At 55.1% G+C, this 132,662-nt stretch overlaps 15 protein-coding genes across 27 annotated transcripts in view; 7 read left to right on the top strand and 8 right to left on the bottom strand.

Moving 5' to 3' along the window:
• LOC309400787 (glypican-6-like) overlaps window positions 1–715 on the bottom strand; it is a 9,152-nt gene extending 8,437 nt beyond the window's left edge. Inside the window, exon 1 of the mRNA XM_081969449.1 lies at window positions 376–715. Coding sequence (XP_081825575.1) covers window positions 376–532 — 157 coding nt within the window. The 5' untranslated portion in view covers window positions 533–715. The remainder of the gene's footprint in view (window positions 1–375) is intronic.
• Window positions 716–29,697: 28,982 nt separating this feature from the next.
• Window positions 29,698–33,056, top strand: LOC309400826 (galactose-3-O-sulfotransferase 4-like). 2 transcript variants are annotated; one of them, XM_081969527.1, is made up of 4 exons: window positions 29,698–30,126; window positions 30,868–30,999; window positions 31,323–31,653; window positions 32,187–33,056. In XM_081969527.1, the coding sequence occupies exons 2-4, from the start codon at window positions 30,875–30,877 to the stop codon at window positions 33,036–33,038; spliced, it is 1,308 nt and encodes a 435-aa protein (XP_081825653.1). In that variant the 5' UTR covers window positions 29,698–30,126; window positions 30,868–30,874; the 3' UTR covers window positions 33,039–33,056. The 2 variants fall into 2 exon arrangements, with proteins under 2 accessions (XP_081825653.1, XP_081825652.1); XM_081969526.1 differs by having other exon boundaries at window positions 31,320–31,653.
• Window positions 33,057–37,829: 4,773 nt separating this feature from the next.
• On the top strand, window positions 37,830–44,593 carry LOC309400825 (trafficking protein particle complex subunit 14-like; the record flags this gene model as incomplete). Of its 4 annotated transcripts, none has more annotated exons than XM_081969524.1 (11): window positions 37,832–38,544; window positions 38,623–38,718; window positions 38,814–38,943; window positions 39,043–39,129; window positions 39,222–39,342; window positions 40,154–40,301; window positions 40,412–40,494; window positions 42,698–42,861; window positions 43,083–43,240; window positions 43,418–43,611; window positions 44,362–44,593. In XM_081969524.1, the coding sequence occupies exons 1-11, from the start codon at window positions 38,140–38,142 to the stop codon at window positions 44,591–44,593; spliced, it is 1,818 nt and encodes a 605-aa protein (XP_081825650.1). In that variant the 5' UTR covers window positions 37,832–38,139. The 4 variants fall into 4 exon arrangements, with proteins under 4 accessions (XP_081825648.1, XP_081825650.1, XP_081825649.1 ...); XM_081969525.1 differs by having other exon boundaries at window positions 37,835–38,544; window positions 43,764–44,593; XM_081969522.1 differs by having other exon boundaries at window positions 37,830–38,718.
• LOC309400827 (ragulator complex protein LAMTOR4-like) lies at window positions 44,491–45,805 on the bottom strand. Its single transcript, XM_081969528.1, has 4 exons — window positions 45,697–45,805; window positions 45,532–45,618; window positions 45,340–45,457; window positions 44,491–45,238 (listed from the first exon to the last, which is right to left on the bottom strand). Exons 1-4 carry the CDS (start codon window positions 45,697–45,699, stop codon window positions 45,141–45,143), a joined length of 306 nt encoding a protein of 101 aa, XP_081825654.1. The 5' UTR covers window positions 45,700–45,805; the 3' UTR covers window positions 44,491–45,140.
• Window positions 45,806–46,454: 649 nt separating this feature from the next.
• On the bottom strand, window positions 46,455–48,479 carry LOC309400772 (transmembrane protein 272-like). The gene is made up of 4 exons (XM_081969428.1): window positions 48,227–48,479; window positions 48,092–48,142; window positions 47,120–47,311; window positions 46,455–46,739 (listed from the first exon to the last, which is right to left on the bottom strand). The coding sequence occupies exons 1-4, from the start codon at window positions 48,306–48,308 to the stop codon at window positions 46,516–46,518; spliced, it is 549 nt and encodes a 182-aa protein (XP_081825554.1). The 5' UTR covers window positions 48,309–48,479; the 3' UTR covers window positions 46,455–46,515.
• An 893-nt stretch (window positions 48,480–49,372) lies between these two features.
• LOC309400771 (metallo-beta-lactamase domain-containing protein 1-like) lies at window positions 49,373–53,791 on the bottom strand. Its single transcript, XM_081969427.1, has one exon. The coding sequence runs from the start codon at window positions 53,658–53,660 to the stop codon at window positions 52,893–52,895; it is 768 nt and encodes a 255-aa protein (XP_081825553.1). The 5' UTR covers window positions 53,661–53,791; the 3' UTR covers window positions 49,373–52,892.
• LOC309400770 (transcription initiation factor TFIID subunit 6-like) lies at window positions 53,703–59,273 on the top strand. Its single transcript, XM_081969426.1, has 14 exons — window positions 53,703–53,882; window positions 53,965–54,051; window positions 54,143–54,296; window positions 54,935–54,991; window positions 55,112–55,231; window positions 55,757–55,899; window positions 56,234–56,311; window positions 57,141–57,242; window positions 57,361–57,543; window positions 57,634–57,708; window positions 57,796–57,921; window positions 58,078–58,251; window positions 58,343–58,549; window positions 58,621–59,273. Exons 1-14 carry the CDS (start codon window positions 53,727–53,729, stop codon window positions 58,999–59,001), a joined length of 2,043 nt encoding a protein of 680 aa, XP_081825552.1. The 5' UTR covers window positions 53,703–53,726; the 3' UTR covers window positions 59,002–59,273.
• A 256-nt stretch (window positions 59,274–59,529) lies between these two features.
• Window positions 59,530–62,848, bottom strand: LOC309400748 (uncharacterized protein). Its single transcript, XM_081969385.1, has 2 exons — window positions 60,198–62,848; window positions 59,530–60,036 (listed from the first exon to the last, which is right to left on the bottom strand). The coding sequence occupies exons 1-2, from the start codon at window positions 60,864–60,866 to the stop codon at window positions 59,926–59,928; spliced, it is 780 nt and encodes a 259-aa protein (XP_081825511.1). The 5' UTR covers window positions 60,867–62,848; the 3' UTR covers window positions 59,530–59,925.
• Window positions 62,849–66,302: 3,454 nt separating this feature from the next.
• LOC309400691 (2-acylglycerol O-acyltransferase 2-B-like) lies at window positions 66,303–70,724 on the top strand. Its single transcript, XM_081969305.1, has 6 exons — window positions 66,303–66,456; window positions 66,867–67,045; window positions 68,531–68,735; window positions 68,835–69,009; window positions 69,143–69,342; window positions 70,565–70,724. The coding sequence occupies exons 1-6, from the start codon at window positions 66,363–66,365 to the stop codon at window positions 70,717–70,719; spliced, it is 1,008 nt and encodes a 335-aa protein (XP_081825431.1). The 5' UTR covers window positions 66,303–66,362; the 3' UTR covers window positions 70,720–70,724.
• A 223-nt stretch (window positions 70,725–70,947) lies between these two features.
• Window positions 70,948–77,616, top strand: LOC309400690 (2-acylglycerol O-acyltransferase 3-like; the record flags this gene model as incomplete). Of its 7 annotated transcripts, XM_081969302.1 has the most annotated exons (9): window positions 71,097–71,119; window positions 73,412–73,445; window positions 74,544–74,624; window positions 74,790–74,897; window positions 75,396–75,466; window positions 75,859–76,063; window positions 76,537–76,708; window positions 76,977–77,179; window positions 77,361–77,616. In XM_081969302.1, the coding sequence occupies 7 exons, from the start codon at window positions 74,558–74,560 to the stop codon at window positions 77,513–77,515; spliced, it is 981 nt and encodes a 326-aa protein (XP_081825428.1). In that variant the 3' UTR covers window positions 77,516–77,616. The 7 variants fall into 7 exon arrangements, with proteins under 7 accessions (XP_081825424.1, XP_081825430.1, XP_081825428.1 ...); XM_081969298.1 differs by lacking the exon at window positions 73,412–73,445 and having other exon boundaries at window positions 70,948–71,119; XM_081969301.1 differs by lacking the exon at window positions 71,097–71,119 and having other exon boundaries at window positions 72,262–73,445.
• A 4,688-nt stretch (window positions 77,617–82,304) lies between these two features.
• LOC309400505 (putative N-acetyltransferase 16) lies at window positions 82,305–89,369 on the top strand. The gene is made up of 4 exons (XM_081969038.1): window positions 82,305–82,406; window positions 83,790–83,996; window positions 84,931–85,155; window positions 86,225–89,369. Exons 2-4 carry the CDS (start codon window positions 83,811–83,813, stop codon window positions 86,771–86,773), a joined length of 960 nt encoding a protein of 319 aa, XP_081825164.1. The 5' UTR covers window positions 82,305–82,406; window positions 83,790–83,810; the 3' UTR covers window positions 86,774–89,369.
• An 11,283-nt stretch (window positions 89,370–100,652) lies between these two features.
• Window positions 100,653–106,927, top strand: LOC309400786 (uncharacterized protein). Of its 2 annotated transcripts, none has more exons than XM_081969447.1 (2): window positions 100,653–100,931; window positions 103,443–106,927. In XM_081969447.1, the coding sequence occupies exons 1-2, from the start codon at window positions 100,716–100,718 to the stop codon at window positions 104,973–104,975; spliced, it is 1,749 nt and encodes a 582-aa protein (XP_081825573.1). In that variant the 5' UTR covers window positions 100,653–100,715; the 3' UTR covers window positions 104,976–106,927. The 2 variants fall into 2 exon arrangements, with proteins under 2 accessions (XP_081825573.1, XP_081825574.1); XM_081969448.1 differs by lacking the exon at window positions 100,653–100,931 and adding an exon at window positions 101,412–101,820 and having other exon boundaries at window positions 103,443–106,925.
• A 1,637-nt stretch (window positions 106,928–108,564) lies between these two features.
• On the bottom strand, window positions 108,565–111,645 carry LOC309400345 (AP-1 complex subunit sigma-1A). 2 transcript variants are annotated; one of them, XM_081968776.1, is made up of 5 exons: window positions 111,471–111,645; window positions 110,815–110,993; window positions 109,923–110,031; window positions 109,494–109,631; window positions 108,565–109,093 (listed from the first exon to the last, which is right to left on the bottom strand). In XM_081968776.1, exons 1-5 carry the CDS (start codon window positions 111,567–111,569, stop codon window positions 109,046–109,048), a joined length of 573 nt encoding a protein of 190 aa, XP_081824902.1. In that variant the 5' UTR covers window positions 111,570–111,645; the 3' UTR covers window positions 108,565–109,045. The 2 variants fall into 2 exon arrangements, with proteins under 2 accessions (XP_081824902.1, XP_081824903.1); XM_081968777.1 differs by lacking the exon at window positions 111,471–111,645 and adding an exon at window positions 111,383–111,407.
• Window positions 111,646–111,762: 117 nt separating this feature from the next.
• Window positions 111,763–115,936, bottom strand: LOC309400344 (plasminogen activator inhibitor 1-like). The gene is made up of 9 exons (XM_081968775.1): window positions 115,847–115,936; window positions 115,380–115,645; window positions 114,802–115,035; window positions 114,429–114,623; window positions 114,140–114,338; window positions 113,958–114,058; window positions 113,383–113,469; window positions 113,016–113,099; window positions 111,763–112,240 (listed from the first exon to the last, which is right to left on the bottom strand). Exons 2-9 carry the CDS (start codon window positions 115,642–115,644, stop codon window positions 112,203–112,205), a joined length of 1,203 nt encoding a protein of 400 aa, XP_081824901.1. The 5' UTR covers window position 115,645; window positions 115,847–115,936; the 3' UTR covers window positions 111,763–112,202.
• Window positions 115,937–122,930: 6,994 nt separating this feature from the next.
• LOC309400548 (E3 ubiquitin-protein ligase TRIM56-like) lies at window positions 122,931–128,492 on the bottom strand. The gene is made up of 3 exons (XM_081969119.1): window positions 128,427–128,492; window positions 127,862–128,033; window positions 122,931–127,306 (listed from the first exon to the last, which is right to left on the bottom strand). The coding sequence occupies exon 3, from the start codon at window positions 127,261–127,263 to the stop codon at window positions 125,185–125,187; it is 2,079 nt and encodes a 692-aa protein (XP_081825245.1). The 5' UTR covers window positions 127,264–127,306; window positions 127,862–128,033; window positions 128,427–128,492; the 3' UTR covers window positions 122,931–125,184.
• Window positions 128,493–132,662: the final 4,170 nt, after the last annotated feature.

Genomic DNA, 132,662 nt, shown 5'->3' with positions numbered 1-132,662 from the left:
CAAGGGAAGCGCCTCGCCCTCCCTCAGTCTCCACCCTGGGCAAAAGTTTTCCTCACCAGCCCTTTCCCCTCCTCTTCCCCGGAGCTTTCAGTGGGGGGGAGGATGGGGGGGGGCAAGTGGCCCAAGAGAGGAGAGCGGCGTCCCTCGCAGGACTTTCCTCTCGCCCAGAGCCCGTCCGAGCAGAGCAACGGGAAGGGCGGGGAACGGTCGGCAGGATTCCCCTTCGCCAAAGACCGGCCAACCTGCTGTTCCTGGAGCGGGACAGGCGGAATCTCCCGGCGCTCCAATCACCGTTGCTCGCCCACCCCCCGCCCGCGGGACAGAAAACTTCGGCCGCGGCGCCTTTCGAGCAGCTCTCCGCCCGAGCGCCCTTACCCGAGATGAGGGTGGGCGGGACCGAGGAGAGGGAGAAGCCGCGGCTCGCAAGCGCCTGCTGGGTCTCCGCGCAGCTCCGCGCCCCGCGAGCTTGTCCGGCCGCGGCTGCACAAAGAAGCGCGCTCAGCGCCCAGAGGAGCGGTAGCGGCGACCCCATCCCGCCGAGGGAGAGGCGCAAAGGGAGAGGCAGGAGGAGCCCTTCCTTCACGCCAAGCACCGCTCGCACCGCTCGGCCAGGTCGGTCCGCGAGAAGGACCCAAGGAACGGGCCACTTTCCCCGCGCTGAGCGGAGCGGCTGCCAGACAATAGAAGCCCACTCGCGGGTGAGGCTCGCCGGGCCCTAGTGCCTCCCGCCTGCTCTCCTGGCCGGGCATCGGACAATGGGAGCGGAATGGGGAGTGGCCCCAACGGCCTCTGGGGCTCTGCTCCTGCCCCGCTGCTCGGCTGGCCCCTCCTCCCCGTTGCTCGGCCAGAGGGGCTCTGCAGGACCTGAGCGCAAAGAGGGGCAGGGCGGCTCTTCCCACTAGGCTTGCGATAGATACGCCTTCAGAAGAGATGGGGTGCTGGCTGCCACTTCCCACTTGATTCCCACCAGCCGTTTATCTTCCTCTTAGTTTGAGAAGGCAGCCTTTTTGCCTGACCACTTCTCCCCCCCCCCCTGTGTGTGTGTGTGTGTGTGTGTGTGTGTGTGTCTTCCTCCCTCCCTCCCTCTTGCTACAAATTCTGTGAGTGGCCTAAGCAAGTCTGTTTCTGTATATGCAGAAGAAAGAAAGGAAGGAAGGAAGGAGGGAGGGAGGGAGGGAGGGAGGGAGGGAAGGAAGGAAGGAAGGAAGGAAGAAAGAAAGAAAGAAAGAAGAAAGAAAGAAAGAAAGAAAGAAAGAAAGAAAGAAAGAAAGAAAGAAAGAAAGAAAGAAAGAAAGCACTGAAAAGTATGAAGAGAGAATTAGGGAGAGATACCAGAGTGAGCTTACAAGATTGGAATCTGGGAGAGAGCATTTCTTGGTGAGGCCAAGAGTGTATCATAAAAATGGACATAGACAAGAAAAGGAAAAAAAGTGTAGGGAGTTAGCACCCACCCCTCTCCTAGAAAAATGAAATATCCTAGAAAATATTGAAAGGGCAGAATATTATATTTTCCTGGATGTGAAAAAGGGAGAAACACATTTTAAACACAAAGTAAATTCCTGCAGCTTCCTGCCCATCCCCACTTTGTCAATGGGCCATTATAGTCCACTTTACATAATAAAGAGTTCTCCCCATAAGCTCCAGGGGGAAGGGAATGAAGGCATGATAATATAAGCCCAACTGGCCACATGGCATCTGAACTCAACAAAACCTGGATTCAAAACTCAGCCTAGAGGGTTGCCCTTGCCCGGGCCCATGGGAGTCTGGCAACCAATCAGAATACATTTCTTACACAGGAACAGGAAACAGATAGGTGGGGCTGAACAGATTATAAAAAGCCCTGCAAGCCCTTCTTCAGTTCTCTGCTCTGCTCTTCTCTTCTTCTCCACCAACATTGAAGCATGTGATCACCTTTTCTGCTCAGGACTCATGTGGTCCTGTCCACCATTAAAACCATCTTTCCAAGCAGCCTCCATGTCTCCAGTGTCTTTTTCCCCACTTGGAGCCGAACCCAGAAGGACATTTCTTCCAACAACCCTTTAGAAAAAAACCCAGGGGTCTTCAAACCTGACAGCTTTAAGACTTGGGGACTTCAATTCCCAGAATTCCTCCTCCAGTCATGTTGCAGCGATGTCATCTACATGGATCTGCTCCATCTTTGGTTTCTTCATCGTGGGCAGGGCTGCCGCTGAAGATGCCAAGGAGCCCTCCGCCGCCACCAGAATAACTGCTGCCACCACCTCCTCCTCCTCCTCCTCCAACAGCACCACCACATTTGCTGCCCGGCGCTGCAGCTGAGGTGAAGCTGGCAAAGCTGCTGCTGGCACCCCCGCCCATGGCAGCGGCGCCTCCCCCTCCGCTCAGAGCACCTGAGCTGGGCCTCGCGTTACCCCTGCCCCCTCTTCTTCCGCTGTGCTTTTGAGAAGCCATGAGGCCTTTTTTTCCCCTGCTCCCACCCCCCTCCGTAGCCTTCCTACTGGCTCCTGCAGACTCATGGCTCCTCAAAAGCACAGCGGAGGAGGAGGGGGCAGGGGTGACGCGGGGCTCAGCTCAGGTGCTCCGAGTGGAGGGAGAGGCGCCGCTGCCACGCGCGGGGATGCCGGCTGGAACTTTGGCGGCTTCACCTCAGCCGCAGCGCCAGGCAGCAAATCCGGCAGTGCTGTTAGAGGAGGAGGAGGTGCCAGCAGTTATTCCAGTGGCGGCGGGGGCTTTGGGGCTTCACAGTTACCATCAGTCGCTCTGTGCTCATCAAAACAAGTCCAGGGAGGTCCTTTGCGGGCGGCCAGTTCCAGCCGCCTGCAAAGGACCTCCGCAGCTCCCGGAGCCTGTGGCAATAGAAATCACTGTGCGGCAGTTGAAAACTGCTGCGTGGTGTTTTCTTGCCACGTGCGCAGCCGCGCATCTTAGAGGGAACATTGCATCTGGAAGCATGTGATCACCTTTTTTCCCAGGACCCCAAGCCATGTGGTCCCAACATTAAACCATCTTTCCAAGCAGCCTCCGTGTTTCCAGTGTTTTTTCCCCACTTGGAGCTGAACCCAGAAGGACATTTCTCCCAACAAAAAAAAAGTGAAATGTGCAGGAAGAGAAACTCAAGACCAACATTCACTGTATTAATCTTGCTCAAGAATAAACTGAAAATGGACACGAGAAAAGAGAATGGGGATGCTGCTTGAATCAAGTGAAGTTAACCTTGTTCTAGCACCATAGAAGTGCGTAGACGTACATTCATGAAAGGCTTAAAAAGGGATGTTTGAGGGAATAATGGAATAAAATGGGTAAAGGGAAAATGCATGTAAGAATGATTGCTGCAGGAAGTGAGAAAAGGGGAAAGTAATCTGCATGATGCATTTAGAAAAAGATAGGTGCAAAGGATGCAGTCAGAGCAGGGCATGTGTTAAGGTTTAAAGAGGTAGAGAAAATGCAGAACAATTTTGATGGAAAGTAAAAGTTGTTTTAAAAATGAAAGCCATAATAATTTGAGGGTAAAGTCAAAGTGAAGGTACGTCATTCCCCAATTCAAAAACTACAGGGGCAGCCATTTGCTCATTGTTTCTGGGAAGATGCTTAATAATAAACAAGATGCGAGGGGGGGGGGTTGGGAAATGCAGGTCAGGAGTTTAGGACAGTGACAAAGTTCATTGTACATAGAGAGAGGTATGGTGTATAATAAAGTAAAAAAGGCAGTGGAGAAATTAAAAATGTTTAACTACTGGTTCTGTGGGCGTGACTTGGTGGGCGTGATGTGGCTTAGTGGGCATGGCAGGGGAAGGATACTGCAGAATCTCCATTCCCACCCCACTCTGGAGCCAGCCAGAGGTGGCATTTGCCGGTTCTCTGAACTACTCAAAATTTCCACTATTGAGTTTTCAGAACCTGCTGCATTTCACTCCTGAAAAAAGGCCTGAAATTGTGGAATGATTTTCATGGATGGGGAGTGGAGATTTGATTGCGGAATACCATCAGAGTAGCCCATGATGGAAGTGAAGCCTCTGGGAGAATAACTCTGGAAGGTTTAGCAAACGGTTCTACCTGGAGCAGAGAAAATGTGGATGGCTGCTTAAGGGGCTTATGGACAAAGGTACAAAGAACACTTGGAGTGTTCTTAGAGGTCTGTGCATTGGTTGGGATGCAGAATCACTGAAGGGACCTTGGAGATCATCTAGTCCAACTTCAGCCAATTGCAGGAATCCCTTAGTATAGCATTCTTGGCAGACAGCCATCTCATCTCCACACTATCAGTGAAAAAGACTGCCCCACCTTCTGGGGCTCTTCCTTCCTTCCACTGTTCTATAACTGGAGACAGCCCCATACACCCTTTTGTCATTTAAACCATTCTTTATGCTCCTGGCCAAACCAGGCCTTCTTTTCCAAATGCTCCCCAGCTGACTGCATCATCATGACTGGGTCTGGCACTCAGCCTGACCCCTTAGCTCCAGATGGGCTCTCTGCACTTAGCCCAGCCTCCCTACTTTCCGAGGGCAGGAGCAGCATTGATCTCTCTGGAGCTTCTGCCCCAGGCTCTTCCTCATGATTCCTCAAAGATCCCCCAAGGGATGTTGGGGGCTTAAGCTGAATGTAGATCCTGCAGGGAATGCATTGAAGACCAAGGGAGCTGTGTTTGACAGGAAAAATGGAGAAAATAATGACGTAGTAGATATAAATGGTGTATTAGATATAAAAAGCTAGAGCAAGTCAATGCATTTATGAATTGTTGATAGAATGTTTACTAATGGAGAAATTTTAAGATACAAATGCTGGAGGAACATAACATCAATTGTGAGCAATGAATCCTTGTCCAAATAAGCAAAAATGGCTATAAAGATCATCCTTGCTTACCAATGGTAATTGGGACCAGCAAGCCCACTGCCAAGCCTGGTGCCAGTGCCAGTGTCTGTGGCAGTCGGTTGCCGTCATTAGGTCAATCCTATGCGGTCCCAGATTCCTCCGATTGCCATGTGTGACCTCCTGCCAGCTTCCACGTTGACTTTGGTTGTCTGAAGTGAAGGCTGCAAATGGGGACGGTGTGGCCGTGGGACTCCGTGAATTGGTAATTGCAAGCCGGTTGCCAAGCACCCAAACTGCGACAGCATGACTGTAGGAACCTCAAGGGCTGCGACTACAAGGACTTGTTTTAGGTCTCCCATCATACTTTGATCCCTGAATCAGAGGCTCTTCAGGAAGGGCCACCTGGGTGTAAAAGCTCCTCTGCTCCCTGATGTGAGAGCCGAGCGGAGGCCAGGAGAATGAAGTAATTTTTAAAAAGGTCAATGAATGTGGCACTTGGAAGGCTGAGGGACAATGGTGAAGTTCAAATTTTTTTTACTACCAGTTCTGTGGGTGTGGCTTGGTGGGCGTGGCTTGGTGGGTGTGTCAATGCCTAAGGCGTTTCCATGGCTACTATCAACTTGAGAAGAGGGGGAGAATGCCATGCATACTTTTGGTCAGAGTAAAAGTCTCATATTTCTGTACTGGGACAACCCCTACCATGGGACCTAACCTACCAAGAAGCATTCAAGACACTAAAAGAAATATTTGCAAAGGAGTCAGTGCTGAAGCATCCTGACCCCGAGCAACCTTTCGTGATCCAGGCAGATGCCAGAGATGTGGCAGTGGGAGCAGAGCTACTCCAAAGAAACAACCAAGGAAACTTACAACCCTGCGCCTACACCTCCCGCAAGCTCACAGACACAGAGAGACGATGGGCCGCATGGGAAAAGGAGGCTTTCACCTTGAGATGGGCACTGCTAACCTGGAGACACCTGTGGGAAGGGAGCCAGAAAGCATTCGAAGTCTGGACTGACCACAAAAATCTGGCGGCGCTTAGGACCCCACGGAAATTATCACCCAAACAAGTCCAATGGGCTCAATACTTCAACCATTTTGATTTTGTCTTAAAGCACATTCCAGGCGGGAGGAACTTTTTACCTGATGCCCTCTCCCGCATGCCTCAGTACAAATGTGAACGGGAGCACGTAGTGGACACCATTATTTCCTCTACCCAAACCACTACCCAAGTGACCACCAGACGGCAACGCTGTGACCGGCAAGACCAACTTACAAGCGACCTAACCACAAGGCTCAAAACTGAACTGCTAGCAGACCCTGGTTCCAAAACAACCAACACATCTTGACAAAGAGAGATGACTTTGCATAGAAGGGGACAAAACTCTACGTCCCAGAATCCCTACGTGCCCTAGTTCTCTAGAGAAGTCATGATGCCAAACCAGCAGGCCACTTTGGGTTCCTAAAGATTTTACACTTAGCCCGGAAGCAATTCTGGTGGCCTGGCAGGAAGAAAGATGTAGACAGTTACGTGAAAAGTTGTACCATTTATGCCACAATGAAGAGACAACCAGGAAAAACCCCTGGAGTACTGCAAACAGTAGCAGAACCAACGAGGCCGTGGGAGGAGATCGCAATGGACTTTATAGTAGAGTTGCCAAAAAGTGGGGGAAACACAGTGATTTGGACTGTAATAGACCTGTTCTCCAAACAGGCACACTTCATACCCTGTAGCGGACTATCCTCAGCTCACAAGCTGGCTAAACTGTTCGTGAAGCATATCTACCGACTGCATGGAGTACCTCGAAGAATTATCTCAGACAGAGGGGTCCAGTTCACAGCTAAGTTCTAGAGGGAGTTCCTGCGGTCCATTGGATCATCTCAGGGTCTTAGTTAAGCTTTTCATCCGAGCACCAATGGGACAGCAGAGAGACTGAACACCATGGTAGAGCAGTACCTGAGGTGTTTTGTGAACTATCAGCAGTCCAATTGGGCAGACCTTTTGCTGAGGTCGCGTACAATAATGCTGTTCACAATAGCACAGGACTCACGCCATTCAAAATAGTGAGCGGTATCGACTTCATCCCAATGCCTGAGTATCCAAGGGATCCCCCCCTCCTCAGTCAGCTTGGCTGACTGGATGTCGATGCTGAACGCGACCTGGGAAAATGTCAAAAAGGCACTGGCTAAAGTGGCACAAACCTATAAGAAACAGGCAGACAAACACCGGGCTCCACAACGGCCATTCCAGGTGGGAGAGAAGGTTTACCTCTCCACAAAATATTTGAGATTAAAACTGCCTAGCAAGAAACTGGGGCCAAAGTTTATGGGGACCACTCCCCATAGTAAAGATCATCAACCCAGTCACAGTGCAATTGAAACTGTCTCAATTGTTGGGGAAGATACACCCAGCATTCCATAGCAGCCTCTTAAAACCCGTGATTGGATCCACTCTGAGACCACTACCCCAGAAGACCCTGGGCCCTATGGTCATAGGGGGCCAAACCCATTATGAAGTTCAACATATCCTTGATTCAAGGTGGCACAGGTGACAACTCCAATACTTAATCAAATGGAAGGGCTATCCCTTGTGAGAGGCGTCTTGGGTGTAAAGTAGAAATATCCAGGCTGATCGCCTTATAGCAAAATTCCATGCAGAAAATCCAAGCAAGTCTGGGGGAGGGACACATCCTTAAGTTATACACCTGTACTCAAATTGCTTTGTTTTATACAGGTCGCTTTCAGGAAGTGAGGGGAGCCGGATGTCAACGCCTAAGGCGTTTCCATGACTACTATCAACTTGAGAAGTCAGGGGAATGCCATGCATACTTTTGGCCAGAATAAAAGTCTCATATTTCTGTACTGGGATGTGAATGTGCATGTCCAGAACCCTGCCATAACGTCCTGTTGGAGAATGTGATTGATGACCTCAGCCAGAGGGGAGGGGGCACAGGGGTAAAGGTCAGATGCCATTAAGTGTGATTTAGGTTCAGCTACACAGAAATCCGTGCCAAGATGTTAGTCCTAATAAATGAATGGGGTTTTTTTGAACCTTGTCTCGGGGCTCATAAATTAATTAGGGCAACTCTTGGAAACTTTACAGGGTGTAGCAGGGGAAGGATATTCCAAAATCCCCATTCCTACCCTGCTCTGGGTCCAGCAAGAGGTGGCATTTGCCAGTTCTCCAAACTACTCAAAATTTCCGCTACCGGTTCTCCAGAACCTGTCAGAATCTGCTAGATTTAACCCCTGCTGAGGGGCAAAAGAAAAAAGCAAAGGACTGAGTGGAAAACAGCGGGACAGAGGGGAGGAGGGGGATCAAATGGCAGAAGCAATGGATGGACAGGGAGGAAGTGTGTGCCTGATGGAAGGAAGACTCACGAGGTATAGAGAGTAGAGGGAAGGATATTGCTGTCACTTTTTATCATCCACCATGGAGTGATTGGGATGGATCCTTTCTGGCTGCTGAGGAAACTTTTTCTCTACCCACTTCAGGGTTTCCTGGCTAAAGAAGCCAAGTCAAGGCAACTGTCAGCTCTGGCCAGGATTAGCATCCTCACTGTCTGTCAGGTGAGAGGAGTCAGTGGGCAGAGAAGTGGGCTGCTCCTAGGAGATCTGCCTTTGTTCTGCCTCCAAAGGACAATGCTCGCAGCATCAACCCTCTCCGACCAGCAGGGGGCAGCGCCTGAAGTCTGGATCCTGCCCAGAGGGAGCCCGGAGGGCTTTTTGGGACAGGCAGGAGGAGAGGCCCTGCTGTCTCCCCTGAACAAAGGGAGGGCCATGGAAACCAGATCACCAGGCCTTGCCGTAATTAATACTGCAATTAAAGAGGAAGCAGCAAATCTCTGTTTGGCACAAATCCTTTCTTTCTTTCAACTACAATCTGTCCATTGTATCTTCAAAGTTTCTCCTGCGGGCTCTTTGACACAGGATGCCTGAGTAAAGCAATCTTAATAAGCCTAATTGGGTTATGGGGGTGACGATGGTGGAGAACTCATGGCCACATCATCAGTTGGATACTTGCTTGGGGGGGCATTAGACGGTGGGGAAGGGACCCTCGCTTCAGCCCTCTGGCTGTCTCCTTGGCCCCCCCCCCCTCCCCCAGGCCATCAGCCAAAGAGGCAGAACCGAACTCCTCAGGTTGCAGGCCATGGAAGCGCATTCCAGATCTTGAGACATGCCAGGCAGCCTGCTTTGCGTTCCTGGGGAAGCAGAAGGTGTTTGGGGGCTTTTCTCCAGGCAAATATTATATCTTCAAGAAATGGGAAGTGGCGTTTTAAATTTAACTTTTTGTTCTCTGATTCTGGCTCTCACATATTTTTAAGATGTTATTTGTTCCTTTGCCTCACAGAATTCGGCAGCCACTGAAATATCAAGGTCCGCAGAAGCTGCCGGAAAACCATGGAGACAGACTGGTTTATGCGTCTGGCTGAGCAAATTCTCTGGTTAGCATAAAACCATTGCTAAGAGACTGTAATTTAAAGACTGCTGAGTGTACAAAAAGGAAGCCAAACGGAGTGCACACTTTCAAGCACACAGCAAGGCAGATAATCCATTCCATAATCTGTTTCATCATCTGGTTTTTCTTGGCCTATGTAAAAAGTAAACTCTCACTTTTCTCAGCCCTGAATTGCATTTTGTTGGATAGGACCCAGTGATCAAGTCTGTCAGGATCCTTCTGAAACTTGAAACTATCTTCTAAAGTGTTGGTTATCCATCCTCCCCGCCCGCCACCGCTAGCTTGGTGTGGTCTGAAATTTGATGAGTTCTCCTTCTATCCCCCCATCTAAATCATTTATGAAGATGTGGAAGAGAACTGGGCCCAAGACGGAAACTTGGGGTTCCCTACTGAATGGTCCCCTCCCTGTAGATGTAGTTCCATTGAGGATTATATGTTGAATGCGGTCGACCACTTACGAATCCATGCCTATCTCATATTATTCTATCTTACTGAGAAGCTGTAATCTACTTTGTCAAATGCCTTACTGAAGTCTACTTGGATGAGGCCCGGCTGACATGCAGCTTGCCCATCCCCATCCCCACCCAATTGACAAGAGGCCCCCAGCTAGCAAAGTCTCCAGCCCACAGGAGAGGCATCTTGTCATCTGTGTTCTTCTTCCATAGCCTTCTTTGATTTAAGCTTCTTATATCCACTTTTGACAACCCTGTACCCATACGGGATCGTATTCTGCCCCATACATCCCTACGACCCATCCGCTCGCACAGAGAGGGACTTCTCCAGGTGCCGTCCACCAGACAGTGCTGAGGGGCGGCGCCTAGGAGCAGAGCCTTCTCTGTGGCGGGCCCAGCCCTGTGGAATGACCTCCCTCCGGATATTAGGACCACCACTGACCTCCGCTCCTTCCGTGTAAAGCTCAAGACCCACCTATTCCAAATAGCTGGCCTGGCTCAACCATAACTTCATAACGCTCCTGACGGGTTTTTTAATTCGGTAATTTTATTCAATGGGATTTTAAATTGTGTTTTTTAATTGTTTTCACTCATTAGTCTACCTCCTCCATGCACATGTATATGTCCTTGTTTTATGTATGTATGTTTGTCATTATCTGTATTTTATTTGTTTTGATTGTACGCCGCCCCGAGTCCTTCGGGAGAGGGTTGCGGCTAACAAATAAAATTATTATTATTATTATTATTATTATTATTATTATTATTATTATTATTATTATTATTATTATTATTATTATTATTATTATTATTATTTGGCAGACATGAGTTCCACAAAATGTAACTCTCTTTATTGGGACTGGGGAGCAGAAGCGGGGGTGCTTGCAGCAGAGACAGGTCCCTGGCTCCCTGGCTGGAGAGGGGGTCCCTAGGTGATGAAAAGCTGCTGCGAGGGGAGGAAACCACAGCTCTTGTGCTCTTTGAATAGTTGGTGCAGTACCTGAACGCAGAGGGTGTGGTAGCAGTCATCCCCACTTTGGGTTGGGAGTTATCATATAATAGGTTGTAGTCTACTTCATCAAATGCTTTACTGAAGTCCAATGTACTGTATTTGGTACCCCATCCCCCTGTCTATGGCAAGTCGGAGCTGGTTAGAGAATCTTCACAAGTTGACATTATGTTTGCAAGTTGACAGCATTTCACTGGTCCACTAATTTAGTCACTTTGTCAAAGAATGCAATAATATTTGTTTGGTATGACCTGTTTTTGACAAACCCGTGTTGTCTTATATTAATAGTTTAGCTTGTTTGCACATCCATTCCTTAATTATCTTTTCCAGGCTCTTCTAGGGTATTGATGTCAACCTGATTGATCTGTAGTTTCCTGGAACCATTCCTCCCCCCCCCCTTTTGTTTTGTTATTTTTGACATTTGTTGCTAGCTATAGCTCATTCTGAACCTTAGCTTTCCTGATTTCATCTTTGCAGAGTTGGGCTATATACCACTTTTTATACTTGTCTTTTATACTTGGTCTGTCATTTTATCAGAGAATTCTTTGTGCAGCCATGCTGGTTTCTTCTGAGATCTCTTATTTTACCTTTTCAATAGTATTGTGCTAGACTCGGCTTTTATAATCTATTTTTTTAGAGTTTCCCAAGATTCTTGGGTTATTCATCCCTTTAAGATTTTCATCCATGGAATCTTTTAAAGCACTCTCTGTTGAAATTATCTCTCTTAGTCCAAGACTTTAGTTTGACTTTGTTCTATTGCTTGTACCTGCATTATGTTGAATTCCAATAGCACATGGTCACACCCCCACCCCAAAGTTCCTATAACTTCAACGCCTTCTGCTGTTAGTGAGAATTAAGTCTAGTAGAGCTGAATCTCTAGTTCCCTTCTCTACCTTTGGGAGACAAAGTTGTCTGCCAGGTTCATCAAGTAACTGTTTGATATCCCACTAGATGCAGAGTTTGTCTCCCAGTTGTTGTCAGAGTAATTAAAGTCCCCCATTGCTAGTGTGGTGTGCTTCCTACATACCTTAGTTAACTGATTAGCAAAATGTTCAATTATTTCCTTGTTTGTTTGGGTAGTCTGTAGTGCCCACTTATCACAATGTCATTCTGTTGACATTGCCATTTTATAATTTTGTGACCATAATTTTTGCCATTTCTCTAAATCAATCACATGATCAAAAAATTTTCCTCAAGCAATCATAGAATCTTTAACTTGTTCTAATTTAACCTCTAATAAGTATCCATATAATTTTTAAATCACCTTTTCATCAGTACTTGTCAGAATTTTATCCAGGTCAGTCAACTATATAAATAAAAATGTAATGTTTGTTTGTTCAAAATCTCAAATCTCCAAAAGTTCTTCACTGATTGCTTTGGAATTTTGACACAACGTTGCATTCAAATACACGCATGTTTTTATATATGTATATTATATAGATGTCACACCTGTGACAGGTAAAAACATGCTCTTTTGTAAAAACATGCTTTTTTGAAAACCAGTGCCATCTGCTGGACGTAAAAGCAGCTATACTAAATATGTCACGATTCCATTTCAATGTTTCCAATTGCATTGTTATATTGATTTTTCATACATTTCCATTAATTTTCATTTTTATTTAATTATTTAGTGTGACATTGTGTTGGAATTCAGCTGTGTCATTTACCATGTTTTTCCTTTGTTTTTCAGTTCGTGTTTTTGCTTCTTTAATGTTTTGCTATTTTATATTTTTTTGTTATAATTTTCTTTCTTTTTCAGTGCAATTGTTATGCTTTACTTCATCCAAATAATACCTCGCAGAAAATCAAACTTAGGTTGTCGTACTCGCGGAGCGAAAGCAGTGCGACGAGTAATTGCAAATCAAACTGAGGAAGAACGGGCATCAGTGAACGAGCAAAACAGACAAAGAATGGCTCAAATAGATGCCGAGGAAGCAGCCGAGTGACATGCAGCCAGACTTGAGAATGCACGGTTGCGAGCACGGCCATCATGTTCTGCAGCTTCAGATCTCTTTCATTCTCAACAGAATGAATGCGACAGGCTGAGAGTGGCTGAAAGATGTCAACGAGAAACAGCAGATCAGCTTCAAACATGATTCCTTGCTCAGCAATCACCCGATTACAATCGCCTTGCATTCCGGTACAACCCAGCTGATGATTATAGTTTGAGCGGGCATGTTCTCATTGGCACTATGACTGAAGTGTGTCCTTATTGCAAGGCTCTGAAATTTAATGGAGAAATGAAAGGAATGTGTTGCGCCGCCGGAAAAATTAAACTGCCTCAACTTGGAGAACTGCCAGATCCATTAAAAACTTTGCTTGCTGGATATACCGCTGAATGACCTCAGGACGAATTTCACTGCCTCATAACTTCTGCAATTTAGTGACATCAAAAGAAGAATTGGTGGAAAAAGCATTTCCCCATAATCAAACCAATTATAAGAATCATGATTGGCTGAGTGAACGAGCTATTCTTGTAGCCAAAAACAAAGACGTCTATGAACTTAACAATATTATTCACACTAACATTCAAAGTGAGGCAGTCACATACAAGTCCATCAACACTGTTGTGGAAGCAGATGAAGCGGTTAATTATCCAACAGAATTTTTGAATTCACTCGACCTGCCAGGGATGCCACCGCACGTACTGCAATTGAAAATCAGCATGCCAATTATCATGCTGTGAAATATCAACCAGCCAAAGCTTTGCAACGGCACGCAGCTTGCAGTAAAAAAATTAATGACCAACGGCATAGAAACAACAATCTTGACAGGATCTTTCAAAGGTGAAGATGTCCTCATTCCTCGCATTCCTATGATTCCAACGAAAAATCAGATGCGAAAAATCAGATGCACATTGAACCTGCAGAACATGCAGCCGACCCTGAGTATGATTCAAGAAGTGATGATGAAAACACAGGAGTCAATAATGAAGAACCATGAGGAAATTAAGAATGAGATGGGAGAGGTGAAAGGAGACATTTGTAAATTGGGCAACAGAATAGGAAAGATACAGGAGGCAATATTTATAAATGAACAGAAAATAAAGACAATGGAAGCTAGAATGGAACAAACTGGAAAAAAGTAGAAGTGGAAGAAAAATTGATTGCAGTGAATAAGGACTTGGAGGAGTCAATAATAGATCTGGAAATGGAGAAATCAGTTTTTTGCCTGAGATTCCAAAATATAAGAAAATTTAGGAAGATCTACTAAACCTCATGGTAAAATTGCTCTCTGAGGCATTGCAGTAAATTAAACAGGATGTGCAAAATGACATAGATGAGATATATAGAGTCCACATTAATTATGTGTGCCGACACAAACTGCCAAGGGAAGTTAACGTGAAAGTCTCAAGAAAAATAACCAGGGATGAAGTATATAAGAGGACAAGAGACAAACCGCTGACTTATAAAGGGAAAGAAATATTAACCCTGAAACAGGTACCCAGAAGGATTAGAGAACAAAGGAGTTACCATGTCCTATCCTCGCAATTAGTTAAATATAAGATAATGTTCTGATGTCTTATCCCTAAAGGCATGTTAATCTCATGGCAAGAAAATAAAATCAGAATTGTTACACTGGACAAGGCGCAAGAACTTTATGAACATTACTTAGCTACAGATGAAGAACAGGATAGTAGAGAAGAGATTGAAAGCAAAAGCCAGGAAGAACAACAATTAGAAGTGGTCAGACCCAAACTGTTGGAAGTGTAAAAAAACACCAGGCACTTTCTATCATATGTGGTGGACGTGCAATGAGGCAAAAAAATATTGGAAAATGATTCAATCGTGATTAGAACAAATGGTGGGAGAACAAATTATGTTTAAACCAGGAACTTTTCTCCTAGGCATAATACCGGAGGGGTTTAAGAAAGATACACTTTATCTAATTATACCTATACTAACTGCAGCGCGCATAACCTATGCACAGTATTGGAAAAAAGAAAATACACCATCAGAGCTAGATATAATCAGAAAAGTGTTGGCCTGTGCAGAAGCAGATAGGCTTACTCTTGAACTTAAAAATAAAGGGGAATCAGAATATTTTGAGGTATGGAATAGATTTTATGATTGGTATAAGACAAGACTGGAACAAATGTATATATTGTGATTGGACAGAAGGATAGACAATGTATCAAGTAGTTTAACTATTAATGGTTGAAATTAGCTGTATATAATGTGAATGTATGGTCACTCTGACTCCGTGGTATTGCATTGTTTTTAAATGTAAAAATAATAAAAATATATTTTTTAAAAAAGTGGTCAGACCAAGAAGTAAGAGAACGGATGGAAAGGGAACACCAGGAAAGAGAGGGTGAGAGGACAAGAACGCAAGACCAAGGAGAGGAACGAGAACTACTTATAAATAAATTGGAAGAAGAAATTAAGTTATTATCAATTAATATAAATGGAATGAACTCCCTGGCCAAAAGAAAACAAACATTGTCAAAACTTCAAAAACAGAATATGGATATTACGTGCTTACAAGAGGTCCACATTAAGAAACGACAGGGTGGCATTTTAGAATTTCCAAAAATAGGGAAACTCCATTTGGCTCTGGCGGAAAAAAAGAAGAGTGGTATAGCAGTATATATAAAAGAATGGCTGAAATCTAAACAGATCTATGCAGATGAAGAGGGAATCCAATTGACAGAAATAATAAGTCAAAACTAATGTTACTGGCAGTAATATACACACCAAATGCTAACTAGAAGGAATTTTATCATAAACTATACTGGAAAATAATAGAATCAGGAGAATATTTGCCTAGTAGGAGATTTTAATGCGGTAACAGACACTAAGAAAAATTATATAAGCAGCAAAAAAAAAAAATATTAGACGTAAACAAGATAGTGAGATACAAAGAATTATTGGATGAGCAAGGGAAATTAAAATCTGACCAAGAGTTAAAGAGCCAAGGAATAGAGATAAGCTGGTGGCGATACCTGCAAATTAGGACAAGATACAAAAAAGATTTAGAACAATATGGCAGGAATTAGATAAAATACTACAGGGGACAGGGGGGAAATGATTACCAAAGCATATAATTATTTCTTAAGATTTAAAATAGAGGAAGAAACAGTGAAAGAGATGACAAGTAGGGGTAATTTTGGTTATAATATTGAATTAGAATATTGGGGGAAAATGTGGGAGAAAAATTACAAATTATCAATGTCAGCAGCCTGCAAAGAAAACGTACAAAATGTTTTATCGTTGGCATTAACCCCCAGCAAGACTAGCCAAAATGATGCAGCTATAAACAAGGAACTTTCTTTCATACGTGGTGGACATGCCCCAAAGCCAGGGACTATTGTCTCAAAGTAAAGAAATGGTTAGAAGAAATTACAGGAGAAAAAAATTGAACTGAAACTAGAGGTATTCCTATTGGGCATATTAAGGGGAAATATGTGTAAAAAAATGCAATATATAATATGCATATATTAACCACAGCTACAATCGTTTTTGCTCAAAATTGGAAACAGAACAACACCCCCTCTGATCTAATGATAATAAAAAAGGTAGTAGAGTGTGCAGAGATGGATAGGTTAACCATGGAATTAAAGGATAGAGAAAAATCGGAATATTATAAAATTTGGAATATTTGGTACAATTGGTTGGAAAATAGATGTAAAGATGCAATATAAGGAATATGTAAGATTTATATAAAAAGAAGAGAATACAATATATATTTGTAAATATTGTTATAACTTAAAGGAATATATAATACACAGAAAAGCAATCTATATATTTAGAAACTAGTTATATCGATATGGAAACACTGTAACGAGTGGAATTGCGTGTCTTTTTTTAATGTTGAAATATGTCTAACAAACATTATTTTAAAAAATAAATAAAGAGAAAGAAGAGCAAACTAATGACAACAGGTACATCAACCTGCAGTAGAACCGATTTTGAGGATGTTCAAGTGATAGATAACTCCTGCCAATTTACAACTGATTCTCACCAGGGACCATCTGCTGTCAAGAAATACACCAACAACTAGTGCTGTGTAGAGGAGCAGTGAAGCTCGGGGGGGGGGGAACATTTGGATGTCATGATGTGTATTAAAGATCAGAATCACACAGGCAATTATTTTTCCTGGGACACTCTGTAGAATTGAAAGTTGGACTTGAAGAAGCCAGTTAGAAAAAGGTATTGATGTTTTTCCACTTTGGTGTTGTTGGTGAACACTCTGAAAAATACCATGGATAGCAAAGAAAATAGCCAGGGTCAAAGTATTAATTTTTTCCCTCATGTTATGCAAAGTCCTAGGCCTCCTGAACCTCCAATGCTGGGAAAGGTGGAAGGAAAGAGAAGGGAAAGAACAGGAGCAGGTAAAGGGACTTGATTAAGTTTTGGCTTTTGTCATCTCTTAAAGAATCTGGCCATCTTGTCTTCTGCTGGCCTCTTTCACTGCTCCCTTGGGTTTTTTTCCAAGCACCAACCTCTTTTACACAAAATAGCTAAGCTTCAGCTTCCGTGAGCGCCCTGCTTTTCTTCACCTGCCCTTGAATTATACGGCCTCCTTTCAGGTCAGGATCTTCACCATTATCTGCAGTCCCACCAAAGGCATCGGGGTCTTTTCAACCAACTTTTCTGGTGGCCCAGCTCTTAGAGCCAGGCTCAGCTGGGAAAACAGTGGCTTTCATGATGCAGGTTGTAAGTTTGATGTTTCTGCACATCAATCTTTTGTCCAGATGTGTCTTGATCTTTCTCCCTACTAGCAGGTACTGCTTTGTTTTACAGTGATGGTCACCACCCCGTGAATGTTTCAGCTGAAGAAGATAAAGATTAAATAAAGGAGGTGAGCGGTTTAATAGATAGAATAATAAAATAAAATAAAGTCCATTACTGCTGTAGCTTCTTCTCTGCCTATTTGCAATGTACTGGCTTTGCCTTTTGACATCTCGGTTCATTCCTACTGAGCAGCCCAGACCAGGGTTTGCATTCCCTGCCTCACCCTCTCCTAATCTTCTTCTCCTCTTCCAGCAATCAAGGCAGCTTCTTCACCGCATCTGAGTTAAATTAGCTGGTCCATCCTTTCTCATAATGCGTTTTGCATGTAACTCAAATCAGGGGTGGGTTCCGGCAGTCACTACTGCCAGTTCACTTGAGGATGCGCCCCATGTGCGTGTGCATGCACAGAACAATAAAAGTTGTTCTGCGCATGTGCAGAACTGAAAAACAAGATGGCTGCACCTACGGCGGTGCCCGGAGAACCAGTTCAGGCCTGGATTGCTGCTGGTTCCAGCGACCCAGGCTGCCAAACCATTACTGGTTTGCCCGAACCAGTCCAAACCGGTAGGAACCCACCACTTTCTCAAATAAATACAGATTATGCAGCTTTGATTCACTCCTTTCCCTCTTTTCATTTTTGTTAAGTGTTTTATTTTCCTCTTCTTCTGGTCATCATAATTCAGTGGGCAAATCAGATGGGCTGGAACCCACTTTCTCAAGGTCGCCTTTTGACGACTGATCCTATATGCAACTTGTGTATCTGGCAGTTCCTGTGCCACATATTGTAGAAGTCTGGTTTGCAAGAGTTTGAGCCTTACTTTCCTGGCATGTAAGATAAACATGCAATCATTTGTCCATTTCTCTTCTGAAGAGATCAGTTTTTCTCCAGTGGATTGTCACTATAGCAAAGAACACACTGCCGTGTTTTGGTCTGGATGATTCTGAGATGCTCCAGTCAAGACAAAGCACAAACTGTTTTTTCACAAATGGCATAAACCTCAGCCACTCAATTCCTCTTGGTCCCACAGACTAGAATGACAGGGGGGAAAACACTTGATGTAATTAATTTAATATGGGATATAATTATCATAACACAATTTAATCAATTTGATTTAACAGGTATTCTAATTAAAGTACACCCTGTGTTTTTTAAAAAATAATTTCCTATTCTGACAAATTAAGAATTGCTACTTTGAATCCATTTCTGCATAAGCTTTGAGACCTGAGGTTGTATATTCTTGGCCTTAAGCAGGGTCAGCAGCCGAATGGGGAGGACTTGCAGTTTAATGAAAATTGGGATCAGAATGTACACTTGCAAGGCAGAAAGTCTGCAGAAGAATGTGGGGGGGGGAATAGTTGGAGCAACTGCCCTCTGTGCTCCAGCAGACCACCTTTGGGGAAAGGGTGTTGTTCCTTCCCCAGACACAGCTTCTCTGCTGCATGCCCCTGCGCCCAGGGGGGAGGAGGGGGGCTGCTAGCTTCCCCTTTGCCCAGAATGAAAGGGCCCAGAGGCCTCCTGGGTCTCTTTAGGGGAGACCAAGCGCTAGGAGGTGGCAGCTCTGAAGCCTTCCCCTCTCCAGCTGTTCCAAAGGGCAGAGGCGACTAATCTCCCGACATGCAACCAGCAGAGATCCCAAACCTCAAAACCTGGGGCTGGGATTCAGGCAGACTCACGGCAACGCTTCTCCCCCACCCCCCAGCAGTGGAGATTGACCAGGCCACAAGTGACGAACTGTCCAGACCCTCCTATTTCCCTCCCTGTGTTCTCTTTGCCACCACAGGGGCCTGAAGACCTCAACCCTTTTTGGTGGCGTTGGAAAATTCCTCTCCCTCTGTTTTCTAACCCTCACGCTCTGTCAAATGGGACCAAAATATTGCAAAGGAGAAATGAGCCTGCATGTCACTGAGAGGGTCCGGTTGGGGCAGAGGATCAGCTGCCTCTATTTCCCCATGGGAAAAAAGGATCTGGTCAAAGCTTTGGCAGCTGAGACCAGCCCTGGTTTCCTTCTGTGCCCATGGACAACAGAGATCGCATGCCTGTGTGAGACGTTACACAGGCACCGTCTGTTCATGCCATGCTGGGCAGCACCCTCAGCTTGCCCAAGCCCTGCATCCCCCCGAGCCCTGCCGCCCTTCAAATGAACTGATAGAGGGCTGTGCCACCAGGATGCCACTTCCTGGCAGATGCAGAGCACAGACCCTCCCCTGGGTCTCCCTGCCGGATCCTGGGCCACTGAACTCCATTGGTGCTGCCAGAGAGGAGCAAAGCACAGGAGGGCGCCGCCGTTGGCACAGGGAAGGGGCCAGGCAGGCAGGCTGCAGTACAGAAGCCTCAGCTGGTGACGGGGAGTTTCTCAGTTCTTGCAGAGTTTGGATCAGCCCAGAGAATAGCCATCCCTGCCTGAATCCAAGCAAAGGGGGGGGGGGGCTGGCCTTCTGCAGCAGCAGAGCAAAGCTCCCTCCCCCAGCAGCAGTGGGTTGAAATGCTAGCTCAGACCTCTGTGGCTGCCACAGGCCCTAACTTGCCATACCCCCAGCTCAACTTCAGCATATACGTGTAGGGGAGGCAATAGAGGGGCCATCACCACTGCTTTCATCCGAAACCTAGATTCTCCAAAATGAGTCCTTCTGACGCCATAATCAACAGGCAGGAGCCTCTCGACTCCCTCTTCTGCAACTGGTCTAATACCACTTTAAGAAACCCTTCATTAAAAACAGATTCAGACCAGATGCTTAGTGAGTACATTATCTGGCTTAAAGGGCGTTGAGTCCACACTTTCTTCACAATTTAATCCATCAGAAGCAAGAAGAAATATTGAAAGTGTTAATTAGTGTAACAACTGCACTGATGCCCTGTGATCTACTGAACGAGCGTCCCAGTGTGTTTAATTCAACTTTCTGCTCCTTGTTTCTTTCCATGGACACAGAGGGCGACAATGCAAAGTCCCCTGGATGTTGAAGAACGCAGGAAGGAGCAATGGCTTTTAGGATTTTACAGGTGAAGATGCTCAAGGAGCCAGGCAAGGGTCCATTTTTTCTGAATTTCATGAGCCTCATTCCACAGAGGAAGAAGAGATCTGGACCATTTTCATCCACCTCCCTTTTTTTAAGGAAAATGTGTTGGCAAAACAGTTCACCTGCAGCTCCAGAAGACCTTGGAAGAGGTGGGCTTTCTGGTCCTGTTCTGGGTTTTAGGTTAGGCTATTGTGGCCAGATGTCTCTGATCTCTCTTGCGGATGACCTCTGGCAGGCTTGAGATGGGGGTGACTCATCCATCCTGACCCTCTGATCTCTCAGTGGCCTTCGACCCCATCAGCCGTGGCATCCCTTAGGACCACCTGGGGATGGGAGGAGCTCCATTAGAGAGGGCTTCTCTCCAGCTGCTTTCAATCAGCACTGGTGGGAGAGAATAGCTCCATCAGAAGCCCCCAGCCCCACCCCGGCTTTGCTACAGGGCTCGACTTTCTTGTCCCTCCTGCTAAACAGCTACAAACACGAAGCTGCTTGGTCAGGTCTTCTGTGGGTAGGGGAGGTGGTACCCTCCGTATGCAGATAATAGCTGGTTGTACAGCTCCACCTGGGCAATGCCAAGCAATGCCAGCAAGATCCTTATCCAGAGCCTGGATAACAAGCTTCAGCTCAGCCCTGGCAAGACTCTGCCTTTGAAAGCTCCCTCCCCCACCCCCGCCCCCATTTCTTTTCATTTTCCAAATTAAACTTTGCCTGGAGTGCCACTTCTCCAGTCAGGGATGGAAGGCATTCATAGCGCCTGTTTGAAAGGCTGGGGGTGGAGGGTGGGGGGGGGGGAGGACTTTATGCACCAGTTCTGCTTCTCCCAATGACTCAGGCCTTGGTCCCCTCCCACTTGGATTGCTGTCATGTGCCCCACAGAGCTGCCTTGAGGCACAGTCAGGACGCAGCCACGTGGGCAGTGTTTTTCATTTTGCCCACATTGCACCACTGCCCTGGAAGCGATGCTGCCTCCCAGTAATCCTGGGAGTAAATCAAAGTGCTGGCTCTCCCATGATGAAAGTCTGTGGAGATGCTCAGCCTACAGGCTTTTAGCTACACAATTTGGGATGAAGACCCTTCGAATGGTGTGGAGTAGGAAGGGATTTCCAGAGACAAAAATTGCAGACTACAGGAACCATTTGCCCTACCCAGGTGACCCCAAGGACACAGATACATCGCCAAGTGCTTCAAAGATCCTCAAAAAGGATGCAAAGGACCAGCTATCTGCAAGGAAGATAAATCCTGGGGGAAAGCATGTGGAGCTGCAGACGGGGCTGATGCCTTTAGCCTTTCACCAGGAACTCCCCCCCCCCTCTGGCCAACAATAGAGACCCGACTGAGGTCAGGGCCACTTTTATTGTAGAGTAAAAGTCTTTACTGCAAGTCTGAATTGTCGTCATCCCACCCCCATCTTATCTTCACATGAACTCAGAGAGGGGTCTCGCAAGTTATTTTCTTTGCCCAGACTCAAGCCCTGCTTATCTGGCCATCGACTTGGCAGCAGCTCCTCTCTGCCTCGTTCAAGGCAAAGCCTTCCCTCCGCCGAGTGAGCTCTGGTGTGGTTGACCTTTGGGTTTACTGTTCTAAACATGACCGCCATGGGCTATGTGTTGTCATACGCAGAGTCCCTGTTATGAAACAGGTGGTCAAATAAATCAAATTAATCGCCAAGAAATAAGATCCTCCTCAAATGTTTCCAACTCAAAACTGGCTATGGTTTTGGAGAGCCCCCCGATTCTGGGGATATTCCACCTTTGACCCTGGGTGGATTAACATTTCCCATTCAAGAGTGATGTGGGGTGTGGGAGTCTGCTGGAAGGGCGGGGGGGCCACGCAAAGGTTCCCCTGCCCCACCAATTCCACCTTATCCTTAGATTGGGAGGCCCTCCAGACAGTCCCTCACACTGTGGTCACTTTACAACTCTACTACCATAGCACAGTCTCCATGGGGTGGCCCTTCAGCAGTGTTCAGAAGCATCCAGTGGTCCAGAACACAGTGGCCTGGTATTGAACGGGCATCCATTGGCATGCCCATGTACCACCCATTTCATGAGCTGCATTGATTGCCAATTTGCTTCCAGGTGCAATTCAAGATGCTGTTTATGACCTATAGAACCCTGCGTGGTGTAGTAGGGCTTGGTTACTTGAGGGACTGCCTGTCTCCAGCACGCTTGGCCCATCTGCTTCAACCTAACCGGGTTGGCACACTCCGTTTCCTATTTCTTAGGATCTTGAAGTACACCTTTTGTGTCTCCAATCAGAATAGAGCTGGAAGGGACCATAATAATAATAATAAATAATAAATTTAAATTTATTAGCCGCTCCCTTTCCAGATAGGACTCGGGGCGGCGTAAAATGGAGCATATAAAACATATACAAACACAAAAAACATACATATATACAGAACATACATGCACGGAGGAGGTAACAAATTACATCACATTGGACAATTAAAAGTCACCATTAAAATACCCCAATTGTAAAACACAATTTAAAATTTAAAATTTAAGATTTAAAAGGACTGTCAGGAGGAGTAAGAAAAATTTACGGTTGAGCCAGGCCAGATAATTGAAAGAGGTGGGTCTTCAGCTGTACACGGAAGGAGCGGAGATCGGAAGTAGTCCTGATGTCACGGGGGAGGTCATTCCACAGGGCTGGGCCCATCACAGAGAAGGCTCTGCTCCTGGGTGTCGCCCCCCGACACTGTTTGGCGGACGGCACCCGAAGAAGTCCCTCTCTGTGTGAGCGGATTGGTCATAGGGATGTATGGGGCAGGATGCGATCCTGCATGTAACTAGGCCCTGTGCCATGAAGCGCTTTAAAGATCATAATCAAAACCTTGAAACGCACTCGGTAGACCACAGGAAGCCAGTGCAGCTCGCGCAGGAGAGGTGTTACAGGGGAGTATCTAGTCCTCCCCATAATCACACGCGCGGCCGCGTTCTGGACCAACTGTAGTCTCCGAGTGCATCTCAAGGGAAGCCCCATGTAGAGAGCATTGCAGTAGTCCAGGCGAGACGTCACTAGCGCATGGGTGACTGTGCGTAGGGCATCCCGGTCCAATAAGGGGCGCAATTGGCGCATCAGGCGAACCTGATGGAACGCCCCCCTTGCCACGGCTGTTACATGGTCATCGATGGACAGCCGGGCATCTAGGAGGACGCCCAAATTGCGCACCTGTTCCATGGGGGCCAGTTGCACGCCCCCAATGGCCAGAGATAGAAGCCACTGGTTGAACCGGGAGGCCGGAAGCCACAGCCACTCCGTCTTGGAAGGGTTGAGTTTTAGTCGGTTGTCATCCATCCAGACCCGTACGGCCTCCAAACACCGGGACATCATTTCGACGGCCTCATTGGGGTGGTTCGGGGTGGAAATGTATAGCTGAGTATCATCAGCATACAGATGATATCCCACCCCAAAACCACGGATGATCTCGCCCAGCGGTTTCATGTATGTGTTGAACAGGAGGGGCAAGAGCACCGACCCCTGAGGCACCCCACATGTGAGTGGCCTCCGGGTCGATCTCTGCTCCCCTGCCAACACACGTTGCGTCCGGTCAGAGAGGTAGGAGCCAAACCACCGTAGAACGGTGCCCCTGACTCCCAGCCCCTCTAGCCGGTGCAACAGGATACCATGGTCGATGGTATCGAACGCCGCCGAGAGATCTAATAGGACCAGGATAGAGGAACAGCCCCTATCTCTGGCCCTCCAGAGATCATCAACCAATGCGACCAAGGCCGTCTCCGTGCTGTGCCCGGGTCGGAAGCCGGACTGGCGCGGGTCTAGATAATCATTCTCCTCCAGGTGCCGTGGGAACTGTTGTGCTACCACACTCTCTACAACCTTTGCTAAAAAAGGAAGGTTGGAGACTGGACAATAATTGACTAGGTCCATTGGGTCCAGGGAAGGCTTCTTGAGCAGGGGCCTCACCACCGCCTCTTTCAAGGCGGTCGGTAGGAGCCCCTCACCCAACGAAGCGTTCACTAGGCCCAGGAGCCAGTCGCGTGTAACCTCCCAGGATGCCAGTACAAGCCAGGAGGGACACGGGTCCAATAAACATGTGGTAGGTCGCAGACGTCCACGCAACCTGTCCAAATCCTCGATGGCAACCGAGTCAAACTCCTCCCAAAGCGGTCCCTCAAGACTCGCCGCGGGCGTCTCAGCTGGACCACTGAAAGGGGCCCATCCCATCCGGATTTGAGCGACTTTGTCCTGTAGATATTTCCCAAACTCCTCTGCTCTGCCCTGTAAAGGGGCTTCCCGCGGTCTCTCAAACAAGAGGGAGCGAGTCACCCGAAACATGGCGGCAGGGCGGTTATCTGCGGACGCAATAAGGGCGGCACAATATTGACGTTTGGCCGCTCTTAATGCCACAAGGTACGTCCTCAAATAGGCTCGTGCCTGTGCTCGGTCAAATTCGGAACGGGAGGATCTCCAACGACTCTCTAGGCGTCTCTTGTGGCGTTTCATCACCCTTAGCTCCTCGGTAAACCAAGGGGCCAGGGTGGTTCGTCGCCGCAGGAGAGGTCGCAAAGGCGCCATCCGGTCTAGGGCCCCGGTAGTCGCACTATTCCATGCGTCTACCAGGTCCTCCACTCGGTGGCGGGTCAGGTCCACAGGAGGTGGCCCAAGCTCCGTCTGGAACCTATCTGGTTCCATCAGGCGCTTGGGGCGGAACCATCTAATACCTTCCGGCTCCGCCTCCCCGCAGCGGGGGGTAGCACCGGGGAAGTCCAGCCGGAGAAGTGAGTGATCTGACCATGACAGGGGAATAATAGTTGGATCCCCTATTCCCAGATCACTCGTCCACTGGCCAGAGACAAAGACAAGGTCCAGCGTGTGGCCTCCCTCGTGAGTAGGGCCCTGAATTAATTGGGTCAGGTCCATGGCTGTCATGGAAGCCATGAACTCCCGAACCCCCTCAGACGCTTCTCCCATCGACGGCAGATTAAAATCCCCCATCACTAAGAGTTTGGGGGTTTCAACCGCCACCGATGAGATCAGCTCTAGGAGTTCAGGCAGGGCCGCTGATGTATAGCGAGGAGCCAGGTATACTATCAGCAGGCCCAACTGCCTCCCTGGGCCCCATCTCACGACAAGGGACTCACACCCGGATGTCTGTGGCACGGTGAACTCTCTCGGCTCCAAGTCTTCCCGGATAATCACTGCTACCCCTCCGCCCCTTCCCTGGGCCCGAGGCTGGTGAAATGCTCGATAACCTGGCGGGCATATCTCCACGAGGGGTAAGCCTCCCTCGTGGCCCAACCAGGTCTCGGTTATTCCTGCGAGGTCGGGCTCCCCCTCCAAAATTAGATCGTGGATGAGGGGGGCCTTATTGACAACGGACCTCGCATTGCATAACAGCAGTCTCAGGCCTTGGGTCTGTAGATCCTGACCACCTAGTATGCAGGGGTTGGTACAAACGACCGGGTATGACCAAAAACCCCGGTCTCCCAACCGACTACGCGCTCTTGATCTGTCCTCGCACCTGCCCCTCCCCACGACCGTTGGTATCAAAAAGCCCTGCACAGGAATGCTATCTCCCCTCACCTCCCCCACTCCGCTCCCTCCTCCTTCGACCACACCTAGATGCCTGGCTCTCCCATCCCTCCTGACCTGTTCCCCCCCCCATCCCTGGAACCCCTTATAATTTTTAAAAAGCTATTAATTAAAAAACCCCTCAATGTGCGCTTCCTCCACCTCTCTGGGTTAATGAACCCATCCTCAAGGTGGGCCCTCGAAAGGGCAGGAGGCCATACCTGCGAGAGGGGGGACTCTCGCAGTAGCAATAGGTCAGACCTTGAGTGCGTGAGAATCATACAAAAATCATACAGTTATATCACGGGGCAAGATTATTTCAAGTGCTGAAGATGGAATCATAGTTTGTCGTGAAATTGTCCTTACCCTAGATGGAAAGGGTAAGTTGGTGGGCTAGCCGACTAGCTAGATATATCTAAGGAGGCGTTCAAGATGGTATTGGAGCCGATTAAAACAGGATGTTAATGAGAAAGCCATAGTCATGATAATGAAGAAAATAAAGAAAATTGATGGAAATCGAAGTTTTGGCAAGGGAGGCAGTTGTCAATAGGGGTAGAAGGGAAAAAGTCAAGCCTTCAGCAGATGTCCACCTATCCCCCCGGTGTCTCTCCTCCATGTCCAGGCCCAGGGAAGAATGGCCATCTGCCTCCTCGGGAGTCCTGGAGCTCATCTTCCCGGGGGCTGTTGTTCTCAAATCCGAGACCGCCATGGCTCCCTGAGGCTTTCCCAAGCCTCCTGGAGTTGGCAGCACTCTCTCTAGCCCCCCCCCCCGGGCCTCGTTCTTCTTCTTGCAACTCCCCTGGAGAACCAGGGGTCATGGCGACCAGAGGGTGTGGCGCTCGGCGTCTCCGACTGCCTCCCCCGCCGCCGCCATCGCCAAACCCTCGCCGCCTGAGCTGTGTGAATTGCCAGGGTAATCCTCACCTCCGACATTGATCTTCAAAGCTTGCCACTCCGGTCTGCTTCTCTCCGGTCAGCTTCGCTCAGCTCCACCCTCCACCAGCCGCTTCATTTTGTTCTACTCGACTCCATTCCACAGAACGTGGCTGTTCACCAGCTCTTCGGCCAGTGCCCCGGCCAGCACGCCTCCAAGCCTCCATGTCTCCACGCGCTTCTCCGCTCGGCGCCTCTCGCCCAACCAGCCGACCACCCGATCACCCTGCCTAACCAGTCCAAGCCAGGACAGAGCCGGGGGTGGTCGCCGACAAATCCCGACCCTCAGAATAAAACCGAGGGTCGGCAGCACCCCTCCCAGCAGGGAGGCCCCTCCGCAATCATACGGAGCTCACAGATCGGCCACCATTCCCTCCGGAAGCTCCTCCTCCTAGTCATAGAGGTCTTCCAGTCTGACCCCCTGCTCAAGCAGGAGACCCTATATAATTTGAGACAAGTGGGGTGTCTAATCTCTTCATAAATCTCTTCCTCCAGTGATGAAGGTCTTGGCACCCGCATTTTGGTATGTGGTTCCCCCAAATGTTCCCACAGATTCCACCTTCACAGCTCTTTTCTGAGACCCTGAGCTGGGTGGCACAAAGCCCATTGTTGGGTGTAGGATAGTTCACTCTGTTGCCCAGACTTGTCATTTCGTTTATGGTTTTATCTTAATTTTTGAATGTACATTTGTCATTTTGTTTTTATGTTGCAAGCCACCCAGAGTTGACTGGAGTAAGGCAGGGTCTGAGTCAAATAAGGCGGAAGGATGAAGGCCCTCAAGGAGGCCTGGTAGTGCCTCCAGCAAAGGACAGCCAAGAGGCGGCTGCTCCCTGCACCAGGCCTTCCAGCTGTCAGGCAGCAAAATCCTCCAAGAGGATGGGATGGGTCTGAGGAACGGGGGCAAGGCTTGGCACAGCAGAATGGGAGAGACTGCCCAGCCGCCCTTCCCTTCAACCCAAGAAAGAGCCCCTCGTGCCAATGGGTTTTTCAGGTTTTGGAGGGTCTGGTGAATGGGATCCCTGGCAAAGCCTATCTTTAGGCTTCCTGTCTCTAGTCCTGTTTCCGATTCTGATGCTCCTCTGTGGGTTTTATAGGCATAGATATTTATTCTGAAAAATCCATTTGCCCAAATCTACATTTCAGAGTGGTGCAGATGGTGGGGATTTTGGTGTCTGCTCATAGTAAATAAATGAATATGGTAGGGCTAGTTCAGCTCCACCCCTGCAGGGTTTTGGCCCTAGGACACCAGGTTTGCACTCCCAGCCCCCTCCGACCGTCTTGGAGGAGGGGGCACCAGCCCTGCCCGGCTGCTACACTCTCACCTGCCCAAATGCCACCCACATGTACCACCTCACCCTGTTCAACGAAGCCTTAGGCTGGTGTTCAATGGCTCTCAAGCGTTTTCCAGTTCTGACCAGAGAAGCTGGACATGGTCACAGAAGCACCAATGGTGCCAGTCCTGGAAGGCAGAGCCTGCCCCCGCCCTTAACCTCCATGTCAGCCCCTCCAGGGCCCCGGAGTCCTCCTTTCACCCGCTGCTTGCTGGTTGCATTCAAACAAAATGCCAGAAGATAACGTAAGCCACAGCTGTGGGGGCATAGCTGTCACTGCTGGGAGGGTAATTCTGGGGCACCAACTACCCAATGTCAGCCAACACTCCCTCTGGATCCCTCCACTGCCCCTCTAAGGTGGCTTCCCTGAACCATCTCTCAGGTCAGTTATTCCCACCAGGCACTTTCCCTGATGAGTTGCTGGATTGTACCTAGGTGTCCCATTTACTTAAGGAATGGGAAGAGCCAGAGAGCAAGGCTTTCTTCGGGAGTCCAGCTTCTGCATGGGTGGAAAAGGAGATGGGACCATTTCCCGGAGGTAAATAAATCAGTGGGGCTGGCAGAAGGTGAGTTCAGCCTCCCAGGCCGGCCCTCAACCCACAGCGCCGTTTGCAGACTCCCCAGTCGGCCTTGAAAGAGGCGAGGCGGGGATCAGAAGGGGTTCCTCGCATTCCCCTTTATCAAAGAAATTATATAATAAAGGAATTTGGTTCAGATGGTTATTGCCAGAAGGAATGCTGATTTTCTGGGAGGGCAGCAGAATTAGAATTAATACAGTTGCGGAGGCAGAGGCCTTCATTAAATAACACAGTGCCCTCCTAGATGAAATAGGGGACAGTACACAAGATATGAAGGAGGGAAGGGCCGTGGCTCTGCCAGCAGACAGGTCACAAAAATGAGTTAGAAACACTATTGTAATTGTTGTTATAATGTAATTGTTGGAAGTGACATAAAAGTTGATTGAATATATTGATGATATAATGTAAAACAAAAAGCTGCCAATGTCTATTTCTAAACTTTTGATGTTTTTTTTCTGTAAAAGTTGTGAGATTTGGGGGGATTTCCACCTTTCGCATGATGTAGCTGTCAAAGTTTTCTATACCTATTTACCCTTTTCCTATAAATATTTGTAAAAACCAATAACATTGTTGTTGTTTTTAAAGAAGGGGTTCCTCGCCTGGAGCCAAAGGCCGCCTTTCTTCCGCCCCACGGAGGGCTCCCGGGAGGCTCAGAGCGGGCAGCGGGTCAGGGCAGGGGACGGAGCAGAGCCCAGCTTCGGGGAAAGGCGGCTGAAGGTGGGGGGGGGGGGTCGAGGACGCGCCTGAAGCGACTGGCGCGGTTCGAGTCCAAGAGGGGAGGCGAGGCGGGCAGATGGAGAGACGGAGGGATGGATGCCGGGGGGAGGGGGGTGTTAAGGAACGGGGGACAAAGAGAAGCAGGCTGGGCGGGGCCAAAGGGATTGGGGGGCGGGAGGCCCACGGAATGCCGCTGGGGCGGGCAGAAAGCGCGAGTGACCAGAAAAGTTTGAGAGAGGGAAGGGGCGGAGGGAGAAGGCCAGAAGAAAGGAGTAGAAGAGGGGGGCGAGGAGAGGCAGCGGCGGAAGCGGCCCCCCTGTCCCCCGCTCCGGATTAGCATCGTATGTTGGCGCTGATTCCAACCGTCCACTCGCTCTGTCCCCAATGGGCGAACCGGGCAGCCGCGGGAAGGGCAGGGATCGGCCTTAGATCTCCGGCTCTTTCTCGGCGAGGCGGACGGGGAAAAGTTTGGAGGCGCCGAAGGATCCGCGGGCGGAGGAGCCGAGGCGACCCCCCCCCCCCTTCCGAGAGGCTTGAGGTCAGCCGTGCGCTGGGGAGCTCCGGAGATCTCGATCAAGGTGTGTGGAGATAGGGTGGCGGAGGCTCCTCCCGAGAGGCGCTCTGCACGTGCTCTGGAGGCGCTGGGTTGGTTATGGGTTCAGAGCTCCGGCTTTCCAGCGAGTCCCACGCGGGACTGGCTTGGAGAGCTGGTGGGTGCAGGCCTCCAGCTGGTGGGTACACAGTCGGCCTCATCCCTGCTGGACTCTGGCACCGAACAGGTAGCAGTAGACCGATGAATGGCAGGGGGGGAAGGGGCGCGTGGGGGGACCTACCTATGGAGAAAAGAGCTGGCCTCGGCCCCGAGGTGAGTCGTGCAGCAGGAGGCTCTTTAGGGGCACAAAGGGTTCATAGAAGGCTCCCCCACCCCCGGTATGGTGGGCTGCCAAGCGCGATCTTTTCTCAGATCACCTTGTGATTAAGTAACCGGGCGATTCAGACCTTGGCTGCCTTGGCTTGAGCTGTGCAGGGGGGGGGGGAGTTCCAGCCAGGGGATCAGCAGGTCAGGCCAGGCAGATCTGAACTGGTTGGCTGCTTTCTCTCAGCACCTGACCTCTGCTCAGGTGACCCCTGCAAGATGGGGGCAGCTCCAAAAGGCAGCCATGGAACTTCCTGCCTTGCAGGTGAGCCAGGTGCAAACCCTCAGAAGGGAAGGAGGAGGGCCCCTGCAAGGCCTTGGTAGGGCTGCCCCTGAACGTCCAGGGATGGGCTCTGCCAGGACAGGATCTCTCCTACCACTAACTCTCTGCCCCCCCCCCAAGGTGAAGGATGAGGAGCCTTCCCAGGTGGCAGCGGTGGTGGTGCTGTGGGCTGCCTTTGCTCTGGGTCGCGCTGGCCGTCTGCACGACCATCGGCTTCATGGTTCAGCTCCTGGGCATCTCCCTTCCGAAGAGGTAATGCCTGCCCCCTCCCCCCATTTCAGCAGGGCAGAGGCTGGGTGCACAGAGCTTGCTAGGGAGAGGAGGTGGGAAATGACCTGGCAGGAGGTGGCCGGTGGGTCAACCCAGGTCCTTGCAGGATGAAACTTAGTTGAGTGGGAGAGCAGTGGGGAAGCCCAAGGCCAGAAGAGAAAGGGAGAAGGTGCGGGCCAGCCCCCTCCACTCGGCTGTGGCAGAGAGCACGAGAAAGGCTTATCCAGGGAAGCCCCAGCTTCTGCTTCCGAGAGGAGCTGGTGCCTTTGTCATCTGGCTCAGCCTTTTCCAAACTCTCCCAGCAGGGTCTCCTCGACTCCGCTGCTCCCTCCCCTGCCTGCTCCGGTCCCTTCAGCGGAACCTGCGGGGGTGGGGGAGGAAGAGCCCACCAGACCCCTCCCCTCCTGCCAGCCGCGACGACACCTGGTCTTCCTGAAGACCCACAAGACTGCCAGTAGCACCCTGGTCAACATCCTGCACCGCTTTGGGGACACGAGATCGCTGCGCTTCGCCCTGCCGGCCGGCTACCAGTTCAACTATCCCAAGCTTTTTCAGGCACAGCGTGTAAAGGGGTGGCACCCCGAGGGGCCCCCATTCGACATCCTTTGCCACCACATGCGCTTCAACTTGCTTGAGGTGTGTGGGAGGAGTCCAAAGCAGTCAGGCAGGATTCAGATGGGGGAGGTGGGAAGAGGGGCTGGGGGTGGGAGGAGGGGCGCACGCAGAAGTCTCTTCCTTCCTCCAAGGGGCTTTTCCCAGCTGTTGCCATAGCCAGAAGGGAGCCCCACTTCTGGCTGGGGTTGTAACGTGTGTCTCTCTCAAGAGGCTACCAGCTGATGCTCCTCCAGAGTGGGATTTGGCATGGGAAGAGATGGGGCAGGTGAGAAGGGCTTCCTAGGAAGGGGATGGGTGCCAGGAGAGGGGGCGACCTGGAGGAAGAGGGCTGTGCACACGTTTTTTGCTAAATCGCAAAAGCAATAGCACTTAGGCTTCGCAGTGCTTCGCAGCCCCCTCTAAATGGTTTTACAGTCAGCCTCTGGCTCCCAACCATCTGTTAGTGGATGGCCTGGGCTCCAACTCCCACCCAGGAGACAGGCAGGCAGCTCATCTTTTCCATGGGTATCCCCTGTGGTTGGCATCAGCACTAACTTCCCCATGTTCCCCTCCAGGTCCAGAAGGTGATGCCCACGGACAGTTTCTACTTCTCCATAGTGCGGGATCCGGCTTCCTTGGCTGAATCGGCTTTCTCCTATTACCGGGGTGTGGTCCCTGCCTTCCGCCGGGCTCACTCACTGCCGGAGTTCCTGGCTTCTCCACAGAACTTCTACCGGCCCGGGGAGCGTGGCAGCCACTATGCTCGCAACCTGCTCTGGTTTGACTTTGGCCTTGATCCACCAGCAAGCCCCGGCTTAGCCACGATCCACGCTGCCCTGCTGGGCCTGGATCGTATTTTCCACCTGGTGCTGCTAACGGAATACATGGATGAGTCGCTGGTGCTGCTGCGTGATGCCCTCTGCTGGAGCTTTGAGGATGTGGTGGCTTTCCAGCACAACCTGCGCAATCCAGAGGCTGTTCACCAGCTGGGGCGCGGCGATACAGCTCAGCTCCGTGCCTGGAATCACCTGGACTGGCACCTCTACACTCATTTCAACCGCACTTTCTGGGCACGTGTGAAACACTTTGGCACTACCCGCATGGCTGGGGAAGTGGCCGTTCTCCGAAAGATGCGAGCGGAGTTTATGCGGCGCTGTTTACAAGGGGGGGGACCGCTGGAGCCAGGCCACATTGCTGACAAGCACATCCGCCCCTTCCAGTTTGGGCAGGTGCCAATCCTCGGTTATGCCCTACAACCCAGCCTGGCATCTGGCCTGCAGGTCGTGTGTCAGCAGATGGTTACTCCCGAACTGCAGTACAAGGACCTCCTCGATGCCAAGCAGTTTCCCCACCCCTACAAGAGGGGCAATCTCAGAGGGGGAGGGGAAGGCACCCACAATAGCTCTTGGCAGAAGCCATCTGATTAAAATGCCCCCCTCCCGTGGTGCTCTGCCAGACACCCCCGTCCATGCAGGACACAATGGGCATAGGGGCCCCAGGAGAGCTGCAGGGACAGGCGATGCCAGAGAAATGAAGAGGTTCCCATATTTGGAGAGGCAAAAGGCTGTCGGTTCTCTTAAACAGCTCGGGATTGTTTAAGACTGGGAGACAAACGGGGCAATACACCTTCCCTGGCACCAGGCATACCCAGCAGGTTCATGTGAGGAGCTTCCATAATTGGATTTCTTATGACTGGGCCAGGAAGAGCATGAAACACCCCCCCCCTTTGGCTAATCTCTGGCCCTTGCTCAGTATTTTCCACCCTCCCACCCTAACAAGGCATCTTCCAAAGCCTGGTAGACCAGCACTCTTGTGAGGAAGGGGCTGGGCTCTCTCACGCCAGCCTTTGGCCCACCAAAGTGCTCCTGCTGGCTGGCTGTGGAATGCCTGTCTCCCATGCCATTGTCTGACCCCAGAGGCAGTGGGGCTTGTACCTGGAAGGCCAGGGAAGCTGGAGCCGCCACGGGACTTGTTGGCTCTTCTCTGCACATCCGTCTCTACTTGAGGAAAGGAGGCTGCACCAGAGACTTCTCAGACAGAGAGGCTCTGGTGGCCATGCGGACAGCTTGAGGACCCGGGCAGCAGGGTCATATTTGGGGACCCTGAGCCCAGGGTTGGACCTGGGGTGAAAGCACAAGGACCTGTGGAGCCATTGCTGGCAAATGCTGGGAGAGAATGAAGCTGCCCTAAGTTGATGAGAAAGCTAGCAAGATACACAACCAACCCAGGATGGGAAGGAAGGTGAGGAAACAATCATTGTTTCAAGAATTAATCATTCGGAGTTATGTGATCCAATCAGAAGGGCTTAAATTATGGAGAACTTTGCATATAGAATAATAAATTGCAACACAAAAAAAAAGGCTTCTGGAGAAAGGCTGTTCCCATAGCTTCTTTAGCTTTGCCTAAACCAGTGGTGGGCAACCCGCGGCTCGGGAGCCACATGCGGCTCTTTACACCCTTTAATGCGGCTCTTCTGTGTGCTGGGTGCCCGCTCCCCTCCCTCCTCTCGGGCTTCGGAGGGAAGCTTCTGCAAAAGCCTGGGCAAGTGACAACCAATTTTGGTCCTATGACTGCAGAATGCTGCAAAATACCATAAATGCAGGCCAGTTGTTGAGTGTTTCAAATGTGATTGGAACACTCAACAAGGTGACCACAGTATGTGTGTGTGTGTGTGTGTGTGTGTGTGTGTGTGAGTGAGTGAGAAAGACAGACAGAGAGAGGAACAGAGAGAGGGAGTGAGGGAGGGAATCAGAGAGAGACTGACAGACAGACACACACACACACACAGACAGGGAGAGACAGAGAGGGGGAGGGAGGGAGAGAAAGATAGACAGACAGAGAGACACACACAGAGTGAGTGATTAAGTGAATGAGTGAGAGACAGACACACCCACATACACAGAGTGACAGAGAGAGAGGAAGGGAGGGGAGAGAGACAGAGGGAGAGACAGAGACAGACACACACACACACACTGAGTGAGAGACAGACAGACACACACAGAGAGTGACAGAGATGGGGGAGGGAGGGAGAGAGAGACAAAGAGCCAGAGAGAGAGAGAGAGAAAGAAAAAGAAAAAAAGAAAGAAAGTGGGAGAGAGAGATGAAATTAAAAACAACAACATACAAACCTGACTTACTCAAACTATCCAAGGAAATGCAAGGCCAATGTTCACATTAGTGGTTGTGACTTTGTCAGTCAATGTCAGGATGTAATTTTCTCTACATTGTAAGGCAAATTTTACAGAATTTAACGTTATCGATAAATAATATCGTTCTAAAGTTTTTGTTTTATTAGTTGTGTTATTTGTATCCTCCCGACCTATGTGGATACTTGCATGCAGAATATTCTCAATGAAAACTTATTGAAACTAAAAACAGTGTACCATCCTATGTATTTTTGGTTTTAAAAATGTGGCTCTCAAAGTAAATTTCAATCGTGGTTTTGGCGAGATTTGGCTCAGTTGAAAAAAAAGTTTGTCCACCACTGGCCTAAACCCAGCTCTACCTCAGCCAGGTCAGCAGACCTTCCAGGCAGCCTGAAGGATGACCGGAGCCAGAGACCGAGGAGTGGGATGACTTGCTTAGGGCCTTAATCCTGCTGGGGCATCAGGGTTGGTTAGGGGTGCAGGGATTAGCCAGGCTTTGGTCTATCCGCCCCAAGGCCATTTCTCTTTTTAGCCTGAACAAAACAGCCTCAAGACCCACTCTGTGGTCTCCTCCTGCTGCCTTCTCCAGGGAGGCCCTGTGGCCCAGCTGTCCCTTGCATAAGCTCCACAGTCCGGCTGCCACTCAGTGAAAATAAAAACTGGATTTTGCTGTCCCTTAAGAGCAAGGTTGAACTATGCAAACGGGTGGTGGTGGTGGTGGAGAAATAGCTGTCATCCCACAGAACCCTGGGAAGGAAGCCATGGGTGTTCCCGGCAGAATCTGGCTGCTTCTGTGAAACCACAGAAGCTGCTCCCTCCAGGCTCCCAACTCCCACCCATTATCCACAACAGCTGCAGGACTACGCCATGCAGGGCCGGATTTTCCTATAGGCTAACTAGGCTTCAGCCTAGGGCCTCAAGATCAAGAGGGGCCTTTTATTTTTATTTATTATCCGTGCCACATTTTTTATAAAGGTTAGTGCCAATTACAACATGTTTCATTTAATATAATAATAATAATAATAAATTTGAATTTATTAGCCGCTCCCTTTCCAGGCAGGACTCGGGGCGGCGTACACTAAGACATATATAAACATACATATATACAAAGACATACATGCACGGAGGAGGTAATAGATTAAAACATTTAGGCAAATTAAAACCATTAATATACCCCGTTTAATAAAAACCCAATATACAATAAAAATTTAAAATTTAAAAAAGACAGTCAGGAGGAATATGAAAAATTACGGTTGAGCCAGGCCAGATAATTGAAATATATATTGATATATATCACAGTAATGATGTATTTTATTATCTCTCATGTAATTTACAAACTTAAAAATGGGAGGCGAAAGGGCCCCCCATAAGTGGAATAGCCTAGGGCCTCTTTTCATCTAAATCCGGCCCTGCCTTTGAACCAGGCATGGCTGATTCTTGTGGAGAAGAGTGCACTCAACTCTGCAGCTGAAGAAACCACGGCCATGGTGGTTGTGCAGTGCCATCTTGGTCTTCTTGCTGGACAGGGAGGCAGTTCTGAGGCTGGAACTTGGACCATCTTCAGGTCACCCTGAGAGATCAGGAACCTCGGGCTCATCACCTCTGCTGCTATGCAGTTCAGATTTGCACCTTTCTTCTTTATTGCGCCCAATAGCCAGGTCAACCCAAAAGCTAGGACGGCACCTCTGGTTGAGTCCATATTCACACCGTGGAATTCTCAAATTACAACAGTTCTTTCCAGCATTTTGGGCAGTGATGCTGTTTAGATCTTTTTTTTCCACTGAACAATTACTGTGCTCCCTTTCAAAAAGGAGAATATCAATATAAAAAATTAAAACACATGAACTGATTGCTGTAGTCTGAGCCTTACTTGTTTTGTGTTCCTGAGCCACTTTTTCTCCTTAGAAACCAAGACTCTGCTCTCCAGAGAGGGGGCATCTCTTCTTTTGAGAAATGCCAATGGCCAGAGAAGTCACCCATGGCCAGCAGGACCAGTCACTTTCTGCCTGGCCTTCCTCTTGCCCAGCTGCATGGCACCGCTTCAGGTCAGGGCTGGGTGGGGCTTTCTCATTGCCCAGAAAGGCAATGCATGAAGCAGCTCCTCTTCTTATCTACATGTGGATCTCTCACAATTAGAACAATTTGCTCTGAATCTGGGCACAGTGATGATGGCCATAATAATAGAGAAGCTGGGAGGGGGAAGATACCATAAAATGGTTTAAATATATCTGAAAAGTTGTTACCGGGCAAGCCAGCGGGCAGCCTTCCTTGCCCCCTCCAAAACGTGCAGCATCTTCGAGAATCCTTGAGAAAGTCAAAACCTCCAAGTCAGCCCCTCTGTTCCAAGGAGTCCCACGAGGACAGCCCTGCAAAGAGATTCCGGCGAGTCGCTTCCGGAGTTCCCGACGGGAGTTTTGGGCGCTTGGCAAGCAGCCCACATTTGCGACCGTTTGCAGCATCCCGCCGACCGAAGATCGCGATCTTTGGCCGTTTTGACCCGTTCCCAGTGTTTACTTTCAGCTTTTGGCAAAAAACAAACAAACAAAAACCCCGTACTTTGGGTCTCATGGATTTTTGCTTAACACTTTAAAAAGGTTTATAAGACCCGCCTGGTCAGGGGACGAAGGGCTTCCTGACCCCCATTGTAATTCCGGGTTCAAGGCGAGCCAGGAGAAGGAACCGGGTTAGGAAGCTACATTGGGACGGATTTATTCAGAAATCTTGACAATTCCAGGCGGCTTCCCAAGCCTTTCAGTCCGCCGGATTCAATCCGAGTGGATTATTTCATACGTGCAAACTACATTTATTCAGCCAAAACCTGGAAGAAGAGAGTAACCGCGGACTTTAGACAGATGTTGGGCCCAGGAAGGGAAGCCGCCGGCACCTCCGCTCCTCCCTCCCAGCTGTCCGTCGCAAACGCCGAAGGGTGAAGGAAGCTCTCCCAAGCGCTCCGCCCTGGTAGGAGCCGGTCTGGGGTGGCTGCGGGAGCCGCCAAGGGCCCAAGGCTCCCACCGCGCAGCCTCCCCGCACCGCGCAGCCTCCCCGCACCGCGCAGCTGGCCAGGAAAGGGCGGGCGGGCAGCAGGGAGACGCCGAGGCCTGCTTCGCCCCGCCCGCCGCGCTGCGGCCGCCTCTCTCCGCCTCCGCGCCCGCCTCCTTGGCCGCCTTGCTCTCCCGGAGAACCCGGGCCGAATCCGCCTCCTGCGCGCCTCGTCTGGCCCTCCTCCTCCTCTCCTCCAGCAGCCGCCCGGCGGAGCTCGACCAGGGGGACCCCGACCAGGGGGACCCCAGCCGCCCATGCCGTGCCGCCCTCGCCCCGACAGCAGCCGCCGCCCCTCGCCGCCCGGCCGGGACCTCGCCCGCCGCCCGCTTCGCCCGCCGGCATGGAGTCCCAGTGCGACTACTTCATGTATTTCCCGGCGGTGCCCTTCCCGGCCCGCGAGGTGCTCCTGGGGGAGCCGGGCCGATACCGGGCCTTGCCCCGCAGGAACCACCTCTACCTGGGCGAGACGGTCCGCTTCCTGCTGGTGCTGCGGTGCCGCTCGGGGGCCGGCGGCTCTCCTCGGCCGCCCTGGGGTGAACTGGCCGGCTCGCTCGCGGCCCTGGCCAGTGTCAGCCCGGCTGGCGGCGGCGGCGGCGGCGACGGAGGAGACGAGGCCCTCCTGGGGGAAGCGGCGGAGGAGGGCGCGGCCGGAGCCGGAGAGGCGGCCGCCGATGGCAGTGTCTTCCGGGAATGCCGGGCGCTCCTGACCCACGGCCACGGCGCCCCGGGAACGACGGCGCTGGCCGTAAGAGCGGGAGTGGGGTGGCGCCGGCGGGGCGGCGACGCCCCGAGGAGCCTCCTGACCCTCGGCACCCTCCCGCAGGTTACCCCCGAGGAGCCCATCGTCTCCACCGATGAAGTCATCTTTCCGCTGACCATCTCTCTGGACAGGCTGCCGCCCAGCACCCTCAAGGCCAAAGTAAGCCCCCCCCCCCCGCCTTGCCCTGCCTTGCCCTGTTCCGGCCAGCGCCCTCCGGGCGGCCTTCCCCAGGACTGATGCCGGTTCTTCCGCAGATCGTGGCCACCGTCTGGAGGCGCGACCAGGAGAGAGGCGAGGTCCGGGAACGCGGCTACCTCAGCATCCTGCAGGATCGGGCCCCTTCCCAGATCTTCCGGGAAGAGCAGGGCGCCTTCAAGGCGCAAGGTGAGTCGGAACGGCAGGCGGGCGGCCTTCACCCTCCCTCCCTCCCTCCTACCGGGGCCGGGCAGAGCTGATGCCTCCCTCTCTGCCCTTGCTTTCCAGTGAGCACCATGCTGACTGTGCTGCCTCCCCCTGAGCTGAAGTGCCAGCAACTCAACGTGTCTGGGAAGCACTTGACGGTTCTCAAAGGTGGGTTGCTAGGCGGGGAGGGGAGGGGAGGGCCCCCTCTCCTTCAGCCAGGTCCCATATGTGCTTCCCCCTTCCCATCCCCCCCTTCCCAGTTCTGAACGCTGCCTCCCAGGACGAGCTCTCGGTGTGGGACGTGCGTATCCTGCCCAACCTGAATGCCAGTTACCTTCCCATGATGCCTGACGGCTCCGTCTTACTAGTTGATGATATCTGGTAAGAGGGCCAGTATGTCTGTCTGTCTGTCTGTCTGGGGGAGCATTTAAGGGCCATTCCCCATTCTTCAAACCGGACTGTTTACTTTTGAGCAGCCCAAATCCAACCCTTTTCTGAGCTGCACTTCCAGGGCTGGTACTTGGATGAACCCACAGCAGGGCCTTAGCTACACCCAGTCTGCCTAGTGGTTAAATCCCCAGGCAAGGAGCCAGGAGGCAGCTTTGGAGCCACTTGAGGCATGAAAAGCAGCTGAGAGACTTTGGACGGTCCCCTCCTCTTAGCCCAGCCCCCCCCCCTCACAGGGTTGTTTTGTTGTGGAGAAAATCAGAGGAGGAGGAAGGTGCTAGATATATTCACTACCTTGTTTTTAAGGTAGAATAAATAAATACACTTTTTGCTCTCTGGGGAGCGGGAGGGGGAGGGGGAGGGAGGAAAGTCGTGCCTGACTCTTGGAGCCCTTCAGCGTCTCCTTCCTGGAGGGTCTCCTTGGGCTGCCGCCAAGAGGCAGAAGGAGAAGCTGCCTCAGGGATGGCAGAGGCCAGGCATCAAGGGGTGCTACCTGCATGCCCATGAGCTCAAAAGGGAGCTTCTTGCATGGCAGAACCCTGGCGTCTTGATTCTGCTTCTTGCATGGCAGAAACCTTCTCTTTTCCCAGCCGCAATGGGCTGTGGGCAGAAGCAGGGCTCCATTGCCCTGAGGCCTAGAATTGATGGATGTGCCAGGGAAGCAGGGGTCTGCAGGCACATGTATGGGAGGAGGGGGATGGGTTGCCGTTTTTTCTCACGCTGCTTCTGTTCCGCCTCCCCACAGCCACCAATCTGGCGAAGTCTCCATGGCCTCCTTTTGCCAGGTGCCCTCAACCACTTCTGCCTGGCCCTGCTCCCTCCGGGCACTGGAGGAGCAAAATTTCCTTTTCCAACTGCAGGCGCCAGAGCGGCCCCCCGACAGCACCAAAGAGGTGAGGTTTCCCCCCCCCGCCCGCCTGAGCCCTCCTTGCCTGCGCACCTGCAGTGCAGAGGGGGAGGGGGACGCAGGGGGCAGCCGTTCATTCTCCCCTGGCACTTGCAGGGCCTGGAGGTCCCTCTCATTGCGGTGCTACAGTGGTCGACCCCCAAACTCCCGTTCACGAGCAGCATCTACACGCACTACAGGTGAGCAGCTCGATTTCGATTAGCCGGCTTGGCACACTCATAGTTTTATTTTACCTCCTGGCAGATATTTTAATTGGAATTTCTGGGGAACTATTTTAAATTTAATTCTTGGGGGTATTTTTAGGGGTCGTTTTTTAAATATTGTATTTTAAATGCTTTACTTAATGTACAGTTTTTATAACCTCCTCCATGTAAGCATTTAATTATTTAAGTATTTAAATATTTAAGTATTTGTTTATTTATGTACTCTTTTTATGTATTCATCGACTGTACACCGCCCCGAGTCCCTTTTGGGAGAGGGGGCGGTCTAGAAATATGAATAAAAGTAAAGTAAAAGTAAAGCTCCTCTTTTGGTCCAGAAGGGACACGGCCAGCCTCAGGGTGCCCAGGAGGGGAGCCTGGCTGGCACAGGAGATGAGGGAGGCATCTTGGCAGTGTCGCAGGAAACAGTGGCCACACTGCTTACTCCTGCAGCCATCTGCTCTAAGCACCCCTAAATTCTTCCCTTCTGTTGTTCTGCCTGACCCTGTACGCCCAATACTGTACCCTGCCAGAGGATTCCCCCTCCCCCCAGAGTGGCTGATCTTACGTTCAGAAACACTGAACTGCATCTTTCGCCACGTTTTTGACCAATTTTGCAGCAATGCCAATTCATTTTCCATGTTATGAATACCCCCAGGAACTGTTATACCACTTAGAAACTCCTTGAACGGAAGAGGCTTTGTGCTCCACTGCTTGTGGCAGGTCTCTGTTGACCACCACCACCACACCCTGGGATCTGTCCCTGAGCCAGCTTCCCATCAGCCACTGAACCACCCAGCGGTTAAGCCCTGTCCTGCATAACCTATTTAGGAGTTCATTATGTGGATGAAATGCTTTGCTAAAATCCAGGTAGGCTGTGTGTCCACAGCACCACCTTCCTCCCAAACATCTCACCTGGAGGCGGCCCTGGGTGGACTGAGGCTCCCCGAACATCACTGCAGAGCCCTTGCCTTGCGAGCGGCCCTTTCTGATGGAAGAGCCAGCAGGAAAACTGGGCTGGGAGCTGCTGGGTTCAAGGCTGAGCTTTCGGTGTCGTGCAGCTGTCAGCATGAGCGTAATGGAAGGGTTGGAAGATGCCAATCGTGCTCTCAAGAGTTTATATATGCCAGTAGTGGTATTCTGCCGGTTATTACCAGCACCAGTGGCTGTTGGAGGCTTCGACCACTCACCCACACGCAATGCGCGATCTTCTGTGCATGCACAGAAGGCGGCACGTGCGAACATAGCTAGCATGTGTGTGAGCGCGCTCACATTTGCGAACCAGTAGCGAAAGTAAGTGAATTCCACCACTGATATGCACCATACATCCGTGTAGAGAGAGAGAGCGTATCATATCCGAGTTTCTACCTACTTGGCAGGTAGCCCTGATTCTATAGGAGGAGTTCAAATTCTGCCATTTTTCTTGGAAGTCCACCTTTGTTTTGGAGCCAGTTTTTATTCTTCCAACGATTTATAAGTACAAATGATGGCACGGTCTGGCCTGCTCTCCCTGTGTATAGTTCAGAGGGGTCCAAACTTGGGAACTGTAAGACTTGTGGACTTCCAACTCCCAGAATTCCCCAGCCAGCTGGCCAGACATGTCTCTGTCTGTATTATCTGGCAGCCAGATTCCTTCTACGGGAAGTTTTCTTGCATAAAGTATCTTGTAATTTATTTATTTATTGCTTTTTGAATATCACTTTGTTATCGTGAGAATTCTCAAAAAAAACCAACCCTGGATTATTTTCATCCGTTATCTCCTTGCATTCTGTTCTCCATCCCCCGCCTTGTATTTCCAGGCTATTGAGGCCCAGGGTTAAGTCATCGCCAGGGTGAAGGACCTTCCTGGAGAAGATTCAAAGCTTAGTTTAGAACTATATAGGGCCATTTTTTTAGTGTATTCCTGTACGTAGAAATTGCCCTCTTTTTTGGGGGGGGGAGTATGTTTAGAGGTGGAGGGAGGGTTGACCCTGATGGGGCCCAACACCACAGAGGGTTAGTCTTCTCTGTTCTATCTTGGCAGCCAAAGCTCCGAGCATGGTTTGGCACCCATCTCACAAGCTGGAAGACAGAGTGCCCCTCCCACCCACCCCCAGAGATACCAAAGAAAGGGGGCATCTAAGCAAGGACTCTAGGGCTTTAGCACAGAGGGACTGCCAAGCGTTCTCATTTTCCCTCCTAGGCTGCCCAGCATCCGCCTTGCCCGTCCCAGGTTTGTGATGACTGCAGAATGCGAGTCGCCAGTTGTCTTGCATCGGCGCTTTGTAGTTACATACACACTCATCAACAACTTGCAGGACTTTCTGGCAGTGCGCCTGGTGTGGACGCCAGAAAGTGCTGCCGCAGGTGAGCGGAGGCTGGAGGCGGGCTCTTGGGAAGATGGGACAGCCGACTCCTCTTCAGGCAGAGGGGAAGGGCAGCAGCTGCTGGTGGCCTGGGAGGGCAGGCCGGGAGCTGCACAGGCCTCTACCCCCACCCCTCTCCACTGGCTGGGTTTTGGGAGCATGCTGCGTCTTCGGACCCTCTTAACCGCTCTTGCTCGGCTCTCCCCCACCCTGGTCCTTTAGGGAAGAAGCAGAATATCTGCGACGAATGTTGTGCCACACCAGACCCTCAAGACTCCATTGTGTGCCACACCCCTCTCAATAACCTGGGATTCTCCCGCAAAGGCAGCGCCCGCACCTTCTGCGTCACATTCCAGGCTCTGCGTGCTGGCTTGTTTGAGGTAAATGTCCCCACATGCATGGATTAATTGGCTCAACAAACCAGGATCCTCTTGCCAATTGCAGATGATCTATCTGGGTTACATCCAATTCCAACATTGCATAGCAGAACAATCGCAGACCCACCAAGACGACTATCCTCTCTTTTCCCGCCCTGCTCCCCCACCCCCCGGCTGCAGCTGTCCCAGCACATGAAGCTGAAGCTCCAGTTCACAGCCAGCGTGTCCAACCCCCCTCCAGAGGCCCGGCCGGTGTCCCGCAAAAGCAGCCCTGGGAGCCCAGCAGTGCGGGAGCTGGTGGGGCGTCATCAGGCCAGCCTTGGTCGCTCCCAGAGCTTCTCACACCAGCAGCCGGCACGGGGACACCTCCTGAGGTGGGTGCTATAGAGGAAGCTAATCAGGAGGGAAGGAAGTGGCTGGAGAGACCCAACCCTAGACTCTGCAGACATCAGCTGGGAGGGAAAGGGATGGACGCTCAGGGAAAACCCTGCTAATCTCTCTCCTCCCCCTCCCTCCCTCCCAATAGGTCAGGAAGCGTCATGGAACGACGGGCCATAACTCCCCCTGTAGGCTCCCCAGTGGGCCGCCCTCTTTATTTACCCCCGGACAAGGCTTCTCTTTCCCTTGACAAAATTGCCAAACGAGAGTGCAAGGTGCTGGTGCTAGCACCTGTCACATGACAGAGGAGGGGTCCGCAGAAAGGGCAGCATTGGCTGCCTTCACCCTACCCTCAGAACCAACGCACAGTATGTGCCATCCAGTCTTGCATCCCAGACACCTGAATTTCACAGGATGATGCCCACCCCCCCATCCACCTGACCCCATATCTCCTCAAACAGGAGTCCTCAGCCGCACCCCTAGCTGAGAGCATTTTCTGGCTGTGCCACAGTTCACCCTTCCAGGGACTGCTGCCCCTCTTGCCCACATACTCATGTTCCTTCAGCTGAGCAGCAAGCAGTGGTTTTCACTGGGGGGAGGGGGAACTTGTCTGAAAGCCAAGGGGAAGAAGCAGCTACATCACCCCTCCCCCCAAGCAAGGTACTACTCCAGCCCCTCTGGCAGAATAGGTACTTTTAATAGCAGGACATTCCCCAAATTGATTTTTCCTTTTTACCCTGGATTAGGCCCCGGGATGTGACCTGGAAGGCTCACAGTATCTCTGTCTCTGCTGCATTCCTAGTCGGGAGAGGGCTGGTCTCTGGCCCTCTCCCTACCTCCGTATCCTCCCAGGCCAAGGCCACTTTCCATTGCACTTTATTTAATTTTTGTTATTTATATTTTTTATTCATTCAGAAGCAACTCCAACTCTGTATGTTTGTGCTTACAAATAAACTGCACTGGCTGGCCGGCAAATAACATGCTTAATGGATCTCTTTGGTGTCCTCTGGCACCGTCCCTTTCTTCCTTCCTCTGCTTTCACGATCTGAAGACGTGGTCGGATTTAACAATCCCCAGTCGCCTGGATCTTCCGCTGGTTTCAGGCAGCCCAAAGCAGCTAGCAAGCATCCAGTCTGAAAACAGTTTTGCTTTGCTTTGCTTTGCTCCCCCTCAGAAAATCAGATGGCATGTAAAAGGCTTCTCAAGAGGGCAACTCCCCCCAAAGCAGCATCTCAGCCAGGATCATCAGAAGGGGAAATAAAGGCTCCAGGGTCTTTCGAGCCAGGAATCTCTGGAGAATGGAGGGAAAAAAAACCTTCCCCAAACAGGGCCCAGAAACGGGAGAGGTGGCCCAGGGGGGATGAGAATAAAAGACAAAAGCAAGGAAAGGCGGAGGTGAGGGGAAGGTCTCCCCACGTCCCTCCCCTTCCTGCTTTGGTTGTAGGGGAGGGAGGGGTGGAAGAAGGGACTGAGGGAAGGAAGGAAGGGAGGGGGCGAAGCAGCAGACGGAGGGATTCCCCGCCGCTCAGACGACCACGGGCTCCTGGACGCTGTTGAGCCGCTTGACCACGAAGAGCTTCTGCCCGGAGACGGTCGCCAGCAGGGAGTGTTCCCCGAAGACCACTGCGAAAGGGGGGGGGGGGGGGAGGAACGGCGCCGGTCAGCGGAGGTCACGGCGTCTGCGCCCGCCCCTACCCCCTCATCCCCCCCCCCAGGAGGCTCACCGGAGACGCGGCGGAAGGGCAGCTCGGGGCCACGGGGCAGCCGGAAGGCGCAGGCCGTGCTCACCAGCTCCGCCATGGCGCCCGCGGTACGCTCGTCATTCTCCAGGTCGCCCGCCGACTGCGGGGAGAGGGAGGTCAGCGCCCGCCGGACGCCCCCCCGACCCCCCCAGTCCCCTCCCACCGCCTCCTCACCGCCAGGACGGCGCCGTCGCAGATGACCAGGTAGCCGGTCTGGTCCGGAATGCGCTCCAGGCCCTGCGTGAGGGCCGCCGCTGCCGCCTGCCGGGAAAGCAGCGCTCGGTCAGCCCGGCCGCCCACTCCGCCTCCGCCCCCTCCTTCTCCCCCTCCGGAGCTCACCATGCCCTGCTGGAACCGCCAACAAACGGAGCCGTGGCACCGCCCACTGACCCCTGCGGAAACGGAAGGGGCGGACCTCCGGAGAGTCCCCAAGGGCGCTGTTTTCCGGTGAGGGAGCTCAGGGCGGAAGTGGCTTCAGCTCGGGACTCGCGCGAGATCGGGGGACGGGGGCGGCCCCTGCCACGGATGACTCCGCCTCTTCCCGCGAAGCCGACGGGAGAGGGCGGCGCGCCCCGCCTTCCCCTCCCTCCCTCCCTCGCGCGGGGTTCCCTTTAGCCTTCCGCGCCCTCGCGGCCGCCGCCTGAGGGTGGGCGCTGCTGCTCCTGCTGGGCGGCCCCCTTTGCGCCCAGGCGCCCGTCACCCGCGGGAGGCCAGCCTGCCGACGCCGCCTCGGCCTGGTCTTTCGGATCGCGGAGGCTGTGAAGGTCCGAGCGAGCCTGAGCGGCAGCGGGAGGCAACCTCCATCCACGGGGGAAGCGCGGGGGTGGGAAGGGGAATGTTGCAGGGGGGGCGCGAATCCGGGGAGAGGGAGCCCCCCGACACAGACACACATAGCCCCGGTGTGCCCTGCAACCCCCGTCGCGGTTGGGCGAGGCAGGACCGAAGTGGCTCAGCGAAGAGCTCCGTCGGCCAGAGAGCCCATCGGCCCTGATGAGCCTGGCCGCCCGGTGGAGTTCAGTCTCCCCCCGAGACCCCTCCCGCCCCAGACCCCACCCCTCTCTCTCTCTCCCTCGAGACGGGTGAGTGAAGGAGGCAGCTTAGCAACATGGAAGTTTATTAAGAAAAAGGTCCGCTAAGAACAAAGGCCGCCCAGGGCTACTACAGACCCCCACTGCAGCCCCTTCGCCTGCGGCCAGACACCACGGCGTTCAAGATGAGGATGCCGGCCAGGATGCTGAGCGCCAGCAGCAGAGCCACGGCCAAGGCCGCGTGTATGGCGGTGGTGACCCCGAAGGCAAAGAGGAAGAGAGTCCGGTGGCAAAAGTCAGGCTGGCCAAAGTGCTCGTAGTCCGGGGGGTAGATGGAGTAGACCCAGACGTTACCTGGGGGAGGAGGAGAAAAGCGAGGAATGTGGTCAGGAAGGGCTCCGTCCTCCTGCCCTGAGGCCCCGTGGCCACCCTCTCTCTAAAGTCCGGCCACTGCTTAGTCGGGCTCAGGAGAGGCAGGGAGGGAGGCGGTTGTTCCGAGGGTGCTGTTGCTGCGGGCAGGGGAAGCTGCCTCCGATCAGCCCCAGAAGCGACATCAGAGGTGACCCTAACACATTTAACAGCCTACAGCACATCAAACCTCCGTGACCTCTAGAAAAAGCCCTCTGGCCATCACAGCCAGGCAGCTCTGCCAGTTAAAGGCTGTAGGTCACGCAGTTCTGTGCCCCCCCCCCCATGGAAGGGCGAGGACCTCCCCAGGTAGCTCCCCCCTCTACCTGCGATGAACCAGGCGCAGAGGAAGAGGAACCCCGCTCCCCGCAAACAGTTGAGTAGTGTGCTCGGTCGGTCAGTGCCGTCCCCGCAGGGAACACAGCTCAGGAACAGGAGCAGGAGTGTAACCGCACTCTGGATGAGCAAGTAAATGGGAAGGAGAGGCTGCCGGGGGCACTGACCAAGATAGACTGCTCCTGGGGATGGAGGAGCAACAGATTAGCCTCTTAGATTTTCGGACCTTCCTTCAATATGATGCACCCTAGAATACAGATCCCTCCTACTATCCTCGGCCCTCTGTCCTTCCCTGGGTCAAGAGGAGCCCAGGTGGGTGAAGCGGAAGATGAAAAAAAGTCCCTTTCCTGAAATTTGGGAGACGGCTTGGCAGCCTTAGTCACCTCCCGGATAAAGATGCCAAGCTGGCCCTGGCTCCAATGGGTGCCTGTATCCCAACCCAGGTAGACGTGCAAACTGCAGGTCCAGGTGGAAGGAGGAGAAAAAGCAGCCCAGCTCCCATTGGCCAATTCAGAGGCAGCCCAACAGCAAGGAGGGCCTGCAAAGCTGCCTCTATGCTCCAGGCCTGAGAGGGAGGGGACAGAGGGACCCACAACCAAGGCAAATGCCCGAGTGGCCAAGCCTGGCACTAGTATCTTGGGAGCCCAGCCCACCCTTCTGAGCATCGCACCTTGTGGGTCTGCTTCACGGAAGCACATCCAGGCACAAACCAGTGGTGCTTCATAGGCCAGGGTTTGGGTTGCACCAGCCATGGTTGTTACAATTTCCTCAGCAAACAAGGACTAAAAGCTCTGCAAATTGTATGCAGCAGTTACCCAGCCCCTGCAGGAGCTGACCACTTCAGAGCGGGCCCAGCAAAGGACTCTGCACCACCGGAGCAGGGGCAGCAGGCCAGCCAAAGGGACTGGTGTGTGTGTGTGTGTGTGTGTGTGTGGCAGGGACAGGGTGGGGGTTTCACTCACCAATGGCGATTCCTGCCACAGGCAAGGCAGCGAAGAGAACTTTTCCTAGGACTGGAGGAGGAGGAAGAGATTAGGTCACTCTAGAGATGGGGGAGTAGCAGCAAAAACCAGGCGTGGGGAGAAAGAGCAGCCTACCCATCAGGAGGGAGTGCGCGGAGGAGGAAGGCTCTTCGGCGGCCCTCAGGAGAGGCCTCTCTGGCTGGGATTCTTCAGCCATGGCAGCTGCTGGTGAAGCCGAGGGGAGAAATGAAGGCGCTGGCTGCCCTTCCACGCCTTCCCCACCTCATCTTAAGTACAGCTGTCTCTGGCCTCCTGACCCAGGTGTGGCCTCCCTGTAGCAATTGCAATGGAGGGGGGAAGGGGACCAAGTCGGGCTCCTCCCTCCTTTAAAGCTGTGTGTGTGTGTGTGTGTGTATGTGAAGCAATGAATTGCTTGGGGGGGGGCTCTTCCCTCACTTGCCTCTCAGCTGATGAGCGGGCTGCAGGCTAGGTTCCCAAATGCCCAGCCTGGATGAGGCAACCAAGGGAAAATGGAGAAGTGCTTGGAAAGTAGGAAGCTGAGCTCAGGGACCGGTTTTGGAGGGCTTGGCATCATCATTTGGGGTGGGGAGGCAAGGGAGCTGCCTAATCTAAAGCTCTCACTGGACCCCCAGGAAGTGAATCAGATTGTGCTTCAGCCGTTCAAAGCTTACAAGGCCCTTTCCTTGAATGAAAAGGGTGTCGAAGGCAGCTGCTAGTTGGAGTAAGCCTCCCGCTGGGCTCATCCTGTGCAACTCCTTGGTTGCTTACTGGACTCGGTTTGAGGGCCTGGGTTGAAGCTTTGGGCTCAGGCGCCCATGGCCAGGGCCCAAAGGCCAAGCAGAAGTGGAAGGGGAGAGCACTGTGAAACCCCGGGGGTCTGCCAGTGGCAGCAGGCCAGTTCTGCTTAGTTCCCAAGACCCCAGCCATGGCATCTGTGCGGGCCCAGGAGCCCCCAACCGGCCTGGAAACCCTACCGGGCTCTGGCCTGCACAGCCTCCAACTTGCGCAGCCCTCGGACATTCCTGGAGGCCCAGAAGGCTGGACCTTTGCAGCACCTAGCCTGGCCATAAAATGCGGCCTCCTCTTCCTCTCCCCCCATCTGTAGATGCCCTTCCTTTCCAAGGCATTTAATTCTCATGTTGATAGTTTTTCTCATTCTGCATTTTGCTTTTCCCACACTTTGGGTTCTTTGGCCACTAGAGCCAGGTCTCCCACCTCAATTGGCCCAAGCAGGCCTGACCCAAAGCTGCCCCCCCCCCCAAAAGCAAAGCCGATGAGGGGCCAGTCAGTGGGGTCAAGAGAGGCCTTGCACAGGGATGCCTCCAGCCCCTCCCATCCGAGGCGTCCTTACTGCCTGCCCCAACTCCATCTTGCAGGCTCTGGGGCAGCCCAGGTGGGTGCATTGGATGTGTCTTTGACCACCCCATCATGGCCACTCCCAGGGGCAGCAGAGGCCAGGCCATGTGCCTACCTGCTCAAGGCAAAGATTCCCCTCTCTTACTCAGCCATGCCAAAAGATGGGTAAAAGAGGCAAAGGGGAGGGGAGATGAGGGGGTGGGTGTGCCAGACCGAGGCTCTCCCTGCCCCTCCATTCCCCAAGCCAATGCAGACTTCGGTCCAGGCAGCAGAGCGCAGTCCAAATGAGAGCCAAGCCCTCACTGGGGGGGGGGGGAGGAGGAGGACCCTGGGAGCCACAGGTCCCCTGCGTTATTTACCTGAAGCTGAGGAGCTTCAGCCAGCAGCGAGAGGACAAAAATGGCCAAGCAACTGCTCTGACGCCACCTCTCTCTTCCTTTCCAGCCCGCAAGGAGCAGCTGACTCCCCACTTCCTCCTGCCGCCACTGCTGCTGCTGCCACCCTGCTTGACTGTGGCAAGGGCAGAGTTGCTGAGAAGACCTCCCCACCTCCCCTTACTGGCTCTTTTCCCAGCCAGGACCCTTCACAAAGTCCCAGGAAAAGAGAGGGCGCTGTGGCACGTAACCCAAAATGAGGTTGCGTGAGGCATACGACAAAGTCACCAGGCTAGTGGATTGCAGCCAAACCTCAAATCTTACAATAGACCAAACATTGGCCAGCTGAGTGTGAGGCAGCATTTCTGCAGGCTTCCGGTGCCTGGGAGGGGAGGAAGAGGGTGCCCGGAAGATCCGGCGGGCAGAATACTGAAACAGCAGGAAAGATCGGCTGCCCCTCCCCCACCCAACAGCCCTGCCTCCCCAGTTGCATGCAGTCCAAAGAGATTTAATGTGGTTTAAAGTCCACCTGACCGTAACCTGTTTTCTGCCGGATTGCACAGCACAGTGGGCCAGCGACTCCTGCAGCCGCAGAACGACTTGGCTTTTCGTGAAGTGTGCTATAATCCCAGGGCGGGGGTTACATTGGCAGCACTTGCCTCTTCCGCAGGCGCTGTCCTCCGAGGCTTGATGATGTTTCATCTTGGTTCTGTGCCCATCCTTCCTACAACAGCCTTCTGGACGTGCTCAAAAGTACTGTCATCGGGTTCGGCTTCCATGAAACCAAGGGGAGCTTTAAGCTCTGTCGTCAGAATTGCCAGCTTGCCATGAGCCACGGGGAGAAACTGGCTGGGAGGGGAAGGGCCCAGGGGAAAGTGAAATTGAACGGTGAGATTTCTCTGGACAGGTGTTCATGGTGCTCTCCCTGGGAGGAAAATGCCAACACATAGAGTGACCGTTTTCAAAACACCTTGTTTAAATGGGATTGGACAATAAGAGGTAAACAAAGGGGAACTGATCAAGGGAGGGAACTTAACTGGCAGAAATCTGGCGCAAACTCTCAGTTCTGGCTTTTACACCACTGCAATTCACTTGTCTTCTGGTAAACTACTTTTTCTCAACAAGTGGAGTTAAGATTTGTTTTTACTTAGAAGCCCAAGTTGAGGCAGGTCTGACCTCTGTTGCCCACAGAGACTTTCCATTGTAGACGTTTAAACCCACTAGGCAAGGGGTCCGGATGGAGTTCAGTGGCCCATCCCCCAGTCCTAACAAGTAGTCCTTGTAGATGGTGGTACACGGAGGGAAGCAGTGAGGTACCACAAGGTTCCGTCTCAGGCCCAGTATTCCTCAACATCTTCATAAATGACTTAGATGAGGGAAAGAAAAGGAACTCATCAAATTTGCAGAAGCTGGCAGGAACAGCCAACACCCCAGAAGACAAGCTCAGGATCCAAAAAGATCTTGACAGACTTGAACACTGGGTCCTATCCAACAAAATGAACTTTAATATGGAGAAAAGAAAGGTTTTACATCTGGGCAGGAAAAGCCAAAGGTACAAGTACAGATTAAGCGGAATCTGGCTCAAAAACAGTAATTGTGAGAGGGAGCTTGGAGTCCTAGTGAATGATCGCTTAAACATGAGCCAGCCGTGTGCGGTAGGAGCCAAAAAAGCTAATACAATCCTTGGTTGCATAAATAGGCATAGAATCAGAATCACGTGAAGTATTAGTACCGGTTTATAAAGCCTTAGCAAAGCCACGTCTGGAATCCTGCATCCAGTTTTAGTCACCACATCACAGGAAAGATGTTGAAATTTTGAGAAAAGTGCAAAGAAAGTGCAACCAATGTGATTAAAGACCTGGAGAGTAAAACATATGAAGAACATTTGCAGGAATTGGGTAATGGCCAGTCTAGAGAAAAGAAGGAGTAGGGGGGACATGATAGCAGTATGCCAGTATTTGAGAAGCTGCAATGAAAAGGAGGTGGTCAATTTATTTTCCAAAGCACCAAAGGGCAGGACAAGAAAATGGATGGAAACTAATCATGGAAAGAAGCAACCCAGAATTAAGGAGAAATTTCCTAACAGGACAATTAATTACTGGAACAGCTTGCCATCAGAAATTGTGAGTGCTTCATCACTGGACAGTCACTTCTCTGAAATGGTACAAGATCTCCTGCTTGAGCAGAGAGGGCAGGAGTAGAAAACCCCCTTCCAGCTCTATTCTTCCCTCAGCCTCCAGGCAGACCTCTCTGAGAAACACAGCTGCCCTGGGAAGATCAGTGGGGGAGGGAAGTCCCCAATGGAGCCACTGCTCTCTTCTTACTGCCTCTGCCACAGCAGAGACCAGTGACCTTGGGGGCAAAGTAAAGGCTGGCACTGCGGGCTCCTTAGGGTGCTCTGAACTCGGCTGTTTGCTTTCAGCTGTTTCATTACCAGTGCTAGTAGGGGGTGGGGTTTGCTCCCATTTTATATGCGAGGGGGAGGAGGAGGAAGTATTATCTGACCCATCCAGACCGCCAAGTAGGACATTGTCCTCCAAGGGCACGCCTGGGGTCTCCACAGATGAGCCAAGATTAAACCTATTCTCCTGATCGTGCCCTGTATGCCGCTTCTATCCTTAAATCCTTTCGGACTTGGCCAAGCTGCATGCAGCCTTATCCAAAGGGACCCCAGACGTCCCTGGAGGCAATCACCCAGCAGAAGATGTCATATTCAAACCCCAGGCTGGCCAAAAGCTGCAACTCTTTATTTAGCTGTTCATACCTTGTCATTTGGGACCCAACCATCATTTCAAGGAGCCAGCAGACAACTTAATTCCCCCTCGACTGGGCTACCAGTCAAGCTTTATTGGCAGCTGATTCCTGCTCGGGAACGTGAGCCTGAAAAAGCCCCAGAAAAGGTACAGTGCCCGTCAGTCAGCGACCGTCCTGATGGAGGTCTTTTGGGCTGGATGAAGGCCCCCAGGCGGGAAGGCTACCCAGGGGACCAGCCACGTAACCGGGAAAGATCCACCGCTCGCCTCCATTCAACCCTTCATTGAGCGCCGCCATCAGCTCGCACCGCCGGCTCTCTCCCGCAACACTTGGAAGGGGGGGCCGTGACCGGGCACAATGACGTCGGCGATGGCCAGGACGCGGGCCCGGCTCTCGGCCTGCCGGGCGGGATCTTCGCTCAGGGCCGCCCACTCGCCCTCGTCGTCCTGGTGCTCGAAAAGGTCTCCGGCCACCACCACGCTGCCCAGGGAGGTGCCCCGCACCAGCAGGCTGACGTCGCTGCCCGTGTGGCCGGGGGTGGGCAGCACCTCCAGGTGCCCCGCGTGGATCGGGTAGGGGGCGCCCTGGCGCAGTCCCGTCGGCAGGTAGCGGCCCCCCGGCCGGCAGACGTCCGCGCCCACGATCAGCTCGGCCCGCGGGAAGAGGTTGAGGTTGCCCGCGTGGTCCGAGTGGCCGTGGGTGCAGACCACGTAGGCCACGTCGGCCGGGGACACCCCGCGCTCCGCCAGCCCAGCCAGCAGCCGCTCCCGCGCCCAGGGCCCGCCCGTGTCCACCAGCGTCAGGCGGGGGCCCAGCACCAGCGACACCGTCCCGTCCGCCAGCGTGGAGCCGTCCACCTGCGCCCGGCAGTAGCCCTCCTGCAACACCCACACCGAGTACGGGGAGCCGGGCAGGAACAGCGGCGCCGGACAACGCCTCGCCATGGAGGAGCCGCCGGAGCTCCCGGGAGGCCCGGAGGGGAGCTCGCTCAGCCCCGCCCCGTCGGAGAGCCCGGAGACGCACCGCGCATGCCTCGGCCGAGTGGCGCCGGCTAGTGACGTCATCCGGCCGCCTCGCTCGTCTGGCCAATGCCCGGGCTCACTGGCGGGAAGCGGGCGGCGGCGCGGGCGATGGCGGAGGAGAAGAAGCCGAAGGTGGGCAGCGCGCAGCTCCCCACCGAGTCCATGAAGGTGGTGGCCGAGTCGGTGGGCATCGGACAGGTGCCCGAGGAGACATGCCAGCTGCTGGCGGACGAGGTCAGCTACCGCATCAAGGAGATCGCGCAGGTAGGCGGGGGGAGGGAGGGGGGAGAGGAGGGAGGTTCACCTCCGCTCCGCTCCCCGGCGCCCACCGCCTCTGTCTCCGCAGGACGCGCTGAAGTTCATGCGGATGGGGAAGCGGCAGCTGCTGACCATGGGCGACGTCGACCTGGCCCTGAAGCTGAAGAACGTGGAGGTGCTCTGGGACGGGAGAGGGGGGGAAGGAAGGTCGGGGGGGGGGCGACCGCGGGGCCCCCTGGCTCACCCGCCTCTCCCCTCCCCTGCAGCCGCTCTACGGATTCCACACGCAGGAGTTCATCCCCTTCCGCTACGCCAGCGGGGGAGGCCGCGAGCTCTACTTCTACGAGGAGAAGGAGATGGACCTGAGCGACATCATCAACACGCCCCTCCCCCGCGTCCCCCTCGACGTCTGCCTCAAGGGTGAGGAGACCCCCACAGCGGGGCATGTGCAAATTGGGGCAGCGCCTGATGCCACAAAGGGAATCTGTTGTGGCAGAGGTTTCCCCCCACCCACCCACCCCAGATCTGAAGGTCTCCCAACTTCCAGTCTTAATTAAAGGCTTGGCTTCTAACATCCCCGTGAAGCTCAAACAGGGGCATAGAGATGCCTGTCTCTCGGGGTGGGGGTGCCCCCATGCCAGGGGATGGAGCGCAGCGTCCCTCCTGGGAGCCCCCCTGCTTGTATACTGCGTATTCTCTTACCCCAGGGGGAGTCCGTAGCAGCCTTCTCAGGAACCAGCTGGAAAGGGGCCACAGCCATCAAGCAAGCAGGCTCCCCCAGTTTGCCTTCCTGGGAGGGTCCCAGTTTGAGGAAATGGACTGGCGGACACCCACGCGGCCTCTTGCACCTCTATGGATGGGTTTGGGGAGGGTAGTCAGAGCATGGCATGCAGTGGGGCTCCTCTGCTGTCTTGGAGGTTCCTCCTCCCCACTTTTCTGCTGCTAACTTTTGTCCCCCCTGACCTGTCTCCCAATCGGACTCTAACGCTGCCAAGAAGCCAGGATTTTGTCACCTCGTTTTCTCCCTCCCTTTGAAGCTTCTCTCCTTTTTCTAATAGCCCACTGGCTGAGCATCGAGGGAGTTCAACCGGCAATCCCAGAAAATCCACCCCCGGGTGAGCGACCAACCCTGGTTCCCAAAACAGGGCAGGCAGCTTCCTGCCTCAAGCAAGAGAATCGGCTGGGCAGCCATTGCTGCTTGGCCTTGACCCTCAGCCCATCTCTTCCCTCCGCAGCCCCCAAGGAGCAGCAGAAAGCCGAGGCCACCGAGCCTTTGAAGGCAGCCAAGCCGGGCCAGGAGGAGGAGGGGTCTCTCAAGGGCAAAGGACAGAGCGCCACTCCCACCGATAGCAAAGGTCAGTCTGAGCGTGGCTGAGGCAGGATGGGGAGTCAGGGGCAAAGGTTAAGCCCCCTTGCTTGCCACCCACGGAGAACTGCCCATCCCAGACTGAGGCACTTGGTTTCTCCCTGGATCCTCAGGAAAATCCCAACACTTTGAGCATTCCAGCCAGAGCCTGCAAACTATTGGCAAAGAATCTCCGTGTCGGGTGGGGGTGGGGGCCCCATGGAGGAACGGCAGACAACTGCTGGTCAGGAAGCATTTCACAGAGATGGGAGCAAACGGGCACTTCCCACAGGTCAGCAGCAGCAGCCTCCTTCCTCCTCCTCCTCCCCCCCTCCTCCCTGGAGGAACCTTTGACTGTCAGTGGGCACTGGGCTTCCTGCTTGACCATGTGCCATGCACCCATTGGCCTCCTGCGGCTGTGCTTCATGGGCTGTGCGTCTTCTGAGTAGCCCCTGGCCGGACCCTCCTAAGAGGAAAAGGAGATGAGGATAATGCACGCTCGGGGCCCATCTTCCCCTTCTCTCCATCTGCCCAGGCAAAGAGAAGAAGGGGCCCCTTCTGGAAGGAGCCCCCCTGAAGCTGAAGCCACGCAGCATCCACGAGCTCTCTGTGGAGCAACAGCTGTACTACAAGGAGATCACCGAAGCCTGTGTGGGATCTTGTGAAGCAAAGCGAGCGGTGAGAAGCCAAGACCACTTGCTCTGCAGAGGCAGCTCCCTCCCTTCCCTCGGGTGGCTCCCCTGCTGGAGGAAACGGCAGCTGTGCTCCTCTGCAAGGCGAGGTGGCCTGGGGAGCATCTCCAGGCCAGGTTCTGGATACTGCCCTCTGCCAAGTCTAGCTTCCTCTCTCTTGGCTTTTAACAGGCATGGGTGGAATGTCCCTCGCCTGCCCGAAAAGTGGCATTTGATCACCTCTCCTGGAAGTAGCCAGGCTTCTTGCCAATGCTCTTTTAGGTGTGGGACATAGGTCCTTTTCCACAATACCCTCCTCCCCCCTACTTTTCTCTCCCCAGGAAGCCCTTCAAAGCATTGCCACAGACCCCGGCCTGTACCAGATGTTACCCCGATTCAGCACATTCATTTCCGAAGGGGTAAGGAGAAAGGGTGGGGGCTCCTGCTCCCTTTGCCAGACCTTTTGCTGTGGCACCAAGCCACTGGTGGTGGTGGTTGAGGGGTGAGGCAGTCCTCTGTCCTAGCTGTCTGTGGTCTTCTGTGCCTTTAGCTGCTTTAAGGGGGGGGTGGAGGGGGCTGTCCCAATTTCTCAGGAAGAGTTGCACCGAGCCAGCTTACTTATGAGTGACTTTGGGAGGAGGAAAGAGTTCTGCCTGCCTGCTGTTAAGCTCTTAGTAATAAATCACCCTTCCTCCTGCGGAGTCTTGGAGGATCCTGAATACCTGAGGATCCCAAAGTTGCCAACTGGCTCTCTTGAAGACGCTCGGAAGGCAGGGATGCCAGAGCAGAATCCCTGATCTCCTGGGCTGATTCTGGGCCAAGGCAGAAAAAGCTGTACTACTTCTTCACAGCGTTGCCCCAAGCCTTGGGGAGCGAGGGGGGTCTCTGCAGTTGGGAAGGGTGCTGTCTGGCACCCCCTGTGCCAGCATTCTGGCTCCGAGATGTAGCTTGGTTATAAATTCCTCAGCTCAGATGTGGAGGGCCTCCTAGTTGGGAAGCCCCCGAATGCCCCAATTTTTGATTCTTAGTTGGGCCTGTTCATATTCAGAATTCATCACTATCTCCTGTCGGGTCCAGCATGCACGTAGCTTAGACCATATAAAGAGTGCTGGATGGAACCTTGGAGCTGCCCTGGACTGAGCCTGGCCAGCTCCTTGGCCTCCTCCACCAGAGGAGGGACCTTTGCTTGGGAAAAGTGGACATGGAGCAGCATCTCCCAGGAAACTGACCACCTTCCTGTTCCTCCAGGTGCGGGTCAACGTGGTGCAGAACAACCTGGCTCTTCTGATCTACCTCATGCGAATGGTCAAGGCACTGATGGACAACCCAACCCTCTATTTGGAGAAATATGTGAGCAGCAGGGACTCCCTTAGCCTCCCTAGGGCCAGGGGTCAGGGCCTGGGAAGGGGAGGGGAGGGGGGAAATGACTGGCATTGATGGGCCTTTGCGGTCCTATATGTTGCTGCAGCTGCATGAGATCATCCCAGCCGTCATGACCTGCATCGTCAGCCGCCAGCTCTGCCTCAGGCCAGATGTTGACAACCACTGGGCCCTGCGAGACTTTGCCGCTCGGCTCATCGCCCAAATCTGCAAGAATTTCAGCACCACCACTAACAACATCCAATCACGCATCACCAAAACCTTCACCAAGGTGAGAGGGGCCTGGGGAGGCCCAGGGCGCTTGAGCAGCCTTGGCTTTCCTTCTGCCCCTCACGCCTCTTCCCCTCCCTTTGCTCACCAGAGCTGGGTGGACGAGAAGACGCCCTGGACCACGCGGTACGGATCCATCGCCGGCCTGGCGGAGCTGGGGCCTGATGTGAGTGGATGCCCGGGTGGAACCAGGAGTGGGTCCCCTTGGCCAGCACAGCCAGAGGCCAGACTCCACTTCCCATCTTCTTCCCAGGTCATCAAGACCCTCATCCTGCCGCGGTTGCAGGTGGAGGGGGAGCGTGTCCGCAGCGTCCTGGAAGGTCCTGTGGTCAGCAACATTGACAAGATTGGAGCTGACCATGTCCAGAGCCTCCTGCTGGTAAGGGAAGGCAGCCCTCCCAGCAAGCAGTCCGTAGGAAGAGGCTGAGGGGTCTCATCCGGAGGGGGCCTGCTTGCCCTCTGGAGAAAAGGGTGGGTGGTCTTTCCTTGGGAGTTTTGCTACATGGCTTTTCCTTTCTCGCCCCCCACCCCACAGAAGCACTGTGCTCCCGTCTTAGCCAAGCTGCGTCCCCCGCCGGATAACCAGGAGGCCTATCGAGCGGAGTACGGCGCCTTGGGCCCCCTGCTGTGCACCAACGTGGTGAAGGCACGGGCCCAGGCAGCCGTGCAGGCTCAGCAGGTGAACCGCACCACACTGACCATCACCCAGGTAGATCGCCTATTTGCCCCCCCGTCCCGGTTCTCCTAAGTGTGTCAGGAGGCAAAGCTAATCTTCGGCTCCTCTCCTCTCTCCTGCACAGCCCCGGCCGACATTGACCCTCTCCCAGGCAGCCCAGGGAGGCAGCAGCGCCACTCGGGCACCCAGCATCATCAAAGTGCCCAGCTCCATCACCCTCCCTATGCAGACCCTGGTCTCAACCCGGCCAGCCACCCCAACGCAGCCCTCGCCTCCGCCCACCAAGTTCATTGTCATGTCTTCCGCCTCCGGCACCTCCACTTCCCAGCAGGTATGTTGCGGGGGAGGCGGGGGGGGGGCCAGGCAGAGAGGCTCTTTTCTGACCACCTCTTGCTCTCACAGGTGTTCACACTCAGCGGTGGCCCAGCCAGCACCTCCACTTCGCCTGTCACCAGCACTGTGCCCAGCACGCAGCCCCTTGTGAAGTTGGTTTCTGGTGGGCAGGCAGCCCCCAGCCCCCCCATCTCTGGCAGCGTCCAGAAGTACATTGTGGTTTCTCTGCCCCCTGCCACGGAGGGCAAAGGGGGGCCCTCCCAGCTCTCTCCCTCGTCCTCCGCTCCGCCCAGCCTGGGACTCGCCAGCGGATCTCTCAAGCAGGAACGCAGCAACAGCCCCCAGCTGCCAGGTGGTGCCAGCACCACCACCACCGCCACCGCTTTCCTCACCAAAGCCACCAATGGGGGCCAAGGCTTGGTGCCCGAGACTCCACAGCCCCCCCTCTAGAATTTACCACCTGCCACCTATGGTGGGCGAGGGATAATCCCGGACTCCATTCCTGCGCCCCACCTCTCAATGTTGTGGGAGAACAGCTCTGTGGGCCAAGGTTGCCCCGCACCCAGGACTGACCCTTTGTCCTGACCACCTGTGTGAAATTGGGGAGAAAGGGGGCAATGGGATCCCTGTTGTGGGAGTAGCAAGGGGGGGTGTCATTCTGCTGCCTTCCACAAAGTATGTTTGCTGTAAATACTTTCCAGTGCCTAATAAACATGCTTGTTCCACAGAATTAGGGGGGGGGCTTTGCACTGGCAGGGGGAGGGGCTAGACCAGGGTGGGATCCAGAAGGTCAAGGTCAGCTTCAGACTCACAAGGAGAGGCCAGGCCAAGCTGCCTCCCTCCTAGTCAGGATGATGCTGATGGTAAAGGCCAAGTATCTCCAACCTTTTCAGTTGGGGGTGGGGTGGGGGGCTGAAGAGTCTGCCTGGGGGCTTAGGAACCCAAGGTCCCCCGCTGATCCCCCAGCCTTGGCTCTGGAGGAGGGTGAGCCCTGGAAGGGGAGGGGGGTGAGCCCTGGAAGGGGAGGAGGAAGGTGTGCGAATTGCGTTGGCGGGGCCCACCTCCGAACTCCAAGTCTTCCCTCCCCACCCCCTCCTGGGGCTGAGAGAAAGACCCGTAGCCCCCGCGGCCTTTGCTGCTGGCACCTTTACTGCCCGCGGGGGAGGCCAGCTTCCCTGTCTCGCTGCCTCGGAAACGACGCGCTCTCCCCGAGTCGTCCTGCCTTGGACAAGCGGCGGGCGTCGGCGATGGCCCGGGCCGGCTTCTCCAGGGCCGGAGGCCAGAGGCCGCCCCCTGCCTGGGAAGCGCGACCGGGAAGCTGTAGCTGCTGCTGTTGGAAGAGAACCATCCTTTTGGGTTGGTCGGCCGCGGAGCCTAACCAGCCGTCGGGGCCGCCGCCGCCGCTTCTCTGCCCCGCCGTCGATCGCCTGCGCTCCGCCGAGAGGGCCTCGCTTCGCTGCTCTGCAGGTGAGGCCTGAGCGCCTTCTGGAGGAGGAGAGAGGCCAGCAGGCTCAATGCGCCCCTCCTCCTGCCGGCTCTGTCGGGCCCCACTTTTCTCTCCGCCGGCAAGGCAGCCGCTCCCGCCTTTCTCCCCGCCGTCCCCCGAGCCGCCCGTTTACCCCTTTACAACGGCCCCGCTCCCAGACCTTGGCTGTCGGCGCGCTGCCGACTCTCGCTCCGACCGTCCGAGCCTCGGCGGCGCCTGGAGGGCAAGTAGAACTGGAAAGAGAGCGAGGGGTGCGTCGGGGCCGAGACGCAGGGCCCTTCCCCGTCGGAAGGAGGCTCCCTGGGCCCCTCGACGCCCGCCCGCGCCCCTCCCTCACCAGGAAGACGGCGTTGCTGAGCACGCAGAGCAGCACCGCGCAGCCCAAGAGCCGAGCCACCACGGCGCCCACCTCCCGGCACAGGCTCCCGTGCCAGGACATGCTTGCCGGTGGCCGCTCTCTGGCAGGGCTGGAGCGCCAGGTGGGGGGGGGGGAGGCATTGTGAGGCGGCGTCAGCTCACAGGGCGAGGGGGAGAGCGAGGGAGCCAGCCCGCCGGACGAGGGCCGCTGGAGCGGCATCTCTGGAAGGGAGGGTTTCACGGCGCATCCGAGACAGGCAAGGAAGACCCGCTTAGAGCCCTGGAGAACTTCCACTCGCCACTCTCGGTCTTCCCCGCTTCCTTTTGTGAGCCTGCAGGCGGAGCCTCTTGGAAACAGGACCCCAGACGGCTTCCCGGCCTCCCTTCCTCCTTTCCGGAAAGGCCCTGTTGGCTCCCACCCCGCTTCGTAACGTCGGACTGAGCGGTTGTCGGAGAAGCGCTGCGGGTGCATCAGCCCAGAGCCCCGGGGTGGAGGAGCCAAGAGGCTGAACCGCAGCGGGAACCGAGGACAGGAGTCCAAAAAAGGCTGGCTAGGAAGGGAAAACTCTCCTGGAGGTTAATTGGGGTCGGGCTCCCCGGGACACAGCTGGGAGAATTCATCTCCACGTTCTTTCCGGTTGAGCTCCAGGGCCCTCCGTGACCCAGATGGAGGGATGGGAGGGTGCCCTTAGGGGCCTCTGCTTTTCGGGGTGCCATCTTGGCGCCGGCTCCTGTCGAGGTAGAAACAGCTTTTGTGAAATCTCATCTGGCATCAAGACTCATCAGGAGTCAAATTAATTTACACCAGCACTCCAAAACCTCCAATCCCCTGGGATTCCCTCCCCCAAACACCCACTCTCTCATCTGCTGTGTTGCCTGGTTAACAGGATTGTCATGACCCTATCAACTATTTAAGCTTTTTCTTATCAAATAATATACAAAAAGGAACAAATGGTTAGATATGGTGAAATGTTGAATGCAGAGGGTAAACTCAAATCTATGCAAGAGCTGAAACAGGAAGGAATTAAAATGAATTGGTTTTCATATATGCAAATACAATCTAGATATGATAAAGACTGTAAAATGGAAGGTTTTTATGATAAAAAAACAGAGATAAAATCTTGACAGGTATGGATGAAAAAGTAATTAAAAACTATATGGACATTTACTAGAGGTTAAACTAAAAGAAGAACAAGTTAAAGAACCTATGATAGCTTGGGGGGGGGGGGAATTTTGGACATGGGATTGAATTACAGAAATGGGAGAAATTGTGGTCCCAAAATTATAAAATGACAATGTCAACAGCTTATAAGGAAAATTTGTATAAGATGTTTTACATGTGGCATCTACCCCCAATGAGAATAGCAAGAATGTTCAAGAACAAATCCGAAAAGTGTTGGAAATGTCATCAGACACCAGGATCATACTACCACATGTGGTGGACTTGCACAGAAGCTAAAAGGTATTGGACTAAAATCCACACATGGTTGGAGAAAATGACACAGTAACGCATAAACCAGAGACTTTTTTATTGGGTATATATACATATATATAATAAAGACTTGAAATATTTGATTGTAAATATTTTAACGGCAGCCAGAATTGTTTTTGCAAAAAATTGGAAAAATAATAAAATACCAACGCAGGAGGAAGTTATTCGAAATACAATGGAATGTGCTGAAATGAGTAAACTGACATTTGAAATTAGAGAACAAGAAGATGAACAATTTTATAAGATTTGGGACGGGTTTTATCAATGGATACAATTACCATAATTTTGAATTGTAATAATAGAATGTGATAAGAGATACCATAAAGACATATTACGCTTATATAGACTGTATAGATTTATAATAATGTAATGGAATATTGGTACCGGTATATATACATATATATGTGTGTGTGTGTGTGTGTGTTGTATTTGTGCTGATAAATAAATAAAGGGAGACTAGTATGGATCCATTTCAAGCTATTAAAAATAAAAATATGGGTTTCTGCCTGGATGGTTTCTGTGATGAGCCGAAGGACAGAAAGAGGGAGGAGTGAGCTCCCTCCCATATTTGGCCATAACAGGGGTGGTAACACAAATACATACATATATACATATATTGTAGTTGAATATATGAGACACAATGATAAAGATGTATTTATATACATTTGATAGATATTTTATGATTTTACATATAATTGAAAGTAATGATACACAAATATAAATGTTGGTGATTCTTTTTTTTTCTTATATACTGTAAGAAATATCAGAATAAGAGATGATACTATAAAGATATGTTATTATTTAATAGATATATAATGATGTAACATAGTTAGGATACATATGAATTTAACCTTTAGAATACATGTTTAAAAGGAAGAAATTATAACAGAGCATCATATATGATTTACAAAGATAATCAACCTACTAACGTATATCGGGTTCATAACTATTGATTTTATATGCAACCGAAAGCGCAAATGTTTGTGACGAAACGACATGCTAAATAGATATGTAACTGATGATATTTTTTATGTATGTTTTTGTTTGTTTTAAAATTTAAAAAACCCTTTTTTTAAAAAAGAAAAGGATTGTCATGACCCTGTTCTCAGCTGCACCTGCCTTGGGTGCTACCCCCTACCCAGTACAGGCAATTCCCAGCTGCTCGCTTCTTCCCTTCCTGCAATGAGCCCCCAGCTCCAACAGGCGATTGCTGTGCCACTTCCCCCTCCCCCTTACACAGGTGCCAAGGGTCGTGAGGTGGCCTGCCGTAACTCTGACAGGGCGAGCCTGAGCCTGTGGCAAGCCCCACAGAAGTTATCATTTCGGGATCAGGTACGTACTACTTTTGGCTGGATTTTTCCAAACAATCCTACCACACACAAGAGATAATTTGATTATTTACAAATACCTCTGAGGGAAACATGAGGATGGCTGCAGAGTCTGGAAAAAGCTGGGCACACCCATAGAGGAGGAGGAGGAGGAGGAAGAGGGGGTGCCTTAGCAGCCATTCTCTGGGAAGGCAAAGCCTCCATAATCAGAGGCCCTGCAGAAGAAGCCAGCTGCCCTCACCGTTCAGGACTGCCTAGAGACTGAAGTTTTTCAGGGAGGGGAGCAACCTCTGCCATGTCTCTCCTTCCCACCCTCCTTCCTTTCTTCCTACCTCCTGGCACTCTGCCCTCCAATCTCACCCCATCCCCAGCAATTAAAGTGGGCATGACCTCCTTCCTCTAGCCCCAGGCACCTACCTGCAAAGGAGCCGAAATGGTGCCCTTGTCTTCCCAAGATCATCTCCACGCTGGCTCCAGGGCCATTTTCTGATACTGCTGACTCATCAGCTCATCTGCATTTTGGTAGCACGTTGCACAGGTGTTGCCACTGCCAGTGACTCCCAGCCCTCTTTGGCTTCCACCATTTTGCACCAGATCTGACCTCTTGGCCCTGTGACCGTGAGAACAGGCAAGGATGTCCCTGAAGACGGTACAGTCCATGCGGGACTCCCATTCTGCCCAGAAAGGCATTTCCCCTCCCCCTCCCCACACTAGGCAGGCAGGCAGGCAATGGGTGAGGTTGGGTCCCCCTGCCTCTTTTCCAGAGGTGCCCTGCCTGTTCTTTCCAGACGGATGGTTCAGGCTACGCTATTTGCAGAACATTGGGCAGGAGAGATAAGGGCAGGGGGGGCTGCTATTAGGACATTCAGAACAACACAGGGCAGCCACCAAGCAGTTGTCTTCCAGTCACGCATACCCCTCCTGATGCCCGCTTTGGGGGCACTTGCCTCCCTGAAGAACCAATTTTTTTACAAATTCAGCCTTGAGTTACACAGAAGTGTTTCTGCCACAAAAAGAATGCAAATGTTTAGTGTTTTTAAAAAATTGACACTTGAAATGAAGCTTTCAGAGTATGATCTTAAAAGCTGTCCTGGTTTAAAATTAATTTCTCTTTATAATTTTTCTAAACTACAGCTTTCTACCGTTGTACTATTCTGTGGTATTCTACAGCTAAGGGTATAGAAATGTGATAAATACATAAATTCTGTTCATCCTTAATAAAGCTAATCACACATTTTTGCAAGCATTTTCTGCTGATTTTACTGAAAGACTACTTCTTCTGTGCTGCTGCAGCTGCTTCAAGTCTCTCCAGAGAAGGAACAAGGGAGAATCTCGAGGGAGGATCAGCACCTGTGAAGGGGCAACAGCCAGGGAGGCCCCTCCGATGTCTATGGCCTCTTTCTGCCCTCACCAGTCCCATTCCCTGGCTGGGAGCGCCCATTAAACCTTGTCCAGCTCCAGCTGGCACAGCAGAGATCGTCTCCATGTCACCTCTTGCAACCCTTCTGGCAGGAAAGAGCCAGTCCCATCTTGTTGGCCTTGGAGAGCATTACACGGGCATACAGAAAGAGCCTGTCGTTGCCCTGAATGCAGGAGTTGCCCAAAGCGCCCCTCTGGCTCCCTCTTCCTACCCCAAGGCCCATATTCCACAGCCGCTGCTCCCAGGGCCATTGATCCTTGAAAGAATAGAGAGTCATTCTGCCCAGCAGCCATGATTTTGGTGGCTTTTCAAAGATGCCAAGGGATCCCCCTGCCACAGGGCAGATTCTCTCCAGCCAGGAGCAGCTGCCATGATGGGGCGGGGGTGGAGGAGTGGTGTTCTTCCCAAACTGCAGGGAGCAGTCACTGTGTTTAGAAAGAGAGAAGGCCCTTCCCTCCCTCTGCCAAGCATGGGGCCCCGCCTAGCTGCCACTTCCTCTTCTGCAGTTCCCCCTCTGGATCAACTTCAGGCTCCAAGAGCCACAGGTTTGCCCCCCATGGCCCGGCATCCCGTGAACTGTCAGCTGCTGTAAGGGGAGCCTAGCATTGAGCCCCTTCCCCTTGCAAAATCTCCAGCTCAGAGCAGCAGGCAGGGGTCCACGGGTTACACACCTTCAAGGGAGCCCCACCCCAAGTCTGTCCCCCCCCCCACCATTTACAGAAGGAGCTGCAGCTCCTGGTCCAAATTCATCCCCACTTCTCAGTCTTTGAAGCTGCTCCCTATGGTGGAGAGGGGGAAGAGGGTCTCCTTCCTATTCCCCACAAGCCAACTCTCTCAAAGGGCTTGGGTGGGTTTGCCAGGAGTCACCAAGGCCGGTAGAGAAACCCAGGGAGGCCAGGGAAGTAGGCCAGCATTTAGTACAGAGAGAAAGCTGGCTACAGGCCAAGAAGGAGCCCTGCCTTCCACAAGAGCCGAGGCCCCTCAACTCCCCGACAAGCCTCTGCAGAGCAACCCCTGGTGGTCTCTGCTCTTTCAGCTGGAACCAGGCAGAGGCTGGTCTGGCCAGCAGTCAGCAAGGAGTGCTATCTCACCTGGAGTGATGTAAGCTATTAGGGGTGAAAGACATCGGGCCCACATTCCAGATGGGGGTTCAGGGACTGGGGAAACTACATCTGCTTCCCCTGTGATTGGGGTGTGTGTGTGTGTGTGTGTGTGTGTGAAGCTCAGCTTCTGCCTTTGAAAAGGGGCAGGGCCCACCTGTGTCCTCCTCAGGGCCCTGTCAAGGGGGGGGGGCACTCCCTTGAGGAAGAGAGGAGAAGGCCCAGCAGAAAAGCTCCAGGAAGGGCCAGAGGGAAAGGCCACTGCCTCCACCAGAGTTGGTAGTGAAGACTCCAAAACCGGAGGGGGGAGAGGAAGAGGCCACCGACTGCCATGCCTGGGTCAGAAGAATCCCGAAATAGCAGCGGCTGGGCTCAGACCCAACTACCAGGCATGCGGAGGGGAGGAGGGACGGCTGGAGTCTGCGCGAAGGTCAGCGGCTCGCCTGAACCAAGCCCACCCGGAGCCGCCGTCGGGGAGCGCCCACCCCACCCCACGCCGACGCCCTGGCTTACGGGCGGGGCGGGGCGGGGCCGGGCTTGGAGGAGGAGGAGGAGCCGGTTCCTCCTTGATAAGATGCAGCTGCGCTGGGGGGCCAACCTGTAGGCGTCCGAGCCCGTTGTGCTAGCCATGTGGCTCCGCTTCGCCCCGCTTCGCCTGCCGCTCCGGCGGCGCCTCCAAACGGCCGCCGTCCTTCAGTGGGTCTTCTCCTTTCTGGCGCTGGGTGAGGACGGGGCGGTGCCGTCGGGGGCAGCTGAGCAAGAGGCCGAGGGAGGCGGCGGCAAAGTTGCTTGTATACCGGCCGCGGGAGCAGGAGGGGCAGCATGGCCGGCGGTCGTGAGTAGGGAAGCCGCGAAGGGAAGCCGCGGCGGGCGGGGAGGTGCAGCGCCCGGCTCGGCTTTTGCCAGCGGCTGCAACTCTCAGGCGGCGGCTTTCCTTGTTCCACCCGGGGCTGCTTTCCCCGAGCTCCAGTGCTCCAGCCCCGCAGGGCGCTGCCACTTCGCCCGGCGGGGGCTGTCTGCGGGCGGGAGCGGCGGGCTCCTGAACACGTCCAGAGTGCCGGCGCTGCCGCCGCCGCCGCTCGGGGTCTGGCGAGGCGGAGGAGGAGATGTTGACGCGCTGCCTCTCTCGTAGCCCAGTGTTGCCTGGGGTTTTTCCTGCTGCTGCTGCTCGGGGACGGCTGGCTGCTGGCGTTCGGCTACGCCGCCTGGCTCTACCTGGACTGGGAGACGCCGTCTCGCGGGGGGCGCCGCTCCTCCTGGGTCCGCGGCTGGGCCGTCTGGCGTTACTTCCGCGACTATTTCCCCATCACGGTGAGCAGAACAACAGGGAGGTTCCCTGGACTACGGGGGGGGGGGGCGGGCTGGCGGGACACCCACTTTCTCCGGGGGGGCTGGGGCGCCGGCTCCACCAACACCGTCTTGGCCAAAAAGTGCTGAACTTCTTGAGCAAGTTCTGAGGTTTTTAGTCTAACCCTTGATGAAAAGTGATAAATTATGGGTTGCAATGGTGGGGAGGCCTCCATCCCTGGCAGCTTTGCTGGGCCTGGAGGAAGAGGGGTGCGACAGGAGAGGAGTTGGGGTGGCCCAGCTGGGATGCCTGGCAGGGAACATCCACCTCTGTCCTTGCCTACTCTCTGTGGGGCACCTCAGAGAAGGCCCCCCAAGGAAGTGGGTTTAAACTGCCTTGATCTAATAGGCAGGCTGCGATGGAAAAAATCTGATTTGAAATGATCCACTGATTTCATAATTAAATAATTTACTGAGTCCCATGAAGCAGTTTGCATTGCAGCTTAAATAATTAGGCCAGCCTTGAAGACCATTTCTCTCTCCTGCATTTTCTTTGACTGTAAGTTTCCTCTTAGGTTTCCCATTACACTTGTCAATTTGTTTTGTAAATGCCATGCTAAATATTGTTTTGCTTGTAAATATTCTAAAATACTGTCATTTTAAATTGGTGGCCCTGAAGTGTAACAAACAGTCAGAATTCAGGAAGCTGTGCTGCTGGATTATTAAATCAACTTATTTACTCATTTCCTTGATCCTCTGCTTGCCCACATCAATTCTCCCAAATCGAGATGGTCCCATCTATAACTCCTTCATGAATGTGCTAGCCCAAAATGTTGCATTGGCATGAAATTTCCTCTTGTTTGTTCGTGCAGATCCGGAGGTGTTTCTTTAACTGCAAACCTTATTCTGAACATTTCCTTTGGCGGCAGCAGTGGCTAAGAGCCAATCCTAGAGAGAGAGCCCCCCCCCCTCCCCGCCCACGACAGAGCCTTGAAAATAACTTTGCTTGAAGCTGGGCTCCCCAACAGTATTTGGGGTCCACACCTCATCTGCTTGAGGGCTGTTGGGTTTAAGGTTGTGCTCCCAGATCCTTTAATTTCTCGCTTAGCGAGAGTTGGCCTCAGGCTTCATCAGTTGGCTATGTGCGCGCGCATGCACACACACCAGTCTGCCAAGCTGAATAGCATCCCCAGGAGGCTGCTGCAGGGCCTCCTTTGAGGGGGAAGCTGGGCAGAGCGGAGAAGCAGTTATGAGTATTGTGACCGGTCAAAGTTTTAGCAGCTTCCCTGCTTAGGTGAATCTCTTCCCTTTCAGCCTTCTCGGCTTGGAAAAATACAGGCAGCCCCAGCAGCTCCCCAAGGGCCACACTGCACCCAGAGCTGCAGGGTCTGTCACCTGAGGGACCCCTGCCTCCATTCCTCATCCACTCTACCTCCATCACTTGAGGGCTCATCTCTGACTTTTTATGCTCTGCTTTCTCCCCCCCCTCCCCGCCCCACCCCCGTGCAGCTGGTGAAGACGGCAGAGCTGGACCCTTCCCACAATTATGTCTTCGGCTTCCACCCCCACGGGATCCTGGTGGCCGGCGCCTTTGGGAACTTCTGCACGGAGGCCACGGGGTTCTCTCGGCTCTTCCCGGGACTCACCCCCCATCTCCTGATGCTGCCCTTTTGGTTCAAGGTCCCCTTCTTCCGCGACTACATCATGAGTGGGGGTGAGCTTTTGGGGGGCATCTAGGCACAAAGGGACTGTAAGGCAGTTGCGGGGGCCAGGGGAAATCTTGCTGTGAGCGCCTCTGCTCTTTTCCTTTTAGGACTGGTCTCTTCAGACAAGACCAGTGCTTCCTACCTCCTTGGCCATGAAGGTGGCGGGCAGGTGGCCGTCATTGCCGTGGGAGGGCCACCTGAGTCTCTGGATGCCCACCCGGGGGCTCTGACCCTTCAGCTACGCAGTCGCAAAGGCTTCATCAAGATGGCCCTGCGACACGGGTGAGGGGTGGTAGGGCCTCTGAGAGCCCTGCGAGGCCAGGGTGAGGAGTGGGGGACCTGGACATGGTCAGGACCAGCTCCAGTCAGTAGGGCGATCCTCCCTCTGACCAGGGCTCTGCCCTCCACCTTGCAGAGCCGCGCTGGTGCCAGTCTTCTCCTTCGGAGAGAACGAGCTCTTCAATCAAGTCTCCAACCCTCAAGGCTCCATCATCCGCAGGCTGCAGGAACGGCTCCAGAGGGTCATGGGGCTGGCCCTGCCCCTCTTCCACGCCCGAGGAGTTTTCCAATACAGCTTTGGCCTGCTGCCTTTCCGGAGACCCATCTACACCATTGGTGAGTGTCTCTGTCTGGCTAGGCTGGTCGTCAGTTGCCGGGAACCATTTGGATCCCGTCGGTCATGACTGTGCAGGACAGGAGCCCCTCTTGGACAGGGCTGCCTCCACCTTGGGCAACGTCTCCTAGCACTTTCCCCCAGATATGCCAGCATGTCTCCGAGCTTGGAGGTCAGCCAAACAGACCTCGCTCTGGTGATGCAACAGCCAGCTGCCGGGCTGTATGTTGCAACCCCCTCTGAGCCAGCCTCTCAGTGGGGGATCAGCCTTGGACTTTGGTTGGGGGGGGCGGCTGGAGAGGCTATGTTGCAATGCTGTGGGACAAGGCAGCTCATATAAAGGGGGGGGGGGCTGGTGCGGCTGGAAGTTTGCAGAAGACACTCTGCCCCGGGCCCTAATGCTAGCCAGTTCTGAGGCCCACCCCAGGCCAGGTAGCACCCTCCAGTATCCCTCAGGACTTGACCCTGACTTTGCCTGGCTGGGCTAAGGCTCTTGGTGGTAATGGTTCTGCTGATGGGGGGAAGCCTGCTGTTGCAGCTCAGTCGGTCTCCCCTGTGTAAGGGAGGCTGGTGCTCCTGCAGCCCAGGCCTCCCCAGAGCCTCAGAGGGAGGAGGGAGCATTGGCTGCTTGACTTCACTTGGCTGCAAGAAGGGGCCTTCCAGCATCTCTGCTGCCCATCGGCCTTATTTCTTACAATACAATACAATACAATACAATAGTAGAGTTGGAAGGGGCCTTGGAGGTCTTCTAGTCCAACCCCCTGCCTAGGCAGGAAACCCTATACCATTTCAGACAGATGGCTATCCAACCTCTTCTTAAAGACTTCCAGTGTTGGGGCATTCACAACTTCTGGAGGCAAATTCTGTTCCTCTGATTAATTATTCTAACTGTGAGGAAATTTCTCCTCAGTTCTAAGTTGTTTCTCTCCTTGATTAGTTTCCACCGATTGCTTCTTGTCCTGCCCTCAGGGTACTTTGGAGAATAGCTTGACTCCCTCTTCTTTGGGGCAACCCCTGAGATATTGGAAGACTGCTATCATGTCTCCCCTAGTCCTTCTTTCTCTTAAGCTAAACATATACCCAGTTCCTGCAACCGTTCTTGCTCGGGGGCAGGGGGTGTTTCTCCCGGGTGCCTCAGAGGGAGCTGTTTGGGGGCAATCTGAGGGCTCATTCATTTATTTCATTTGTTCCATTTCTCACGTCTTGCCTTCCGCCCACCTTCAGTGGGAGCTCCGATTCCAGTGTCCAAGATGCCCCACCCCTCGCCAGAAGCCATTGATGCGCTGCATGAGACCTACTTGGAGAAGCTGACTCAGCTCTTTGAGGAGCACAAGGCCCAGTATGGGCTGCCCCAAGACAAGCACCTGATGCTCACCTAGCTGGGCACCAAGGGCCGGCCCGGGACACCCAGAGCCCCCCCTGGGCCAGGCGAAAGGACTGCGCAGGTGCTGGAGGAGCCGCACCGTCTTTAGGGTGGCTTTCACCAAAGAGGCTCTGGAGGTGTTGGGTTCAAGCTTCCCTCGTTGCCAGGCAGCGCCCAAGTGGTGCCCAGAGAGTGGCTGTCAGTGGAACTCTCGACACTGAAGAGTTGGCATGAAAGGCTGGCGATGCCAAAGCATGGAAGGAAGGCACGAGGCCCGCCTTCAAAGCAGTGTTGCTGTCGGACTCTTGTGGGGAGGAGGGCAAACTCCTGGGCTGCCGCACAAACAGTCCCGTGTGCCAGGTACCTGGCTGTGGCATTTCCTTTGGAAGAAATAAAGTGGAGCACTCAATGCCGTGGTGGGTAGAGGGAGCCCGGTGGGGGACAGGGCAGCGGGCAGGGGCCCCGGAGGTCTTCACCCTTCAGTTGGGGCTGCCAGAGAGCAAGCACCACCACTTGGCAGCCGGTGGGGATCCACAGCCGTGAGAGCCAGGGGGAAGAGAGTGGGGCTGGGGCCACTGGGGGCCTCCAATTTGAGGCTTCTTGCAATTTGCTGTGCCAGGGCCCACCCACCCCCTCAGCCAGTGCAGGAGAACTTTCTGGGCTGCTGGCAGACTTGGGCATCTGGCAGGAGGAGGAGTGCCTGCTGGGTGGGGGGCAGCCAAGAGGCAGCCAGTGGGAGTTGCCTGGACCTGGCAGGCAAAAGGATCCGGAGCTCTCTGGCCTCCAGGTTCCGGCCAGGCGATCTTGACGGACTGAGCACCTCGGCTTTCCCCAAAAGGCCATGCAAACGAGGAGGGGGCTTTTGAAAGGGGAGCAGCGGGGTGTGTGTGTCTGTCGAAGGCTTCCAGGCTCTCTAGCTCTGGCGGGATGGTGGTTCTGATCGTGGGGGTGTGGCCATCTCGCTGCCAGTCCCCATGCCTTCTTGTGGAATGCCATGTCCTGCGATCCTGGCTTGGTGGCAGCAGCCCAGACGTCCTCCTCCCCTCAAACCACTCTGTGCCTCCCCCCCCCATTGTTTCCAGGTTCCCTTGTAATGCAAGGAGGGTTGGGAGGAGGAGACCAGCCTCAAATCCTCCTCCTCCTCCTTGGAGCTGAGCACAGGGAAGGGCTTGCAGAGGGCCGACCTGTGGGGGGGAGGGGCGCCCAGTGCTATTTAGCCTGCACAGAACTGCAAGGGGGGGGGGATATAAATGGGGGAAGGCAAAGCAGAGTTGCAAGGGGCCCCTGTGGGCACTGGCAGGTCTGGGGAGCAGAAAACTCTGGGGAGGGCAAAATCTGCCCGGGGGGGCGGGCACAGGGAGAGGTGGCGATGGCAGGTGTGGCAGCTACGCACACAAACACAAACATCCTTTGCTCCCTACAGGCCTCTGGAGGAGGAAGGACCCAGCTTCTTCTAGGAGGCAAAGGGAGGGTGGGGGAGGAGGGGGCTTCTCTCTTGGCCAGCAAGAAAGCAAGGGTTTTTTTTGGGGGTGCAACGAGGCCATTACTTAGGGGGCAGCCCAGGTGTCCTGGAGCCCAGGAGTTTGGCCTTGTGGGGTTTCAAGTGGGTGCCTGGGGAGGGGGAAGCAACAGCATGGAGCTTGCTTGGGGCAGAGGGGGAACCTGGAGTGCTTCCCCCTGTGGGAATCTGCTGTGGATGGGGCTTGGGGGAGCCATGCCTCTGGCTGGCCTTGAGGCTGGGGCTTTACAGCCCTGGCTCCCCAGGTGCTAGGGGAGGCCACTCGGCTGGGCTGAGCGAGTGGGCAGAACTGCAGGGCTGTGCCAAGGCAGGCCGATTTGCTGGGAAAGATGGCAAAAGTGGGGCGCGGGGGGCATTTTCCTCTCCTGTGCCTCTTAGACAGTCTTGGAGGGGTACAGCAGTGCAAGGGTGAAAGAAGGGGCTTCTCCTGTAGGCCTTGATGCAAAGATACGAGATGCTGGTAGTGTCCCGGGCTGCACCATCTGGCAGTGGCCAATGCTTGGTGTTCAGAAGAGGCATCTCTCAGCGGCTTTGGCCATTGCTCTGCCCAGCCCTGCGCACAGCTGCCCCCAGTTGTCTCACAGCCAGGGCGAGTGTGGGCAGCTCCCTCAGAGTCCGGGTTGGGGGGGGGCTCAGCTGCCGCCGCTCCCTCTGAACCAGCTTACACAACTGCTCTCGCCCTGGAGAAGCCCCTCCCCAGCCCCCAGAGAGGGAAGCGCAAAGGGCTCTCCGGCCTGTGGAGCCTCTTGGCTGGGGCAGAGCGTTCTGGTGCCTCGTCCCGGGCGCAGCATGGCCCCTGGGCAGGAGCTGCTGGGGCCGCTCTTTGGGGCACAAGGGAGGCTCTCCCACCCACGTGTTCCTGGAGACCAGGGCGGCTGCAGGAGGCCTGGGCTGGCGGGCAGGCGTGATTCCAATTACAGCCATCCAGCAGGGTTGAAATCCAGCAGGTTCTGACAGGTTCTGGAGAACCGGTAGTGGAAATTTTGAATAGATTGGAGAATCTATTCTCTGCCTCCTGAGTCCCAGCTGATCGGGAGGAAAGGGGGATTTTGCAGTGTGGGATCCTTCCCCTGCCACACCCACCAAGCCAAGCCATGCCCTCCAAGCCACGCCCACAGAACCGGTAGTGAAACAATTTGAATTTCACCACTGCCGCCCAGGGTAATTTTTAACTCCTGGCTACTCCTAGGGATCTGATTGGCTGGCCGGTCTAAGGAAGCCAGGTGAGTGCTGGGTCTGGGGAGTTCTAGGGGGGGGGCTTTCCCGAGGGGGTGCATGGAGGTTCCCAGTGATGGGCTTTCCCTAGGTCGCATTTGTGGGGCTGCCTTGGGTTGAGATGGGGTTGCAGAGAGGGCCAACTGGGGTCTGATGGGATTAGGCAGAGAGAGCAACCTGGTTTGGCTGGGGGCGGGGGCAGTCTCCCTTGTGCTGCCTGGATCTCTCTTCCCAGGGCAGAGCAAGCGGCGGTGTGTGTGTGTGTGTGTGCATCTGAGAATGGCCTTGGGATCTGCCCGCCTTCTCCACCTCAAGGCTGGGGCTCCTGGGGAGCGGGAATCTCCACTGGCTGGCGTGGGTGCAAAGGGAGGCGAGGTGGCCTTTGAGCAGGTGCGGCATGCGGTGCCCCACGCCTGGCCCCATAAAGCCCTCGGCCTCCTCTGGTGCTAGAAATTAAATGGGAGGAGGGCCTATGGGGCAGGAGGGGGGTTGTCTTTCACTCAGGCCACATTGGAGAAACCAAGAGCCCTGGTCTCCAGCCTAGACGGGGGAGGGGGAGGGGGAGGTGACCTGGGCCCGAAGCGCTCTCTGCCCAGCCCTGAGCCTTGCTGGCAGCTGACCTTCGACCCCCCACCTGAGCCCAGCCCATCTTGAAGGGCTCCAGCCTGGAATCCGGTTCCTCGCAGAGCAGCCCAAGCAGAGCCGGGGGGGGGTAGGAGTGGGTTGGGGAGGGGGAAACAGGTAGCCCAGGTCCCCGTAGGGCCCAGGCGGCAGGGGAGGCGGGCCTTGTGCAGCCGCTTGGCCTCCCTCCTTCTCCCCTGGCAGCACCTGCTCCCTTGCCTGCTTGGAGGCCGAAGTTCAGCCGCAGCCGGCAGGAGGACGTGGAGCCACATGGACGGGCGGGTGGCTGCTTCTCTCCCCCCTCCTCCCCCCCTTGCAGGTGGGCGGAAGGAGCAGCCAGACCCTGGACGGCCAGGGGGGGGGAGCGGCTGGGGCCCTGGCTCGAGACCTCCCCCACCCCCAGCATGGCTGCTGTCTGTTCCCCGGATCAAGGGGCGCGTGGGGGCTGCTCTGTGACTGGTGGCCCCTTTTGTCTCCTGCTACAGGTCAGCCAGAGAAGATGAGCCTGCGCAAGCAGCTAGAGGCCCTCAGCGTCCTGCAGTGGGTGCTTACCTTCCTCTTCTTCGGTAGGAGGGCGTGGGGGGAGTCCCCTTCCTTTCGGGGGAGGAGGGCAGCCCTCAGGGCAAAGGGCCTGGGTTCTCAGGCTTCCCAAGCGACCCACCCCTCCGGGAAAGAGCCAGAGGCGGGCAAGGGGCCCATGTGACACCTGGCCTCTCCCCCTCCCCAACCAGGCCTCTTCTTCTCCCTGCTTCTCATCTACCTGCTCTTCACCTCCTTCTGGTCCCTGAGCGTCCTCTACTTCACCTGGTGGATTGTGGACTTGGAGACCCCCATTCAAGGTGCCCATCGGTCCCCTCTCTTTCCTCCCCGGGACCCCTGCTCTTTCCACCACCCCACCCCGCCCAGGGCTGCCCAACTGAGCTTCAAGCTGCCAGGCGTCTTCCTGATTCTCCTGCAGCGAGACAGGGGCTCTTGCTGGGTCTCCATAAGGGGGCTACTCTTGGGCTCGGACACCAGACCACCCCTTTCCCATGGGATACGGTTGTAGAGCTGGGCCAGGGAGGAGGGGCACGGGAAGGGAAGAACCATGGTCTTCAGGCAGTGGCCTACTAAAATGTACTGCCCTCTTGCCCGGTCTGCGTGGACTTTTAGCCATGCAGGTGTGTGTCCGTCCGGGTGTCTGGGGAAGCTGGATCTGACCACCCCACTGGTTCAGCAAACCCCAGCCTCCTCCTTCCCTCAGAAGCCCAGCATTGGGAGTTGGGACTTGTGGGGAGCCCCACTCTTCCCTTGCAGGACCAGTCACCCACTCTTGGCTGTTGTGCTTGTCCTGCCAGGAGGCCGTCGCAGCGAATGGGTCAGGCGCTGGAAGCTCTGGGAGCTGCACAGGGACTATTTCCCCATCAAGGTAGGAGGCGCAGCAGCTGGTCTCTTTCGAAGGCACCATGCAGCTCCCCCAAAAGAGCTGCTTCCCGCTGGGCCCAGTTAAAGGGACCGGCCTGCTCTTGGCCAGTGCCTGAAAACCCAAGAGTGGTCACTGGTGGGGCAGGAGAACATCAGGAAAGGCCGCAGCTGAAAACCCGCCCCAGCCAGCCGCACAGATGTGGGTGGAGAAAGGGTCCCTTGGAAAATGGGGAACGAATTAAGGCCCAGCAGTTCTTTGGGTAGGACGGTTAGCCCGTGGAACCCATTGCCACTTGCCCTGAGGCCTGCTCTGCCCGTGGGCCCCTGGCTTCCAGTGTGGAAAAGGGAAGGCTGTCCCACCACTGTCCTCTTCTCCCTCTGATCTCTTCTCCCCAGCTAGTGAAGACGGCCGAGCTGCCCCCCACCAGGAATTACGTCCTGGGCTCCCACCCCCATGGCATCATCTGTGCGGGGGCCTTTTCTGCCTTCGCCACGGAGGCTTGTGGCTTCTCCCAGGCCTTTCCCGGCCTCAGCTCCAGCATGGCCCTCCTCGCTGGCCTCTTCTACCTGCCCGTCTATCGCGAGTACCTTATGAGCTCAGGTGGGAAACCTTTCCTCTCCCTGCCCCTGGGACCTCCGGCCTGGCTTCTGGGCCCACGTCCTGGAAGCCTTCAAGACCAGGGGCTCCTCCGTCCTGGCATTCAGAGGCTTGGGAGGTTTGGGGTGGGTGGGTGGAGGCTGCTGCACTGACCCTCCCTTTGGAGGGTTTGGGACACAGCCCCAAGTTAAGATCCACCCTCCACCTAGGATCTTTCTGCTTTTGACTAGCATGTCTGTCCTTGGGAAGGCCGACTAAGCGGGAATCTCCTTGGTGGGGAGGGGAGAGGTCAGCAGCCCCCTGAGCTGGGAGGCAGAAGGCAAAGAAGGCTCCAGGGGCCCTGCTTGTCCTTGGTTGGCTTAGGCAGGGTGGGGAATGCAGCCCCCATGCGAAGGCACACTAGAGTTATGCAGTGAAGCCCTTTTCCCCTCCTTCAAACTCGGGTCTCTCCTCCCACCGTCCTTGTGCCCTTCCAGGGATGGTGCCAGTCAGCAAGAGGTCCCTGGACTTCCTGCTCCAAGCGGGGCCCGGACATGCGGTGGTCATCGTGGTGGGAGGTGCCACAGAGTCCCTGGACTGTAACCCGGGCGAGCAGCGCGTGCATCTCTCAGGCAGGCGAGGCTTCGTGCGGCTGGCACTGCAGCACGGGTGAGGGTCTCACTGCAGCCGTGGCAGGAACAAGGGAGGGGCCTTTGGAATGGGCAGGGGGGGCACATGTTGGGGGTCCCCAACTTCCTCACCTATCGGTGGAAGAGGTCTCAGTGGCCTTCGGCAACGCTCGTCTTGAGCTCTAGGCTGAGAGAGGCCAAAGTGCAGAGCCCCACCGGGGGGGGGGGGGCTGGTGGTGCATGTGGGGGTGGGGGGGGGGCCTCCCATCTCTGTCTCCTGTTCAGAAACTCCCCATTTCTGTTTCCAGGGCAGACCTCGTCCCCGTTTTCTCCTTTGGAGAGAATGACATTTTCCGGCAGGTGCAGTTCCCCGAGGGCAGCCTCCTCCGCCGCCTTCAGCTTCGCTTCAAGCAGCTGGCCGGCTTCGCTCCCTGCCTTTTCATGGGGCGCAGCTTCTTTTTCAGCCGCTGCTGGGGGCTCCTGCCCCAGCCCTCCCCCATCACGGTTGTGGGTGAGCCTGGGATCTTCTCCTGCCCCCCACCCCCACCCCCGGGCTGTGGGAGGGCAGCCTGCATTGGCCAGGAAGGGCCAGCCTCTCTCTCCCTCCCTCCCTCCCTCCCTCCCTCTCTCTCTCTCTCACACACACACACACACACACACACAAACACATACATTTTCTTCCTCCTTTGCAGTGGGGAAGCCGATCCTCGTCCCTTTGCGTCCATACCCTAAACCGGAAGAGGTAGACCACTACCATGCTCTCTACGTCCAGGCACTGGAGCAACTCTTCGAGGAGCACAAGGGCACCTGTGGCCTCCACTCCTCGCAGCAGCTCTTCATCATTTAGGGATCCTCTCCCCGGTCAGGGAGCCAGAGGCCTCTCTCTGCTCATGAGGGGATCCCCTCTTCTGCTCCCCGGTCCCAATAAAGAGTTTTACATTTTGTGGCCCTCGCGTCTGCTTTCTGCGTTGAATGGGAACGGGGTTGTCAGAAGTGGATATAGGAAGCTTAGACCAAAGAACCTCTTGTCAATCGCGGGGTGGGGATGGTCAAGCTGCATGTCAGCCGGGCCTCAGCCAAATAGAGTTCAGTAAGGTATTTACTTTTACTTTACTTTTATTCATATTTATAGACCGCCCCCTCTCCCAAAAGGGACTCGGGGCGGTGTACAGTCAATGCATAAAAGATACATAGATAAATCAATACTTAGATATTTAAATACATAAATAGTTAGATACTTAGATTTGACAAAGTAGATGACAACTTCTTGCTAAGATAGAACAATATGAGATAGGCATGGATTCGTAAGTGGCTGACCAACTGCAGTAATGTATAATCCTTAATGCAGGGGTGTCCAAACTTGGGAACTTTAAGACTTGTGGACTTCAACTCCAGAGCTGAAGTCCACAAGTCTTGAAGTTCCCAAGTTTGGACACCCCTTCCTTAATGGAACTATATCTACAGGGAGGGGATCATTCAGGGGGAACCCCAAGTTTCTGCCTTGGGCCCAGTTCTCTTCAACATCTTCATACATGATTTAGATGAGGGGATAGAAGGGGAACTGATCAAATTTTCAGACCACACCAAGTTGGTGTTGGATTGCTAACTGGGCCTTATCAAAATGCAATTCAGCATTTTGTGGGGGGGTTGGGGGGGTATAGCATTTGTATGAGATTTATATTGTATGGCGGGGGGGGTGAAAAGGGGGAAAATTGTTTGTACAAAACTCTTTTAATAAAAAAAAAAATGCAATTCAGCGCTGAGAAAAGTGAGGTATTGCACCAGGGCAAGAAAAACCAAATGCCCAGGTATAAGATAGTACCTGACTCAATAGCAGTAAGTGTGAGAGGGATCTAGGAGCCCACCAATGTGCAACTGCTGCAAAAAAGGCCGATGCAATCCTTGTTAGTCGTGAAGCCGTGTCTGACCCATTGCGACCCCAAGGACAACGTTCCTCCAGGCCTTCCTGTCTCCTCCCATCCTCTGGAGGTAGAAGATGCAATCCTAGGCTGCATCCACAGAGCAAGGATCACATCACCATCATAAGAAGTGATACTGCCGCTGCACTAGTGAGGCCATGCTTTGAAAATTGCTTACAGATCTGGTCATCACAATATTAAATTTTTTTTTTAAAAAAATGCCGCGATTCTAGAGCCGTGGTTCTCAACCTTCCCAATGCCACGGCCCTTTAATACAATTAATACAATTCCTCATTTTGTGGTGACCCCCAACCATAGAGGGGTCACCAACCGGTGTCTCGGTTCCTAAGACCATTGAAAATATGTGTTTTCCTATGGTCTTAGGCAACTCCTGTGAAAGGATTGTTCGACCACCCAAAGGGGTAGCGACCCACAGGTTGAGAACCACTGGAATAGAGAAAGTGCAGAAAAGACCTGGAAAGAGGATCAAGGTCTGGAGGCTGGATCTTGATGACCTCTTGAAGGAGCCCGGGGCCTCTAGGAGCCAATAGAAGAGGACCGTTGGGGAGGACCTGGCTACTGTCTTCCAGGGTTTGAGGGGCTACCACCAAAAAGGGATTGGCTTCCTCGCCACACCCCAGAGAGCAGGAAAAGGAGGGATGGGTGGGAGGTTATTAAAGGGAGAGCCAACCTAGGAAAACATTTCTGACTGTGAGAACCATCCATGGAAACTCCAAAAGTGGTGGCTGATCCATCACTGGAGGTTTCCCAAAATAGACTGGACCATCATTGGACCGGGATAGGACACATCCTGCCTTGAGCAGGGGTTAGACTAGATGATCTCCAAGGTCCCTTCCAGGATGGCAAGTTCTAACTGTTGCCTCTGCAATTCGGGGGGCTCAGAAGGGAGGCGCAGCAGATGGCCCCTCGGGGGTCTTCCTTCTGACTCGCTAACTGCGAGGGTTCAATGGGCTCAGCTCGCCCTCGGCGGCCCCTGCCTGCTACTCTGATGTTCACAGCTGACGCTGCCCGGGCCCGCGATCTGTTCGCAGGGCCTGCATCTGGACCAACGGCAAAGGTCCGGCCTCCAGGGGTACCTGCGAGGGGAAGGCCGCCGTTGCCTCCGGTGGGCTTGGGGCCGGCCGTTATTCCCAAGCACTGAACGCGGCGCAAAATGGGAGGGCAAAAGGCACCGCTGGGATTCGAACCCAGGATCTCCTGTTTACTAGACAGGCGCTTTAACCAACTAAGCCACGGCGCCACCCGCCGGTTTGCATGAGCGCAGGCCTGGCTGTTCAGTGCAAGCTGGCATCAGTGCCTCGAAAACCCGGCCAGGAATTTTGTTCTTGGACGGGACGGCGACGGACCAATCCCGGAGCGACATTTCCAACACCAAGAGACGGACTGACAGAGGAAAAAATGGGAGCGGGAGAGGAGGAAGCGGAGGGAGGCCCCCTTCTAGGGTGGAGGAGGGGGCGCCTCGGGGAGGTTCGAGTGCTGTAGAGGACAGATGGAGCTGAACTCGGGGCTGCTGCTGCGGGAGGGCACTTCCTTCCCGACCCCGCAGCGTTGCTCGGAGGCTCCCTCTTTCCTCCGCGGGTCAGCGCAGCCCGGAGTAAAAGAAGATTGACCCCGACGTGATTCGAACACGCAGCCTTCTGATCTGGAGTCAGACGCGCTACCGTTGCGCCACGAGGTCGGTGGCGAGCCTCCTATGGCAGCCTCCCCTGTGGGCCTGGCACCTCCCGCTCGGGCAGCGGCCCAGGAGTCTCGCGGGCCTCGAGTGGAGTCCGGCCACCTTCCTCCACCCCCCAACCAGCCCCTGCGGGACCCTGACGGCGCTTCGAGAGATGGGCTGGGCGGGGTGGGGGTGAGACAGATGCAGCTGCAGAGCCTTGCCCGGCGGCTGGAAGGGGTCTCGGCCGCGGCCCTCCCTCCGCAGGAGTAGCGGGGAGCTTGGCCAGGGGAGGCTCCCCGTAGGCGAGACATCGGGGCATCCTTGGCGCGGACTCTGCCCGTTCAGCCTCGCCCAGCCCTGGGATAGAGTGAGTGCTTTGGGACTGGAGAGGGGAGAGGCGGCTTCCCCGGCGCAAGGAAGCCAGCCGCGCATCCACCGCCGGCTTCAATGCCCAAAGAGCCCGGCTCCCTTCCGTCGCTCCCGGGGTGTCCGTCGGAGTTCCCAGTCCATGGAGTCCCAGGCTTTTCATTCCTTCCTTCATTCCCTCCTTCATTCCCAGGAGGAGAAGGGCTCAGCCGGGAGTTTAAAAGCAGCAATAGCGCTTGTGAGAAACAGGCCGGTGTTTCCCCCTCCCTCAACCGCCAGGCTGAGGCCCCCATGGGCGCTTCCGAGAGGAACCGGTTCCCCCTCCCCAAATGCGCTTCTCCTGCCCGTTGGAGGCGCCGCTCCCCGCCCCAGTCCTCCTCCAGTCCCGCCGGCTGGCTGGCTTTTAACGGGCGGTTGGGCTAGGCGGCGCGGTTCTTCTGCTATTGATCGCCTGTTTCCGTGTCCCGAAGTCACGATCGACCCTCGGGGGCCACGTGGACCCATTCTCTCCATGACGCTCCGTCCGTCCCCTGACCTCCCAGCCCTTTCGATCCCCGCTCCTCCCCTCGCCCCGAGAAGCGCTTCTCCTCTTCCTTCTGCCTCCCTCCCGCCTTTTTCACGCTGCTGAAGAGCACGAGCGGGGCCTTCGCCTTTGGGGCTCCCAGTGGGGCCGTTGGTGCCTGGAGTGAGAAGTGATCCCTTTGGTGACGCACCGGTGGCTTTTTGGGCTCTCCGGCCTCGCCCGGGACCCCCTCCCAGCCCAAAGTCGGAAGCCTCTCCCTTGCTTCTCCCAAGCCCAACTGTGGCTGGCTGGCTCGGCAGGTCTGGTTTTTTGTAGGTACAGGCGCCACCTGGGACATCCGAAGGAGGCCCTCGGGGCTGCTCTCCCCGCTGGAGTCTCGGCCCTAGCAGAAGCCTTGATGGCTCGCTCCTTACATTGCGGATGATAGACCCCTCAGTGGCTCGATTTTTATCCCACCTTTTATGCATACTCCGTTGTCAGTTCTAAGCTTGACTGTTGTGTCCCTTGTCCTTCGTTTCTCTATGCGTTATTTTAATCCCATTTTCCCCTGCGCTCTTCTGTGCTTGCCAGTCTCTTCGGCCAGTTCCGGGGCTCCCTAGCCATTAGAGGATGACTTGATGGAACCCTCTGTGAGCCACGGAGTCACTGCTCCGTGCAGATGCACCTTATCTAATTTGGCGCTCAACTCAGGTTCCCTTGCTCCGCTCCAGGGCTAGGAGAAAGCGACTTCTCGCTTCCTCCACCCTTCCACCCAGCGCCGGCTCCCGGCCACCAATTCGGATGACTTCCGGCTCTTTCAGGGCAGGGAGTGGGGACAGCCCGGGTCTCCTGGCCCAGCTTGGCTCCCTAGAGCCGGAGGCCATCTGGCTCTGCCTGCGGTGGGCGCCCTAGCCCTGTGGCGGGGTCCCGCGCCGTTCGTGAGCTTTGAAGGCAGCTGGTGGCCGCACCTGTCGGTGGAGAGAGAAGCATCATCTGCCCCGTCCGGCCTCCCACGCTCCTCTCTTGCGCCCTCTCCTCCCCCAACACTGACGTAAAAGCGCGCGAGAGGGGGGAGTAGTCGCCCCCCCAGCCACTGGTGGGCGGGGCAGAGGAATGGGGGGAGCTTATCTCCATCCTTCCTGGGAGACGACAAGGTCTTTAGGCGGAGAGGGACCGCCCGGCCATCCGACCGACGCCAGACCGCAGCGGCCAGAGCTTCCTGGCAGGTGCGCCATCGGCTCCAGGTTCTCGCTGCCCTTCTGCGCTTCCGCAGGTATTGGCCACCCTTCCCTGCATCGGCCTGTCGGCGTCAGCGGGTGTCGGGGAAGGCAGTTGTGGGGCTGCCTGGAGGATTCGGCGGGAGGCGCTGGCGCGGCTGGCGTCCCGCTCGCTTCTTTCTGCCACCGGAGCCGGATTGGAAGTTGGCTGCACCCGGCAGTTCCTCCAACCGAGAAAGGCCTCGGCGGCGGGGATGGGGGGGGGGGCGAGTTGGCTTTCTCCTCTCCCCCCGTTCACTCTCCGGGAGCTTTCCGTGGAAAGGGAACGTCTCCCTCCGGCCCCAATCCCGTGGGGCTCTTTCCCCTGCGAAAGGCCGAGCAGAAGACTTGGCCTGGGAAGGAGGGGTGATTGGAGCGATGCCTGGTCCGGGAGTCTCCTCGGCCCCCAGCTCCGCCCTGCAGGTTTCTCCAAGGAAGGGTGACGGCTGCTTCCCCCTTGGTGCCTTTTCTGTTTCTAGGGCTCATCACCTGACCAGCAGGAACGAGGCCGTTGGAGGGCCCCACCCAACTATCCGTGCGTGTGCGTGTGCGTGTGTGTGTGTGTGTGATTTTGTCAGGCAAGAATTCTGGGGCAGTTTACTCAGGGAACCCAACTTGGGCTGAGGGGGGTGAGGCTGAATTTCCATTCCAGTCTTAAGAGGGTTTTGACTGAGGGGCTCCTGCCACCAGGAGAAAATGGTGGCAAAATAGGAGGGCAGAGGTCACGTCAAGGGCATTGGACTGAGGCCTCTGCCGGATTCTGGGGTGGGAAGGGAGGACTTTGATTGCGTCCATCTTTGGTCAAGCCGTTCCTTCCAGCCCACCAGGTGGGTCTCTTGGTTCCACGTTGGCATTTTGCTCAGCAGCCTCCAGGCAGGCACTTCCGTGGGCGTCTCTGAAAGACGTTGATTCTTGTTCTCCCTTTGAGAGGGTGGCTGCATGGTCAACAAAAAATACTTTTTGCTTAAGCTTTGAATGTGAGAAAGTCCCTGGATCTGACTGGATGTAAGGATGGATCTGCTGGCTTCCTCAAGATCCCCAGGCTGCCTTTTCCCCAGGGCACAACCTGTGTTGTGGCGATGTGTCCCCCTCCCGACCTGGTTGTAGGGTGCCAAGCAGGACTTCTGCTGAAATCTATGGGAAACAGGAAGGACCAGCTAGAAAGAGATGAGCAAATGATTGGCGGGGATCCTGGAACCACCTTCTCTTGCTGGGCCTATGCCCATCCCCAGTTCCTCTTCTCCCTGCCCACCCTCTTTCTCTATCCCACCCAAGGGAGGCTGTCACCAGCCTGTGTGCCCTGCACCCTACTGGAGGCTGGCTGGCCCGTTTGGAGAGGGCTGGGGGATTCCCCTCCATGACTTTTCCTGGGGCCTTGACGGAAATCTGTGTCCCTGCAGCCGCCGCTGCCTGTGCGAGCCATGAAATTGGAAAGTGCAGCCGACTCGCAGCTGGAATTCGCCATCGCCACAGAAAGAGATTTTGAAGAGATCCTGGCCATCTCCAAGGGGATCTACGGAGGCCTCGACTACCTCCCAAGCCGCTACCATGCCTGGATCCAAGAGCCGAATCGCACTGTTGTGCTGGTCAAGAAGAACGGCGTGGTGGTAAGAGCCCATGCCAAGCTGGGCTGGCTCTTCTCCAACCTTCCCAAGTGGAACGGAAGCCGGGCAGCGAGCCCCTTTGCCACGGGTGGGTGGTGGGCGGGGAAGAGGCTGGTGGGGAGCAGCGTGGTTCACTGGAAGAAAGGCACGTGGCCCCTTTCCCAGAGAGGAGGACATGGGGCCTTTGCCTGCCCAATTCCTGCCTCTCCAAGTGGGTGATCCCGGGATTTCCAGCCTCACAGCCTTCAAGGGGCACTGCTACATCTTTCTGTTTTCAAGAGAGGCCCAGAGTCCAGACAAGCAACCTGGCCTTACACGGGCAACTGACCAAATGGGAAGCAGCCCCTAAGCCAAAGGGGAGACAGGGCTTTGCCCGTTCTTATGCCCGCATCTTGTGTCAAATAATGGTCCCAATTATAGCTTACAAACACACATGGCCACAAAGGCATTTGGCTGGAGGCCAGATCGGGCTAGCTGTGCCCTCCCTCCCTTTTTGTGTTCTTCACAATGGAAGAAGAGCCACTCCTGGAGCAGAAAATGCTTCCCAGGGGCCTTTCACTTTGCTGAATATGCCACACTTGGTGAAACAGCGCCCTCCCCCAACCGAAGCCTTCGGGAAGGAACACTCAGGCCATGTCAGGGACTCCCCAGGCCCTGCCTGGATGCCCCTCCTTCATGAGCTGGAGAAGGAGGAGCCTGAAGAGAAACCCCTCCCCCTCCCCTTCAGCTGCATGTTTACTAGATTGCTCCTGTGGGCGTCAGGTGAGGCTCTGGGGGAGGGGGCTTCCTTGGAGAAGTGCAGTGGGGCTGGTGGAATTTGGATCCTCAGCGGCCCCATTTCATGTGGGGCCAGGACCCCTCCAGCGCTTGCTCCACCTATTGGACCTCTTGGAAGTTAACTTCCGCTCTCTCCCACCCCGCTGTCCCCCCCTCCCAGATAGGGCTCCAGTCTGTCTACATCATTGATGCTGGGGAGACTGCCCTGGTGGAGGGGCTGCGCGTGGCACCCTGGGAGCGTGGCAAAGGCGTGGCCGGGGTCTTGCAGCGGTTCTGCTCTGCCATGGTGAAGGAGAAGCATCCAGAAGTCAAAGTGTCCCGCCTGACCCGGGATGACAAGCTGGGCCCCAAAGACTTGAGGAAGTATCGCATCATTGCAAAACAGGTGAATGGGCCCTGCTCTGGGACCACCTGACCCTTCTGGGAGGGAGGGGGGCAGGACCAGGTAGACCAAGGGGCTGTGTTCCTGGACCAGCTGGGCCTAGGACCGGTGGATGCAGGACCCTCAGGAGAGAGGCCGATGGCAGCCTGGCAAGCTAAGGCCAAGGACTCCGCCCTTCAGTCCATGCTGGGGACACTGCCAGAGGCACGGGATGCATGCCTGGGCCTGCCGCCTGATGCTCTTTGGGGAGGAGGCTGAAATCTCTGTGGGGCCCCAGGCGAGGAGGAGACCCCTGGAGCAAAAGGGCCTCCACCCAAGGAGAGGTTGGCAGAATTCCTGTGGATGATTCCCATCCTGGCTCCTTCTGGACCACAGATTCCGAAACAAGGGCAGCCACTTGGCCTCGGGGTGCAGGGGGAAGGAGTGGCCATCAGGGGGAGGGACAGTGCTTGCTGTTGCTCAAGTTCCCTTGAGACTCTCCTCAAAACGGGCACAATCTCCCTAAAACCCTTTGGCAGCATCCTAGAAGCAGAGGATTCAGCTGCTCAGCCCAAAACCCTTCCCAGACGCAGGAGGGAGGGGGACAGCTGCTGGCCAAGTCCACCTCCATGGCCGCCCAGCTTCTCAGTTGCCCCTCTGCCAGGAAGCCTCAGCAGCTCCTTCCTTGTGGCTGGGCCCATTTCTCTTGGCCCCGTTCTTCCCATTCCTCTTGTAAAGCCCCCAACATCCACTTGGGGCCAATCCACTGACCGCCCAGAAAGCCCTCCCCACCCGCTTGCCTTCCCTGCGGATCTGGCTTCCAGGAAAAGCCCCTCCCATCCCATCCCCTCCACCACCCACCACCCGTGCCATTTCTAAGCTGCCTGGAGCAAATGGGGTCCGGCCAAAGCAGAAGTGCCTGGGGAAAGGGGGCCCACTCCAGGCCCTCTCCTGTGGCCAAAGGAAGCAGGATGCCGGCTCCAGGGGTCTCCTCGGGCAGGATGCCAGCACCAGGGAAGGGCCGCCTACCAGAGATGCCCCCAGCAGTCAATGGCTCTTCCCACTCCCTTGAAAAACGCTCCTCCCCTTCCAGGGGATCCTTCTGGTGCGCTTCCAGGCCCAGGAGCTGCTCTCCCGCTTGGACGCTGCAGTGCTGGCTCAGGGGGGCTTCAGCCCTGAGCCTTCGGAGCTGCTCCTGGAGAAGGAGGTGCCGGAGGTCGTGCTGAAGGAGGCTTTTCGGAGCGAAGTCCTGCCGAATCAGACCATCATCCAGGACTGGCAGCCCTTCAAGGCCACCCGGAGCAACCTCGGCCTCCTGCAGAAAAAGAGCCTCCGCTGGGTGGTCGACAAGAAGGCCCACCCGACCGTGGCCACCCTGAGCACCCAGCCCTTCTCCATCCCTCTGGGCAAAGACTGGCACTACCTGAACATCGACGCCTTTGGCCGCAACCCGGCCCACCTGAAGAGCCAGCTGATCCACCACCTGCGCCTCCAGGTGCCCACCCTGCGGGGCGGTGTCATGTGCCAGCTGTTCCTGGAGCCCCAGCTGTGGCTGGAGATGGCCGCCTTCTGCCAGGAGGCCCTTGGCCTGGAGCTGGCGAAGGACTACACTGAGCAGTACCTGCTGGAGGCTGACATCTGAAGAGCAGAGGGCCCGCTCCCTTCCCGAGCCCGCTTTGTCCACCATGGGTCTCCCCTGCCTTTCCAACAAGCCCAATCTGTCCTCTCAGGTGGGCCACACAGGACATCCCGACAGAGGAGAGGCAGCCCCAGGAGACTCCCCCCCACCCCTGTTGGCTCTAGCGCCAGGGCCTGCAGCCACATCCCTTCCCTAGGGAGCAGCCTCTTCAGAGGGCTGGGCCCCAAATTGTGTCCTGGGCACTGAAGCCCCATTGGCCGAGAAGATGCTCTCCCTCCCCTCCCTCCCTCCCTCTGCTCAGTGCTGTGGAGAGTTTTCCCACCTGGCCGCTCTTACTCATATTTATTACATTTATCCCCCACCACTGCCCCCTAGGAGCCTTGGCATCTTGACAGGCATTCAAAGGCAGTGAAAATATCACTCCAGTTAAAACCATTCGACACCTGAGTGTACCTCTGTCCTCCACACTCCAGGAGGCGCAGCAGCCGGAGTTCCCCATCCAGTGGGAGGCCATTCTGCAGGGGCAGTGTGGAAAAGCAGTGACCCCCCCCACACACACCCGCCCTGGTCCTCCAAGTGGGGGAGAGCGCTGCCATCCCAGCGAGCTTGAAAGGAAGGGCTGATTCTAGGGACGAAGGCCGTCCAGAAGCATCTGAAGAGGCTGGGCCCATGGAGGTGCCCCTGGGAGCCAAGGCCCTGGGCATAAGGGGCTCCCGTCAGTCCGCGCTAGATAATCGGTAGCCCTTTGCATGTGGGGCCAGCTGAGGTTCCTTTCCTGCTCTTAACAGTAGAACCGTCAACGGTGTTGGGAGCCAAGAGTCCCTGTGGCCAGCCCTGTGGCCCCATGCAGCCCGCAGCTGGGCATTGGTCAAGCTTTCCACCCATGGTTCACAATGGGAGGACCGCTTGGCCATAGGTCCTCCACCAAGAGCTGCTCCCGGGGCCCCACAGGCAGCTCCTGCTTGCTCCAGTCTTCTCCCGTCCACGCCCTGGAATGGGCCCCACCCATGCAGCCTGATACCCTCAGCCCACCGATGGTGTTGGACCCCAAGTTACCCTAGAACCCCCTCGCCCAGTGACCATACAGAGGTCAAGCAGGTTTTAGGTTACCCTCCTCCTGCCACCCTTTGCAGCCTTTGAGGGAGGAGCCCCCAACCCTGACCCAAGTCCCCAAGGATGCCATGTGGACAGCCACGGAAGCCATCCCGAGAGGAGTCAGACGGGAGCGCTCTTCCCAGACCCCAGATCCCAAGAAGGGATCTTACCCAGCAGTGCAAACAAAGCTGTTTCCATCCCACATCCTGAGAAGGTTCCAGACCCTCCGCTTCATCAACTCAACAACCTAGTAAGGAAGAGCAGCCAAGCAGCAGCTGCTCAGCACCACTGGATGCAGGGAGATGGAGGAGCTCCCCCAGGGATTCCTTCAGGGCCACCGGAAATGGCCCTTCCATCCGCCAGGAGACCTGGAGGGAGGGAAGCCACAAGGGCCCCAGCTGCAGGCAGGGAGGGCCTCCGAGAGAACGCCCCACCCCCTTCCTGAGAGGGAACCCGCCAGAAGAATGAATCCCTGATGGTCGGCAAGTCAAGTGGAGTGGAGCCGTGGGGGAACGTGAGTGGTGTTGCTGGCCCCGCATTGTGCCACAGCGCCAACAAGGAGCCCTTGCAGTAGGATTAGCCGCCCTAAGCAAGACTGCTGGAGTGGACAGCCGCCCAAAGGAGGCCACGGACGAGGAGGAAAAGCGCTTGGCTTCTCTGACCGCCACCCTGCAGGGCTGCGCCGTCCATCCCCCTCTTGCCCTTCTCTTCTATGAGTGGCATCTGCAGAGACCCAGGAGCTGCCCAGGGTTGGCCAGGGGCTGTTCAGGATCAGTTGGGCCATGGGGCTGAGGCGCTGCTTGGGCCCACTGGGGGATGAGGCCCTTGGTGATTGAAAAACTCCCAAGTGCCCCCCAGAAGCCACACTGAGCACCCAAATGGTGGCACGGTGCAGAGGTGGATGGCCTCAGGGGATAGTGTGGGCATGAGGAAGGGGTGATGGGCCTTGTCCAGGTCACAGTTGCTCCAAGTGACAGGGGCGATGGGCGTCAGGGCTGAGACTACCTGAAGGAAGCCATCAACTCCTGGGCTCTAGTAGATCCAGACCAACCTGTCCCCAAAACCAAAGGCCGAACCTCAACTGCCAGCTTCCTCCCTAGGTGCAGGGGCTAGGAAGGCAACCAGGGGGCACCACGGCCCACTCTAACACAAAGAAGTCTCACACTCACAGCCCCCATCCCTTTGACCTGGGTTACACAAAAGGCCCCAGTACATCCACCCTCCCTCGATCTCCAGCCTTGAAAGGAGAGTAGTGCCACCTTTGCAGCACACCCCAAGGCCGGCTGTTTGTCCACCACAGCGGGCAGCAGAGCAGCAATCTGGGCCCAAGGGTACATCCAGGTTGAGGGTGCAACCCCAAGGGACACAGCTGCTTCTGCTGCCCCCCCCCAAGGGACACAGCTGCTTCTGCTGCCCTCCCTGGCAACAGCCACATGGCTGCGGCGAGGGAGCCTGGCAACGGGGCTGACGTAGTCGGTGCTCCTGGCAACAGTCAATGTGGCCATGTGAGGAGGGAGGGAGGGAGGGAGGGAGGGAGGGAGGGTGGCACAAGGTCGCCATGTCCTATCACTGGGCCTCCTGCCCAGTTTTCCCAAGCGTCATGTTCAAAGTGAGCCCTTGTGCAGCATTAGGAGAAGCCTCTTGATGCAAATCCTGGGCTTTGCCACTCCCTCCTCCCCCAGCAGCCTTCTTCCTATCTCCTTGCCCCTTATTTTGATCTCTAGGGATGCGGAGAGGGCATTGGCACCCCGCCTCCCTCATAACTCAGGGGCCCTCGTTCATTCTTTGGAGAGCCCTCCAGTGGCCATTTATAGGGGGGGGGGGGGGCTTCAAGCCCAGCTGCAGCCTCTCTGTCTAATTCTCTGGGGTGGCCTATTCGGGGCCTGCCCCATAGGGCCAGTTCCCTTCCGGAGATGGGGTGGGGCAGCCAGGTGGCAGAGCTGGAAATTCGGCTGGGGACAAAAAGGAAGGAGGCCCAGGCTGCCTGTGAAGTAGGTTTGCACACCTTCTGGGCCCTGCAAATGGCTCCTTTGGCTTACCTTAGGACAGACAATGGGACAAAAGGGGGGGGGATGTCCTACAGTGGCCGGAAGCTCCACCCCCAAATTCCTCCTCAGGAGGAAAGGGGCTGCGGCCTCTTTTGAGGGATTGTGCAGAAAAGGCAGAAGAAACACCTGAACAAATTAAACCCATGAAGAAAAGGGAAATACGGCCCAGTCTGTTTGAGGGGTTTTTTTCCTCTGCTGGACCCTGCTGGTTTCTGCCAGGCTCACCCATTCCCCAATTCCCAATTTCTCTCCTGCTCTTGAAGCCTCCTTTTGAGGCCTTGCTTCCACACCTGCTGCAGATTCCCTCCTCCTCCTCCTCTTCCTCTTCTTCCTCTTCCTCTTCTTCTTCCTCTCCTCCTCCTCTTCTTCCTCTCCTCCTCCTCCTCCTCCTCTTCTTCTCCTCTTCCTCCTCCTCCTCCTCCTCCTTCTTTCTCTTCTTCTCCCTTTCCTCCTCCTCCTCCTCTTCCTCTTCTTCTTCCTCTCCTCCTTCTCTCCTTCCTCTTCTCTTCCTCCTCCTCCTCTTCTCTCTTCTTCTCCTCTTCCTCCTCCTCCTCCTCCTTCTTCTTCCACTTCTTCTTCTCCCTTTCCTCCTCCTCCTCTTCCTCTTCTTCTTCCTCTCCTCCTCCTCTTCTTCCTCTCCTCCTCCTCCTCCTCCCCATCCTCCTCCTCTTCTCTCTTCTTCTCCTCTTCCTCCTCCTCCTCCTTCTTCCTCTTCTTCTTCTCCCTTTCCTCCTCCCCCTCTTCCTCCTCCTCCTCTTCCTCTTCTTCTTCCTCTCCTCCTCCTCTTCCTCCTCCTCTCCTCCTCCTCCTCCTCCTCCTCCTCCTCCTCTGGCTGGTTGCTTTGGGACCCTCCAGGCTTCCTTTTTCGGTCTCACAGGAGGGACCCTCTCCCTCCTCCCTTCTGCTTCTCCTGATGCACTACACTAATAGTGGGCAGAAGCAAGCTTTCATAAACCAGGACTTCAATTTACTTATTTAGTATCCTGCCTGGGTTATCTTTTATAAATAGCCCAGAGAAGAAAACACACACAGTACTACTACTCCTTCCTCCTTTGTTCCCACAGCAACAGTGGAGGCCCTATGAGGTGGGCTGGGCTGAAAGGAAGGGTCCCTGCCCTGCTTTCGTGTTTCACTTCAGGACTACAACCTCCCGGTTTCTACCCTTGTTCCTTGCAACAGCCGCCAACTCCCTGCCCCTCAGCCTTTGCTACCCTTCATTTTTTTTCCCCCTTTGGCGTCTTTAGTGAGCCTTCTGCCAAAGCCAACTAGTACGTCTCTTTGTGCTAGTTTTTCGTGTATGTATGATTCACAAGTATTTGTTCAGCTTGAATGCAACTGCCCTAGTCTTTGATAGACTGACAGTCTCCCCACATTTTTCAATGTAACCAGCAGGGCAGATCATTCAGGTTCTCTGCCCACCACACATTAACACCTGGAGCAGAACATCTGCCTCAGGATTCATGGGTATCCTTTCTGGGGGAGTTTCAAGGGAGGCTGGGGAGGCCTCTGTTCCTGCCGGGCAGGGTGGCCCACAGTCCACCAGTTCCAATCTGCCCTTCTGTGGCTCCACACCCTGCATACAAAACTTCCGGCCCACCTGCACCCCCAATCGACGCCCCCTCAAACCTCTCCACAGCGGTTCCTTCCACAGAGATCATAAAGGTATTATGTTAAGAAGAAAAACAACTTCTCCTTGGCTTTTATTGCCTGCCCATTCTCAAAACATTTGCTTAGTGAACTGTTTATTCTCAGACGTGCTCCATCAGTTCCCAAAATGCTATTTCGTTTGCATTCACTGTTGTTACCTTTTGCTTTTGGTAAAAGAACAAGAAATATCCCGTACAGTTGCAGCCTTTGCAGATATGTTGACCCAGTTGTGCAGCCAAAAGCCACCCACCTCCTGATTTTAACATTTCTCCAGTTACGCTGCAGGCTTAACCATTCTCAATATTCTCATAGTATTTAGGTTTTTGTTTTCATTATTCCTTTTCTGGAAGCTAACATTAATAATATTAAAAATACTGAATGCCAGTTTTTTGTTTGTTTATTTGTTTGAGTAACATTAATCCACTCTTTCCTTTGCTAACCTCTGAAATACTCCTTCCAGCGTACTCCCTTACTTTGGTTTTATTCCAAATTTCATCACCTTGATTTTCATTCACAGTTTTGTAGGTTCCTTATTCAGTCCCCTGCACTCCCTTCCAAATGGGTGCAACTTTTATTCCTGACTGCCTTCACTTCTTCTGCCTCATAGGTTCCTTACTGTTTCTGGTAGCCTCCTCTGCCCCCTCTGCACATGGGGCGGTCCTTCTCTCCTCCTCACTTTCTGTAGCAACTTCTGGGAGAGGGGCGGTCTAGAAATCAAATAAAAGTTAAAAGTTTTGGTCAGGGAATTTGTGCTCATCCTTGGCCTCCTCCTTGCAGCCCCCATTGGCATCCAACTCCATGCTATTCTGGGCCCTTTCATTCCTCCCCTTATGTTTCAAGTGTCTTCTACTGTTGCCATGTGCTGCGTCCCCATGGCAAACCGAGGGCGACAAGTGGTGATACAAACCATTCCGTGACCAAGAGGGCCCCATCCTGAACCGAGGAATTTAGCCTGCCAAGACAAGACCCAACTGAGGGAGAGTTTCCCAAATCCCTCGAAGGATTGTTCAAGCTCCTCCCTTCAACCGTAATGTTGGCAGAAAAATTGGAAGCCAGGCAGTTTAGTTGCTGGGGTGCTTGGAAATGCTCCCCTCCAAGTTGCCTCCCTCATTTTGCACCCAGGGCAGTTTTTGAAAGGGAAATGGGGAAGCCAGCACTGAACGTGCTTGTTAGTCTCTTCCCAGATAAAGCCCAAAGTGAAGATGGGGCTGAGAGGCCTCTGAGCCACGAGCCATCCTGAAAGAAAATATCTGCTTTTTCTCCTCCCCCCCCCTTTCTCCCCATAGCAGCCTGGTGAGAGACTGAGGGAGGAAGAGGGCCAGCCAAGCACCCCAGCCTCCTGGGGAAGAGCTCCCCCTTCCCAAACACCTTCCAGGGCTTGGAGAAGATGCACTCACCTGTCACACCAACCAGCAAGCATTTTAAAATGCCAGTTGTGGTTGAAGAAGTAACTGGCCAAAAAAACTGGAGACTGTGCCCGGATAAGATACCGTAAACCCATCAATGGAACTCTTTCACGGCCTCTTTGTTTTTCTCTCAATCAATCAATCAACCATGCCATCCCATCTCAGATCCTCCTTATTATACCCATGAGATGCCATCCTACTCAGTCACTCTCTCTGCTGTGTTCCGTCTCCTGGGTGTTCTACTTCAGCCAATTCTGTACAGGAGGCTGCATATCCCCCTGGCACTGGCTCTGCTGCCTCTGGCACCATAATAGACGCCCCAGAGGAATCATGTGCCCACCCCCATTTCAAGGAAACTCTTAAAGGAAATTGCAGAGAGTAATGCCTGCCGTGGGCAACCGTTTGTCTCGCAAGCAGGCAGCCAACAGCAGCTACGCTGCCTGCCATCAGAACCTCTGCCAGCTCTCCGTTTCTGCCCCTTCATGGGCTGGGGGCGATAGGCTGGGCTTCATTGGAACCAGCTGAACGTTCCCATCTGGCTGCCTTGGCTGGGCCAAACAGTCTCCCCTCCTTTTATGGTCACAGAACATTTGGCTCCCTGACCGGAAACAGAGATCACAGGCATTCCCCCCTCCCCTTCATTAGGGCACCCCAAATTCTCCCAGGCTTATGTGAGAAGCTGCAGAGCCTGGAAGCCTGAACCCTTGTTCAAGATGCCTTCATCAGCAGAACCTTCCAGAAGGAACTTTGGAGAGGTTGGACAGACTATCACCAGAGGACAACAGGAGATCAAACTCCATGGCTTCCTGTTAAACATGAATTTGGGGGAGGGGGAGGGATGGGCTCAGCCGTTTTTTTCTTGGGCCTCCCTTGCATTAACTCCCCTCCCTCTCCCTCCCTCTCTCTCGCTCCTTCCACCTGTTTCCAGAGCTGGGAAATTGTATTTAAGAACGGAGCAGATTTCCCAGTGTCCTCAATGCTAATGCGGTTGTAAAACAGGCTGCTCCTTGGATGTGGCAGTGATGGTTAACTTTTCCTGATATGGCTAAAGATGTTGGGTAATTGGAAAAAGGGAGGGGTGAAGGAGGTGAGGGGTGAGGCAGAAGAAGCTCGATGCCTAACCCCTCAAAAGACCGAGAAGACAAAACTGGATTGCCACTGCCAAGGACCAAGGGTGGAAACTGCCCCAGCTTAACCAATGTACGACTAGATCCCTTAACTGATCCGGCTATAGGTGTTTTGGGAGCCCCAAAGGATCTTGTTCAGACGGGAAAGGAATGGTCGTCCCCGGTAGTGACCCCCCTCATCTGAGGATCCATAAAAGCCCTGGCAGAATCTTTGGGATCCACCCGCTCAGTGACCCCTTTTGAAGAAGAAGCGTTTGGGACCTGCTCCTCTGCCCACCGCCCCACAGTTGCTTGGCTGTATCTCTATGCTGGACGCTCCTTTAAAGCCCCTCTCCGGCGATCTGTTGCACTAAATTTAGCACGGCGGGTCTTCGCCGCGCTCTGCGAGCTCCATGACTCATTCTCTGCAGCCGTTTACTGCGTCAGCGGATCCGGGAGCTGGAGGAGGGGGAGGCGGGCGACCACGAATACGATGACCGGCGGCGGAGAGGGGGCCGCCAGCAGCTACAACGCAGCCACACACCGAGATGGGTGGGGCGGAAGAGGGCCAGACCCACCTTGTGGCCTTCAGAGCAAAAAGCAGAGAGGCAGCCCTCCTTCACTGCCCCCAGCGCCTCAAATCCCCAGCGCCTCCTCTCTGGCAGAGGCGACATTTCAGTCCATTTCTGGGCCCAGGACAGGGGGACTGGGAGGGGGGCTGCGCGCACGGGGAGGGGCGTGAGCTTCCAAAGCAGCGGAGGGGGATGGAGAAGCGAAGGCGTCACTTGGGCACCTGCTTCGGCCTTCTGAGCGCTCTTCGGAACTTTGGGTCCTCTTTGCCCGTTTCTCCGAGCCATCTCCCGTCCTGGCGCGCGCTCTCCATGGGGGCAGGCGCCCAAGACTGCCGGAAAAACATCTTCTCCTTTGCGAACCTTCATTATCCGTGACTCATCCCACTTCCTCTTCCAGCCGCCGCCCCCACCCAGTACCTGCAGTGAGCTGAAAACGCGTTGCTGGGGGAGGGCGCCCCATACCTGCTTTTGGGATTGGAGCCGCTCGCCCCCATTCCTTGCAGTGGGTTTTATTTCCTCCTCCCGCCCCGAGTGGCGGAGGACGGGCGCCTGATAACAGCTGAGGCGCACAAGGCGGGTGGGGGTGGGGTGGGGGTGGGGGTGGCTTATGATTCACCGCTTCCTAGAGGAGGAAAACAAGAGCTGCCTGGTGCAATTGGGGGGGGGGGGGACGACTGAGCCAACTTTTCCTTCTCGCTTCATCCGGTCTAAATGTCACCCTTATACACCACTGTTACCTGCTCGCCGCTTTCTCCCACCTTTTCGGCTTCGCAGCACTTGGCCGCTCTTGGCCGATCCTGGGAAACAACCTGGGCAGGAGCGACTTAGTTAGTGTTAACTGGGAAGGCAGCGAAGAGCCAGGGAAAAAGGAGAGCAGGGCTTCCAGTGGACGGCAGAGAAAATGGGCGGCTGTTTCCACGAAGCCCACGGAAACCGGGACCCCTCCTTGCCTAGAGGGATTCCCTTTGGGGTGCGCCGATTCCCCGAGGTTGACGGTTTTGGCTTCTCGGTATATTGGAGCTCTGACCAAAAGTGGGACCGCTTCGCAGGAGCGAAGGGAGGCGGGCGGCTCCCCAAGGAAAGGCCGGGCCAGGGGAAGCGCTCTGCAGGGCTCTGCCCGCCGGCGAAGAGCAGAGCTGGGCCTTCCTCGGCCGGAGGGAGCGGAGCTCTCCGAGGTGCTGAAAGGAGGGAGAGGATGCGTGTTCCAGCCGCCAAACTGAGCTCCCTTAGGCCGGCTCAGATTGCAGGCTTCTGGAAGTTCCCGAAACCCGGGAAGGAGCCCAGACCGAGGCTTGGTCCGAGAGGAGAGAGAGCCAGCAGCCAGCGGGCCGAGATTGCCTATAAGGGAAGGAGTGGGCAGTGGTGGTGGCTCTTGTCAGCTGGACACTGGATCCGAATCAGTGCCCGACCGTCCTTTCCCCCCAGAAAACAGAACCGCTATAACCAAGGATGGGTATTAAAACGGCTATGGGCGCCCTGGAGACTTTGCTGTCCTACCCCTTTAAAACACAAGAGGCATCTTAGAACTGGGAAGCTCTCGATGAGATCCAGGACCTCCCCTGCAATTTTATTAGCCAAGCCTAACCCTAACTCTATGACCAGCGCTGTTTTAAGGCACACCACTCTGAGCCCTTCACTCGCTCTTCCTCTGACATGCAAATTGGCCCTAGCCCCCCCCCCCCACGCTGTGAAATCCTGGGCTTGGCAGGGAGAGTGCTGGCAACATCAGATACCGGGTGGAGGGGTGTCGAACTGCTAGCAGACCTGGCTGTGAGCTCTTCCTGAGAAAGATCCCTGATGGAGCACACTCTCCACAGCTGCCAGACTCACCAGGACATATTTGGTTACCTTCACACACATCCCTCCCCCTTCAGCCTCACCATCCTATCAGCCCAGATGGCTGAGAGCAGCAAGTAAGCACAAACAGGGTGAGGGGGCTTTTGCTAGGGGTGGATGTTGAGCCAGGGGCTCTCCTCCACTGCCTCTCCCACTTCTTCTGCACTCCTGCTGGTGGTTTAAAACAGGGCAGAAACCTACTGGCAGAATAAGCTGCAGGTGCCCGGAGGCCCGAGGAGTCCTGGATCCAAGCGACTCTGGGCAGCTGACAATTCAAGAAATGTATTACAATTAAAATACTAAAGCATTTTAAAGCAAATAAAAAACAATGGAAGTCCCCCCCCCCCCCCAATGATAACTAAGCAGCCAATGTACTTGGCCAGTTAGCAAGAAAGGAAATGGGGGCCCTTGACACATCCAGCAGGGAAGGATCAGGAACACAGCTGGGTCTCCAGCGTCTTATGAAGGGCTAACAGGGTTGGGGCAGAATAACAGAGTTGGAAGGGACCTTGGAGGTCTTCTAGTCCAGCCCCCTGCTCAAGCAGGAAACCCTCCCTCATTTCTAATCTCCAAAGGGAGAGTGTTCCGCAGAGCAGGGACCCATGCAGAGAAAGCCCCTCTTACAGAAGCCTACAGCTAACAGGGTGACCCCAGGGTCAACTCGCATCTCCTTCTCCAGTGGTTCTCCATTCCCTTCGCTTTATTGCAGGGCCTTCCCTTGCCCGTCTTCTGATTCTAGTAGCCATTCATCAACCCGCACAGGCTGCCTTGTGACATGCTAGCCCTTGCCCTGAGCTAACCTGGGAGAAGGGGCTGATCCTCTGCTTGCCTGACACCTGCCAGCAGACATGCCCCAGAGAGGCAGCCTCTGGACACCAGAGCATTGATCCTCTGCCTGCGTTCCCCCAGGAAGGACACTTGTGGTTGCAGCCAGACTGCACTTGGACATCTGCCTTCCCTGTCCCCCCACTGCCCCCACCCCATGCTACACAGCCACTCCTAAGAAGAAAGACTGATTGCTAGTTTGTCATCTCCCCAGTTGCTTGGCTCCTCCACAGTCTCCTAGTGAGTCACACCTCCCCCGTACAGTAGCACTGCTCAGGCCCACCAGCAGCAACAGTCATCTGGTGCCCAGGCTGAAAGTGGGGGGGGGCAAGCATCAGCCCTCTTGAAACAGGCGAGCCCAGTAAGGCTCCAGCTGCTGGAAGACAGGAGCCTATCAGCACCAATTTCTGCCTACTTCTTCAGCAATTAGGCATGCTCATATCAAGGATGTCATTAGTCAGAGGCCTCCAAATGTCCTCCAGGGATGTTAGACCTTACTTCCCTTGGGCAGAGATGGGGAGATGGGAGGGGCCAAGTAACTGTGGCCTTTCCTTGCCAGCCCCTAGCAGCTCCAGGATCTGGGGCACAAGAATTGCTGTGTGTCAGAAGCCTGGTCCACATGGATGCAGGTCTCACCGGATGATAACTTCAGAAGGGCCCAGAAAACCCCACAGCCAAACCCTGTTGTGTGCAGGGTCTGGCAGATGCTGGGGATGGGCCATATCTTATCAAGTCCCAGGCTCCCATCTTCCTTCAGGGACACCCGATGAAAAAGACCCCTCAGGCATCCCCACTTAGCCCATGGGGGTGGCTGAAAGAAGCCCTCCACAAATCCTTCCCAGCCCCAGATATTGAGAGTTACTGGTTGGAAATGGAACCCTTCTGGGCTGGCCTTGTGGACCACACCACAGCCAGGCCCAGTAAGAGAAGTATATCCAACCCCAACACCAGATGGGTATGGAGGAAGAGAAGTGGAAGGAAGGGGGCCAAATTGATGTGAAAAGTACAGGGTGTGTGTGTGGGGGATGTCGTCAGATGAGAGCAGGGAACGGGTCTTTGGCACAGGAGGGAAAGGTCTTCAAACGGGCAGGCTGGCTTTCCAAGCAGGAGTGGTGCCAAGAGCCAGAAGGACATTCTGGCCACAGCAGAAGGGGAGATGGACCCCGTGTCTAATGGAAGTGGCAAGTCCTGGGCAAGGCCCTGCTGCCCAGTCTCTTTCTTGGGCTTGTTTTAAAAGATTTGTGGTGGTGGGAGAAACGCACACTGCTTCATGCAGTTGCTACCCAATCCCACCCCACCCTGCTTAAGACTTGGAGGAGTGGGGGTGGAAGACCACTCTTGTTCCCCACTTGGGAAAATGTTATGTTGAAAGCTGCAGGTCCACCGTAGCCAGCAATGCCACGTGGCCTTCCTGACCACCTCCCCATATCCATGGTGGTGATTGAGGGTCACTAGGTAATATGGGGAGCAACAAGCCATAAGTCATCAATGACTGCCAATCGTGCCCCCCCCCATCTGCCCACCCCAGTGCATCCCTGGCCTTCTCCCACATTTCTTCCTCAGTAAGGGCTGGGGTCTCACTCCCTATTGGCATTGGTGGGTTTCTTGGATGCAGTAGAAAAGCAGAAAAGCTTTGTGACAGGCGGGACTCCAGCCCTTTTGATTCGTTCACACAATCAGTGCCTTCTGCTGCAGGAGTGACTCACTCTCTGGGCATCAATCTAAACTCTGACAGGCCGGAAATCCGGCATCAACCCTGGGAGGGAGCAGCCCATTCACTCGGGGGAAAGATGGGGAAATGGCCACCAGGAGGATCCCCCCCCCCTGCATGGCACTTAGAGGGGATCGAGGCACAGAGCGGAAGCAGGTCCCCCTCCTTTTAGTCTGTGCCTCCCATGCCTACTGACTGCTGCCAGTGAGGGGTGGGTGAGGAAGAAGAGGGGGGATTAATGCCCCCCCCCGAGCTGCCACCATGGAGGGTGTAGCTGGGCACCGGAAAGACCGAGTTGGCCAAAAGAGCTACCTTGAGGGCGCAGCCATGCTTGCCTTAGGACTCCTTCAGTGGTCTGGAGGTTTTAGCCCCCCTGCCTCCTTCCTTGGCTTCCCACAGCTCCACCTAGCCAAGCAGCACAAACTTCCTGTTGGTCTTCCTTTTTCTTGCTGCTGGATGCTCTTTTGACATCCAATGTAGCAGAAGAAGCGTTTACCCCTAGAAGAGTGTCAGAGTTGAGGTAGGGAAGAGTCCTCTGGGGGCCCCTGCAGTGAGTGCAAGTCCAGGATCGCCCAGCAGAAGCCCGGGACCTTTACGAATGAAAGCAACACTGTGGGGCATTGGAGGGCTGGAATTGGGCTCTTCAACCGAAAGGCTCATTTTCAGCCCCTCTCCTTCTTTGTGGCCACTATCCATTTGCCCTTTCTGTTGGGAAGGGAATTTTCTCTCCCATTGATTCAGTGGATCCACCTTCCCGTCGTCACTTAGACCGTGACTCTGTTCTGCATTCTGGAGTTATCAGAATCCATCTCCTTTTTTCTCTAGGTGACATTCTTTCAGTGCTTGCAGACTGTTCTCTCTCCCCTTAGCCATTTTCCCTCACGGCTAAAACTTTTCCATCCCTTCCATCTTCCTCCCCAAGATCTTGTTTCTAGTCCCCTGAACCATCCTCCTTCCCCCTCCTTCCCCCTCCTCCTCCTCGAAGCTGTTACAGTTGGTCAGAATTCCTCTTAAATGTTGGGCTCTCCTTGATGCCTGGACTTGTTGGCTGGAATATACAGTGCTGTGTGGCCAAAGGAAGGGGGGGAAAGGAGGCATCATTGAATTTCTCTCCTGGGCTTCCTAAAGGCATGAGGTCCAAAGCCGTCCTCCAGCTGGGTAAGGCTTCAGTCCTCCTCCTAACCTTCAGCCAGCTTGTCCTCTAGCTGCAGGGCACCCAGTTGGGAAGACTGGACTAGATGGGCGGGGCTTTTCCTGTGGAAGGGGGCTGTGTCTGGCACTGTTTGGAAACACCGGTTGCCTGATGCCAAGAGGCCACCTGGCCTTTCCTCCCTTTCAGACCACCGAAGGACCCCGTGGCTCTTTGGAGGATTCTTTCACCTCCAGCGCTGCAGAGAGAGCGAGAGCACCCTGCTCCCTCGAAAGCTGCATCTCATAAGCCTTTTGTGTTTCGTGTCCAGCCTCAGTCACGGAAGCTCCTGGCATGTAAACAGATAGTTGGCAGTTGACGTTGCTCCAAGTGGAACAAGCCAGATCCATAAGAAAGGAACACAAGCCATCGCGGCTTCCCCCCTCCCCCTCCCGCAAGCACACCCTGTACCAATAACTGAGGGGGAGAAGTGGGAAAGGTGTTTTGGTTTGAGCACAGTCTGGGGTTTGCGAACCCCCTCCGTCGTAGTTCCGAGGTGAGGGGTGACAAATGCAGAAGACAGCGCAGCTTTCCTCACCCCCAAGGACACGGAAGAGGGAATGGGCGGGGAGAGCCGCCAGGACTGCAGGGGGAGGGGAGGTGACTCACCCTCTCCCGAAGCCTCGCAAAGGCCTCCCTGTACGGATCCAAGAGAAGTCACGCCTGAGAGGGCAGGGCAGAGAGAGCGGGCAGGAGGAAGAAACGAAGCGAGACGCGGAACTGAAGGTAAGCACGGGTGGGTTCTGCGGTGGCAGGTAGGCGAGTCAAGGCAAAGCAGAAGGCTCCGCTCGGGCGCTGGCAAAAGGCGCACCGAGGACCGCTGCGCCGAAATAAAAGACCTGCCGCGCCGACTTAGGTCCCCATCCTATCCCCTGCGCACTCCGGAGGCCTCCCGACACAGCGCTTGGCACGCGGAACACGGAGTGCACGCAGAGGGATCTCAGCGCGCGTGCCCGCAGTTCCGCCCCGCCCGCGCATAACCGCCGACGATTCCCCCCACCCTCCCGGGGCCGCCGTCAGCTTTCTGAAAAGGCAGGGTCTACGCATCGCCGACGAGGTTCGAAAAGAATCCACGGCTCCGTTTCTTGGCTCGGGCAACGGGAAAGCCCCTGTGAAGACCTCGAAATAGATTCCTCGGGGGCTCCCCGGGTCTCTGCCCCTCCCACCCTTCCCTCCGAGTGTCTCATTCATTCACCAAATCCACGTCTCGCCTCTCCTGCGGCTTTCTCCCTCTCTGCTGCTCCCGTTCTAGTCCTTCATTCATCCACTCCGCTCTCATTCATTCAGCCACAGGCAGCCATTCACTCCTTCACTCGAAAGGATGATTTTCATGTCGCGCAGGCGCGGAACTCCCCTCCAATCCTGCTCGAATTTTATGAATGAACATTGACGTCAATAGAGCCCCCCACGTGGGCCGGGCTGGAAGTACAAAAGCAGCCGCCCAGCCCCGCCGCTGCCCAAGGTGCTGAAAGGCTAGCCGGCGGAGAGCAACGCCCGAGAAAGGCAGGCGGCGGCGGCGAACGGACGGACCGGTGAAAGGGTGGAGTCCCCGGCGGCGCAACTACACCCGAGCCGATAAGGCGCTCTTCCCTGCCGGACCACAAGAGAAACGCCGGTGAGCGCTGGCGGGTGAGCGGGAGTGCCCTCTCCCGAGAAGAGGGGGAGGACGACCACCGCCGTCCCCCCGACCTCGCCCATCCACCCGGGGGTGGGTGGGAGGGAATTGGCTGGGAACGAGAGGCGAGCGAGCCACGCGAAGTGCTGTCAGGAGGAAGCCGGTCGGCAAGGGTGGGAGAGCCTGGACTGCGGACGACGGAGCCAGATCGCCGAGCCTTCCGAAGGTGGACACGGCCGGGGCCAGGGAATAATTTGCGTCACTCCGGAATTCAAGCGGGAGGGACACCAATGTATCAACCTGGCTGACCGGGGCTCCCGGGAGAAGGGGGAGGGCGGGCCCCGCGGAAGATCTGGCTCCTTGTTTTCCTGGGAAGCAGGAAGGAGTGGCGAGGCAGAGGGGTCGACTCCCAGAGGGTCTTCAAGGAGAATAGGGAGGCGTCGCTCGGGGTAAACACTGCGGAAATCCCCAGGGCTGCTTAAGAGAGATCTCGGCGAGGCTGAATCCGATCGGCATGAATGGATCTGGGGCGCGGCTGAGAAGTCGAGAGGTCGAAATCGATCCTAGAGGCGGACGGGCGAAAGGAAGCTGGACCTCAGGAGGGGATCTGGAGGAGAGGGGGTCGACGCTGCGTTTCCCCAGCGCTCCCTGCCAGCAGGGGCGGTGGGTGGGGGCACTGCAGAGCGGTCTGCTGCTGCTCGGCTGAGGGAAGGCTGCTCCTTTCGCCCCTCCAGAGGACCATCTGCACCAGGAACTGGGGGGGGGGGTGACTGGCTAGGGGGGGTGATAATTGGACCAAGGGAAGCAAGAGCTGCTCCTTCCAAAATCACGGAAAGGGGCAGAGACAGAAGCATCACATGTTCAGGCCATCATGCGCATGCGCGCGCCCACACGCACACACACACCAGGTGAGGCACACATGAAGTCCATTCTCCGAAAAGAGGCATTCTATTGGAGAGGGGTCCACTCCCAGAGGATTGGGCAGAAAGGGTGAGTGACTGGGAGGGATTGACAAGGAGCAACAATAAGTCATTCATTTCAAATGAGGAGGCGCCCCCCCCCCCCCCATGCTCTGTGGAGAAGGCAGGAGGCGTGACTGCAGACTCGCAGGCGGTGGGGGAGGTGCCATCTTCCTTGGAGCACTGCCCCTCCATGGTACAGGGAAGGTGACAACTGTGGCTCTCTCCAGCTGCAGCTGTTCTGGGATCATTCTTGAGGGTCGTCCCCCACCCACCAGACCTCCTGCCCCAGCCATACTATGAGCAGCCCTTGCCAGTGTGCCCTCCGGGAGACCTTCAGACAAAAGGGGCCTGAAGACAGTGCTGGTCAGCAGGCCCATCTGCAGGGAGCAGATCCACCCACCGGAGTCACTCTGCGACCCATGTGCCATGCAGATTGGATCCTGCCTTAATTGTGCAGCTGACAAAAATTCCTCCAGCCAACCATACCAACCAGCTAACGGGGGGGGGGGGGGGAGATTTCACCTCACCTCTGACAGGAGTGGAGAGCCCAGCCAGCTCCTTCTGTCAACCGTTCTGGAGGTCCTACATGTTTTTATTGCTCCTGGGACATTTGAGCTCTGACCTTGCCCCCTTGTCTGTCTCTCCCCCCTCCCCCCACAGATCATCCAGTGGTGCATCGTAATGCTTTGGCCCCAGCCCCTCTGCAGAGGGACATGGATCCTTCTTCTCTGCCTCTTGGTGCAGTGCCATCACCAGCTGGCTGCCCCCCTTCCTCATGGGTTGGAGGGCCAGTTGGGTGAAGCTCCAGAAGAGTCCAACAAAGAGTGGGCAGAGATGGGCCCAGACACTGGGAAACAGAAGGGCAGCAGAGAGGAACTCTTCCAAGACATGGATCCCAAGGCCCTCGCTGCCGTCCTCCTGCAAGCACTTCAGATTGCACCTCAGGACTTCAAGGAGACACCCCTAAGCCCCAAGCCTGGTGCCAATGAGGAACAAGTCCGGAGTGAGGCCAGGAGCTCTGATGTACAACCGGAGAGCCCGCCAGATTGGCCGTCCAACATGGACAGAGACCAACCACCACAAGAGGAGGAGGCCGAGGAGAGGATCTTGGACCAGCCAGAGATGGAGAACCTGAAGTCCATGTTGAAGGAGCTGCAACACTACAGCTCCACCGACAAGCGAGAGGAACCTTCCTACAGACACCAGATGCCCCCTACCGAATCTCCCCAAGGGCCCCACCCCAATGACATGCTCAAGGAACTGGAAGAATACCAGCAACTCAAGTTCAACATTAAGCGCAAGGCGCCTCCCGCCCAGGAGTCTTGGACTGGAGCCCGGAAGCTGAGGCAGCAGCAGCATCTGGAGCACCAGCTCCTACAGCGCCGTTACGAGGAGCTGGCCGAGAGCCGGAGGCAGGCAGAGGAGGCCCGCAGGGCTGCCGCTGAGGAAGAGCGCCTAGCAGACATGGCCTCTGACCTGCTCCTTCAGTACTTGCTGAAGGATGGTGAAGAAGATGAGGACGGCGAAGGCCAGCGAGGGGCCACTGCCCAGGAGGACTCCGAAGAAGAAGAAGGAAGCAAGGCGGCCTCCCTCTTCTTTGGAGACGGGGAAGACAACGTGGCTGAAGACAAGCGGTCCAACGAGACCCCGGAGGGGGTGGAGGAGGAGGAGGAGGACATCGACCCCAACACCATTGACCGCCTGATTGAGCTGTCCAGCAAGCTGCACTTGCCTGCCGATGATGTCATTGATATCATTAACCACGTGGAGAAAAAGGAGCCTGAGCCCAGCGTCAAGGGCAAGCAGCTTCTGGCGCCATCCCACAGCAAACCCAAGAAGGCCCCTCCTCACCCCAGTGCCCGCCAAGAGGCCTTCCACTCCATCGGCAAGGCCTTCCACCCCACGGCCTTCCAGCCATATCACCACCTCCCCAAGCAGGAGGAGGCAGCCTGGAACGAAGTCTTGAAAGGGAATGAATTCCCCGTGCCCAAGCGGTACCAGGCCAAGGACAGAAGCGCCAAGCTCTCTAACCACATCAATCCCCGGACTTTCCAAACGCCAGTGTACCACCACTACCACACCCTGCCGGGCCCCATGGGGCCACAGGACGGCTATTATGACATCCAAGCCCACGATGAGGACCTGGAGAACTACCTGGAGAGCCTGCTGATGAAGCACCCCAAGGTTTTCTAGTGAAGGTGGCGGCAGCCCCTTCTCTTCCCAGCCCTCCCCCACCCAAAGAAACTTGGCCCCTCAGTGTTTCTGACATAAATCTGGGTTCTTGCATGATTCAGGAGAACCAAATCTCCCCACCTGCTGAAAGGTCCCAAGATTCGGTGCCTGGGGGCAGCCAGCGCCCCTCCCTTCCTCCCTCCCTTTTCATCTCACTCCAGACAGACGCCCTCCACTGGGGGAAAGGGGAACTTCCTTTCCGCCCCCCCCCCCCCCCCGCGAACATCCAGCCTAAAGGAGCCTCTCTGAGCAACCTGCGACCCCCTTCCCACAAACCGCTTAAGACCCCCTGAACTGCAGCAAGGGCAACACAGGACACACCACACACACTTTCTTCCCAGGGGAGCAGCAGCGTCCGGTGAAAATGCCGGTTGCATCACAACTCCTTGGAAGCCCTTGGTTGTCCCTCCCAACCCTGGTTGGCAGAACTCCCAGAAGCCCCCATTCCATGGCACTCGCAGAAGAAGTGGCAGAAAAGAATTAGGGGAGAGTTGGGTCGACCCACCTCCTAAATAATCCCTATTCACTTGCCCTCCCATGTCTCAAGCCGGACGCCAACTCTCAGAGTCCGTCTGCAGTTCTCTTGGCAAGATCTTTTAGAAGTGGATTGCCATTCCCTCCTTCCTAGGGCTGCAAGAAAGCGACTGGCCCAAGGTCACCCAGGCAGCTTTGTGCCTAAGGCAGGACTAGAACTCACCGTCTCACTAGAACTCACTAGAACTAGCCCCATGCCTTAACCACACACCAAATTGGTTTCTCTAATCCGCTTTTTATCACAGCCTAATCAGTGAGGAGAAGCAATTTCCCGCCCGCCTCGTGCTGCAGACTCTCCGCATTGGCTACGGGGAGGTTCAAAGCAACCCCAAAGCTAGGAAACGCCACCTGGGGCCCTTTTCTCTCGGAACGTCCCCAGGTGAAGAGAGAGGGCCTTAGGAGCACACCGCGAGCTGCTAACCCAAGTTATGCTTTCCCTCCTAACACACATCGGCTTTTTTCCCAGTTAGAAGGGAAAGGGGTCTCAAGAGATGCAAACCAATTTTTTCACAACTGGCTGAGGGACAGGAAGTAGGGCTGGGTAAAGATGGCACCCGTGGCATCTGCCGATTCGGTCTGCGTGTCGTTACCTTCAGTGGATTAGAGGCCCAAGACGAGGCTTCCTGGTGGAGCTGACATTGCGACTTCAATTCTGCCCTCGAATCAGGCTGGCCACTTCTTAGAGGGGCGCTGCCTCCCGTCGTGGAGATGGAAAAGGGCCCGTGCCCAAGTGGGTCGGCAGTTAGAGGGAGGGAGGAGGGGCGGGTGATCCTTTATTCCTTCTGGCAGCCACCTGGCCCCGTTGCCCACAGGGCCGCCCTCTGGCCATCTGGGACAGAGACACCAGGCAGTCGTCCCCGGCTCCTGGGCAGGTGGTTGACAACGAGGAGCCAGACAAGCACCACGCTGGTATTCCGCACCCAGAGACAAGGGACCCTCCAAGGGGTGGGGGTTGGGACTCAGCATGTTTCAGTAGACCTGCTTGTGACCATTCATGACCATCCAAAGCTGCCTGCCGGAGGGATCTACCTGGGTGAGCACCGGAGTCGGAGGAGGCTGTGGCGAAGGTGGCACTTTGCACGCGTGTAAGAATTTTTCACTGACATCAGTCCTAGAGTGTGCAAGTTTCTTCAATTTGTGATGTCCAGTCCTGTACAAGCAAGCAGAAGAAGTTGTTTTGATGTCTGGTCCATTTTGTTGTACTTGAAATAAAACACATTTGCCCTGTTGTAAATAGCATGTCGAATTACTAGTTTTGCTAAGAAATAAAAGCAACTATTTTATTATGAGTTACTCTCATTATTTGCACATTGGTGGGCTATGGGCCAGATGGGCCTCTGCCCCCAATATAGGATCTCACCAGAAGTAGCTCTGGGAAGTGCTACAACGTGGTAGTTTCCCAAGGTACCTTCTGAGCGTGTGCAGAGTGGCAAGGGCCAGCCCACTCTCACCCGGCTGACAGCCCCTCCAATCGGAACAGGGCAGAGAAGCTGGCCTTGGGGCCCCAGGGCACTTTCCAGAGAAAGCCCTCCTCCAGGGCTCTCCAGAGCGGCACGGGAAGGGGAGAGAGGCCAGCAGCTGCCCTGGGGAGGGGCTCCTGGTTTGCCTGCCCTGTTGTCCAGGATCTCACGCAGGAGCGGAGGCAGCTCTGCCAGAAGAAAGCAACAGGAGGGAAGAAACCTGGTGTGGAGAGAGACCCCAGCGTAGGGGTGGGTGCTGGTGGGAGGGGCCTTACTGGGAGGGCCGTGAAAGGGGGACAGGCAGAGAGGTGGCCCTGGGGCCGCTCATGGGCTCCGCCTCAGCAGCTACCAAGCAGCCCCCCCTCCAAATGGCCGGAGGAAGGTTGGCAGCCAAGAGGCCAGTTTAGCTGCCACCTCAGGAGCAACCCCTTGGAGACTGGCTTTTGGGCTGCTGGGGGGCTCTTCCACAGGCTTCTAGGTGCTCCCCCAAGACCTAGTACAGAGGCTGCGTTCTGGGGGCCCTCTGTGAAACAACATCCTCTTGCTGAAGCCAGGAGCCCTACCTTTTTTTTGGGGGGGGGGAAGAGCAGCATTCCTGGAGATCTGGACGACTCCAGCCCTTCAGCCTTCCTTAAGGTTAAGCTAGCGGCTGGCCTGACTTCAGAGGCCCATTTTTGTAATCAGGATGGAGATGGGTGCGAGTCCCCTTTCTTTTTCAACTGGAGGGTTTTGATCATATCCTGCCAAATCACTTGTGAGATGGGCCCCATGTAAGGCGGAGAGAGGACGACGTTCCACCCAGGAGCTCTGAAACGCTCCAGTGGCCACTGCCACGTCTGTTTCCCGCGCGTGGGTCTCGGCTGCTCTGGGAAGCAACCATCCCATCAAGTGGCTTGCAGGGCACGCGTTAAGTCAAGGGAGGGCAAGGGGGACCAGAGGACCTGTTTGAAGGGGAGCCCCTCCTCAGGTTGACCCAGCCCCCGCACCCGACGGCTGAAAGCAAGAGGCCACTAGGAGACCACCTGCAGAGCTCCCCCTTCCCTTCTTGGTCTGCCTCTCAGTTGACTAAGAGGGAGTAAAAGCACACTGGGCCTCCAGGGGGCAGAGGAAGGGGCTCGGAATGCCCACAGGCAGCTACTCCTGGGCTGGAGGATCCAAGCAGCTCTGGCATCCACGCCCAAAGCCTTCCCACCTTCCCTGCACCTCCAGCCTTCCGCTCTGCCACCGCCCTTGCCCACACCACCCTTCCAGCTCCCCAAGTGCCCTCATGCGAGGCGAGATGCTGCATGGCAAGAGGAGTCAAGTAGCTGCCAGGGTCTCTGGGGTTTGCTTGTCCCCCCCCCCCTCGGAAGGTCTCCAGGGCCAGCAGCAGCGGCTCCCTGGCTGATCTTCACTTCCCCACTGGCAAAGCAATAGCTGGGACCCGTGGCCCCGGAGTCCCCCCTCCACATCACTCCCCCCCACGGCAAGAACAGAGCCTGTGCAGCACCTGCCTCTTTCCGGTCTGCTGTTACTTCTGGGATCCTGCTAGGCATAAAAACACCACCAGGCCAGACTCTTCCAGACACATTTTATTCCAGAAAACCCGGGAAGCCCTTCCCCTCCCATTCCTTGCGCCGGAAAAAAGGACCAGCAGGGGCAAAGAGAGACACCCCCCCCCCAAACACCCCCCAGAGAGCAGCCTTCAAGGAAGCTGCTGTTCTATGGGACCTTGGAGTCTCCCAATATGGCTCCGGGGGGGGGGGCGCCATGGGCTCTGTCGGAGGCCGGTCAGCGGCAGAAGGTGGAGGCTGTGAGTGTAAAAAGGGGCAGGAAGGGACAAGAGGGTGATCGCAGAAGAGCCTTTCACAGCCAGCACCCGGGACCATGACGGAAACTGCCCTGGATCCTCCTGCCCCGGAGCCGGATGGCTGCAGAGCCCAGCTGCCCACCTGCCGGAGTTTCAGGAGTCGGTATCCGCAGAGCTTGTGGGGCAGTGGAGGAGGGGAGAGGCGGGACAGCGAGGGAAGACGGCCTGAGATTCTGAATGGAGCCAAGCTACGCCAGCCCCATCTCCTCCAAGACGCTCCGGGGAGACTCATCCTCCTGCAGGATGGAAAGGGGAGGGGGGGATCAAGCTAGAAAACTCCGCACGCTGCTCGCAAACCCCTCTTCCCCAGAGAAGGCACTCTGCACATGCTCGGCTGGCTGGTGGAATTTCTCCCAACAAGGCAGCCATTCCAGGTGCCAGAAGCCCAGCGTCCCACAGTCCCAGAGGAGCCCGATGGCCATGGCTGCCCTTCTCCTCACTGTTCACGGCAGTCGAGTCACCCACACCGGCTGCTGTGGGAGAGAGCGAGCAGAGCCTGCCTGCGGTGACTCATGGCCTGCAGCAATCAAGGAGCTGGGGGTGGGGGCTGCTCTTCCTCCTCCTCCCCCTCCCCCTTGGCAGCAGTGGGTGCAGCAGAGCAGCCTGCCCCCCTCCCCCAGCCCACGCAGCCCCTACCTCCTGCAAGAGATCTGCCTGCTCAATGGCTTTCAGGACGCTCTTCTTGGAGGTGTCCTGCACCTCCCCCCCCATCAGGAACTCGTCCAGGATGAAGTAGGCTTTCTCGAAGTTGAAAATAATGTCCAGTTCACACACCTGGGGAGGAGGGGCAGAAGGAAGGCAGGGAGGGAGGGAGGGCTTTGGTCAGGATCTGTTGGGAAACAGAAGTGCCCCACCCAGCTGCCAGCCCAATTCCTGGCTTGGAGGAAACGCAGCCTGCCATTAGCAGGCAGGCCTAGCAACAGCCAGGGTTCCAGAGGCCACGGAGGTGTGGGGCAGGAGCAGGAGGGTTGCTCAGAGCTGGCCTGGAGCACAAGGGGGGCGGGAGGAGCAAGGAAATGACTGGATCAGTGCAAGAAAGGAAAGCCACAACTCCCTTGGACTCACACTGCCAAAATATTTGTCCAGCAGCTCCACGTATCGATGGATAAGTTCCAGGGTGATCAGCTCATTGTCCTGCCCCTCGATGGCACAGCAGAAGTACAGGCTGGCATACCTGGGCCGGAGAGGAAGGAGTCACTCTCTTGCCCCCACAGCATCCCCCCCTCCTGCTGAAGCATCCAGCAGCATTCGGGGGGGGGGGGAGAATGGGGGACCACCAAGAAAGCCCTGCATTCGTATTAGCCAGAGCCCTTCAGAGACTTCAACGGTCCTCTCTTCTCAAGGCTCTTAACGTCTTTGGGATGCAGCCCACCCCAACCGGCGCAGCAACCCCCTCCTCAGCAGGGAAGGAGGTCTGTCCAGAGCGGCATTGGGGAAGGGTAGCCACCTTTCCTGTTCAGCCCAGCCGTCTGCAGCAGGACCCGGGAGGCAGAAGGCAAGAGAACGGAGCCCTTGCTGCCCCGAGAACCCCCCACCCCCAACAGGAGGGGAGTGGGTAGGGCTCGGCCATCTACAGTCCCCCAGAATGAACGGGAAGGAGCAGGAAAGCACAGGATGTGGCTGTAGTAGGCATCCCTTGACTCTTCTCACCCGGGGGAAGCAAGGCCTTCCTGGGGGACGCTCCTGTTCCCCAAATAACCAGGCTGCTTCTGACTCATAGCCCAGGCAAGGCCTATGGAGGAGCAGACCCCCTTCAGGCTTCCACCAGCTGCTCCTCCAAGAGATGCAGAGAGGAAGCCAGGTGTGCAGAGGCCGCAAAGAGGGGGCCCTCTCCCACTGTCTCCCAGAAGCTGCCCCCCCCCAGGAGGCAGGGAGAGGGGCCTGAGGAGGCCTCACAGGCCAGTTGCCCACTCCTCCTCCTCCTCCTCCTCCTCTTCTCCCGGGAAGAGAGAGTCACCTTTTGTAAACCACCTTCAGGTCCCTCCATTCCAGGAAGCTGCACATCTTGGGCTTGCGGGCCAGCACCACCTGCATGAGCTCCCGCACCACCTTCTTCTTGTCCTTGTCGGAGGTGGCCAGGTACCACTTCTGCAGGCGCAGCTTCCCTTGCCGGCTGAAGAGCAGCATGAAGCGCATCTGCAGGGCACAGGGGGGGCGGGGGGGGTCAGCGCCCCCAGACCCTCCTGGGCAGCCCCGAGGTCGCCCGTTCACGTGGGGGGAGGGGGGCAAGGGAGGCCCAGGAGGGGAAGTGCTGAGAGCCCGGGGGCGGGAGGGGCACCCTTCTACTCCCCATGGAGGAGCCCAGGGGGGGCGGGAGCAGCGGGGAAGGCCCCGAGGGGGCAGCGCGGAAGAGGAAGGCAGCCTGACGGACGCGGGAGGGGCCAGAAAGCCGCCACCCCCCCCAAATAAAGCTCCCCCAGGATCTCGGGGAGGGGGGGAATAAGGCGGCCCGGGGAAGGGGGCCCGCCAGAGGCCCCGCTGCTTCCGCCTCGCCTCGCCCGTCCGCAGGCCCCGGAGAACCGCACCCGCCGACGCCGGAGCCACGCGAGCTTCCTCGGGCGTCTCCTGCTCCCCGGGCGGCGCCCTATCCCCCTTCCCGCCCTCCTTCCTCACCATGGCGGCAGCGGCGGGGGGGGGGCGTCCCAGGCGGGCCCGGCAGCCGCTTCCTCTCCGCCCTAACCTGCCCAGGTGCCTCCGGCCGCGCATGCTCATAGCGCGCACTTCCGGGCCCGGGCGGTTGCCGGGAGACGCGGGAGACGCCCTGCCGTGACGTCAGCGGGAGCCCTCCCGGCCGTCCCGCCCCAGAACCCCGGAGAGGCGGGGCCCGCGTTCTCCCCGCCCCCTGCAGTCGCCTCCCCGCCCCCTCGCTCCAAAGGGCGCGTGGCCTGCAAAGCACGCGAGTCAGTGGGGGTGGCAGTGCATTTTTTTAATGTACAAAAATAAGACAAAATATCTGCATATATTAAGTTTCTCTTTAGTCCCAAAGTGCGTCTAGTCCAGACCGAGCCCCAGAGTTCCAGAAGGGGAAGAGGGAGCGGCTCCCTGGTGCAGGGCGAAGGGGCTGTGCCCTGGCGAGGCTGGCATCCACGGTGGCCCCTTCTCTCTCCAGGCATTCCTTCAGGGCGGCTGGCAGAGCTCCCCTGAGCCTGCAGGCCCCCTCCTGCCTAGACCATCGTTGGCCAGCGCCTGGTTCTCGCGCAAGTGTCCTAGATGCCAGAAGTGGTGGGGCATGCCAGGGAGAAGGCCCAGCAGAAGCGACTTCCACGAGGGTACTGGTGGTAGATCATCCGGCTGGCATGGAGGTCCTCTTCACTTCAGAGGGAGGCCCAGCGGCCGGGAGGACGCTCAGGGCTCCATCACCTGCCCCATGAAGAGGATGGTGCCTATGGGAGGAACAGAGAAGCTACGGGAGGCCAGCAGCGGGTGGGAAGGCAAATCGGGGGCTCTTCCTTCACTGGGGGGCGGGTACAGAATGGGCCCAGGAGCCTCCCGGGCTGGCCTAAAACAGCCCCAGGTACCAGAACATGCTCCCTGCACACCGGCAGCCTCCAGCTGAGGCAGGACCATGGCTGGAGGGAGGTAGCACTCTGGCTGCCCACTTGGATCTCCGGCTAGCTATCCAGGCGAAAGAGGCACAGTAGGGGGGTGCGGGGGGGGACACTCTAGTCCCAGGGTCCATCTCTGAGCTGCCGCCCTCACCAGAATGGGCAGGAGAGACCCAAACAGGGTCCCCACCCTGAAGGCCTTCCCTGCGGCTCAGATTGGCTGGGTTGCAAAGCGGCTCCACCCTAAACCTGGGTCACCCGAGCCACGGCTGCGTTGGCATCACAGGAGTGCCAAGCAAATCTATCCTGTGAAGGCTTAGCACAAGAACCAGTTCGCATAACAAGCGGTGCCACCCAGTTTACCCTCTGGCTAACTTTGGAAAACTCCTGCGGCTGCTGGACTGAAACAAGGAGTGCTGGAAACTCTGGCTGGCACATGGGCAGCAGAGCCCCCTCTGGCGCTGGGAGGGTGGGGTCCTGGTTGAAGGGAAGCCCTCCTTCATGTGATGTGGGGGGAGGGAGCGGGTCGATTATTCCTTGGGCTCGTGCAGCCCCTTTGGAAGAGCCCCTGAAGTCTCAGGCGGGAGGAAGGGTCCTCGGGAGGGGGCCTTACCGGTTGGGTTGTGCCGCACAACAAAAAGGAACGGCCGGTCCAGCACTATCTCCAAGGGCGCCATGCGGGAATAGACGATGGCCACTGGAAGGGAGGGAGGAGGGGGCCTCATTCAGCAGCTTCCCCTTTGACTGGCAGGTTCAGGGAGCGGGAGCAGCACCCTCCTCCCCCCGCCCCTCCGGGCAGAGTGCCTGGCCCCTCACCTCCTCCTGAGGCTCCACTTCAGAGCAATCTCCCCACCCCCACCCCCCACCCCGGGTGCATGTTAGGAAGCCTCAAAGAGTTTGTGAGTGAGTGAGTGTGTAGTTTCTCCTCCGTCAACAGAACCGGGCAGAGAAAGGCCCCTGCAGTGCCCCAGGGCACCCACCTGTGGCAGAAGAGGCCTCGGTGCCACTCTCATTCACCTCAATCTTCACTTTCTGCAGCGCCCGAGACACAAAGAGGCCATCCTGCACTGCAAAGAGAGGGCGGGTCAGTGAGCACGGTTGGCTCCCAAGCAGTGGTGAAATTCAAAAATTTTAACTATCGGTTCTGTGGGCGTGGCTTGGCTTGGCGGGCGTGGCAGGGGAAGGATACTGCAAAATCCCCATTCCCACCCAACTTCTGCAGAACCGGGCAGGAACCTGCTGGATTTCATCCCTGCTCCCAGGTTCTTTACATGGGCAGCACCTCTCTCTTATGCAGGCCCAGTGGTGGTGGTGGGCAGCTAAGCCACAGCTGGATACAGACTGCCTGCCTGCTTCAGCCAGGGCTGTCAGGCCTCTCTCACGCCAGGGCTGATGGGCTCCAGGGAAAGCACTCTATGCGCACCCAGAGACCTGATACTCCTCTTCCTGGGTTTGGGCCTTAGCCCCGCCAGGCTCCCTGGAGCCAGCCGGCGCGCAGCCGGTGCCCACCCTGGGGGATGACAAGCCAAAAGCGGCATAGAGGAGAGACCCCAACCTGAGAGACGGCTGAAGTTGGCCTTCTCACAATCAAACATGTCCGTCACGTTCAGGGCCTCCAGTGGCGCACGGAGGTCAACTTCGCTCTCCAGAGAAAACCTACAGAGAAGGAAAGGTCAGTGAGGGGCTGAAGGGCTTCTGCGGGGTTGGTGGCCTGAGCTTGTCCCGAGCGTCCCCTACTTGGGTAAGATGAGGAGCCGGGTCACGGCGGACATGTTGCTTTTCCACTCTGCGATGAGGCGGGGGTCGACCGCAGCCACCAGGGCCGAGAGGGGGGCGTCCCGCTGGAAGGGGCTAGCAATGAGCATGCTCAGCATCTCCCCCTGGTAGGGCAGTTCGATGACATCGTAGTCCCCCTGCTCTGGGGTGGAGAATTCGCCTGGGAGAGAAGGGGGGTAAGGTGCTCTTAAAGAAGCTCCCTCCAGCTGGCTCAGGCCCAAGAGCCAAAACTGCCCCCATCGCTCCTCACCGTAGTTGAATTCGGCCATCTGTTCCATCATGGGGACCACGACGGTGCTGCCATCCAGCTTGTGGAAGACACGCTGGCGAGTGGCAGCCTCCGGAAAGGGAAGCCGCCAGAGGCCTTTGAAGTGGATGGCGTTCACCAGCACCAGGCGTGTCAGGGCACCCAGGGAGCCCTCCTGCAGGAAGCCCCGGATCATCCCTGAGAAAGCAGAGGCGGTCAAGGGAGGGGGCGGCTGGGCAAGCTCTCCTTCCAGGCTTAGAGGCCCTTTGACTTCAGCCCTGGCCAGAATCCAGCGCCCCACCTGGCTTTTCCAGCCGGGGGACCCAGGGTAGAGTCTGCCTGGTCTCCCGAGGGAGCCCTCCCTGCCGCTGCTCACCATTGGTGTGCTGCTCCACCCAGGCATTGATCACTTCGCGTGCCCGGGCGCTCTCCGAGAAGTCCACCTGCTTGACCATCTGGTGGAAAAGTCGTCGGAAGCGCAGCATGAAGGTGGGTGCCAGGGGCAGGTCACGCTGCACAAACAGGGCGTCTGCCATCTGCACCACGTCCTTGCTCCAGGGGTCGCCCAGGGTCTTCTGCAGCAGCCCCAGGGCTCGTGGGACGCCCCATTCTGGGGGTGGGGGAAGAGAGTGCACTCAGTTCTGCTGGAGCCAACAGCCAGGCCCTCTCCTGACCTACCAGGGATGGGCAGCTGCTCTGTGGGGAGCAGAGTTGGCCTGTAGGAGGGCGAGGTGGGCCTTCCCCCCCCCCAGATGCTGCCCTGGACCCCAGCCCGCTTTCATTCAAAGAGCCCCAGAGCCTCCCTAGGCATTTCAGGCAGCCCCAGGAGCTCTCCTGGCCCACCTGCTCCCAGGTGCAGGTTGAGAGGTCAGGCGCCCAAGTAGGCTGCCCCTCCCCCGGATCCCCTTCGGACCAGAAAGCAAGTGCCAGCCCCTCCCCGCTGCAGCCACTCACCTCTCAGGCCAAAGCCCATGGCGGCCTTGATCTGGGCCCGGGTCTTCCCCTCCGACGCCGCCTGCAGCATGGCCACCACCGAGGCCGCGCCGTGGGGGGAGAAGGCTAGGTTCTGCTCCTGGGAGGACTTGGACGCTTCCCGGAACACCCGCATCCCGAAGTCCGTGGAGAGCTGTGCCACGCGGGCCCCTTGGCGACCAGGAGGGGGAAGCGCGGCATGCGAGAGGGCCAGGCAGACCACGGAGAGCAGGGACCACAGCTCCATCCTGCCGGGAGAGGAAGGCGGTCAACCGGCGCGTGGGGGGGGGGGGGGTGTGCCGCCTGCCTCTTATCCCAGCTCAGAACCGGCCCGCCGGGATCCCCCAGCCCCGTCCTCTGAGCAGGAGCGACGGCACCTCCTCCGCCAGGCCGGCCGGGAAGAAGCGGCCGTCAGTTGGGCTAATGAGGGAGGCGTCCCCGTTGCTTACTCGGCTCCCTGGCGGCTCCTGGACTCGGTGCCGGTGCGCTCCCGCCGCCCCGCGCTTGGCTTTATAGGCGCTGCGCCCGCCGGCCAGGAAGCCGGGATGAAGTCAGCGGCGGGCACCGCCCCTCCTCCCGCCCCCGCCGCCCCAGCAGCCAGACTGGCACGCGGCCCGGGCGGAGAGCGAGCCCGCCTCCCCGAGCAGGCCGGCCTCCCTCCATGGCCCCCGGGACCTTCCTCCCGGGAGGGGGTCTCCGGCGGGACCCAACACCCCGCAGCCTTCTCCCGAGGGTAGGATGCGCGACGGAGATGGCTGGAATGGAGCCTCTGCAGACGCCGCGGGACAGGCTGGGACGGCCCGGGAGGGATCGGGGCATCCGGTCTGAGCCAGCCTGGCGCTGCAGCTGCCGGAACGGCCGAGGCGATCCTGGGCTGACTCCGCCCGGGCGCTAAAGCTGACTCGGTCCTCTCCGGCCTGCGCCCACCGGAATGCAGCTTCAGTGCCCGTTTCCAGTTGCCCCAAGGCAAGGGGCACGGGAGGGGCTGAGATTGGCAGGCGGGGTTTGGATGAAATCCTGGAAGACAAGAGCTAGAGAAGGGAAACGGCCTTGGGGCTCTTGGAGTGGGGAGCGTCAGTGGGCAAGACAGCTGTCCAGAAAGGGAAGCCACACAATCCCCTTTGTCTGGGAGATTCCTGCTCTAGGCAAGGGTGGGCTAGGTGACCTCCAGGGCCCCTCCCAACCGGAGGAATCTATGAAAGGAGCCTTTCCTGGAGCTGGGCCCGAAGTTGACTCTTGTTCCAGGTGCGTGTCAAAGGGGCCATTCTGAGGGTTGCAGTCCCTGGGTTGCAAGGGGCAGAAAGACCACCCCTCCCCAGCCTGGAGGTTTCCTCTTGGGCACTGGACTCAGGCTGTAAAGGTTCAGGGAAGGATTGCTGCTCTCCCCCCGCCACTACCACCCCCCGCGTGTTTTGCAATCTTGATTCAGCGCATTTCAGCCCCTGCTGCTCATCAGCCGCCTTGGGATGATGATGCAGCCTGAAGTGGCCGATGCTGCGGTGGCGGATTCCCCCTGCTGGGCCAGGATGAACCCAGTCTCCTCTTGGCCACATCGTCATCATTCCTGAACGCCTGGAATCTCCCAAACATGGGGGTGGGAGGGCAGCACGGGCCAGGAAGTGGGGAAGCCCCGCTGGCCCAGGCAAGGAAGGGTCAGGAACAGGGCACTAGGCACTCCACGTGCCCTCTGCGTTGCTGGCACCATGGGCTGTTCTCCCACACGTCAGTCCTATGTACAGCAGCAGCTGGGTGCCCTGCGGCGATGGTGGGCGGGAGGGGAAGGACAGCCTGGAGGCACTATTTCCACCAAGAGCCCCTGCTGGACAGTCAGCACGCTGCTGCTCTTTTGAGCGTGCGGGAGTGGCCAGCTGGAGGACATTCCAAGCTAAGTAGTCACCAGTCAATAAGCCCACCAGGTTCCCAGGCCCAGGAGGCAATGGGGACTGGGAGGTCACCATCCAAGCAGAGTAGGGCCCTGAAACAGGAGGAAACATGGCAGCTTGAGGCACCAGCACTGGGAGAGCCCTTGCTCTGACCTTGGCCTGGCCTTCTGAGCTCCTTAGCCTTATGACCCCATGAAGACTGACCCCCCTCACACCTCCCCTCCCTTTCTGCTGACCCCCGATTCTCCATGGTCACTCCTCATAGTTTAGGGCAGCGGTTCTCAACCTGTGGGTCGCGACCCCTTTTGGGGTCAAACGACCATTTCACAGGTGTCGCTGAGACCAGTGCAGCTCTAAACTTTGGACTCCACTTCGCGTTCCTTGAAATCCCCACGGATGGGCTCCGGAATGGCCGCGCAGAGCGTTGCCGCGGCTCCACACTGTAAAAAACAGGTGTGCGCGCGCACTCCCTGTACAATTAGCCTCGGAGACTTCGTAATGGAGGGAAAGTGTTCCTGCGAGGGAGGAAGGGGCTTAGGTTTATGTTTTCCACGCCGCTGCCAGGTACTTTTAACTTTATCTAAATCCACAACCGGACCTGTCATCAAGAGCCAAGCTGAGGAGCCCGAATTGGCCCCATTCGCACAATGAAAACCTGCTTGTAAAAGTACCATAAACCATGCAGAAAGGAAAAGGGGCCTTGGGCTGAGCCACATGGGGCGTGGGAAAGAGGGGTGCAAGGGAGGGCAGCCTGTGTGGATCAGGCTCCAGATCCTTCGGTGAGCCACTCGCAGGGCGGGAGGGTCCTGGTCGGGGGTACCCAGCAAGCACCGGGACCAGCCTCCAGCAGCCATTGCCACCTAGCTCTCCCCCAGGTGAGCCCTTCTGGGTCACATTGCGGCAGCTGCTCCTTCAGAGCTACCGGGCAAATGCAGTCAGGCCTGGGGCTGACAAGCCAAGTCAGGCTCAGAGGGCGCTCCGGGTCGAGCCCTGGCCCAGTGGCTGGGCTCAAGCGCCAGAAATTCCAGGGCCCGCCTCCCTTGGGCCGCTGCTCTGGCACTCGGAAGCAGGATCCCTCTGGTTCCTGGGGCAGCCTGGCCAGGAAGTGACCTGCCCTTCAGCGATGGGAGAGCGACAGTTGGAGAGGGACTGGGCGCCTGCCCCCTCCCATGCTGGCAAGGGTGTCCACCCACAGCGGCCTCTCTCCCTGCGCTGCCCCCCCCACCCCACATGCCCTCTGGGGCTGCTGTCAGCCGAGAAGGAGCCCCTGGTCCAGCCATCTGCCTCCAGGGGGAAATCTCAGGCAGCCCTTGGAAGAGCTGCACCATCCCCTCCTCTCCCCTTGCTAGGGATAAGCGTTTGGGGAGATCCGGGGGCGCCATCTTTCGGAAGGGGGCTTAAACGTGATTTTGTGCAGATCCAAATTTGGAGGGGTGTCTTTTGCAGGAGCTTCCCTGGGTGCTTCCCAGCGCAACTCCAACTCAAGGCGCTCCCAGATACCTTGGGGCCAGGATGTTTGATGGACACCCCCCCCCTCCCCAAGCATCACCTCAGGCAGGATGGCAGGGAATGTCACAGTAAGGGAGAGGGGAGGGAGGTCTGGTGAAACCCGGGAAAAGTGCCTTCTGTGCACTGCCCACCCCCCCTTGGAAGGTATCTTACCAGAGGTAAGATTGCCCCCCCCCCGCATTCCTATGGCTTTTCAACCAGGTCTTAAAATGTGTGGGGGTGTCAGTGGGGACCCCCATTCGGGGACAATCAAGGTGGCTGTTTGATTCTGTTGATGCCACAGGTTAGAGTGGGGGCTAAATTGTGAATTTTTAGCTGGATCTTTAATATTACACACTCCCAGAGTAACTGAGCATATAAATTAGTCTGATAAATAAAGTAAGAGAGGCCTCTGTGAGCTGAGCCAGTCCAGGAAAAGGCTGTTGTGATGACTGGGCTTGAGTGGAGTTTCCAGCAGGCGCCCCCAGCCGATCCTGTCTTGGGGGGGAGGGGGGGCGGGAGCACCATGACTCACGCGCGTCTCGGAATTCCCTTTGACCTCCGGGTGCCCCGTGCCCGGCCTTCTCCTCTGCCCAAGTCCTCTGTCGCTCTTCCTGTTTGCTTCTCCCGCAGAGGCCCCGGGGGCCAGGTGTTTCCTCTGCCCCCAGGCGCTTCCTGGAGCTCTTGGGCCAGGCCAAAGGGAGCTCCGGGAAGGGGGGGGAAGGGGTTGTCCCTCCTGAAGGCTCTTCGGCTGCCTCTTGCTTGCTGTCTCTGGGACCTTTTGAGAGGAAAGGGGTCCAGAAGGGCAGTCCTCAGCCCACCTTCTGGGCTCCCTGCCATTGCACATTTGCCAGGGTGTCCCAGCCAGCAGACAGCACCCAGGGCAGAGGGGGGGGGGCAGCAGGCACCGCCTGTATCACCCACAAATGCCAGGCTCTGGTGCCTCCTCCTCCTCCATCTGTCCTTCGAGGGGCCCTCTGTCACTCGCGGCCCATCACACAAGCCCCCCCTGCTTTGCCTGCCTCTACCCACCTGACCTCTGACCTCCGCATCTTCGGCCCAGCCATCTCAGTGGGAGGGGTCATTTCACTGTTCTCCCCCCCCCTTTGCAACTGTAGGGCTGGGCCCAGACGTGTGGGCCCCCAGCACCTCCAAGTCAGCCCCCGTGGAGTCAGACAGCCCCTCCCTCCCAGCCGTTTCAGGCAGCCGACTCCCAGCACCAGGAGCTCAACGTGACTGGCCCCCTGGGGGAGGGGAGGGGAGTACTGAGTCATCCCTGCAGAGGAAGAGGCTGCGGCCCAGAAAGGCAACACGGAAACAGCAGCCCCACAGACCGGCCTCCCCTCCTGCCCATCAGAGGGCCCTGCTGGGTGCAGCTTCAGGGACACCACCAGAGCGTGCAGGAGGGCCCTTGTGGGGCCCTGGGGGGGGGGTTGAAGGTCAAGCTTCTGCTCGGGGGTCATCCCTGCTTCTGAGTTGCCCCTCCAGCCAGTCTCGCAACATGGAGACTAGCTGGATGGGCACAGGATGGCCCTCTCCCTTCTGGGCTGTCCGTTTCCTGGGTAAAAGTGGAGCAGGGCCTCCAACCTGGCAGGATGTGGGCATTTGGCAGAGTTGGCTTACTGTATGAAGTACAACCCTAATGGATTCTGGGTGGGGTGCAAAAAAAGCCCCCAAGTGCATTAATAAAACCCTCCTCCAAATACCTCCAACTCCCCCCTTCAGACAAGGGCCGATGAATGGGGAGCCCTGGTGGCACGGGGGTTGGAGCGCAGCATTGCAGGCTAATCCTGCTGATTACCGGCGACCAGCATTTGGGAGTTCGATCCTAACTGGCTCAAGGTTGACCCAGGATGGAGCCTTCTGTCCTTCCAAGGTGGGTAAAATGAGGACCCAGATTGTTGGGGAAGGGGCGAGAGGCTGACTCTGTAAACCGCTTAGAGAGGGCTGCAAAGCACTGTGAAGCGGTATATAAGAGCTATTGCTATTGCCCAACTAGAAGAGAGGCCTGCGTTCAGAGGGCCCATGGAGGAGGGGGAGGCCCTCTGGAGACAGACCACCCTGCAGACCACCAGGGGGCCACCAGAGTCTAAGAGCTGCCTTTGGCAGGGGGAACCTTGGGGGGCTCGTGGCCTCTGCCTTCCATGCAGCAGGCTTGCAGCTCCTGCCTGCTCCCGTTGACCCGTGCCCATGTATGATTTGGGGCCTGAGGAATGGGCAGCTGTTGGCCTTCACTGCTTAGGGCCTGCCAGAGGCATGAGGGTCCTGCCCACCCTGCCCTGCCTCCAATGCTCCCCATTGGCTCCCAAAGAGTCTGAATGGCAGATTGCCCAGCTGCAACCACACGTAGGAATTGAAGGTTATGCAACTGGTTGGGTAACTTGCGGCTGGCCTGATGCGCACATTCCATTGTGTGTCACACAAAGCAGGGTGGTTCCTCTTTTGATTTCAGGATTATTTGCTGATCAAAAGCCTCCAAAGGAAGTTAATGGTTACAACACCAGCTCAGCACTTCGGAAGAAAATAGGCCTGGGGGGGGGGGGGCTGCCCATTCCCTGGATGGCAGGAAGCCCCAGCTGGTCCTCTGGCTGAAAGCAGCAGGGCAGGGAACGGGCAGGAGCAAGAGCCCTGGCAGGTGGGAGGAAGGCCCCTAAAAGACCCCAAATCAAATCAGCGTCTAAGTCAGAAGTGGAAGTGGCTGCTGATGCCCTGCTACAGCCTTTGGGCCACTGCCTGGGAGGGAGGGAGGGAGGGGGCATCCCCTGGTTGGTGATTTCCAAGGGTCCCTGACTTCCCTCCCCTCCTTTGAGCACCCTGGCAAATCCCCTCCCTTGGACATTTCTCAAACTCCTCTTGGGGCGCTCAGCCTGTGCTGATCCCCACCCACCCACCCCTGGTTTGAGTGGCAGGGGGTTTCTGGCTGTGGGGCAAGCCCTTGGTGGAAGAGCCCAGGACCTGGGTGTCTGCAGCACCACCTGCTCCAGATGGAATCCACCCGTCAAGGCAGAGCAGAGCTGGGAATCCCCAGGAAGCCGCTAAAGGACTTGGAGGCAGGGAGGGAATCTTTCCAGTCTACTTCTCTTCCCCTGTGGCTCAAGGCAGCCTCTGCCTCATTTGGCTGCTTGGATGCTTCAGCCCCTTTTCCCCAGAGGGAGCCACTGCACCAGAGCCTCTTCCTGGCCCTGCGGGTAGGGTGGGGGAGGTGGGGCCTGCGGTGTGTCCCTGCCTCTGGAGCAGTTGGGGGAACGTCCCAAAGAGGGGAAAAGGCCACGGGGGGGGGGGGGGGGAGGCACCTACTGGGAGAAGGAGGACTTAGTCATAGAGGCGCTGTTTGTGTTGTCTGTCTCTTAGCAGCAGGTGCTCCAGGCCAGCTGCAGGCAGCGTCACCCTCTCAACCACACCTGACCGGCCTGCCAATCATTCAGAGCATCAATTAATAAATGAAACAACCAGAGCAATGTTTTACAAATTGTTTAGGAAGATAATTTCTTCTAGCATAGCAATGCCTTTAAAAAAAGAATGAACGAACGAATGATTTAAAGTACCATACAGCCACACAATTCACACATGGATGACTCCGGGCAGCTTACAACATTAACACCCCCAACCTATGTATGTGGCTGATCCAACCCATATACTTCCTCCCCCCACCCTGCTAGAAATGCAGAATTAGTGCATCCTTCAACAAAAGGAGAAGGGGAGCAGGGCTGATCTGGGGGAGGGGAGAGGGGGCTCAGAAGGAAAGCCCTTATTGGCTTGCTGGGATGACCTTTGACCCCCCTCCCCATTCTTCCCTGCAGTGTCAGCGACATGACATGGTGTACCAAACTGGTGGGACCAAAGCGAGTTGGGGCAGAGGTCCTCCCGATGGGGAGGGGGGGGCTCTTCTTTGCTTCTGTAAACCCCCTACCTGTCCCCTGAAAAAATGGCTTGGGAACAGAGGCCCAGCCCCACAAAGCCCAGCCCCACCTTCAACCCACAGCTTCAGAGAATCCCAGAGGAGTGTGCCCTCTGGTGGCTCCAGAAGGCGCTGCGCACACAGCCAATCCTGCCGGCCTCTCTCTGCTGCCAGCTCCAACCATTTGAAAGCGGAAGACCAAGGGAGGCATTCTTTTTTTATATATGTAAAGTATTTTTTTTTATTTTTTGTTCTCTATATACAATTATAGGTATACATTCACAAAGTTATTATTCTTTTTTTTTACAGTCATGGTTCTTATACATTTGTCATTCCATTTATAGAATTATAATGTTCCATTTGGGTCGCTTTGTTTACCACCCCTTCCCCCTGTTTTGACACCACCACCTTTTCCCTTTCTTTTCTCCCTCCCTCCATTCTCTACTTTCTCCTTTCCTCCTTTCCCTTCCTCCTTCCCTTCCCTCTCCCCTCCTCCTCCTCCTCTTCCCCTTCCTACCCTCTCTCCTCCTCTTTCTCCCCTTCTCCTTCCATCTTCCTCGCCTCGTATCTTCCTTCCCTCCTTTTTTTCTCTCATCTCCTTTCCTCTCTTCCTTTCTCTCCCTCCCTCCCTTCTCTACTTTCTCCTTTCCTCCTTTCCCTTCCTTCTTCCCTTACCTCTCCCCTACTTCTCTCTACCCCTGCCCCTTCCTACCCTCTCTCCTTCTCCCTTCCATCTTCCTCTCCTCGCCTTCTCTCTTCCTTCCCTCCTTTTCCTCTCATTTCCTCTCCTCCTCTCTTCCTTTCTTTTTCTATTGTTGCAGGTGTCTCTTCCAGCTCTTCATTTATATTTCCCTGGGGTGGTATTTCTGCAAATCCAAAAATCGTAGAATATCATTTCTTGTTCCTTTTCCTTCTCTCTTCTCTCTCTCTTTTTAAAAAAGAATATTTTGGACAGACAAAGACAGACAACACATAACGCATAGAACCTTCTTCAATCACACACAGCCTGTCGCTTGGTTGCACAGTTTTTGTGCATCATTTCCATAGTCCTCACTTTCAATTGTATATAAAATCACAAACTATCAATCTAGTATGTATGTATACATTAGTATCATTGTACATCATTTATTTGACTATAATTATTATTCCTTCATTTTGAACGAAATATTCTACGTATTGGATTCATTTATATTATAACAATTCATTACATCATCCTAAATCTATTCAATGATCATATACCTTTGTATTGTTATCTGTATCATTCTATTATTCTTATATTAATAAAAATTCTCCAACGTTTTTCATTTCCATGTTTTTTTATCTAACCACTGGTAAAATAAATCCCATATCTTATAAAATTGTCCATCTTCTTGTTCTCCAATTTCAAATGTAAATTTACTCATTTTAGCACCTTCCATTATTTTCTGAATAACTTCCTCCTGCGTTAGTATTTTTTCATTTTTCTAATTTTTTGCAAATACAATTCCAGCTGCCGTTAACACGTTTACAGTCAAATATTTCAAGTCTCTATTGTATATTTCCAGTAATAGTCCCAATAAAAAAATCTCAGGTTTAAAGTCTATATGTTTCTGAGTCATTTTTTCCAACCAAGTGTGGATTTTAGTCCAATATCTTTTAGCTTCTACGCATGTCCACCGCATATGGTAGTATGAATCCTGTATCTGATGACATTTCCAACATTTTTCTGATTTGTCCTTGAACATTCTTGCTGTTCTGGCCAGGGATAAGTGCCAGAATAAAATATCTTATTAAAGTTTTCTTTATATGATGATCAAGGGAGACATTCTGAAGTCCCTGGGGGCATTCCCACAGAGCCACGTTGGCAGCTTTCCTGGACCAGAGGGCTAAAGTCAAGCAACAAGCATATTAACCCTCCCCCTCCCCCCCCAGCTTAATGCCAATGCACCCTAAGTGGCTTCAGTGGCACAGATTGCCCCGGCAGGTTCTCCCTCCCTGGTTAAAGATGCCTTTGGACCTCAGGAGGGGCAGAGAAGTCCTGAAACATGGGGGGGGGGGCGGGGCAGGAGGCATCCCAGTCAGCCGACCTAGAGATACACAGCCCAGATTTTGGCAGCCCAGTTTACATTCTGTGGGTGCCAAACCTTCACAGCCTTTGCCAGGAGTGCCCAGCGTCCTTTCAACCGGCCAGCCTCCCCTCTTGTGGTTGCTGAGGGACCTCACCATCTCCTGCCCACTGAAGACACTCCTCCCTCCCTCCCTCTGCCCAGCTGCCCTCTCCAGGAGCAGAATTTGCAGCACCCATTTCTGTCCACCCTCTGTATTCCTAGGCAGGAGTGGGGCAGTGGAAGAGCCCAGCCTTCTGGAGATCCAGCCCTTCACACAATGAGGGGTTACATGGGGGCCTGAAGACCCTCCCTCCAAACACACACACACACACATACACCCCTCAGAGCCAAACTACTGCCAAAGCGTTTCTACTCCCACCGAAAACCCTGCAGATGGGCAGTGCCCCCTGCCCTCAGGGCCTGCTCCCCGCTCACTTGCCCTGGTACTTGATCTTAAAGACGTGGACGGTGCCGTTGGTGAGAGCGGCCACAAAATGCCCGTCCCCGGCAATGGTGACCACGCGTGGCTTGAAGATGCTGTTCTCTGTTGTGAGAAAGGATCCCAGGTTCTCCCCGGCCTCCGAAAAAGCCACAACCTTGTTCAGTTCTCGAAGTACCACGTAGATGATCCCGGGGGCATCAGCGCAGACGCTGCCCGGCTGAGACTCCCTCAACTGCTCTTCTTGGTATTCGGTCACCAAATCCCCATTCCTGCCGAGCAGCACCACGCTACGTCGGTACCAGTCAGATGCCACGAATCCCTCTTTCCACCTGCCCAGGAATACCAGGGACCTGTCGTGGGAGCCCTCAGGCACAATCCTCTCCAAGAGCTGTCCTTTCATGTTGAAGACCTCCAGATGTCCTGCCACGGACACCACCACACAGTTCCCATCACACGTGGTCACTGCGTGGCTGGCCTGGCCCCCCTTGAGAGCCTTTTGCCACACAATCCCCCCCGTTTCATTTAAGACATAGAGCTGAGATCCAGCGGTGAAGACCACCTTGTTGCCCACGGCAGCTACGCTGAATGGGGCCACGTCGCCCGGCACAGGGATCGTGCCCTTGAACTCGCCCTGCACAGAGAAGCGCTTCAACTTCTTGTTCTGCTCGTCAGCCACCAGGATTTCGCCGGAGCCGAACGGGCACAAGCCCGTGATTTGTGGCCGCTTCTTGTCTGTTGGCACTTTTACCCAGAAGCTGCAGAAAAAGATGGGCTTGGGGGTCAAGCGGGGGACCTCTGGCTCGTTGGGGGAAGGAGGCCCACCAAATTCAACCAGCCCAGAGCTTCCCCCACTGGGGGCCTTTTCCTGCCTGCAGGCCTCCCCCACTTCTGCTCCCCGGAGCGGCTTCTGCTTTGCTTTCTTCTTAGCCACTTTGGCGTTGCCCTCTGGGGCGGCTGCTGTGGGCTTCTCATGGAACTCCAGGTGGAAGAGGTTGCAGCCGAAGAGGAGGTTTGGCTGGATGCGGAGCTTGGGGACCTGCACGGCGAGAGCCTCCCAAGAGAAGCTCTGCAGCTGCCTCAGCCTCTCCGAGATCATCTGCTCCAAGGAGACGATCTCCTCCTCTTGGCCCAGGTTCAACACCTTCTGGGCGAAGGCCACCGTGCTGGAGGCCACCTGCTCCTGGAAGCCCAGCTCAGAAAGCAGCAACCGAGAGGCCGCCTTCCGCTCCTCCAGGTAGCTGGAGAGTTGGGCCAGCACCTGTCCCTTGTGACTGAGCAGCTGTTCCACGGCCTTGGCACACGTCTGCTCCACCACGCTATGTATGTTCATATTCCACACCTCCATCTCCTTTATCTCCTTCTCCAGGCTGGCCTTTCCCCTGGCCATGAGCTGCACCTTCTCTGCCACCCCAGCCAAGAGGCCTGTGATGACGGGACGGCGGGCTTTGGCGGCCTCTGACAGGGATAGGCACGGGTGCTCTAGGTGATGGCCCAGGCGGCACTCCCGGCAGAGGGCAGCAGCGCAGGGAATGCAGAAATACTGCAGGTCTTCGCCCTTGTGCTCTTTGCAGCGTGCGGCCTGACGCTTCCGGATCTCTTCGTTGTACCTCCCAGAGCGGTAAGCCTCCATGTCCACCACGAGGTGGTCATGGGTAAGCCGGGAGCAACGGTGCCCACTGGCACAGGCCTGACACAGGTGGTCGGCACAATCGATGCAGTGAGACACGGCAACAGAGCTGGCATCTTGCCCAATGAGTGGGCACAGGCTGCAGGTGGCCCTGGCCTTCTCGGCTGGAGGCACCAAGTCCAGGAGGCCATTGATGAAGAAGTTGGTCTTCAAACCTTCAATGCCGGCTGGGAGAGGTACCGGCTCGCGGCATTCAGGGCACCGCAGCTCCCGCTTTGACCCACCCAGCAGCTTCTTCAGACAGTCCTGGCAGTAGCTGTGGAGGCAGGGTAAGATTTTGGGCTGGCAATAGTGCCTCAGGCAAATGGTGCAAGTCAGGAAGCTGCTGGAGAGGGTCTCCCAGAGAGAGGATGCGTTGGCAGCCATCTGCCCCCCTTCCATTCAGAGAAGCAGGGATGAAGGCCAAGGCCACCCTGGGCTGCACCTGGAAGGGAAGGAGGGAGTGGTGGGACCAAATCAAGCAGACCCCCTCATCCCCACCCCTGGCCTGCTCTGGCAGTGGCTGTGGGAACCTGGTGGGGCCATAAAGCAGAAGGGCCAGCCTGCTTTCAGCCCCAGGGAGAGGGAGCTGAAGGTCAGGAGCTGAGACCACCAAGGAAAGCCAGGGGTCAGGGAACTCCCTTGCCCTCCCAGGGAACCAGCTCTTCTTGCAAGTGGAAAGCCTTCTGGCAGACTCAGGAAAGCCCCTTCCCCTTCAGGAACTCCCAGCACCTGCCCCCAACGCTTTATCTCCCCCCCCCCCGCCCCACGGAACAACAGAGTGGGAAGGGACGGTGGGGGTCTATGGATCCAGCCCCCTGCTCCAGCAGGAGGCCCTAAAGTTTAAACCAAGGGTGTCCCGTGGGCAGAGGGCAGAGAGGCGGGCCTCCGAGTCTCCAAAGTTGCCGCCTCCCCTGCGGTGGAAGACTAAGAGCCGTCCAGGGCTGCCAGGTCCCACCTGGGCTACACCTTGGGCTGGGGGGGCTCCTCCTCTCCTCACCTGGTGGAGAAACCTGGGGAGCTGCCGCTGCCTGTCACCCGCGTGGACTTCGTGGCCGTGCGCTGGGTGGAAGCAGAAACGAAAGCAAGAGAAGCTCCCCCCGAGGCTCGGAGACGCATGGAAAAGGCGGAAGGGAACGGAGCCCATGGCTTGGGGTGGGGCCGCTCCTCCCCTCCCCCCCCCCCCGCAGCCGCCTTGCCTCCCGTGGCCTTTCCTGACAGCCCAGCCAGGAGGAGGGCCTCGGGGGCTGCTCAGGGGGGGGGGGGAGGTGTCTTGCAGAGAAGGGTCCCCTGCGAGGGAGCCCTGGGACGCCTGGGGGGCGGGGAGCCTGCTTGCCCTGAGGAGGGGGGAGGCACTTTGGGGCAATAAGAAAAGCCCAGCCACTCTGGAAAGCCTGGCAGACCCTCCCCGAGGGCTCCTTCCGTCCCATCCACTCCGGCTTTTACACTGACCCGGGCTCTTTGCCCTGCCAGAGCCTGGCCATCGGGTGGGGGCGGAGATGCAGGCGGGGCCCCCCTGGCCTAGAAGGGCTGGGCTCATGCTCGGGGGAGGGGGGGGTCCTCACCAAGCCCCCCTCTCCCTAACCCCGCTTTCCCCCTTGGCTTGTGGAGGGGCTCGAGTGCTGCTGGGGAGCCACGGTTGCCCTGGAATAAAAGGGGCGAGTCAGAAAAGGGCCCCCAGGCTCCCCGGGCGAGGTTGCCGCCTCCTCCTCTGCAGCCACCCAGGGGTTAATCTGTATGCGGGGGCGGGGCGGCACAAGGGGAACCCGAGTCCTCGCTTCCTGGCAGGGGGGACGGGGGGGGGACTTTTGCCTCAGTCGTCCCTTCTGAGGGCAGTGGTCGCGTGGGAGGGGGGGAGAGAGGGCGCAGGGCTCCCTGGCCCTGAGACCAGCAGCGCTTGGGAGTGGGGGGGGGGGGTGGGAGAACTGGGAGGCCGGGCGTCCATGGAGGGCAGGATGGGCGGAGAGGGTTAGGAAGCTGAGCTGATATTTCCTTTTTCTAAACTGCTGACCACCCTCAGATTTGTCAGAACGGATAGAGAATTGACATTCTACACAGGATGATCCACTTTTCACATTTCACCCTGGAAACAATGTGGAGAAGAACAGGATCTGCGGTGAATGTCGATTTGAAGCGGCTGGATTGAGGCTGATTGCTGGAACCGTTACAGTAAATCAATCGATCAGGAAGTAAATCTCGGCTGTCAGGTCTGTTGATAGAGAAAGGGAAGAAAGCAGCAGACCATTTCCCAGGTCACCTTACACAGATGGTTTACCAGAACAGCAGAGATGGAAGGGACCTCGGAGGTCTTCTAGTCCAGCCCCCTGCTCGAGCAGGTGACCCTCTGCCATTCCGGACAAATAGCTGTCCAGTCTTTTCTTGAAGCCTTTCTGTGCTTGAGCACCCACAACTTTTGGAGGCAAACAACTCAACCGCTTAATTGTTTTAACTGGTCAGGAAATGTCTCGTTATTTCTAGGTTGTTCTTTTCTGTGGTAGGTTTCTACCTGTTGCTTCTCGTCCTGCCTTCAGGGGCTTTGGAGAATAGCTTGCTTGACCCCCTCTTCTCTGTTGGCAGCCCCTTCACTATTGGAAGACTGCTAACATATCATAGCTAATCTTTCCCTTCCTTAGACTAGACATGCCCAGTTCCTGCAGCTGCTCATTGTGTGTCTCAAAAGAGCTTTTTTTTAAAAAAAAATATTTACAAACATGTAAAATACACACACACAAAACTTAGAGGTACACCACTTTTACACAATACAATACGAACAGGAGCTTCCTGTTCTTTCTAATAGCAATTGCCAATCGATATCGCTCACCTTATATTGTTTCCCCTTCTATTATATTTCATTTGTATTTCACCATTCTTAACCTTCTTATCTTACTCCTCTGCCTGCTGTATTGGCTGATTACCTCTAGTAAATTTAAACCACTTGGATACATACATACATACATACATACATACATACATACATACATACATACATACATACATACATACATACATATATATATATATATATATATATATATATTTGTTTTCGTAGATTTTCACGGGTGTAGGTATGCTGGTTTTGTTGTATTCGGGTCTTTTCCCGTGTAAGGTTGAGAATGTCTTTGCAACGTTTCGGCAGGATCACACCTGCCATCTTCAAGCTGTGGGCTTAAAATGTGATCGGAGCTGCCCTCTTTCTGTAAGCCTTGGTGGGAGGGGATGGGGTGCTGGCTTTGTTTCAGTAAGTGGAATGATTGGTTGTGTGGTTGTATCATGATTGGTAGATTGGTGCTGATTGGTGCAGGTTGTGTGTGCATTGTTGTTTTGTATTTTAACGGCTTGGGTGGTGGGTGGTGTTCGTTTGTTGGCTAGGGCTGGTTTCCAGATGTTTGGTAGACGGGAGGTATCATCACGTTTGTTCATGCTGTGGGGGTGTTTCTCTCTCTCTATATATATATGTGTGTTAATTCTCCTTAGCTACTATTTTTGGGCTTTGTTGTCTTCTTTCATTGATCCTTGTTTCTTTCCTCCATCCATCTATACCATTTATCCCATATCTGGTGGTATTCTGTTTCTTCTTTTCCCTGGATTTCTTTTGTTAATTTGTCCATTTCAGCACAGTCCATAACCTTTCTTATTATTTCATCTTCGCTTGGAATTAATTTGTTTTTCCATTTCTGGGCAAAGGCAATCCTCGCTGCCGTAATTATATGTAATATTAAATACTGAATATATTTTTAATATTTCGCAGTCATTATTTCTAATAAAAAAACTCCAGGTTTCCATTCTATTTTAACACCTGTTATTACCTCTAGTCACTTTTTGATCCTTTTCCAAAAAAATTTAGCCTCCTCAAAGGTCCACCGTAAGTGGTAGTATGATCCATGTATTGATTCACATTTCAAGCATTTTGGGGAGGTATTTGTTGAGATTTTAGCTAACCTTGTTGGTGCCAGGTGCCATCTGTAAAATATTTTGTACTGATTTTCCTTGTATGCAACTGATAGTGCCATTTTTAAGTTTGTTCCCCAATTTTTTCTCCATTTATCCAATTCAATATTATAGCCAAAGTTCTGTGCCCACTTTATCATTTGTTCTTTCACGATTTCCTCTTCTATTTTATGCTTCAGGAGAAATTAATATATTCTCCCTGTCATCTGTCTATCTGAGTTGTGAATTATTTTATGCAATTCGTGTGGTTCTGTTTCGATGTCATATATTTTAGAATCATTATTGTGTTTAGTTTTGATTTGCAAGTAGGTTAGCCAGTCAACTTTCATGTTTTGTTCTGCCAATTCTTCAATTGTTTTAAAATTTCCCTGTCAGTCAATTATGTCTCTGTATCTTAGCATTTTATTCATATCTATAAAATTTGGATGGATTGTCCTTTCTGTCGGAGATTTTCACATAGTGGATTTTTTTGATTTTGAGCCAGTTTTGCAAAAACGCTCTTCTAATTAAATGTTTTTGAAAGTATTTGTGCGTTTTATTTTTATCATCCCATAGGAATGTATGCCAACCTGCTTGCAAATCATGGCCTTCTAAGGTCAAAATTCTTTTATTTTTTAGCTCTATCCAATCTTTCACCCATGTTTTATTGTTACTGCTAATGTGTATAAGTCCCAATTTGGTAATGCTAAACCTCTCCTCTCCTTGCTATCTTGCATTGACTTTAGTTTAATCCTCGCTTTTCGTTCTTGCCAAATGAACCTAGCGGTTATTTTGTTTAATTCTTGAAAGAAAGTTTTACCCGGGTTAATAGGTGCAGCTTGCAACCAGAATAAGATTATTGGTAAAATATTCATTTTGACTGTGGCTATATGAATATTTTTCCAGCTTTCTAAATCTTTATTTGTATCACTAGTTTATTATAATTATCGTCCTTAATTGTGGAACATTTTGCCGACACCCAGTTTCCCAAGTATTTCACTTTCTTAGTTATTTGCATTCTAGTTGCTAATTCCAGTTCCTCTTGCTTTTTTGTCATTTCTTGGTTATCATTTTTGTTTTGCCTTTATTGATGTTTAATTCTGCCACTTTGCCATATTCTTCTAATTTTATAATTAATTTCAGACTGGATTCTAATGAATCCTCTAGAACAAATACTAAGTCATCGGCATAGGCTTGGGCCTTATATTCTTCGTTTTTGAGTCTCAAACCTTTTATTCCCTGGTCCTTCCTAATTTCATTTAATAAAATTTCCAGGGTTAATATAAACAGCAAAGGAGAGAGGGGGCATTCCTGTCTGACTTCCTTTTTTATTTCGAACTTCTCTGTTAGTTCTCCGTTCATCAGAACTTTGGCTGTCTGACTGTTATAAAGTTTTTCTATCATTTTTGCAATTTTTCCTCCAAATTTCATCCTGTCTAATAGTGTTATTATAAATTTCCAAATTACGTTGTCGAATGCTTTTTGTGCATCAAGGAAGACCAGTACCATTTATTTTTCTGGATGCGCCTCATAATATTCTATTAGGATGACTCTCGTATTATTTTTAATGTGTCTGTGAGCTAAAAATCCATTTTGGTCCGGGTGTATTCGTTCATTTAAAACCTGTTTAATTCTTCCTGCCATAATTGCTGCAAATATTTTATAATCGGAATTTAGTAATGAAATTGGTCTGTAGTTTTGGATTTCTTATAGATTGGTTTCTTCTTTCGGGATTAGCGCTATTATTGCTTCCATCCATGATTCAGGCAGCTTGGCTTTTCCTAAAACTTCGTTAAACATTTCCACTCCTAGTTCTTCCAATATTATTTTATTATATTTGTATAGCTCCACCGGTATTCCGTCTGGTCCTGGAG

Source organism: Natrix helvetica, assembly GCF_964273705.1.
Source record: "Natrix helvetica genome assembly, chromosome: W".
NCBI classification, from domain to species: domain Eukaryota; kingdom Metazoa; phylum Chordata; class Lepidosauria; order Squamata; family Natricidae; genus Natrix; species Natrix helvetica.
The sequence above is the reverse complement of the archived record's forward strand: the minus strand, read 5'-3'. Positions and strand labels throughout refer to the sequence as shown.

Coding starts and splice junctions, on each gene's coding strand:
- LOC309400826 (XM_081969526.1), top strand. CDS start 30,875: ATGAGGAGCCTTCCCAGGTGGCAGCGGTGGTGGTGCTGTGGGCTGCCT. Junction 31,000..31,319: donor GGCATCTCCCTTCCGAAGAG/GTAATGCCTGCC, acceptor AAACTCTCCCAG/CAGGGTCTCCTCGACTCCGC. Junction 31,654..32,186: donor TGCGCTTCAACTTGCTTGAG/GTGTGTGGGAGG, acceptor GTTCCCCTCCAG/GTCCAGAAGGTGATGCCCAC.
- LOC309400827 (XM_081969528.1), bottom strand. Junction 45,458..45,531: donor GCGACGGCGCCGTCCTGGCG/GTGAGGAGGCGG, acceptor CTCTCCCCGCAG/TCGGCGGGCGACCTGGAGAA. Junction 45,239..45,339: donor GCCCTTCCGCCGCGTCTCCG/GTGAGCCTCCTG, acceptor CCCCTTTCGCAG/TGGTCTTCGGGGAACACTCC.
- LOC309400772 (XM_081969428.1), bottom strand. CDS start 48,308: ATGGCTGAAGAATCCCAGCCAGAGAGGCCTCTCCTGAGGGCCGCCGAA. Junction 48,143..48,226: donor CGCGCACTCCCTCCTGATGG/GTAGGCTGCTCT, acceptor CTCCTCCTCCAG/TCCTAGGAAAAGTTCTCTTC. Junction 46,740..47,119: donor CTGCGCCTGGTTCATCGCAG/GTAGAGGGGGGA, acceptor CTCCTCCCCCAG/GTAACGTCTGGGTCTACTCC.
- LOC309400771 (XM_081969427.1), bottom strand. CDS start 53,660: ATGACGTCACTAGCCGGCGCCACTCGGCCGAGGCATGCGCGGTGCGTC.
- LOC309400770 (XM_081969426.1), top strand. CDS start 53,727: ATGGCGGAGGAGAAGAAGCCGAAGGTGGGCAGCGCGCAGCTCCCCACC. Junction 54,052..54,142: donor TGAAGCTGAAGAACGTGGAG/GTGCTCTGGGAC, acceptor CCTCCCCTGCAG/CCGCTCTACGGATTCCACAC. Junction 55,232..55,756: donor CACTCCCACCGATAGCAAAG/GTCAGTCTGAGC, acceptor CCATCTGCCCAG/GCAAAGAGAAGAAGGGGCCC.
- LOC309400748 (XM_081969385.1), bottom strand. CDS start 60,866: ATGCACCCGCAGCGCTTCTCCGACAACCGCTCAGTCCGACGTTACGAA. Junction 60,037..60,197: donor GCAGCGCGCCGACAGCCAAG/GTCTGGGAGCGG, acceptor CTCCTCCTCCAG/AAGGCGCTCAGGCCTCACCT.
- LOC309400691 (XM_081969305.1), top strand. CDS start 66,363: ATGTGGCTCCGCTTCGCCCCGCTTCGCCTGCCGCTCCGGCGGCGCCTC. Junction 66,457..66,866: donor CTTCTCCTTTCTGGCGCTGG/GTGAGGACGGGG, acceptor CCTCTCTCGTAG/CCCAGTGTTGCCTGGGGTTT. Junction 67,046..68,530: donor GCGACTATTTCCCCATCACG/GTGAGCAGAACA, acceptor ACCCCCGTGCAG/CTGGTGAAGACGGCAGAGCT.
- LOC309400505 (XM_081969038.1), top strand. CDS start 83,811: ATGAAATTGGAAAGTGCAGCCGACTCGCAGCTGGAATTCGCCATCGCC. Junction 83,997..84,930: donor TCAAGAAGAACGGCGTGGTG/GTAAGAGCCCAT, acceptor CCCCCCTCCCAG/ATAGGGCTCCAGTCTGTCTA. Junction 85,156..86,224: donor ATCGCATCATTGCAAAACAG/GTGAATGGGCCC, acceptor CTCCCCTTCCAG/GGGATCCTTCTGGTGCGCTT.
- LOC309400786 (XM_081969447.1), top strand. CDS start 100,716: ATGCAGAAGACAGCGCAGCTTTCCTCACCCCCAAGGACACGGAAGAGG. Junction 100,932..103,442: donor AGCGAGACGCGGAACTGAAG/GTAAGCACGGGT, acceptor CTCCCCCCACAG/ATCATCCAGTGGTGCATCGT.
- LOC309400345 (XM_081968776.1), bottom strand. CDS start 111,569: ATGAGCATGCGCGGCCGGAGGCACCTGGGCAGGTTAGGGCGGAGAGGA. Junction 110,032..110,814: donor CTGAAGGTGGTTTACAAAAG/GTGACTCTCTCT, acceptor TCTCCGGCCCAG/GTATGCCAGCCTGTACTTCT. Junction 109,632..109,922: donor TGGACAAATATTTTGGCAGT/GTGAGTCCAAGG, acceptor CCTCCTCCCCAG/GTGTGTGAACTGGACATTAT.
- LOC309400344 (XM_081968775.1), bottom strand. CDS start 115,644: ATGGAGCTGTGGTCCCTGCTCTCCGTGGTCTGCCTGGCCCTCTCGCAT. Junction 114,059..114,139: donor CGGCTCCTCATCTTACCCAA/GTAGGGGACGCT, acceptor CCTTCTCTGTAG/GTTTTCTCTGGAGAGCGAAG. Junction 113,100..113,382: donor CGAGGCCTCTTCTGCCACAG/GTGGGTGCCCTG, acceptor CCTCCCTTCCAG/TGGCCATCGTCTATTCCCGC.
- LOC309400548 (XM_081969119.1), bottom strand. CDS start 127,263: ATGGAAGGGGGGCAGATGGCTGCCAACGCATCCTCTCTCTGGGAGACC.